General features: G+C 34.7%; 7 protein-coding genes and 1 non-coding gene across 11 annotated transcripts in view; 6 read left to right on the forward strand and 2 right to left on the reverse strand.

The window, feature by feature from the left end:
* Positions 1 to 8,324: 8,324 nt before the first annotated feature.
* Positions 8,325 to 92,544, forward strand: LOC100242081 (callose synthase 7). The gene is made up of 42 exons (XM_010658818.3): positions 8,325 to 8,799; positions 21,106 to 21,206; positions 27,972 to 28,084; positions 28,188 to 28,275; positions 28,386 to 28,496; positions 28,590 to 28,751; positions 39,387 to 39,476; positions 39,624 to 39,724; positions 39,857 to 39,980; positions 50,642 to 50,776; positions 50,897 to 50,973; positions 51,051 to 51,147; positions 57,365 to 57,487; positions 57,565 to 57,682; positions 57,934 to 58,265; positions 58,402 to 58,454; positions 68,155 to 68,215; positions 69,394 to 69,475; positions 69,566 to 69,615; positions 69,704 to 69,790; positions 69,992 to 70,111; positions 70,317 to 70,411; positions 70,525 to 70,606; positions 70,697 to 70,860; positions 71,016 to 71,139; positions 71,287 to 71,414; positions 71,543 to 71,654; positions 71,748 to 71,899; positions 77,245 to 77,354; positions 77,446 to 77,565; positions 77,666 to 77,734; positions 77,850 to 78,039; positions 78,113 to 78,224; positions 80,452 to 80,574; positions 80,653 to 80,771; positions 80,918 to 81,001; positions 88,292 to 88,404; positions 88,478 to 88,707; positions 89,936 to 90,733; positions 90,836 to 90,886; positions 91,192 to 91,377; positions 92,037 to 92,544. The coding sequence occupies exons 1-42, from the start codon at positions 8,607 to 8,609 to the stop codon at positions 92,274 to 92,276; spliced, it is 5,820 nt and encodes a 1,939-aa protein (XP_010657120.1). The 5' UTR covers positions 8,325 to 8,606; the 3' UTR covers positions 92,277 to 92,544.
* A 2,383-nt stretch (positions 92,545 to 94,927) lies between these two features.
* LOC100260754 (uncharacterized) lies at positions 94,928 to 106,171 on the forward strand. Its single transcript, XM_002283384.5, has 6 exons — positions 94,928 to 95,215; positions 95,300 to 95,375; positions 96,712 to 96,807; positions 102,517 to 103,033; positions 104,133 to 104,268; positions 105,675 to 106,171. The coding sequence occupies exons 1-6, from the start codon at positions 95,099 to 95,101 to the stop codon at positions 105,864 to 105,866; spliced, it is 1,134 nt and encodes a 377-aa protein (XP_002283420.1). The 5' UTR covers positions 94,928 to 95,098; the 3' UTR covers positions 105,867 to 106,171.
* A 1,359-nt stretch (positions 106,172 to 107,530) lies between these two features.
* Positions 107,531 to 113,673, forward strand: LOC100247220 (Golgi transport complex-related-like). Of its 2 annotated transcripts, XR_009467197.1 has the most exons (4): positions 107,543 to 108,672; positions 109,391 to 109,864; positions 112,069 to 113,151; positions 113,266 to 113,673. XR_009467197.1 is itself a non-coding variant. In XM_059741376.1 (3 exons), the coding sequence occupies exons 1-3, from the start codon at positions 107,596 to 107,598 to the stop codon at positions 113,008 to 113,010; spliced, it is 2,493 nt and encodes an 830-aa protein (XP_059597359.1). In that variant the 5' UTR covers positions 107,531 to 107,595; the 3' UTR covers positions 113,011 to 113,673. The 2 variants fall into 2 exon arrangements, 1 of the variants encoding a protein (XP_059597359.1); XM_059741376.1 differs by having other exon boundaries at positions 107,531 to 108,672; positions 112,069 to 113,673.
* Positions 113,674 to 115,901: 2,228 nt separating this feature from the next.
* LOC104880843 (uncharacterized) lies at positions 115,902 to 122,799 on the forward strand. 3 transcript variants are annotated; one of them, XR_002031274.2, is made up of 4 exons: positions 115,902 to 116,040; positions 118,597 to 120,308; positions 120,413 to 120,497; positions 121,882 to 122,799. XR_002031274.2 is itself a non-coding variant. In XM_019223544.2 (2 exons), the coding sequence occupies exon 2, from the start codon at positions 121,941 to 121,943 to the stop codon at positions 122,490 to 122,492; it is 552 nt and encodes a 183-aa protein (XP_019079089.1). In that variant the 5' UTR covers positions 115,902 to 116,040; positions 118,597 to 121,940; the 3' UTR covers positions 122,493 to 122,799. The 3 variants fall into 3 exon arrangements, 1 of the variants encoding a protein (XP_019079089.1); XR_009467198.1 differs by having other exon boundaries at positions 120,413 to 122,799; XM_019223544.2 differs by having other exon boundaries at positions 118,597 to 122,799.
* Positions 122,800 to 124,851: 2,052 nt separating this feature from the next.
* TRNAR-ACG (transfer RNA arginine (anticodon ACG)) lies at positions 124,852 to 124,924 on the forward strand. Its single transcript has one exon. It is a non-coding gene; the product is annotated as a tRNA-Arg (tRNA).
* Positions 124,925 to 125,045: 121 nt separating this feature from the next.
* On the reverse strand, positions 125,046 to 128,490 carry LOC100265965 (GDSL esterase/lipase At4g10955). The gene is made up of 2 exons (XM_019223250.2): positions 128,068 to 128,490; positions 125,046 to 126,197 (listed from the first exon to the last, which is right to left on the reverse strand). Exons 1-2 carry the CDS (start codon positions 128,208 to 128,210, stop codon positions 125,216 to 125,218), a joined length of 1,125 nt encoding a protein of 374 aa, XP_019078795.1. The 5' UTR covers positions 128,211 to 128,490; the 3' UTR covers positions 125,046 to 125,215.
* Positions 128,491 to 131,410: 2,920 nt separating this feature from the next.
* LOC100243650 (uncharacterized) lies at positions 131,411 to 134,346 on the forward strand. The gene is made up of 3 exons (XM_002283350.4): positions 131,411 to 131,786; positions 133,807 to 133,878; positions 133,986 to 134,346. Exons 1-3 carry the CDS (start codon positions 131,585 to 131,587, stop codon positions 134,282 to 134,284), a joined length of 573 nt encoding a protein of 190 aa, XP_002283386.1. The 5' UTR covers positions 131,411 to 131,584; the 3' UTR covers positions 134,285 to 134,346.
* A 2,893-nt stretch (positions 134,347 to 137,239) lies between these two features.
* LOC100245442 (cytochrome b561 domain-containing protein At2g30890) overlaps positions 137,240 to 139,179 on the reverse strand; it is a 2,654-nt gene continuing 714 nt past the window's right edge. Inside the window, exons 2-4 of the mRNA XM_002279206.4 lie at positions 138,958 to 139,119; positions 138,276 to 138,424; positions 137,240 to 138,028 (exon numbers count right to left, since the gene is read on the reverse strand). Of these exons, the coding sequence (XP_002279242.1) occupies positions 137,719 to 138,028; positions 138,276 to 138,424; positions 138,958 to 139,119 (621 nt within the window). The 3' untranslated portion in view covers positions 137,240 to 137,718. The remainder of the gene's footprint in view (positions 138,029 to 138,275; positions 138,425 to 138,957; positions 139,120 to 139,179) is intronic.

Consider the following 139,179-nt stretch of genomic DNA (forward strand, 5'->3'; position numbering starts at 1 on the left):
TGGGTTGGGTTTATGTTAGACCAAGGTTTGATTAATTTTATATTTTGATCAAGGATAAAAAGATCAACTAATAATCATCACATTCTTCGAGGTAGGGTTTGAATACCCTATTTTTTAAGTTCATAAAGGCAGTAAGTGCATTAGTTAAACCTTGTTTTGAAAACCGAATGGTTCAATGCCCCATTTTTTCTTCATCCAAACAAGCCCAAAGATGGGTTCCATTTGATGGGTTGATCCTTGGGTTGTTTCGTGATTCCACTCTCAACAACATACTTTGGATGAGTATTTTATTTAAGAGCGTCATTATACTTGTCATCGTTCGATGTGGGTTTGATTGGGATCGATAAAAAGAAAAACAAATAAAGTAAACTCTAGGCAAAAGGCTTGAACTTAGGACTTAAAGCTTAGAGAAAGGATGGGGAATCACTCAACCATGTATCTTTTCATGTATAATAAGCAAACAAAAAATATATATTATTCTTTAAGAAAATTTATAACATCAAACAAATATAATATAATTGTTTTAAATTATAAAATTAGTTAAAATTAAATTTTCCTTCATTTTTTATATATTCATATTTAAATATTATCCATATTTCATTTAATAAATTTTAAAATACTAATATGTTTATACTTATATATAATTTAATTTGATAGTATCAATATATATATATATATATATATATTATTGATTTTGAATTTATTTATATATATGTTTTTAAAAATTTTAATAATATATAAATTATATATTTATGATGTCACTAGTTCAACCGTGGTTCAACTATCGATCCAATTGGTGAACCTTGAATCAATAACTTTTTCAGTTCAATGATTCACCTGGTTCTTAAAACATTGGTTAAACGAAAATGCAATACTAAAAACTCATAATGCTTATATCTAGTTTGAAAAGTAATCTTGGGTACATCGTCACCTTTAACCCTCAACTGGTGATATCCAAACTAAAGATTGATCTTAAATAATACACATGCACCCATTGATGATCAAACAAATCATCAATCCAAGGATGAGGGTACTTGTTTCTCACTATCACCTTATTCAACTATTTATAATCAATGGAAAGTTTCATTGATCCATTATTCTTATTCATAAATAAAACAAGAGCGCCCCAAGGTGAATCACTTGGCCTAATAAAATCTTTATCTAACAACTCTTGAAGTTAAACCTTTAACTCATTAAGATCCATAGGTGCCATCTTATATAGGGCCTTAGAAATAGGAGCTATACCTAGTACTAAATTAATGGAAAACTCAATTTCCTTCTCTAGCGGTAAGCAAGACAAATCATTGGAAAAACGTCATGGTAATCCCTTGCAATGTGTATGTCCTCTAAGTTTAAATCATTTTCATCACTCACCACATAGGCCAAAAAGCCTTAACAACCCTTCCTGAGCAAGAAACTAGCTCACAAGGTTGAGATCATACATGGTGGTTCATCCGCATGCTTTCTCTTAAAACTAAACTTAGGCTAACTAGGAATGTGGAAAGTCGCCATTTTTCAAAAACAGTCAACAGAGGCATGATAGGAACTTAATCAATCCAACCCCAAAATCACATCAAAATCTTGAAGGTTGAGGAGTACTAAGTCAGCTCACATCTCCCTATAACAAATCATCACAAGACAACTTGTAAATATTATATTGGCCACAATAGAATCTTCCATAGGAGAAACAATAATTAAATCAAAGCTCATGCTAGTAACAAGCATACTTAACAAACTAACAAAATATAATAAAACAAAAGAGTGCATTTAGCCTAGATTAATCACTAAGAAACCAATTAGACAATTTAAAATGAAAGAATGAATTAGAACTTACACTAGATGAAGTTAAAACTTAAGCTAGTGCATCACTCATTTATACCTAGTCTAAATGAAATCAAATCCCCAATAAGATCATAACCTGGTACTTTGATACCATTTTGTCATGCCTTAAAACCTACTCCAAGGCCATAAAGATCATTTCACACTTCAAGCTTGAAGACTCAAGTACAAATGACTCAAACAATCATTTTATAACCAGAAGGTTATCAATTGCCAAATTCTTATTCAGAGTAGTAAAACATAGTATAATCTTCAAAACTCAATTAAAAAAAAACTAACATATTAACAAATGCGTTATCGTCCAAACAACTTCAAACTTAAATGATTATAACAATAATTAAATTTTAATATTTAAATAATGTCCAAAATAAAGTTTAAATCAAAATCCTATTAAAGACAAATTCTCAATTTAGTCGCCACTCCTCGCTTGAACTAAGAGTACTTGAAAATTTGTTAATGAAACGGAATGAACTCAAAGCCTAAAGCAATATCAGTATAGTTTCATCGATAAAATATTTTCAATTACAAATACAAATAGGAGATACAACATATAATTTTATATATATATATATATATATATATATATAAACATTGGAGTTCAAACATACTAAAGCATTCAATACTTTTCAACCAGATATTTTCATATTTATGTCAAAATAATTTCATATTAAATCCAAATGAAATGCATTCAAAATATTTATACTTTTGTTATTAAATAACAAATGGTGCAAAATTAAGTGAGATTTTATAAATAGGTGGCTAACCTTAAATTTGTCATTTTTAAGGTGGATGGAACCAAACATCTAGTAACCTCTAACTAAACCTTAGAGGTTAAGGTTTAAAGCAATTACATTCCCCTCGAAGCCATGTAAAGGTCAACAATGATATTCTGTTGACTAGGACAAATAAACTAAAGTCAAACACTTTGTTTTAATTATTCAAACTTACAAAAAAAAAAACATAATCTCTGGACATTTTTTCTAAAATAAACAAAGAAAAATATTCTAATATATTTTTCATACAAAATATATATTTGATTTATGCATAGAAATAAAAATAATATTTTTCATAATTCAAAATCATGTATATATAATGTTTTCTTTTACAAAATCTATATTGATTTCCCTTATCTCAAAAAACACTCAAATCTCTAAGCATTTAGTCCAAAGAGTCTACTATCACCTAACGTACTATAAGAAACCCGAATGCTATTATTAATTTATCTAAAATGATAGATTTGACAATTCTATTATTTTGTTTTTCAACCTTTTAACCAACAAAAATTAAATCAATAAGTTTCCAAATTTCCATAAAACTCGTGTACCTTCTAAAATTTATTTGAAGAATCTTTTATTTATTTTTTTGGTTATTTATTTGAACTAAATCTTTTAACAATATTATTATCATTATTGTTATTATTATTAGTATTTCACTCCAGGGTCACTTACTATCATTTTGTTACTTTTTACCAATTTTTTTTTAATTTTTTTTTCACTAGCCCAACATTATAATTATTAACACCAAGGTCCCTAACATAACTCTCACACAGTCATCACATACTTTTCATCCTCATTCTCTACCAAAACACTATTTATCCCCATAGATTAGTACTCCTTATGATTTTTATTTATTATTAATTATTTTATTTTATTTATCTCTCCCCATTTAATTATCTCACTCTCTAATCATTCTTTTTAACTCTCAACCTCAACATAGCATACCCTCCCTCACATTTTTTCCACTTTTTCCTTTTCTTTTCCGATCTAATGCCCACAAACCCGGTATTTTATTTTTCTTTTATTCAAACATACGATTTATTTTCTTCTATTTATTTTTATTTTTATATTTTATTTAGATGAATATTCTGACTTTTCTCATCTTCATCGATTAATCAATCTATTCATAAATTTTTAATCTTTTTGGTCAAAAAAATTAAGCAAACAAACCTTAATCTAGACTAAGATTTTTCAAATAATTTTTTAAATTATTCAAAATTAATTAACAAATATAGAATACTAATCTAACTATTAGAATTTTATTTGAAAAATTAATCTTTAAACCCTAAATCCTTAAATCATTAGTCTCACATTCTTGATCTTTGTGCCAAAAAAAGAAAATGAGAAAAAAACCAAGACCTTATTTGGTAACTGTTTTTTAAAATAATTATTAAAAAATAATTTTTAAGAACAGTTTTTTAAAACTGTTGTTTGATGTTATGTAGAACAAAGTCTATTTGGAACCTAAAATTATTTTTAACTTGTTTTTAATATTTTTAAAAATAATTTTTATGTTCATACCTCTATTTTTAACCATTATATATGTTTGTATAGTTATTCTTTAAAACAATCGAAAACAACTAAAAGAAGTTCTTTAAAAACATCATGTTTTCTGTTTTCTCATAAAAGAAAATAGTAAAAAACATAAAACAATTTTTTATTGCCAAATATGTTTTTCAGCTTTTTTACTCTAAAAAACATAAAACTATTATTGAAAACAGTTGCCAAACAAGACTTAAGAGTCTATTTGGTTCTTATTTTTGCAAAGTTCTAGAGAACAAAAAAACACATTTGGGAAGTAAGAAATTAATATGCTTAAATTAATTAATTTTTATATAAGAAATTGATATCATTTTCAACAATGGAAAGACGGGAAAACGTTATATACTTCATATGATTTCAACCACAACCTATAAGGAACTACATAGCCTTATAAGGAAACACTGTGGTTCATAAATGTTGCTATTACCCATAAAAAGGTTTTTAAATATTACAAAATTCATGTTGGTGGGTATGTATGTATTGTTGTGTGGAATGTTTGATAATGGAAAATAAAATTTGGAAAGTCATTTTTGTTTACATTGAATGAGCAGTGGTGCATTATATATTTATTATATATGACCACCTAATAATTAATGTTACTAAGTAAACAATTAGTTATTTGAATTCATGACATAATTCTATAGATTACACTCATGAATGAAAACATAAATTGTGATGTAATAACATTCGATATTAATGTCAAAGTTAGAAGATTTTTTTGGTTTTTTTTTTCATAATTTTTCTTTTATGGCTTTTTTCTTATTTTTATCCAAACTTATTGTTGATTTATTTGGACAATAAATATCTTAAATCCTTTTAGTATGTTTCAATTTTTATCTTATTTATTTATAGTGAATTTTGATAATTTCTTTTAACTACTTGCTTAAAAGGCATGATGTGTACATGATATAATATTGTTGATTATAACCATTACATTTACTTCTTAAAATATTTGAATAAAAAAAATATATTCAAAATTTGTGTTGGGATTGTACAAATGGTAATTGAGATAACAGATATTGAGGATGCAGAAACATGGGAAGGTAATATAAAGAAGATATTTATTAACATAATAGTAAATTGAATTAATAGATATAATATGGATAGTAATACATTTAGTACCAACACATGAAGGAGGATGTTACTTGATGTCAATAGTCAAGGGAAAAGAAATTTCAATTTAAAACATCTTAAACAAAAATTTAATAAACTACATGCAACACATCATGGGTTCTTTGATCTTTTAAAGTATATTGGATTTGGTTGGGATGCTGAAACTAACACGATGCATGCTTTAAGGGTAATATGACAAAATTACATTCGGGTAAAAACTACTTATAAAATAATCATTTTTTAAATTTAAAATATTTGGTATATATTAAGGGTGAAGTTTTTTTCTCGATTAGGCACACCTAAAGTAATACAAGTTGCTAGTATTGATCTTTAATTTGTTAACAACAACTAGTGTCCTCCACTATTTTTTCACCTAAGATCCATCAAATATCGATGATAAGGATGAGATAGATGATAATTTTAAACACGGTGAAGTGCATGTGAAATTCCTAATGATTCTTTATGACTAGAGCTTGTGGGAAGAGTATATTTATCATGTCCGTTATATATTACTGTCCATTATATCATGTAAGTATATTTAACTATCACATTAAAATATATTGATATTAATAAAATACACACATCATATTTTATTATTTTTAACAATTTATGTATTGCATGAACATCCTCATTGCTTGATATGGGTTGATGAGTATGATCCATAACAACTTTAACAACTAGTTGACAACTTACAACATCCAATGTGTATAACAAATCCTCAAAGTTGTCTTCTACTTATTGGTTATTGTAAGTGTAGCATTGTCGTGTGTTTTTTCATTTATTTATTATTTATCATATTTCTTATTTTTATTTTAATTATTGCTAAGTGAATGTATATATTGTTTTAAAAAATATCATCTATAAACTTTGAAACTTTAATATATTATATTAAAATATGGTGTTGATGTCATATTATATTAAATATGGTGTTGATTGTGCTAGTATACATGTAATTTACATGATTTTTTTATTTATGAAAACATGAATTAGTACAATACATTTATGATTAAAATAAATGTTTTCAAAATGATTAAAAAGTTTACTAATGAAAATATTATTGAAATTAAAAATCGTTACACACGTTTATAAAGTAATCATTTGTTTAAAAAAATTATAATTGATGCAAATAAATTTAAAAATGGAATAATTTTTTAAATTTAAATGAAGTATGAATTTAAAAATTATTTTTATTTTTACAATATCAAGTTAATAGAAAAAAACACGAAATTAAAAAAAAACTTCTAAACATGGTTTTTTGTTTTACTTGTTTTAAAAAACTTTTTTTTATTAAATCAACCAAACATGATTTTTTTTAGAATAAAAACTATTTTTCAAAATTTAATTTTCAAATGCAATTTGTTTTTAAAAACACCAAAAATTATTTTAAAAAACTGTTTAAAAAAAAAAAACACACACACACACACACAAACAGACTCTTAGGGTTTTTAAATGAAAAAAGATATTTATACCCTTATTAAATTTATTTTACATTTCTAATTTACTATTTTATTCCTAAAAATTAATTTAGGACGTTACAATGTATATATATATAAAATATTATAAAAAGCCTATTACAATATAATATCATATTATAATAAAATCATACCTTTCGTCAAGTCTAATTACCAAAGATAATCTTCAATTTATAAAACCTTGAATAATATAATGTTATTAAATAACTACATAAACTTATAAAATAGAATAAATAATTGAATATATAATATTTTAAAAAAATGAAATGATAACACAAAACTACTACATGAAAATGTTGATTGGGCTAAAGTACACAAAAGTAAAATAAGAAAAAATATTTAAATGAAAACAAAAATTATAAAAAATTGGTATCAAACAAAAAAAAAGAAAAAAAAAGAAGATTTTTAAAATATTAATAAATCTATTTTTCTTCCATATTTTCTTTTAATTACACTAATAATTTGCATTTATTAATTTCACCGTCTTTGTTAGGTGGTTGTGAGCATAACTAGGCTTTCAACTTTAAATTTTTAAGCATATTTAATAAAACATTAGGAAAAGAGGGTTTTGACTCACTAATATGAAAATATATAAAAAAAAAGAACCCCAAAATTTGTAAATTAGTATCATTTTCATTTATTTTAAAATAATTTGTAATACATACATTTTTTAACAAGTTATATAATTATTTCTTAAAATACATTTTTTATTTGTCATGTCATCAATATCAATAGATAACTAAACTCCTCCGCATAAATGGTTTCCTTCCATTTATTATTATATTAATTTTTTTTTCTCCAAAAACAAATACATTTTATTCGTATCTCTATTTCTTGAATTGAAAGTGAAACTAAAAACAAAGAAAATGTCTCAAACAATTAAAGTCCTTGAAACTAACCTCAACTTGCCCTAATGAAAAAAAATTTATAAAGTGATAATGGGAAAAACCATAATTTTTATTCCCAGTAAAACTCAAACTCATCTATAGTCCCCCGGGTTTCACTATTTCTAATGTCTACATTTTTCAAACTATTTCACATTTGCTATGAGATACTTGTTTATGGAAAAAAAAAAAATTATTAATTTCTAAAAAAAAGAAAAATATTTATGTGGAAAAATCTAATTGTCAATTATTATTGGTTAAATGATAAAGTAAAAAGGGTATTTTAGTGAATAATTATATGAATCATTAAAAAGTACATATATTTTAAATTATATTTAAACAGCCAAGATAATACTAATTTAAAAATATTAGAATTAATTTTTTCCATAACCCACTTTTCCCTAAAAAATTTATTTCTACAACTTGCTGTTTCATTACCTACAAACAGGGCCTATGATGGGCCGGAAGATTCATGAGGCTTCAAGGCCCATCAAAGTACCAAACGGGTCGGCTAGCCATCTTCTCTCTCCCGCCTCCAATCAAACTCTGAAACTATTCGGAAAGAAGTGCGCCAGTGCAGCTGTCATAATTTGAACACAATACCAATGCCAAAAGCGGGGAGGGGAAAAAGCAAAAGCGGGATGAAAACTGAAAAGCAGAAGCAGCTTCTTTAATAAATAGAGAGGGCTCCGAATTAGCAAAATCATGAGCCGCTTTTGTCTTCTAATTTATTCCTTAGACTGAACTAAAGCAAAAAACAAAAGCAGTTCCAATTCCTTTCTTGTTCATAGAGAAACCCCACCTCCCAATCAAAGAATCTCTCTTAGAAAAAAGAGAAAGATGATCACACTCTCTCCTCTCTCATTTACGCATCCACTTCTCCTCTCTCCCAGCACTAATCCTCAAACCTATTCATCCCATAGTTTTTCTCAGAGACACACAACTTTTGGCTCCACTCTCCGCCCTTGTATTCGCAGGAGATGGCCTCTTCCACCGGGGCCGGCCCTTCTACTTCCAGGGCCTCCTCCAGGAGGATAAGCAGGGCTCCCACGATGATGGATTCCATACTCGACGACCCGGGCGACAGGGTCCCTTCGTCCCTCGCACCTGTTGTTCCTATTCTTCGTGTGGCCAATGAGGTGCAGGAGGAGAACCCTAGGGTAGCCTACCTCTGTAAGAACTAACAACACACTTCCTCTCTTCCATTCCCTAAAAATGCTTTCATTATAGCACTAGTGTTACTGTTCTTATGATCAAATCACATAATTCTGGCAGTGTCAGTGATGATTTGATTATATGACATAGTTCTATGCGTAGTCTTAACGTGAATTTGATAAACTGTGATATTTGTAGTCGTTTCAGTGTTAAGTTGATTCAATGCAATGATTGTAGTGGTATTGTTGCGGTTAATTTGATAAAAGCCAATGATTGTAGCGGCAGAGTCAGCATTTTTATTTATTTATTTTTATAAAATGCAATAAGTGTAGGAGTAGCGTGTTGGTGCTAACTTGATACAATGTAATAACTGTAGATGTTGGCTTTCCCTTCCCAATATTGATTGAATAAGATGTGATGATTGTAGCAGTAGTATAAATGCTAGTGTTAACTCAATAAAATGTGATAATTGTAGCAGTAGCAGCAATTTGGTGGGATATCCATATATATCTCCTACTCCAAATCACCATGTAGAAAATAATGATCAACTCAGGTTAATAGCAAGAGATAACAAAGCTCTAATAGTATTCATTTTTACCACAAGTGCAAAAGTCTCTTGGTAATCCATGCCTTGAGTTTTAGGTGAATCCTTTAGCTACCAATCCAGCATATATCTATGCAATGGTCCATCCGCCTTGTATTTTTGTGAAAATTCATTTATAACCTACTGTTTTCTTTCCTTAAGGAAAGTCCACTATGTCCCAAAACTCATTCTTATTCAGTGCATTACTCCCTGATCATGCCAAATTTCCACTTTTATCCTTAAATGCTTTTTGGACTGTCTTGGGTATTTCTATGGATGTTAAGTAAGAAATGAAAGCTTCATAGTATGAAGATAGGTTTGCAAAGACATAAAATTAGAAACTGGGTGTTGTGTGCATTTTCTTGGACCCTTTTGAAGAATAATCAACATATCAAAATTTTTAGAAAGATCAAGGGTCAGAACAGGAGATAAGGAAATGTTATCTAGTTAGGTTTAGACAATTGATTTTGCATAGAGTTCATGACAGGTTGTTTTCCCCTTGAGTATAACTTAAGTGAAGGTGAATGATTTCCTTCTTGTTGGTCGGGTGCAATATCAAGCTCAAATGGCTTAAGAGTTGTAGAAAGCTCAGGTTCAGGTGTAAGTACAGGCTCAATATGAGGCTTGGGAGGTTATTAAGGAGGTAAGGAGGTTTAGAAAGCTCAGGTTTAGGTTCAAAAGTAGGCTCGGTATTAGACTCATGATGCTGTTGAGGAGGTGAAGGTGATTATTGAAATGATGGCTCAATGAGTTGAGGTAGAACCGTAGAAGTGAGGCACCATTCCTATCTTTTCTCGCAGAACTCTCCCTTTGAAGATAGGTGGCCAGAAAATAGGGTTGATGTTCAAGGAATGTCACATCCATAGTGACAAATTGTTCCCAAGTTGGGGGATGATAACATTTGTACCTTTTTAAAATGGAAGAATAGCCAAGGAAAATACATTTAAGGGTCTTCAATCTATTTTGGTTCTATGATGCCATGAATATGAATAAATTCAGTATACCCAAATACTTTAGGAAGAAGCATCTCAAAGCCCTTGGAAAAAGGAACCCTTTTAAAATCACGATTCTTGGCTATAAGAGGTTTATGAGATGTGTGGTGGTCTAAACGCCTTCACTCCATTAGTTTTGGCACTCATTTGGAAATATAAGGCTCGAGCCATATCCAAAAAGTATCTATTTTTTTCTCTTAGCAATGCCATTTTTTTGAGGCATGCCTATATAGGAAGATTAGTGGATAATTTAGTCATTTTGAAGATATTGGATGACATTATTATCAAAATACTCTTTTCTATTGTCAAATCTTAGAACCTGGATTTTTGTGTCAAATTGTGTGTGGACTATTTTATGGAAAATAGGAGAGACAAAGTTGACCTTAAATTTGTGTTTAAGAAGGTAGACCTAGGTAGTTATTTTACAAATCCACATACTTCACAATGAATAGAATTTTTATTGAAATCAAAGGCAATATTCATAAAGGGAAATGCATTTTTTATCAAAGGGAAAAGGGGATGCCCTAGTCTATAGAGCCAAAGTAAAAACTCTTTTTCTCTTAAGGAAGGTAGCTAATGGTGATGAATAAGCCAAAGAAGTAAATAACATCCACTCTTGGTCTCAATGTAATATAGTCAACTAAGTTTTCTAGTATTGTAATCATCTTCCTCACTACCTAATCTTGAAAAACACATTGAGAAGGAAAAATGTTCATATAATAATTCAAATCTTGAGTAATCTAGGACAAAAAATTGTAGACTAACTTAAGAATGTGTAAACCTAATTTCAATGAAATGGAAAGAGTTAAGAAAATAGTTCCTTGAAAAGCAATCAACAATTTAACATTATGATTTCTTGCATATGAGCTATATGAAGAGAACAACTTAGGAGAACATATATGGTCAATCACCCCCAAGTCTATTACCTAGAGGTTGGAGAAATAATCTTTTGAAGCATTCAAGGCTATGGAAATGTCACCTAATTGTGCATAGGAGGTTAAGCATGCGAAATTCTCACATTGGCTAAGAAGAAACAAAAGCTTTTCCATTTGGTTCTCATTCAAGGCTCGTCATTCGTGGTTCCTTGCATTGGATCTTTCATGAGGTTTTGCTTTAGAGTTCACTACATATGCTTTGTTAGCTTGCCGACTAGTTATATCTTCCCTATATCCTCTTCCTTTTTTACTCTCAGAAGGTTTGGCATGATGCTTCTAAGGCAAGTCATGAGTGTGCCTTGCTTTCTTGCAATAATCGAATCATCGAGAATCCTTTTCGCCTTGTTTTCTTCCACTAAATTGATGTTGGTTTATTGGATTAATCATTGGTGTACTTGGTTATAACTAGTGCTGGATTCTCATGAATAGGGGAAAAGAACCTTAGACAATAAATAGACAGAGGAATAAACAACCAAGGGTAAAGGCTATGGAAACTTGAGAGTAAAGTCCAAAATAGTTGGGAATATATATGCATAAGGAGATAAAGACTAAAAAAAACAAATTTTCTTAGCTATGGATGTTAGAGAAAGAATAAGTAACCAATGGTGGTGAAGGTAAAAAAATAAAGCAGATTTTAGACTTATTTGGTCATGAGTTTGTATAAGATCATTTCTAAGGTCTTATCAAGGCGTATTCAAAGAGTTCTCCATGAAACCATACACTACTCCTAGGGAGCTTTTGTTGAGGGTAGACAAATTTTGGATGCAGTTCTAATTGCTAGTGATGTCATGGATGATAAAAGACATTCAAAAAGAGATGAGATTGTCTTCAAAATAGATTTTGAGAAGGATTATGATCATGTGGATTATTTTTGAACCATATATTAGAGCAAAAAGGGTTTAGTACGAGATGAAGGTCTTGGATGAGGAGATGAAGGTCTTGGATGAGGTCTTGGATGGGTATGGTGACTAGAGGTTTAAGATAAGGAGGTCCTCTTTCCCCTTTTCTTTTTTACTTTAGTAGTAGATGTTTTAAGTAGGATGATGCTGAAAGCGAAGGAGGGTGGTCTTGTAGAGGGATTCCTATTGGGTAGGGATAGGATTAGAGTTTCTCATTTACAATTTGCAAATAATACAATCTTTTTCTCTAGAGCTTCTATGGAAGATCTGAAAAACCTTAAACTAATCCTATTGGTTTTTGGAAAATTATTAGGGCTAAAGATCAATTTAGGCAAGAGAAACCATTTGGAATTAACACAAGTCAAGATTTGATTATGAAATTGGCTTCAATGTTTGAATGCAAAGTTTAAGATTGGATTTTAACTTACTTAAGTCTTCCATTAGGGGGGAATCCAAAGGCAAATGCGTTTTGGGACCCCATGATTGACAAAATTCTGAGGAGACTGAATGGATGGAAAAAGACCTTTTTGTCTCTAGGAGGTAGAATTACTCTAATTTAGACCTGCTTGTTCCACATCTCTAACTATTTCTTATCTTTCTTCAAGATCCTAGACTCCTAGTGTCAGTATAGTCAAAGATTGGTATCGTAAAAAATTGAAAGATTGTAAAGAGATTTTCTTTGATCGGGACTTAGGGAGGGTAGAAAGGATTATCTCATTAGTTGGGACTTAATGTGTAAGTGTAAAGAGTATGGATGTTTGGGACTTGGGTTGATCTCTCTGAAGAATCGTGCTCTCTGGGGGAATGGCTTTGGAGGTTCCTTAGGGAAAGTTTTGACCTTTGGAATAAAGTTATTTTGAGTATTTATAGGACACATCCTAATGAATGGGATGTCAACATCATAGTTAGATGGTCGGATAGGTGTCATCCTTGGAAGGCCATTGCACGATTGTTCCAGGTTTTTCTAATTACACTCATTTTGCAGTGGGTGATGGGGAGAGAATTCATTTTTGAGAGGATTTGTGGTGGGGAGATCATCCTTTATGTTCATAGTTTTTATGTCTTTATGGAGTTGTCACAGTAAAAATCTTATCATTTCAACTATCTTTTGTTGTTCTTCTTCATTGTCTTGGAATCTTAATTTTTATTTTGTCGCAACCTTATGGTTTTGGAGATTAAGGATTTTGAAAGACTCATGTTCTCCCTCACTTGTGTGCACTTGGCTTCATCTACCCCAGATGCGAGAGTATGGTCACTAACCTCTGTTAAGGAGCATAATATGCATATTGAACCCAAATCTTGCAAGCTTAAACTTTTAGGAAAATTGGTTGTTTAACATGGTATCAGAGCTTGGTTTGGTGGAAGGTCATGTGTTAGAGCCGCTTCTCTGCAATTTGCATGTTTGTAAGTCCAAAAAGGACTATTTGCGTTTGTTTGTCTCTTTTTCTCTCTCTCTATACCTTACATCTCTATGTCTCTCCACGTGCGGGGATGAGGCTGCATGTGAAGGAGGGTGTTAAGGAGTATGATATGGATATTGAACCCAAATCTTGTAAGCTTAAGCTTTTAGGAAAATTAGTTGTTCAACAACCTTTTCAGGATTATTCATAGTCAAATCTTTTTTCATGTCTTTGTCCAATACTTCAAATTTTGCTCTTTTCTCCTAGGCCAAATTTATATGGAATTCAAAAGTCTCATCTAAGGTTAAGGCCTTTGTTTAGTTAGTGACACATAAGAAGGTAAATACCAATGACATGTCACAGTTGAGAAGACCTTTCAAATTCCTTAGGCATGATTGGTGTGTTTTATGTAAGTAGAGTTGAGAGTCTATTGATCATCTCTTTTTGCATTGTTCGGTGACTTTCGGTCCCCTTAATCAGGAATACAATCAAGCTGAATCAGGTTCAAAATTAGGTACTTTCGAACAATTCCTTTATGGTTGTTTTGAACTTTTTGGAAAGAGAGGAATAGGAGAATCTTTGAAGGCAATGAGTGGACTTTGTTGGCGGTAGAAGGCACTTTTTTAAGGTCCTTGCTTTCTTAGTTGAGCAGCTTGGCGACAGGGATGATTAATTCCTTGCTTGATTTGGTAGATAATTTATGCAGGGAAGTTGTTGTACTTGGTGTTTTTGGTTCTTTTTTTCTTCACCATTGTGTGCCCTGTGTATGTCTTGTGTACTGGAATTGCGACCCTTATATGTTAGACACTTTTTAATACCTATTATTTCCTTGCCTATCAAATATTTTTTTTTGGAAGAATGTCTTGTTCTTCAATATAGTTACTAATTCATTTTATTGATTTTTATTTCTGATAAAATAAGTACCTCTTAGGGAATTTTTGTCCAATGTTTTATAAGGAATTTTAAAAATTTGTGGATTTTAAGGTGGGAGAGAGTGGGTCTAAAAAATATTCATTGCTAACAAGTGGTGTGATGGTGATGGAGTGTGCCTGTGTTCAGGCATTGTGCCTTGTAGGTGAAGGCTGTGTTGTTAGGAATGCCATATAGACATTTGGCAATTCAATAGCTGTACCCCCAGGATCAGGTCCTTTAGGAGAGTGAGTAGTTGGAGATCACCAGTTTGTAGAGCTTTGTTACTGAGGACCATGGTATTGTCAAAATATTGTGTGAATGGCCGAATACCTTGGCCTTGAGTTTTTTTATATTATATATAGACTTTACAAGGATGCTATACATGGAAAGCAAATAAAAGCAAATAAATTCCCGCATGATTCTAGCCCTATACATGTAAACTATAATCTATCAAATAATGTATGCTAATTATACAGAATAATAAATGGAGAAATAAGGAAAGAAGTGTGGGCTAAAATAAGGAAAAAAGTGTGGGCTAAAATAAGGAAAGAAGTGTGGACAACAAAGCAAAGCTGTCATTTGACAACCCCCCTCAAATTGATGTAAGTTGATCAACAAGCATCAATTTGCTACTTAGCAAGCAATGTCGATGACGAGGGAGAGCCTTGGTGAAGATATCATCAATTCGTAAGTCAGTGGAAATATGTGGAAGAGTGATAACACGAGCTTCAAAGGCTTCACGGATAGAGTGACAGTCCACTTCAATATGCTTTGTGCGCTCATGATAGATAGGATTGGCCGTGATCTGAATAACACTTGTATTATCGGCATATAGAGGTGTAGGATCGGTCTCAGAAAAATCTAACTCCGCAAGCAAAGCTTGAAGCCAAATGATTTCAGAACAAGCAAGAGACATCGCCCGGTACTCAGATTCCATAGATGACTTAGAGACTCTGTCTTGCTTCTTACTTTTCCAAGAGATCAATGCATCACCTAAGAACACACACCAACCAGTGATGGAGCGACGGGTATTCGCACAACCAACCCAATCAGCATCACTATAAGCAGCAAGGCGAGTAGAATTGCCTGCAGGGAAGAACAAGCCACGAGTAGAAGTGCCTTGAACATAGCGTATGATCCTACGAACAGTAGCCAAATGAAGATGACGAGGAGTCTGAAGGAATTGGTTGACTTGCTGTACAACAAAAGAAATGTCCGGTCTAGTAATGGTGAGATAAACAAGGCTACCCACCAACTTCCTGTATAAACGGGGATCAGCAAGTAAGTCGCCCTCCTTTTTGCGAAGCTTGACATTTAATTCTATGGGAGTATCAACAGAAGTAGCCCCTTGTAGACCAGCTGTAGCCACCAAGTCACTCGCATACTTATGTTGATTGAGGGAAATACCAGAGCGACTATGATGCACCTCAAAACCAAGAAAATATGTGAGAGACCCAAGATTTTTCATATGAAAGGACTCGGAGAGATGAGTTTTGAGCTGACCAAGTAAAGCAGAATCGGAACCAGTGATCACAATATCATCAACATAAACCAAAAGAACAACAATACCCATGTCTGATTTCTGAAGAAACAAGGAAGTGTCATACTTGCTCTGCCTGAATGAAAATTGTAATAAAGTGGTGTGGAATTTATCAAACCAGGCCCTCGGAGCGTGTTTGAGACCATACAGAGAGCGACGAAGCTTACACACATGTGAAGTCGGAGAGGGAAACAATCTCGGGGATGGCTTCATATAAATACTCTTTAAGATCCCCATGAAGAAAAACATTTTTTACATCCATTTGATGTAGTGGCCAATCATTGGAAGTAGCAAGAGCTAGAATCGTACGAACAATAGTCATTTTAGCCACAGGAGCAAAGGTCTCTTCATAATTGACACCATATTACTGATTATTCCCAAGTGCAACAAGCCGAGCTTTGTAATGATCCAAACTTCCATCAGATCGGACCTTGATTGAGTAAACCCATTTGCAACCCAGAGGAACAATAGTGGGAGGACAGGGCTCAATGTCCCAAGTGTGATTGGCCTCTAGAGTGGCAATTTCTTCCTGCATAGCTTGTCGCCAACAATCATGCTTGGCAGCATGTGAGTAGCATGTGGGAATATCAAAATTAGACAATGCAGCAGTAAGGGCTAAAATAGAATTGCCAGAACTGGAAGAGGGAAATCCATACCTATTCAGAGGTACAGACACTTGAGGAGAGCGACATACTAAAGGTGTTGGAGGTGCTGCAATTGACTAAATCTGGAGCGTGGTAGGATCAGATATCGAATGAGCCACCGAAAGAGACTGTGGGTGAGAGGGTCTCGTATACACAATACCTGGTTGAAAGCGAGAACTGACTGGATGAAGATCTGAGAACTGCTGCTCAAAGGAGGGGAGGACAACAGTAGAAGAGGATGACACAGTAAAAGAGGATATAGGAAAGAAATGTTGATTTTCAAAGAAAATAACATTCTTAGAAATACGTGTCCGATGTAATGTAGGATCATAGCAAACAAATCCCTTTTGACACATATTATATCCTAAGAAAGCACATCGAACAGATTGAGCAGATAATTTATGTCGCTCATGAGGAGGTAAATGAACAAAGCATACACAACCAAAAATACGAAGGTGATCATAACTAGGTTGCTTAGCAAATAAGCGGAAATAGGGAGACTCCATATGTAGGACTTGAGAAGGTAAACGATTAATCAAGTGAGTAGCAGTTTTAGAACCTCTACTCAAAACATGGATGGAACAGAAGATTATAACAAGATAGTACGTACCACATCTAGGAGATGACGATTTTTGTGTTCGACAACTCCATTTTGTTGAGGAGTAGAGGGACATGAACGTTGATGAATAATACCCTTAGAAGCCAAGAATGCTTGAAACTCAGTAGATAGATACTCACCATCGGAATCTGTGCATAATGTCTTAATAGAAGTAGAAAATTGATTGTCAACATACGCTAAAAACTCAGTGAAAGAACGAAAGACCTCAAATTTAGAGCGAAGAAAGTAGACTCAAGTAAATCTGCTATGATCATCAATGAAAGTCACATAATATTTAAATTTCTCATGTGAACTAACCGGGGAAGGTCCCCAAGCATCACTATGGATAAGATCAAAGCAGTGAGATGCTCTACTTGCATGCAAAGGGAAGGGAAAAGTTTTACTTTTACCAAGTTTGCAAGAATCACACTCAAGAGATAAAGAAGAACGATCCTTATTACCAGGTAAATCAGAGTTCAATACATGAGATAATATCTGAGTATTGGGATGGACTAAACGACGATGCCACACCATACTAAGATCTGAAACATTATTACAAGCAAAAGACTGAATAGAAGAAAGTGGAGAAAAATCTGGAACAGGTAAAAATAGTGGAAACAAGCGCCCCACTTTAGGTCCCTTCGTGATCGGCTCCCTCGTTACCTGGTCCTGCACAACACAACCATTACTAGAAAAATTAACAACACAATTGTTATCAACTAATTAGCCAACAGAAATAAGATTCGTGGAAAGCTGAGGAGCAAGAAACACATCAGTGAACTTAGAAGAGGTATCACTAATAGTAGCTATGAGCAAAGAGCTGCCATTGGCAGTTTGAATGGAAGATTGACCAGCGTAGGGCCGAACATGACACAAAACGGTGGGATTATTAGTAATGTGATTAGAGGCCCCCGAGTTCATGTACCAGAGTTTAGTAGAATTGTTACATTGGAATCCTATTGCTGATAATGCTGAAATTAACATCCGTTGCACCATTTCTGAGGTGCAGTAATCTGGTGCAGGAGGTGTAGGAATAGAGCACGCAGCTGAAGGAGAGTCGTGTGCTGCAGAAGTTGCTACAAGAGGGACAATAACCGAAGTCTGAAATGATTGGGCCTGACGATTCAGGGGGTGAATACGACATTCTTTGATAATGTGACCCTTTTTCTTGCAATAAGAACAAAACTTCTTAGGACAAGTGGCAGCAATATGCCTATATTCCTTGCAGCAGAAACACTGCAAGTTTTTAGAATGCATAGGTGGTCCGCGTCCTTGGGCAGCATAAGCTACAGTTGCAGTCCCGGAACTGCCATGAGATTGCTCCAGAATAACTTGAGTACTAAGGCGTTGCTCTTCGCGAAGTAACTCACCAAAACAAATATCAAGAGAGGGAACATGAGATTTGTTCAGTAAAGAGGAGCGGACAGATTCATATTCCAGATGTAGTTTCATAAGAAACTGATCATGCCGGGTAGTCGCGTGAATAGTCTGAATAGTTGAGAGAGTGGCAATAGGAACATCCGCTGTAACCAAATCAGCATATTCATGCCAAAGAGTCAGAAATGCCGAGTAGTAGTCCTGGATGGAAATACTACCATGTTGAAACATGACAATCGCATGTTCTAATTGAAAGCGACGAGCATCGTTATCCTGATGATAAACTTTCTTCAAGTAAGCCCACATAGATTGAGCGGAGCGATGGGGCCGTAAGTGGGTGACAATATGAGGCTCCATTGAACCAAGAAGCCAAGACATGATGCGTGCATCAAGCACAACCCATGAAGGAGAAGACCCAACATCTTGAGATTTGTTAAAAGTGGATGGTTTTTCAACATCTGTGCCATCAAAATGACCCCAAAGGTCTTTTCCCTTGAGAAAAAGTTCAAACTGAAATGCCCAGGTATAATAATTTGTGCCTGTAAACTTAACACACACAGGTGCGAAATCCATAGAAAATAAATAGAACCCGAGACAAAAGGATGGACCAAAAAAAAATCCCAGAAGAAAACTGACCCACGACAGCCACAGAAATACCGAGAAAAATGGTTATGGTTGGGTGCAGCACGGATCAACACATACTTGACCGAAAGACATGAGAGGCACCTCCGAAACTGAGAAGACAGAAAATAATTTGAGGGAAGAAAAATTAGCAACCTTGCTTTGATACCATGTCAAAATATTGTGTGAATGGCCGAATACCTTGACCTTGAGTTTTGTATATTATATATAGACTTTACAAGGATGCTATACATGGAAAGCAAATAAAAGCAAATAAATTCCCGCATGATTCTAGCCCTATACATGTAAACTATAATCTGTCAAATAATGTATGCTAACTGTACAGAATAATAAATGGAGAAATAAGGAAAGAAGTGTGGACAGCAAAGCAAAGCTGTCCTTTGACAAGTATATGGGTTCTGATGGGCAAATATGACTGGTAGAGGTGAGCTGTTTTTGTCAGATTAGTTGTTCCTTGTGTGATGGTGTCTTTCATTTGAACTTGGGATAATATTTTGCTGCCCCACCTGGTGGCGTTGTTCATTTGGATTACATTGATGGGTAAGAATTTCCTTCAGATAGTTTCATGTGTAAAATACAAAACCAAAATGGCTGAGGCCAGCGGGCCACTCAATAATTTTGGTGTATCTGTAAAGGGATCAGCACATTGTTGGAAGGGTTAAGGCTGTCAGAGTTAAGATGAAAAGGTCTTTGTATGAAGCTTTTATAACTCTGGGCCAGGGGACCTTTATTGATAAGTTGTTAGTCTATGGCCTTGTTTTTTGTCCTTTTGTTTGTGGACTTGCTGGTGTAGTTATGACTCTTTTGTTTCTTTAGGCGTTCTTCATAAACTGCTTCTGTACTAGGGTTCACACCCTTTATATTGCCTTTTATTCACTTTTCTTGCGTATCTTAAATAAAATAGAAAAAGTTAAAAAAAGAAAGAAGTAAAGAAAGGAAGAAAAAGGAAACGAATTGCTAATAGTTAGAACCTCAGCTTTGGAGTTGGGATATTGATGATTGCTAGTGTCTTGGTTAGACTCTTAGGTTTTGAACCTCTTGAGTTAGTGTAGATTAAGGTCATTGAGGCAGCAGTATAAATTTCCGTAAAGGTCTGCTATTTTGCAAACCTGTGGCTATGTGGAAGGTGAATAATATGCATTGCTGAGGATGAAACTACTCAAGGGTATTGAAAAACCTCCCCCCATGTGTATCCGTCTGCTTCCTGTTTGAATTTTTATCAAGAGTAGAAAATATGTGTTTTTTTGCCTTCTATTATAGCTGTGTGATAGTATATATGCTTCTCTTGTCAACTCTCTTATACTACTAATCTTTGCATAAGAATTTCATTTATCCTTTGTCTAACAAAGATCTTTCATACAAAAAGGTTGAATGAGGAGGTCTTTTTTTCTATGTATTATTCTCTGCTGTTGGAGCAACAATTTTTGTACATTTTGTAGCAGAAAGTTATTTAATTGAGAGAGAGAGAGGCCCAAATACCACCAATATGGAAAAACCAGAAAAGGTGGAGGACATAATCTCCAACAAAGTACAAGAGTTTTGATGCTCCTCTCTTGTTCAGTGGATTAGTTTTTTTTAATCTTTAGCTTCAAGAAAGGAAAGATGAATTATAGTGATTTTTATTTGCTAAAGATCATTTTATACTTTTATTTGTTTATTCGTATTTCATAATTGGCACTTGCATTTTATATGCTTTCTCAGGCATTTTTATTTGGCATCAACTGCACATGCCAGAAGATATTCTGTACAAGCTTGTTGACAAATATCTTGCTTATGACCTTGATTTATTTTTGTTCAATTAGGTCGCTTCCATGCATTTGAGAAGGCACATAAGATGGATCCAACATCATCTGGACGTGGTGTTCGCCAATTCAAGACCATCCTATTACACAGACTTGAAAGGGTATACTTTACAATTGTTGATATTTTGGTCTCTTGCAAAGGGTGATCTTTGCTCTTCTTACTTCGTGGTCTAAATTTTTTTAAGGCCTTTCATATTATATTTTTAGTTTCTTTAGTGATATTTTTTTAATCGTTGAAGATATAAAAAGTAAATAACTTCGGTAAGTATTTTATGGGGATGAATCTCCAAGATCTACTAAAGAAAGGAATGAATGGAAATAAAAAGATCGTAAATTACTCTATCAAGTGCACTAAGGTAATTTTACATTGTTTTTCTTTTTCAATAGTAAGTAGTTGGTATTTGAGTTTCATTTAGAATTTTTTTTAATTGGAAATTCTGCTTAAAAGAAGTTTCTATAGTTTTAAACTTTCAATTTTATAGAAAGTCTTTTATCATAAAGTTTCTATTTTGAGTCTTTTTTAGAATCTAAAAGTCTTCCATATTAGAAATTTGTCACAAGAAGTTTCTATAAAGTTAAGTTTTTAATTCTAAAAAGAATGTTTACATTTTCCTTTTAATTCTAATTTGAAAAGATTTAAGAATTTTAATAAAGAAATAAGAGTCCTGATAAGTTATTTTATATATTTGGTTTTTTGTCCAAGATTGTATTTAGTTTTAAGCGAGAGTACTGTTTCATATATTTTCTTCATTTTTTTCTTTCTTGTTCCATATTTTATTTTCTTTTTTCCTGTTGCCATAATTTTAGTTCATCATTCTTTTTTTCAATTTATTTGATTGTAGACAACCATCCTAGGATTGTTCTACATCAAGATTACTGACTATTAGAAAATAAGCATTGTTCATTTGATTTGAAATAAACAATTTTGATAAGGAATAAGGAATAAAGGAGGGATAACTTATTCTTCATACTTGAAGCTATCATGGAAACAAATAGTGTGTTGCCTTATTGATTGAACTGGGGATCTAAGAAAAAGACTAGCCCAACATCAGAGAAATATCAATAGTTTTGGGAACCTATATGTCAGAATAATGGTTTGTTCCCTTGCACTAGGAAGTCACAAATACTTGATAGTGTCACCTTAGTCAAATCTTCTCATAGTGCAAAGTTTTGAGAACTAAGTCTTTTGGGGTATATTTATAGGATGCTAGTTGGTATTTTCCCATTTCTATTTCCTTATTTATAGAAAAAAGGCTATGTAATTGAATATACTCTTTTTGCTCCTTTTTCACATTGTTTTTTGTTAACTAACATTAACCTTTATATGTGTAACTCCAAAACCTTTGCCAACTCCCTTTGTATAGACTCAAAGAACATCTCATTGATACTAGGTGTACCATTCCCTAATTAAAATAAAATATTTCAAGAAGCGTTTGCCACTCCCTCCTTCAAAATTAGGTACACAACCTCCAAGTGAGATTCTATATGTTAATGCATATGTTAACTCACTCTACTAACTGCAAAGGCTATATTTGGGCGAGTGTGTGAGAAATAAATTAGCCTACTAAGTAATCTTTGAAACCTCCCTCTTTCTATTGGTGCTTCGTCATCCAAAGACTTAGGTCTTTTGTTTTGACCAACAGGAGTTTCACTAGGTTTGCCACTAAGCATCCCTGTTTTTTTAAGTGGATTTAATGTTTATTTCCATTGACAAACAAAAATTCCAAGTTTGCTTCTAACAACTTCCACCCCCAAGAAATATCTCGAACTACCAAGATCCTTCACTTCAAATTCATCAATCAATGTCTCCTTTGATTTCTTCATTCCAAGGTCATCATCACTTGTAAGAATTATGTCATCTACGTAAACAATCAAAATTTTCACCTTTCTTTCTTGAGAGTGCCTATAGAACATAGTATGCTCATAATGTCTTTAAGAGAACCCTAACCTTTTTAGAACTCTAGTGAATCTTCCAAACTAAGTTCTAAGGGATTGTTTGAGCTCATAAAGTGACTTCTCTAATTTGCAAACCCTGCCCACTTGTTGACCATATGAAAATCCAGGAGGAAGATCCATATATACTTCTTTATCAAGGTCTTCGTTTAAGAAGGCATTCTTGATGCCTAGTTGGTGTAGAGGTCAATCCTTGTTTGCTACCAAGGATATAAGAATCCTTATTGAATTAAGTTTAGCAATAGGAGCAAAAGTCTCCAAGTGGCCTATACTATAGGCTTGTGTGAAACCTTTGGCTACCAATCTTGCCTAATGTCGCTCAATTTTACCATCAAAGTTGTATTTTACCATAAAGACCCATTTGCATCCGACTGGTCTTTTTCAGTTAGGCAAATAAGCAATTTTCCATGTTCCACTTTTTTTTTAAGAGCTCTCATTTCTTCCAAAATATCTACCTTTCATTGGGGAACCATCATAGCTTCCTATATATTTTTGGGTTTTCTTCATGTGAAAGATTAGAAATAAATGCATAGAGAGATTGTGATAATTTCTGATAGGACACAAAATTTGAAATAGGGTGAAGCATGCAAGATCTTACTCCTTTTCGAAGAGCAATGAGAAGATCAAGATTTTCAGAATGATATTCTGGAGATGAGTTGGAATTTTATTACCTATTGATGTTTTTCTCTTTGATTTAGATTCATGTTGAACTCTTGGTGCAACATGCTCTTTTATTTGAGGATTTGGTTGCTAAGGATAGACAAAAAGTTCATTCAATTGGTGGTTTGCAAGTAGTGAACCATCTTCTCCCCCTATGTTTGATTTTTCCAATGGTACTATAGGTTCGATTGAGTGTTGTGACAGTGGTGAGCCTAAGATAGGAAGAGAAATTTCCCAAAAATGGTCTTCACTCAAATTCTCCCCTTGAAGAGTGGTGTTGGGAAAAAAACCTTTGTTTTTTTAAAAAATGACATCCTTAATAATAAACAATTTTCGTGAGATTGGATCATAACACTTGTACCCTTTTATTGTGGAATAGTAGCCTAGAAAGATACAGTTAATGGCACGGAGGTCCAATTTGGAATGATGATGATCTGGAACAAGAGTGAAAGCCGTGCTACCAAAGATCTTTATAGGAAGGGAATGGTAAAGAGAAGAAGGTTAAGTGGTAAGAAGAGTTGATAAAGGAGTGTTAAAGTTTACAACACGGGATGACATTTGATTTATGAGAAATGTAGTAGTACGAAAAGCTTTGCCCCAAAATTTTTTAGTCATATGAGTGGTGAACATTAATGCTTTGACAACTTCTAAGAGATGTCGATTTTTGCACTTGGCAACTCCATTTTGTTGTGGAGTGTTAGTGCAAGAATTGTGATGAGCAATTCCTTGAGTAGATAGATAATTGCCAAGAACAAAATTAAAATACTTAGTACCAGTATCAGTTTGTAAAATTTGGATTTGGGCTTGAAGTTGATTTTTAACCATGGGATGAAATTGTATAAAAGTTTGGGCATCTTTAAATTTTTCTTTCAAGAGGTAAACCCAACATATGGGTGTATGATCATCAATAAAAGAAATGAACCATTTTGTATTAGTTAAATTTGGAACATGTGAAGGACCCGAAATGACATTGTGAATAAGTGCGAAAGGATGGGAAGCTATGTAGGGTCGGGTAGGATAAGGACTAAGGTGATGTTTGGCAAGTTGACAAGTTTCACATTGTAAATGAGAAACATTTTTGTAATTGAACAAAGTGGGAAACAAAGATTTCATGTGAGAAAAACTAGGATGACCTAATCTATAGTGCGATAACATTATTTCGTTATCACAAGATAAAGAACCTAATCCAGTACTTGCAACTTGACCTTGTCCATTAACAATGATCGAGTCCTCAAGATAATAGATGTCGTCACATTCCCGAACTTTCCTTATCGTCTTCCCCAAAGATAGATCTTGAAACTCACAATTGGAAGGAAAAAATTTAGCTATGCAATTGTGGTCGCTTGTTAATTTGCTAACGGAAAGTATATTACAGGAATTTTGGGACATGTAAAACAAAATGGATTTTTAGAGAATTTGAGAGTGACATCATTCTCTTCTCTGCAACAGAGAAAGTGAACCATTCATAATTCTAATATTTTGGTGACTAGAACAAGGGACATAGGAATAAAAATATGTTACATACTCTGTCATGTGGTCCGACGTCCCAGAGTCGACAATCCACATATCTTCTTTATTATTTGTAGCATTGAGAGCAGTAAGAAAGGTAACCTTATGGGCTGTAGAACAATTACTACCTCCTTGATTTGAACAGGATTAGGACAATGGTGAATTAAGTAGTTTGTAGAGGTGCTCAATTTGCTTCTTGCTGAATTTGACAAGAGCATTTTCTGAGTTGTTTTCATTCTGGTTTGTAGTGGCTTGATTGTTGGTGGTGCTCTAGACTTGAAAGCTCTTTCCATTTGTAGGTTCTCCAAGTGCCCAGGTGGCTGGATTTGCATGGATCTTCCAGGGGATCTTCTTAGTATGTCCAGGTCGGTTGTGATGCTCACACCATGGCCTTTCCCCATGCTGGTTGCTATGCTGGTCACCAGGGTTTCTAGTGTTTTGCTCATGTGACACAACAAACTCTTAGTAGTCCCTTTTTCTCCCAGCATTACCTTTCTACAACTTTCTTCTCTCTTTACCTTTAAAAAACTTCATCTGCGGATGGAAATGGCTCCCTTCTTAAAACTCTTCTTCTTGCTTTATTGAGTTCTTTATTTAGACCTGCCAAGAACTTAAAAACTCTTTCCTTTTTAATAATTTTTTTCTGCTTCATACTATACTCTTCATAGTCTAATTCTGACTCGTAGAATAGGTCTAATTCCTGCCAGATAGCTTGTAGGTCATTACAATATTGTGTTACGTCCATAGTTCCCTGTTTCATCTCCTTGATCCTTGACTTCAACTTGAAAATTTGGGTAGCGTTGCCTAGATCTGAGTAATTTCTCTTAACCATGTCCCATATTGCCTTTGCTGTTGATAAGAACAAACAAGTCTGACTGATTTTTGTGCCCATTGGGTTGATTAGGCATGCCATGACAATTGAATTGTCCATGATCGATGTGGAATAATTCAGATCATTCTTCTCTGGTGCCTTTGTTTCATCGGTCTGATAATTGGGCTTGCCTCTTCCACACACCACCAACTTGGCTGATGAGACCATTGGAGGTAGTTCTTTCCATTTAATTTGTGTGTCGTGATCTGCCTAGAAGGATTATCACCAGCTTGAAATGCGGCTAATGATTAAGACGATGTTGCCCTCGGCTGGGTTGAAGAGTTAGTCAAAGATTCTTCTCCTCTAGCTTCACATCATTGCTCGTTATGCTCCATATGGCAGTTTTGGCCCATACAGACAAAATAGGAATTGAAACTTTATTATTTTTCATTAGATGGATTTATGGGGCCAAATAAATAGACCCCAACAGAAAACAACTAGCTTGATTTTCTCCTACAAACTAGGATCCAATCTCCTCCTAAAATCTAGGTAACAAACTGACTTCAAAATTAAACTATAAAAAAGAAACAGAAAATTCAAATCTCCCTAATTTTCAGGACTTATCATGAAATACCCTGATTTATTGAACAAAAATAAATCAAATAAGAAACCAAATTCTATCCTTATTCACAATATAGGAGGCCTTAGAAAATCTCAAGTGGAAAGAGGTAGTTCAGGAGCAAATGAGAGCTTTGAACAAGAATGAAAAATAGGAACTTATGGAATTACTTCCTGGGAAGAAGACAATGGGTTGTAAATGCATATTTATGGTGAAATTTAAGGCTGATGGGACAGTTGAGAGATATAAGTCCAGGTTGGTTGTAAAAGGAATCAGTCAAGGATTCACTCAACAGCCTTGAATCATAGTCCATATTCTTGATATACATGTAGTTTTTTGTTTGAAGTATTTTGGAATTCATGAATTAATGAGGGTGTTTGCTTGAAGAATTCTGAGATAATAAATTTTAGCATGGGATCTTCTCCCCTGTTTCTTTTTTAATGATAAGTATTATAATCCTTAAAACTATAGAAGCTAGTGGAATTGATTAGATTTGCATCTCAGTAATACATTGGACGGACATTGTTTATGTCATTTTTTTATGGGAATTACAATTCAAAGTGAATAAGTGTATGTGGTTATTCTTGATTTATTTGTTATCCATGGCTGGTTGGTGCTGCCAATATATATTCAGTCAATACAGAACATGATAGGGTCCAGAACCCTATTGTATCCAGTCTTATATCACGAGTTCAGTGGATACTCAACCTGATATGGAGGGTTGTACCAAGATATTATGCAAAATAAATATTTGGATTTGATACTTTGGGTATGATATGATCTTTTATTTTATTTTATTTCGTAATATAAACTGTTAAAGAAGAATTTGCTTTGCCCACCTTTCTCTTGTTTATCTTGTCTGATAAGGGGTACTCTTTATTTTATTCATTTATTTTCCTGATGGCAAATAAAATTTTTTATTTATTAATAGGGAAAGGAAATGTATAGGGATGAGCCATTATTCCAAAAGGACAGAAGGAAAAGAGGAAGAGGAATGAAATTTGGAAATAGCTCCCAACAAAAATAATTATTTAATTCTCTTTTGTTTTGGGTACTGGAATTTGAAGGAGGAAGATTATAATTGGTTGTGATGGAAATGGGCCTTCAAGTTGTGATGAAATGACATAGAATTCTAGCCATGTTACGATCTGCTGGTATGGAAATAATTAAGGGTGGACATTGATGTTAATTGTTTGTCAGTTTGTTATCTAAACAATAATTAATTTTTCAATAGTTAGCATCCATTAAAATTATATCAGAGGTTTGAAAATCGATTAGAACCAGATTCACAACATCCAAAACTCTTGGTTGCAGGAAGAAGAGGAAACGCATCCTCAGCTTGCAAGAAATGATCCAAGAGAAATACAGAAGTTTTACCAGAACTTTTATGAGAAAAATATCAAAGAAGGCCAATATACAAAAAAACCGTAAGCCTTGATTCTGAAGCATTGTTATGGGCAGTTCATGTTGAGTCTTGTAGCTGTTCTTGTTTATTTATCTCTTTCTTATGGTTTTTGTTATCTTCTGAAGGGAGGAAATGGCTAAGATCTATCAGATTGCAACAGTATTGTATGATGTGCTGAAAACAGTAGTACCTACTGGGAAAGTTGAAGAAGAGGTTTGTTTTGTATAAAATTTATTATCCTTCTTCGGATGTTTAAATATTTACTTGCGTGTGGAAAGTAACATAATGGATATGTGGATTCTCAATTGACATTGTTATTGCAGACCGAAATATATGCCAAAGAAGTTGAAAAGAGAAGGAAACAGTATGAACACTATAACATTCTACCCTTTTATACTCTTGGCGTCCAATCACCAATTATGAAGCTTCCAGAGGTTGTATATGTGCTGGCTATGTAATCTTGGTTTTCTTTGTGCTCATTAGATTTATTTCTTAATTTATGATTGCTACCTTGTTCACTTTTTCAGATCAAAGCTGCAATTCGTGCTCTGCGTACTGTGGACAATCTTCCAATGCCTAGAATTCGTTCCACTCCTAGCGCCCCTGATGACAATTCAATAATGTTGGAGGACAGGGATCAATCTTTTACTGATATCCTTGATTGGCTTTCTTCAATATTTGGATTTCAGGTAGCTTCAAATTTGGAAAGCCTTTTTCAGCTTTTCTATTTCATGCACTGTATCATTTGTTCCATAGGATCTGTTCTACTTTGGAGTGGGTGTCAGTGGATGTAGGCTGGCTTTGACCCATCCTGTCTTTTTTTCTTTTTTGGATCAGAAACAAATATATTTATTACATTGAATGATAAATACAGAGGAGGATGAGAAACCCTTTCAAGATGTATAATTGGTGATCAGAAAGTAGAAATGTATATTGCTCCACAAGAAAATCCTATCTGCATAGACTAAGGCAGGAGAAGCAATGCCCACACATGACAAAACTTGACACACCTAGAGGGTACTTCAACAAAAGAAACTGAGTGCTTTTCTCCTTGATTGTCTAATTGGTTTGCAATATGGTTACTTGAGCAAGGAACCAAGAGAAGGAGCCCCCACCTCCAGCAATATCTATAATTTTGTAAAGCTAAATATTGAACTTTTTAGGCAACCAAAAAATAACAACAGCAGCAATATCTCCTTCTGCATTTTGGTTGGATAGACACAAAGCTTTAGTTTGCAGTAAGCCCTCTAGAAATGCTAACATCTCTACCCAATAGCTGAACTAACTTGGTGGGGTTTAGAGTAAGCCCTCAGTACTGTACTTGAATGATGTCTGATCCTTGGATGGAGGAGGTAGCTGTACCCATTGGTCTCAAGGGCCAATTTGGCTTTATTGACACTTCACAACAGATATTATCCTTTTTGAATTGTGGTGTCAGCCTGGGAGTAAGTTCATTCAGAATTTAACATGCTTCTGAGCATTCCTTCTTCATGTTTCAGAGACATTGGAATCAAGTTACACTGCTTTTTCCCCCTGAAAGTGGAGACATATTGTGGATATTTTACTATGGAGCTATTATTTTCTTGAAATTAACTCTCTTGAACTAAAAATCTGCAAATGAATAAGCTAGAGTTCACTCATCATGCAACTGGTACTCACCTGAAATGGTTTAACTTTAACTGTTGAGCTCAACAATAGAGACACATAATTGTGACATAGTGAAAATTAGTTGCATATAAAGCAGGTGGTTATGTGTTTACAAATAATAGATGTCAAATTGGAACTGAATCAGAAGATTCTTAGTATCTGATAATTCAAATATTGCATGTTTTCAAGTTAGATACAAATGCAAATATAAGCATATCAAAACATAAGTTTGATCAATTTCAAAATTGTCCTGTAGGATCCAAATACATCATGGGTTCTCATGAACCTGAGGCAAAAAGTATAGTCCCTTGCTGGCTAGGGTCAAATAGGGTGACCAGTCTTAAAGTGTTGAAAGATAGTCTGTGGTTGCAATTGTTTCAATTAATGGTACGAAAATGCAGTATGACTCTTACTTGACAGGGTTCAGATCAACACCACTCCACTCTGGGATTGAGATTTGGATTTTATTTGAGGATAAATCTTAAGATTCTTTGTATTAGGAGAGAGTAAAATTGTTGAAGTGATCATTCTTGGAGGATAAATTAAGAAACACTCTCTTGTAGATAAGGACAAAGTCTTGGAGTTGATGACCTTTGTATAGCTTTTTATCAAGAGTTTATTTACCTTGAGAGCATTTAGTTAAACTTGTTGAGGAATTTTAGCACAAGTGGGTTATTAAACTTCCAACTCCATAATTATTGCTTTTGATCTTAGAAGAGCCCTTAGCTTTAGTATTGAAGATTTTAAGCTCATTAACTTGCTAAGCACCTTGTATGAGATTTTAGCTAGGGTCATCCCTAAGTATTTTCATTAGGTACTCTAGGGACTATCTTTCCTTTCTAGGGGACTTTGTTGTGGTGAAGATGATTATTGATGCATATTTGATAGCTAATGAAATTATGAATGAGAAGTTACTTTATGTGAATGAGGTGGTTTCCATGGTAAGCTTTAAGAATGATTGATGATGCTTTTTTATAGGTGAAAGAGAGAATATATTGACAATGTCTAAATGAGAGTGCAACAAAGTATACTCGGTGTATGCAAAGAGTGCCATCAAGCAAGTAAAAGTAGGGGAGGGAAAAAAAACCAACCTCCCTCCACTTAGTTTTAGCTCCACCAATCAATAAAGCCTATCATAGTTATGGAATGGTTACCTATGTACACTCTAACCCAATTAGAGTACACACATGAGTGACCTTTCAAGCTTTCTTCCTCTCCATCCCCACATAATAACTATGACAACTCATAAGGGTCTTTCTTACTAAAGAGTATAACCTAGGTCGCACTAAAAGAGAACAAAATATCAACCATAGAGTTCTTGCTTTGGAGCAATGTAGAAGCAAATGATCAACTAATTCCTCTTCCCTTATACACATGTAGCACCTATTCATCAAATTCTGAGTTGGTCAAGTGTTAAAATCCTACCCCATAAATCTTCCAAAGCAAAGGAACTCACCCTTATAGGAGCCCAAGGATTCTACACTATTCTTGAAGGAAAAGCCTCACTTCTTCCCCCAGATAATTAAGAGTAGTAGGATTTAATAGAGAATTTGTTGCACTTTGTTTTCTTCCAACCCAATCTATCCTCCACATCCCTTCTTATTAAGGCTGATTGTAGTCTTCTAAAAAGGGCCTCACTTATTCTAACTCCCAATCATGCAATTGTCTGTGAAATGGGGATTCCATTGACCCCCTTTCCTTACTTGCTCCGACATTTCTGCAGTCCAATCATCTTTTCAATGGCTATACAAAAAAGTGCCAAGGAGGATTCATCCGAAGAACTATCTTTACACCATTTGACTTTCCAAAATTTTACCCTCTTTTAGTTACACATTCTTTTAGTTACACATGATGTAGTGATATCTACTTTTAAAGTTTTCCCACCCATTTCTGATAGCCTTTGATAGGCTCACCTCATAGTAGTCTCTCACTGATCTTGAACACCATTCCCTTTCATTAGTCCCAAAATTTTCAACTATGACTCATTTCCAAAGGGATTCTCTCTTTGAAGCTAATCTTTAACTCCATTTACCAAGGAGAGCCTTGTTTAGTGTGTATAGATATTTGATGCTAAGACCATCATTCTTTTTGTCTAGTTGTGACCATAGACCAACTCAACCAAGTAAGGCTTTTTCTTTGAGCTCTCATTTTCCTCAAAGGAAGTTGTTTGAATTTGTTCCAATTTAAGGCCCACCTTAATGAGGATGAACATTAGTATTAGTTGTAATTAAATTAGGATTAGCATTTATTGCAGTCAAATTGGGAATAACTAACTTTGTTATAAGATAATTAGAATTAGAGTCATAATATGTTATTAGAATTATAGTAGACTTTGGATTTCTTAGAAAAGCCTATAAATAAGGGTAATTGATGTAACCCAAAGTATTGATTGATAATTAATAATATTACATTTTCTTACATACTTTGCAGTTCTCAGTGGTGAGATTCCATTGATTTTGTTTTAGGTGAGACTCCTAGGAGGCTTTAGTGCGACTCTAAGGTTCTATCCCTTCTTTTCCTTATTTTCTCTCTCTATATTTTATTTTCTTTTATTTTGCTGCCATAAACTTTATCCCTTGTTCCTCTCCTTAAACTCGAAAAGATAAAAACCCTAACCCACCTATTTGATTGTAGGCAACCATCTTAGGTTTGTCCTACATCACTCTCTCTTTGGAATGATAAAAAAAAGATACAAAATAAATGGAAAAACTTGACAACGTGCTCTTGATCAAAGTAAGTCTCCCTCCATTAGAAAGATATTGTCATTTTCACAAAGCAAGCCTTCTTTGAAGTTTCTCTTCCACCATATTGTACACCCTCGCTGATTTGTAAGAAGCTCCTAAGAGTAAGCCTAAGTAGGAAATGGGAAAGACCTCTACCTTGCACCTTAACACCAAAGAAATATCCTCCATTAAATGCAACTTGTTCTATCGGTATAAGTTCACTTATCTCCATATTTATTTTTAAGCCTAGTATTTATTTTCAAACCACATGAAAATCCAAGATACTCCATTTGTTCTTGATTAGCATTGCAAGAAAATAGGACGTTATTAGCAAATAACAAATGGGACACTTCCATACTTTCCCCACCTCTTCCACTCATATTGAAGCTAATATGAAGCCCCCATCTATTGCCTTTCTCAACATCCTTACTTAGGGCCTCCATAGCCAAGATGAAGAGGTAGGGTGAGAAAGGATCACCTTGCCTCAAACCCCTAGATCTTTGGAAGAAACTAGATGGGATCCTGTTAAATAGAACAAAGGATCACCATAGAAATACACCATTTACTCCATCTCACCCACTTTTGATGAAATCTCATTATGTCCAATACTATAACCAAAAAGTCCTAATTTACATGATTATATGCTTTCTTAATGTCCAACTTGCAAATAACCCCACTACACTCTTTTAACCTTCAATCTAATGTCTCATTTGCAATAAGGGTTGCATTCAAAATTTTCTTATCCTTTACAAATGCATGTTGATAAGTTAAAACCACATTACCTACCACTTTCTTGAGCCTATTAGCTAGGAATTTAGTTAGAAGCTTATATACCCCCTTAACTAAGATAATGGGTGTAAAATCTTTCAAGTCCTTAACTCTACCTTTCTTTGTGATCAGAACTAAAAAAGTGACATATAAGCTTCTCTTAAAAGAACTATTATAAAAAAGTTCCCTCAAGAAGCTCATCACCTCTAGTTTTACAAAGTCTAAACTCATTTACTGCAATGCCATGGTAAACCTGTCTAGCCTTAGGGTTTTATGCCAACTCAAACTAGACGGTTGCTAGAATTACCTTCTTAGAGAAAGAAATTGCCAAATTCCTAGCCTCATCACTTCCTAGCGCTTCAAAAGACATCCTGTTAATGCTAGGTCTCCAATCCTTGGTTTTGGACAAAAGTAACTAGAAGGCCTTGGAAACTCCCTCCATTATATTTGCTTCCTTAGACAAACATACACCATTCACTCTCACTTTGGTCATGGAGTTTCTTCTTCGAGTGTTGGCCCTTTTATGGAAGAATTTGACATTTTTATATCTCTCTTTAACCAAATTTCTATTGATTTCTATCTCCACATAGTGTCTTCCAACAAGGTTACTTGTTGAATTCAGTCACTGCTAATCTTCTTGCCTCAAACTTATCAAGGAAAGGGGAGCTTGTCTCTCCTTAGAGTCCCAAAAACCAATCTTATTAAAGGCCTCAATTATTATTTTTTTTAATTTTTATTTTATTTATGACATTCCTAAAGACCTCACTATTCCATTTTTTTAAGTGTTGCTTAAGGTTCTTAAGTTTGTTGCCAACATATGATTGTAGGAGCCATTCATGTTATAACCTAACCACCAACTCCTCACTAAGTCTTTAAAAGCTTCTAACTTAAGCCACCTAATTTCAAATCTAAAAGGAGTTTTGTGCTTCCTTATCCCACCTCTATCAAGAACTATAGGAGGGTGATATGATATTAGCTTAGGTAAAATGCTTTGAACTATGCTTGAACATGATCCTCCCAATCATTCAACACTAGGAAATGGTTTTAACCTCAAAGTAGAATGAGAATTCATCCCATGACGCCAAGTGAAAGGCTCTCTAACTAGAGGAAGATCCCTTAAGTTCAATTTTTTTTTTTGATAGGTAAGATACCTTCAATTCAATTCCTTAATAATCTTTGAGAAATGCCTCGTATCAAAAGATGGTCTTGGACAATTTCTCTTCTCGACCAAGAAATTGACCATATTAAAATTCCCTCCTAAGCACTAGAGATATCATTCCATAAACTTCTAATAACACCTAATTCTACTCAAAAGTCCTTTCTTTCCCTACTAAGGATTGACAATAAACATCTAAAAACACCGAGACAAAGCCATCTTCACAATGTTTGAACCAATAAGGGATAGAGAACACTCCCACTTACATTTTAAGAAGCTTTAGCACTCTATTATCCCAAAAACCTAAGATGCCTCCTATCGAACCACTGGCTTCCACTACAACCTAATCTAAGAATCTTCCTACTCCTAGACTTTTTACTAGCTGTCCAGTCATCTATTTTACCTTTGTTTCTTGAGGATAGACTAGATTAGGTCCTTAAGACCTAACTAGTGGTTTTATTAACTTTTGCTTCTTCCCATCATTTGCCTTTTTGACATTTGAGATATGATTCCTAACTTCATTAAGTGGCTAAGACTGGCTCCTCGCTTTTCTTCTCATGCTCCTTTTCTATCCCAGATGTACTCTTGTAATTAATTAAACGTTCTAATTTTTGGAGCTCTCTCTCAAAGTGGGTTGTAGAAGATGATTTCTTATTCTCTCTCAACAATGAAACACTGCCCCCTTTCTAGCTTCCATCATCTCCTACAGGGATATAATCTCCTTTTCAAAACCCTCGATTACCATCCCCATGAAACTATTAAAGATAGCTAGTTTGTGGAAGACACCCTTGGGTATCTATTTTTTCAAATTACTCTCCTACCACCTTACCTCATCCTTTGAGTATCCCGAATCACTTGGACAAAATTCCAGGAACATTGACAATGTGCCATCTTGGAAAATAATCCTTAAAGGACCACTTGTAGCCCTCATGGACTTGCTAGAAATCCTTTTCTTCATTTGGTTCAAAATTTCCCATGCTCGACAACTATAAGAACTCTAGTTCATGACCTTTTATCAACATTGGTAGGCCTTATATCAAAACTTACCTTTGGCTCCTTTTGAGTGTCCTCAATTAGGCACCAAACAAAGAATTTCTCGCTTATCCTTTGAAGGACAAGAGGAAGAAGAGAGTCTATCCCCAAAAAAAACACAACAGATAAAAGTCATTCTTTTGAATTTGGTAGCTGTGGCCAATAACGGTTCATTTACATAGGAAAGCCCTCCCTCTAGGATTTAGGTGACCTTCGATTCTCGAGGAATGAAAAAGTTAGGCTTGCTTCCCTTCCTCACACTATAGAGAGGAAAACTCTAGAACATCTTGTGGGCTCTTTTCTCCTTGGATTTAAATACAAAATTGGGCTTTGCTCTTTGACTAGATAGCTCCCTTAAAAAAGGGGAACATGAAGAGGTATGAGGAGCTTCAATAGGCCTATCCTTGCCTAGGCCACAAGAATGAACTCCACCTTTTAAATAAACTGCCCTTTGATCTCGTAGTGGGCCTCATTCAACTTAGAACCCACATCCTTTGGGCTAAGTAATGCTCATTCCTTAGCTTAAAATGAATTTAAAATAGAAGGGCCATCTAACTTCGACCATATTTCTCCTAAGGTCTACTAAAGGGGGATACCCACCTCACTACTCCCACCTATGCGCAAGGTTAGGAAAAAGATGTGCTCCTCACTCCTATAACGACCAATTTACATCCCTTGCAAGACACACTTTCAACCACTTTTGCACACAACTCCTCGTCCTTTCCTACTTTCCCCACCAACACATGAAGGCCCCCTCGCTCTTCCTCTAACCTCCAGCTAGTAAGCTTTGTTTCAACCTCAATCAGCCATGACAGAATCTCCCACTAAAGCTGAATGGAAAACCACAAAAATCCCACCATACTTGGGACCATTAAACTAAGAATTTGGGACCACTCTCCCATTTGAGTAAATGAGGATCCTTGCCTATTGTAAATTAAGTCGAGACATTGTGTCTTTATCCACTGCCGCAAAGTCCCCGTACTGGTTCCTCTCATTTTTAAACAAATCCTTTCCTCATAGATGAAAAGACAACCTTATTAATCCTAAACATACTTCTTCAGCATTAGCATCATGCCTGAAATAACCGACTTCCTGAGACCACCTATCCAGATGCAAACAATTTCCCTTGAAATTCCTCAACCTCATTTGCAACACCTTTTGATCCTTGGTCAAACTCAAATAAAATTAGGGAACCGCTCATCAAATCCAAATAAATGTTCCCTTTCAACCACCAATTATACATAGCTCAATTTTCTAAGGAGAATAGATCCGAACTATTAAGTGAAGAATCACCCTATCTACCCATAAGGTTCTATTGAAGGTGTGCCATATTTTTGCTGATTTTCTCCTTTCTTATTTGAATTCACATTGCTTCACTCACACCAACACGATCATTTGTCACCAACTCTACCAAATAAGCTATCTTACTTGGGGACCCTCTTTTTTCCCCTACATGAGAAGACTAACCCCTTGTGCTTCTTGTTCAATCCTGTGAGGAGGGACTAACCCTAAATTCCCTGACTTTGCAATGAGAAACTTCCACCCCTTAGAAAACCTCTTTCCTTAGAGAATATCAAAGTAAATATCTTCTTTTCCATTGGAAAAACAAAGCATAGTAGGAATCTTTTTGCCTTGTTGCACATTTCCATCTTGAAAATCCTTTCTCCTTCCTTCCATACCTTCCTATAAGAGTTTAGTCCTACATTTTCATTGCGTGATTCTACCCCATCCAATAACAAGGTAAGTTCTTTCTTGCCAAACTTGATATAGGATGAGAATACTCGCCCCCTCAACCAACACCTTACCCACCACCTTGCCTTTAACAATCTCTACTAAAATCGTAAAAGATTTTGAGTCAACACCAAACTAGTATTTACCTCCATTTAGTGGCTGTCTCTACACAATGTTAACTAGGGTTTGAGGATTATACCCTTAGTTGAAACTATAAGCCTGTGAGTTTAAGATTTGGGTGGAAGAGAGAAAAAAGAAGAAATAAAAGATAGAAGAGGTTTAGGTTTTTGTTCTGTTGACTTACCTATATTCTTCCTTCTGTTCATGATATTGAGTCTTATTTGAAAGCATGATATACATTAGGGGTAAAATCCCAACATTTTAAGCTTTTAGGTAAATTGGCTGTCTAACATAGTATCAAAACCACAACATGTTTATTTTCCTAATTTATTAAGCCATGTGCAAGTCCAAAAAAGATTGTCCATAATTTGTTTGCCTACGTTCTAGTTTTTTTCTCCATGTTCAGGTATAGGACCACATGTGAGGGAGAGTATTGGAGAGCATGATATACCTTGTGGACATTAATGCGAAAACTCAAACTTTTAGGAAAATTAGTTGTCCAACAAGTCTGAAATAAGAAATTATAATGATACCCAAAATATAGTATTATAACAATAATAAACTTTAATGCAACAAGAATAAGCTCTAATGGTCCCCCTCAAGCTAGAGCATATGGATGAAAATTACAATGATACCCCTAATATAATATAACAATAATAAACTTTAATGCAAAAATAATAAGATCTAATGCAGTCCCTCTCTTCAAGCTGGAGCATATGTAAACCCACTATATGTATAAAGTGCCAAAAAGTGCTCTCTATTATGTTTGATTTTTATTATATTCTAATTGGACTTTTACTACATTAGTTTTGTACTTTATTTAGGCTTCTATTTAATATTTTCTTACTAGGAATATATCTACCATGATTATGGTTATTGTCCTATTATATTTAGTATTAGAATTGACTCTATGAATGCCTAGGGTTGTACACAATTATTCATTAATTATTCAGGCAATAAAAATATTTGTTTAAAATTCTTGTATTTATGACGAGAAGTTTTTTACTCCTTTCTTTATTCCCTCTTTCCTATCGTTTTCGACTACATCTACAGGCTTTACGAGGACAGCCTCTTGTGGTAGTATTGGGACATGCTATCAATTCTTTGGCTGATCTGTATTGAGAGAAATGACAGGATGTCTATATATAAGAGGTGGTCTAATGATTACTTTTTGAATAATGCTCACTATTTCACCTTTCTTTTGGTGTCCCATACTAAGATGTGCTCTGGCATTCCTATTAGCTTGATTATATTGAGTTGGAGAGAGGTTTTTGGCTACCATAAGTGGGATCCAAACATCAAGGTTGAACAGTTATGTCTCTCTTTAGCATCCCCAGATAAAATTTAATGGTTGTTTTTTTGAGTAACCTGGTTCTGCTAGGGGTTGTTAGAATGTTCAATGACCATAGAGGTAGTTGGTTAAAGTTTTGTCTAGGCCAACTGGTTTTGGTCTAAACCTTGAGGTAAGGATCCTAGCTTTGTTGTGAGGATTGATAGAGCATCCTTATAGGAAGTCTACTACCAATATGTGGAGTGGGACTTGAATGTTGTTCTCTCATGGGTATGCCATAGAAGGGGAAGGCCTTGGAAATTAATGCTTGGATTCACAAGATTATCCCTCCTAGAAATCTGGAGTGTGTCTGCTGACAAGGTAGTGTACTGCATGGCTAAGCAAGGAGCTGCCTTGTAGGAGGGGTTGGGGAATTCTTCTTCCCCTGAGTTTCATTTATATGTTCTGTTATCCTTTGTTGTTCCTCTGTTATTATTCTCAGGCCATGAGCGTTCACCTTCGGGACAAGTAGTTTTGTTAGGGCTGCTGTTTTTAGCTTTATTTTTCATTGTTTTTGTTCCTATGGCTTTCTTGAAGGATATTTCAGTGTTTCTTGTTCTATTTTACTTCTTAATAAATTTTTCTTGTTCCTATGAAAAAGCTACAGATTACAGTTATATGTTAGTCAATTTTCTGCATGATATGCTTTGTATGTGGTATCTTTTCTGTGAGGGATATGCTGTTGTAGTATTTCTGGTTAAATTTGCTGCCACTACCACTGTTGCTTGTTTTATCCTTATCATATAAACTGCTAATAAAGTCAATAGTTCTGTTCATCTGATGCTGATTTTTGTCTCATGTGTTTTTGGGACTGAAGAAAGGTAATGTGGCGAATCAAAGAGAGCACTTAGTAATGCTACTTGCAAATATGGACGTCAGGGATAAGAACCTCGAGGAATATGCCCAGGTGAATTATTGTTCCGAATGTTATAAACATTTGGACATAAATCTTTATCCAGTGTGTGGGTTAATATACCCTCTTTGTTTGCTTGATGGATACCTTAACCGCATTTTTTTCTTCAAAAGTTGTAGATTGATGAAAAATTTATGGCAGGCTTTGCAGCTAAGTGAACACACTGTGACAGATTTGAAGAATAAAATTTTTGAGAATTATCTTTCGTGGTGCAACTATTTGCATTGCAAACATAATATCAAGTAAGTTGATCTGTTTCAGTTCAAATCATAAAAAAATGCCTTCAATGTAATTAGTGAAATTAGTACTCTTCTTCATTTTACTACATGAGCACTTGAAGTTTTAATTTAGTGGGAGTTTTTTTTTCATGGAAGGATTCCACAAGGTGCTGATAGACAACAGTTAGAGCTTCTTTACATTGGGCTTTATCTCCTCATTTGGGGTGAAGCTTCAAATGTTCGATTTATGCCTGAATGCATTTGCTATATTTTCCATAATGTAAGTCTCCTTGTATTTTCAGTCTCTCTGATCTGGACATTGTTGTTTCCTGAGCTTTGCTAATTTTATCAAATTTTCTGATAATATTTTCCCTTGCAACATTGAATTTCTTTTATCTTGGAGTGCTCTTACCAATGGGCAATCATCATATTATTTTCATAATAAGGTGTTTTCCCTTTATTATTATATTTCATTACTGTGCAAGCCTTATTCTTACATTCATTTTAGATTATGAACTATTTCAACTTTTCTAAAATTGTTTGTTATATTTTTATTTATTAATAATGATGACTGAACATATCCTTTCTTCACATGCATCTTATGTATTCTTGTTTCCAATTTCATTTGTGATTAGCATCAGGGTATCATTCATGGTATTTGTTGTTCTGTTAAGGGTTGCTTGATTTGATGTAAAGATGAGGTATTTGATCTCCAATAAAGAAGGTTAAGGTTCATGTAAGCTTTGAGGAAAATAAATTTTTATTAATCCTCTTTTCTAAAAAAAAGTATGAAGGATACAATATAAGTTTATATAGAGACTCCTCTAGTTAGAAAATAGGAACTTCCCTAAAAGATAGAGAATCCTCTAGCAAGAAAATAAGAACTTCCCTAAAAATTAGAAAAGGAAACTCACTATAACTAAATCTGAATTTAAAAATAAATTTCAGGATAAAATCCTAATTTAAAAATAAATATTAGATTTGATCATTTTCATTAAAAAATAACAACAATATTCCTAGATTTTCAACACTCCCCCTCAAGTTGGTGCATAAATATCTATCTGAAGAAAAAAAATATTTGTTTCTTTTCTAAGATGGTATTTACACAGCTATACAGTTTCCTTCTTATAAGAAAGTCTAATGTACAAAATTAGGAAAGAATAATTACTGTCCAACTAATATCCCTAATTTACGGGGTGGACTAAACAACATAAATACAAAGATGTATACTATAGTTATCATATCCCTCAAATCTCTATTAATTGAACCAAATCTTCAATTTCTCAATACTCCCCCTTAAGTTGGTTTAAAAATATCTTCCATAGCCATCTTGCTAACTAAGCTGTCAAATTGCTTCCCATGTAGTCCCTTTGTCAGTATATCGGCAACTTCTTCAATTGTTGGAATGTATGTCATGCAAATCAAGCCTTTGTCAAGCTTTTCTTTGATAAAGTGCTTATCCACTTCTACATGCTTATTTCTATCATGAAGAGCTAGATTGTGTGATATTGAGATAGTTGCTTTATTATCACGGTAAGCTTTCATGGGAGATGGACTAGGAATCTTCAACTCTTCAAGTATCCTTTTGATCCACATTACTTCACAAATCCCATGTGAGAGATCTAAATTTTGCCTTAGCACTACTTCTAGCCACTACATTCTGTTTTTTACTTCGCCATGTGACTAGGTTACCTCCAACAAAGGTACAATAACCTAATGTTGATCTTCTATCCATAATATTTTCTGCCCAATTTGCATCAATATAGACTTTAGCTTGTAAATGACCACATTTTCTAAATAATAACCCTCTTCATGGTGTACTTTTTAAGTATCTTGAAATCATGTAAACAACATCAAAATGTTCTGGTCCTGGAGAGTGCATAAATTGGCTCACCATACTAACTGCAAAGGCTATGTCCGAGCGTGTATGAGACAAGTAAATTAACCTTCCGACTAGTCTTTGGTATTGTTCTATACTTTTCACATCCTTAGATTTGGCAGTTTGTAACTACAAGTTAGGCTTAATGGGAGTTTCAACTGCTTTACAACCAAGTAAGCCTGTCTCACCAAGCGGATCAAGTACATATTTCCTCTGATTAACAAAGATACCTTCCTTAGATCGCGTAAACTCCATTCTAAGGAAATATTTCAACATATCTAAGTCCTTGATCTCAAAGTCTTTTGCAAGTCTCTTCTTGAGCCTTTCTAGTTGTCAATATCATCACCAGAATCATGTCATCAACATAAACAATTAAAATTGCAACTTTTTCTTCCTTTGAGTGTTTATAGAATAGAGTATGATTTGCTTGACTTGGCTGAAAACCATAGCTGGTCACAGTTTTTCCAAAGTGTTCAAACCAAGCTCTCGGGGATTACTTAAGCCCATACAAAGACTTTCTTAATTTGCAGACTTTGTCACTTCCAAGTTTCTCCTCAAAGCCTGGTGGTAAACTCATGAACACTTCTTTTTCTAAATCGCCATTGAGAAAGACATTTTTTACATCTAGTTGGTACAAGGGCCAACTGGAGTTAACTGCTAAAGACAATAAAACTCTAATAGAGTTTATTTTTGCAACATGAGCAAGTGTTTCCTGATAGTCAATCCCATAAGTCTGTATAAAGCCTTTTGCCACAAGTCTTGCCTTGTACCTCTCTATGCTTCCATCAGATTTGCACTTTACGGTAAACACCCATTTGCAGCCCACTGTCTTTTTGTCTCTTGGCAAATTTACAATTTCCCATGTACCACTTCTTCTAAGACCATTCATCTCTTCCATAACTGCCAATTTCCAATTCGGATCATCAAGGTCTTCCTGTATATTTCTTGGAACAAACAACTGAGAGATCTTAGATAGAAAGGCTCTATGATTTTTTGACAGTTTTGTGTAAGAGAGATATTTGGCGATAGTATGCATAGTATAGGAGCTAGTTCATTTTCTAATTGCTATGGGCACATCTAGATCCAAAGGTATGGTATTAGAAGGAATAGGAGGATTTAGAGTACCTTAAATATTTAGATAACCATCTCTCGGAGTGTTTGACTTATCTTATGCTAGTATGATAGTTGGGTTTTGTGTTTGATGATGAAGTTTCCTTCGAGTATAAACTTGAAACTCAGAATTCAAACGATTTACATTCTTCTGTAGTACTTCTCCCTTTGTTTGTGAAACATCTATACTAGGCAAGGACAAGCTAGGATTTTCTATATTTCCAATATTTGGAACATTTAATTCCTTAGTTTGAGTTTCTAAATTATTATGAGAAGAATACTCTAGTAAAATAGTATTCGGTAAAGGGACATAAAAATCCCAAAAATTATCTTCAACTCCTTGATTCTCTCCCTGGAGAAATTTTTTGTGAAAGTAAGGTTGATTTTCTAAACAAGAAACATCAATATTAACATGAAATTTTCCGGTTTGTGGATTATAACACTTGTATCCTTTTTTGTTTGGAGCATAGCCCATAGAAACACATTTTTCAGCCCGAGGGTCAAGTTTGGATTGAAATTTATTGGGTATGTGAACAAAAACAATACAACCGAAGACTTTTATAGGTAAACTAGAGTATATTTGTGTTTTAGGAAAAAAAATTTGGAACACCCGAGAGGTGTCATGTACTTTAAAACACGAGTCGACATCTTGTTAATCAAATAACAAGCGGTTAAAACAACATCACCTCATAAATATTTTGGAACATTCATATAAAACATTATGGCGCATGCTACTTTGAGTAAATGTTTGTTTTTATGCTTAGCAATGCCATTTTGTTGAGGGGTATCTCGACATGTAGATTGATGCTGAATTCCTTTTTCTTTCAAAAAGTTTCCCAAGAGCTCATTTAAATATTTAGATCCATTATTTGAACAAAGAATACATATTTTTCTTTGAAATTGGTTTTCAACGATAGTGTAAAAATCCTTAAATAATTTCTTAACTTCAGATTTTTCACTTATCAAATATATCCAGTACAAACGAGTGTGATCATTAATAAACGTCACAAGCCATTTTTTTCCAGTACTATTAGTAGCCCGAGATGGTCCCTAAAGATCACTATGTATTAAATAAACTGGTTTGGTGGCAAAATAGGGTTTGAATAAATATGTAGCACGCTGGCTCTTTGATAAATAACAACTTTCACAATGAAAAAATGAACAATCAATATCTTTAAATAAAGCAGGAAATAAGTGTTTAAAATAAGAGAAACTAGGATGTCCTAGTCTATAATGCCATCGCATTATTTGTTCACAAATAAAATTTGAACTAGTACTACTAAGGCTCTGAGTTTTTTTATTACTAGAGGAAAGTTCATCAAAATAGTAAAGCCCTTCGATCATTCTAGCACTACCAATCATCCTCCTCGAGCTCTAGTCCTGAAATTCACCATGAGATTCAAAGAAGGTGACACGACAATTAGCATCTTTGGATAGTTTACTCACAAACAAAAGATTACAAGCAAGTTTTGGAATGTGAAGAATAGATTTAAGAGTTATATTCTTAGAAATTTTATCATTCCTTTTCCTGCAATAGGTGAGAAATTGCCATCAACAATACGGATTTTTTCACTACTAGAACAAGGTGAGTAAGAACTAAAAAGATAAGAAAAACTTGTCATATGGTCAGACTTTCCAGAATCTATGATCTAGGGAGCAGAATTTTAACATGATAGGGCATTAGAATTAGTACTTGTTTGTGCCAAAGAAACACTTGGAATACCAGATGAGGAATTAGATTTTAACAGTTTTTGAAGGTGATCCATCTGCTTTTTGTTGAATGTTCCATGGTCTGCTTCATTGGCTGATGGAGTTACACGAGAAGTCCTCCCTTCCAATTTTTTGTTTTTCCAATTTGCAGGCTTGCCATGAATTTTCCAGCAAGTTTCTTGAGTATGGCGTGGCTGATTATAGTGATCACACCAAACCCGAGGCTTCTCATCCATCCTGTGCTGATAATTGCTGGCCTTGTTGGCAGCAATATCTGTAGTAGCCAAAGCAGAATTTTCGAATGGCTCATCAGTAGTTTTTTTTTCTGAGCATGACAAGTCTACAACTTTCCTCTCTTCGAACTTCAGAAAAAACATTACTGATAGAGGGAAGAGGAGATCTGCCAATAATTCTGCCTTGCACTTCGTCAAACTCGACATTGAGTCCAACAAGAAACTTGTAAATCCGATTGTCCTCCATTGTTTTCTTATGTTGGTTACAATTTTCTGGGGATTTCCATTCATAATCGTTGTATAAATTCAAGTCTTGCCACAACCTTTTCAGTGAGTTGAAGTACTTAGTGACAGAGTCATTTCCTTGTCGAATTTCTCCAAGTTTCAGTGTTAACTCAAAAATTTGAGACTGATTTCCCAGATCAGAGTACATCAGGTTAATGTTATCCCATAATTCTTTGGCCGTGGGATAACATAAATAATTGGAGCTAATGTCTTCATCCATGGAATTAACAAGCCACATCATGACCATAGATTTCTTGGCATCCCAGGTAGCATAAGTCAGATACTCCTTTCCTGGTGCCTTCTTGTCTTCGGTTAGGTAACCTATCTTCCCTTGCCCCTGTATATACATAGGAACCGATTGAGACCAATGCAGAAAATTATCTCCATTCAGGTGGATGGTGGTAATTTGGACTAAATGCGAGGTGTGGGTTGATTGTGTCTCAGAAATTTTAATAGGGGCTGGTTGAGATGCAGTCGAATTTTCAGACATGGCTATAGTGAAACAGATGAAGGAAAAAACGAAGAAAAGACAAAGAATTCTAGGGTTTTTGAAAGGAGAAAACAAAGACCCAACCTGTCTCTGGTACCATGAAGAAAAAGAATATTTTTTTCTTTTCTAAGATGGTATTTACACAACTATACAGTTTCCTTCTTATAGGAAAGTTTAATATACAAAATTAGGAAAAAATAATTACTGTTCAACTAATATCCCTAATTTACAGGGTTGACTAAACAACATAAATACAAAAATGCATACTACAACTATCATATCCCTCAAATCTCAACACTATCATGTCCAATTTGTTTGTTAGATGTTCAAAAACTGGTCTTTGAAGTCTCTTGGTTAGGATGTCAGCTAGTTGTTGTGTAGTTGGAACAAATGGCGTGCATATAATACCTGCTTCGAATTTTTCTTTTATGAAATGTCTATCAATCTCCACATGTTTAGTCCTATCATGCTAAACTAGATTATATGCAATACTGATTATAACTTTATTATCGCAATAAAGCTTCAAAGTGTAGATTGTTGGTTGTCTCAGCTCTTTTAGGACATGACTAAGCCACAACACTTCACAAACCCCATGCGTCATCACTCTAAATTCTGCCTCCCACTACTCCTGACTATCACACTCTGTTTTTGACTCTAAGCAACCAAATTTCTCCAGATAAATGTGCAATACCCTGAGGTTGATCTCCTATCAGTCATTGAATTAGCCTAGTTTGCATCTAGGTATACTTCAACTTCTTGTTTTTTATTCTACTTAAAAAAATAGTTATTTTCTTAGTGTATTCTTCAAGTACCTTAAAATTTTATAAGTTGCTTCGAGATGCATTTCAAAAGGTGAAGGCATATATTGACTTACCATACTAACTGTAAAGGCAATATCCGGTCGAGTATGAGATAAGCATAGTTGTGAAAGACATGTTTCAAGCATGCTTAGGTGCAAGGCGGCCCAATGCGAACCGTAGACGCCTCGCCTTACTCTAGGCGATGCTTGTTGAAGGAGGCGCGACTTAGGCGTGCAAGGCAAACTATGGTATATGGGAAAAATAATTTTTCAAGGTTTCAATGGGAGTTTTGAAGTCAAGGGCTTTTGAAGGCATATGGTTTATTAAATAGGCTGTACTAAGGATGGCATCCCCCCAAAAAGTCATTGGAATATTTCTTGCAAACACAAGTGCCCGAGCTACTTCAAGGAGGTGTCTATTCTTTCGTTCAGCCATCCCCACACATGTAAATTGGTGGATATTGTCATTTTGAGAGAAGAACGTAGTTAGACTTTCATTGAAGTACTCAGTTCGATTATCAAATTTAATCACTCGTACTTGGACACCAAATCGTGTTTGTATCATTTTGTAGAAGTTTTGCAAAATATTAATAGTTTCAGATTTCCTTTTTAATAGATATACCCAAGTAGTCCTGCTGCAATCATCAATGAAACTGATAAACCACCTAGCTCCAGAAAGACAAGTTACTCGTGAAGGTCCCCACACATCCGTATGTATAATAGAGAAAGAAACTTCACTTCTCTTATTATTACTCAAAGGATAGGGAACCCAGTGGTGTTTTTCCAATTCACACACTTCACACTTGAGCTTAGAGTTATCTAGGTTGATACAAAGTTTAGGATACACCCGTTGTAGGTAAGCAAAACTTGGATGTCCTAATCTCTCATGCATCAGCCAATAGCTTTCAAAAAATCCTTCAACAGTCCTCTTTATTTGATAACCCTAAACTTTTCCTCCTTCCTCGGTGTCTAGGTAGTATAGGCCATTTCTCTCCTTAGCACTGACAATCATCTTCCTTGAACTAAGGTCCTGGAAAACACAATGATTTGGGAAAAAAGTTACTGAACAATTGGAGGTTTTGGTAAGTTTTTTGATTGACAATAGGTTACAAGACATTTTTGGAACATGCAGTACACAAGTGAGGGTAATCTTTGGTGAAAGAGACACATTTTCTCTACCAATAATTGGAGTAAAAGTTTAATCAACAACCTGCACCTTTTGTTTGCCAAAACAAGGTATATATGATAAGAAAAAATTGGATTCTTTGGTCATATGATCACTAGCTCTTGAATCAATGATCCATGAGTTAGAATTAGGTACAACAGTGGTTGTAAGAGGTTTATGGAGTGTACCTGATCGTGCAAAAGCATAAGAAGTGGAAGTGGGAGTAACCTCTGACTTTCCCATGATCTTATACAAAAGATCAAGTTGTTTTTTCATAAAAGGCAGATTCTCCTCAGCTGATACAAATCCATTAACAGTAGAGGTGAGGCCTTATACTGTCTCAGCTTGAAAACTCTTGCTAGGCTTGGAAAATTTTCCATTCTTATTCCCTTGTGGCCTTCCATTCGGTTTCCAACATGTCTCTCTTGTGTTTAGGTCTTTTGCAATAATCATACCATCTTATATCTTTCTCTCCTCCCCTGTTTGTGTTTGGATTGTTCTCCTCAGCCACATTGAGAGCATAGTTATCATGATATGGTGTTTTCATCGTAACACCAATTCTGGATTCTTCACTACTCACAAGGGAACACACTTCATTCAATGAAGGGAAGCTTTTGCAAGGATTTGATTCCTTACCTGATCTAGCTCTGGATTTAAGCCAGCAAGGAATTCAAAGATCCTTTGTCTTTCCAATAAATCAGCAAGCTTTGCAACATCCTTTGGTGATTCCATTTCAATGTGTTGATAAATGTCCACCTTATGCCATAATACCTTCAATTCAATGAAGGGAAACTTTTGCAAGGATTTGATTCCTTACCTGATCTAGCTCCGGATTTAAGCTAGCAAGGAATTCAAAGATCCTTTGTCTTTCCAATAAATCAGCAAGCTTTGCAACATCCTTTGGTGATTCCATTTCAATGTGTTGATAAATGTCCACCTCATGCCATAATACCTTCAATGTATTTTAGTATGTTGTGACTGTGAATTCTCCTTGTTTGGTTGCATGAATCTTGTTCATCAATTCAAATACTTGGGCAGCATCTTCTTGCTTTGAATAGTTATGTGTAACAACATCCCAAATCTCCTTTGCAGTAGAGAGAAATAAGAAAGGCTTAGCTACTTCTGGCTGCATTGAATTCAGTAACCAGGACATTATTAAAGAGTTTTAGCTTCCCATAATTCAAAGTTAGGATCCGAAGTTTCTGGTTCTGTTATTATCCCACGTAGATACCTCATCTTTCCCTTGACTTAATAGAAAGAGTTTGGTTGACCGAGACCACTCAAGGAAAATATGATCATTGAGTTTTTGGGTAGCGATTTGGAGAGTAGGATTATCAAATTGATTGGAGACTTTAGGGACTATGAAAGTCTGATTAGAGGTTTGTTAAACCATGAGGACAATTGAAAATGAAGAGAAAAAAAATTCAGAAGGGGCGAAAGGAGGAGCAGACACCAAAATTTGGAGAAAGAACGACGGAGACGACAAAAAATGGAGGAAAAAAGTAAGGCGAAGTCGCTAGAAAAAATTGAGCCCAAGAAACTACAGTGACTCCGATACCATATTGTTTCAAAAAACTACTCTGATATTTGATTAAACAAATAATACAAATATATAATAGTGTCTAAGAGGCAAACACCCAATTTATAGCTGTCCTAATCACTAATTTACAGCTATCCTAGTCAATAGTTGACTGTTACAGTTATCCTAATTTGTACATTGATTGACTAATTCTACTAAGCTAATATTAAGAGCTAATATATACCATATATAGGTTCTTTATAGCTGATCAGACCCTATGATTAGGGGATTTTGTTGATTTCCCACATGAGATATCGGGTCTATTTAGGGGGAGCAACCAAATTTGTCTGGCCATCCTCTGTCATAATCGAAGAGGATGAATTTTCGCTGGCCCCAATCATAGTCGTCTTGACCATGGGAATTTTTTGATAAATAGCCTATGCTTTGATACCATGTAGCCTTTGAGGAAAATAGATTTTTATTAATCCTCTTTTCAAAAAAATAAAATACAAAGGATACAATATAAGTTTAGAGACTCCTCTAATTAGAAAATAGGAACTTCCCTAAAAAATAGAATAGGAAACTAATTATAACTAAATCGGAATTTAAAAAATAAATATCAAGATAAAATCCAAATTTAAAAATAAATATCATATTTTTTTCCCTTTTACTAAAAAATAACAATAATATTCCTAGATTCTCGACAGTTCTCTTTGGGGAACATGGATTGTGATTGTTTCATGGGTATAATTGCATAATAAACAAGAAACAGAATGTGGCAGCCAAGAAGATGAATGTAAAGACTGTAAATGTAGCTAATGCTATTTGGGATAGAATGTTGTAACAGGGCTTTGATCTGCGGAAGTTCTGATATGCTGTTTTTTTTTTCATAACTGAATGTCATCTTAAATTTTGGAATAAACTCCTTAGAATTCTCTATTTGGATTATTTGTTCTTATTTCATTTGAGGTTTTTTGTGCTTGTCAATTCTAAAGCACTGGCTTTGAATGCACCCAGCCTATATTTTCATGGTCAAGTATCACAATAGAATCCTAATTCTATTACAGTGAAATCAGATTCACATGAAATGGACGCCTATGTCTGATTTTGATATTTGGATGTGTTGCAGGAGCAACCAAGAGGCTTACTGTGGCCAAATTCTGTAGTCATCTTTGCTTGGGCCTCTAGTTAGCTGGAAATTTCAGTTTTTTATTATTTTTTTAATTTTTTTATTCTGATTTATTTTTTAAATTGGAGAGGGTGTGGGGCGCATGGTTGGTTTTGGTGTGGCCTTATGGTGGGGTGTGACACACAGGTAGCAGTTTGAAAGTAGTCCTGACTGCTAAATACTAGGTTAATAGGTCAGTTGAAGGCTAGGTGATGTTTGATGTACAAATTTGGTTTTTTTTTTGGTTCTTTTTAAACGATGGTCCTTATAATTTACTATTAGGTTGATGACTGTTAAATTTCGGTAGTCCAATGCAACTCTTACTTGTTCAGGCATGTTGAAGGGTGAACTAAGTCTTGTTTTCAACCTGCACTTATTTTGTGTGGAAAAAGCTGAAGCTCCATGGTGTAATTCTTTACAGAATTCTGTTAACTTGCAGAATAAGTATATTTTTGCTGTCAAGTATAATGCCCTGAATTTCAAATGATCATGCACCACCTTTGATGTGTACAAGTGTTTTTGTTTGTTTTGTTTTGTACTTAATAATTGAAATAACCAATCCCTTGTTTCCTGATATAATAAGATGGCACATGAGCTTCAAGGAATTTTATATAGCAATGTCCATCCTGTCAGTGGTGGTCCATACCAGATAGCTTCTCGTGGTGAAGAATCATTTCTGAAAGATGTTATAACCCCTATCTATAATGTCATGCGCAGGGTAACTGTTGTATTATTCCACTGCATCACTCTTTGTTTTCTGCTTACTATTTTATAAGTTGTTATCTAAATTTTATATTTTATATATATATATATATATATTTATTTTTTGGTGAAAAAGGAAGCCAGGAGAAACAAAGGAGGCAAAGCAAGCCACTCTAAGTGGAGAAATTATGATGATCTAAATGAATACTTCTGGTGATGCTTCTTGACTATTAATTTTTCTATCAACGCTGTAGCTAAGTATCACATAGCTAAAAAATCTGCCTCTTCAGGTCTGATAAATGTTTTCGATTAGGGTGGCCAATGGAACTGAAAGCTGGTTTCTTTATGCACACTGATATGAATCCAGTGACATCAGGTTCAAAGGAGGTATTTATCAAAATGATATTAATGTTCATTTGCTACAAACAATGTATTTTAGTTGTATTTTTGTATCTATAATATCCTCAATATATTATAATATTTTAGGAAGAAACATGACATTAAGTAGCTCTAAAAATCTTGTTTGAAGATTAGTCCAAATATTTCCTGCCATATTTTTTCCTTTCTTTTAAAAGTTTACCCAAGATTTCTGTACCAAGAAATCTGGGTAAATTTCATATGGGCTAGAAGTTAGATTGTTTAATTTAAGAGATTTTTTTTATAGTGCTAGAATAGGAAATTTCTCTCAGTAAATTAGCTGTATTTTCTGGTTGTATTATTACCATTGATCTATAGGAGGTTAGGATATTTTCTTAGTTTAGTGCTTTATAAGTCAACTAGTTATTCTATATATTTTGTAATATTTTTTCCTAAGGAATGAATCAGTTTTTCATATTTTCTTTCACAAATTCACATGGGAGCAGACCCATTTTAGGTTCTTAGGTTTATAGGCCTTTATTTATGTTCTATTTTGGTGGAGTTGATTGGCACCATTTTGTCCTCCACGACCTTCATTGCCATTATCCTTACTGCTTATTTCTCAACTCACATCCTTCATTGGTGTCATTTTTGTTACCACTTTCTCCAAAATCTTCTTTTCTTTCAATTTCTCCTATCAAATTCTATTCTCCTTCAACCATGTTTGAAACTCCTAAGCCCACCAATACCACTTCTTTAGCGGCTTCTTTTAGTGCCCAGGTATCCATATGCTTTGAAACTCCTACCCTCCAGGGAGAAGCAAAGGGAAATTCTAACGCGTTAGTGGGTTAGCAAGACCACCAGTCAAAAGTGATCCTAAGCATGAGATTTGGGAGGTAGAAAACTTGATGGTAATGTCTTGGCTAGTAGTCTCCATGCAACTAGACATCAGTAAGACATATCTACTTCTCTCACATGACTAAGGACATTTGGAAGATTGTTAAAAGGACCTGTCCCAAGGTTGGTTCCACCTGCTAAGTTTGTCAAATTATGAATACCAAACAAAGGTCTTTAAGTGTCACAAAATACTATAACTCTCTTGATTGATAGAGTTAGATTCTTGCCAAAACATGGAGATGTAATATGCCGCCTACACAAAGAAGACGAGGGACATGCTGAAAACACATTTAGTCTTTCAATTTTTTTTGAGGCATAATCCTAAATTCCATCAAACATGTGTGAAGGAAAGTCTCAAAGAATTGATGGGCAATAAAATTGAAAATAGTGGTCCTACAACAAAAACTTTTGTTCTAGCGGTGTCTAAACTAAAACAAAATGTAGGGGACAACAAGAAAACAGTGGACGAGGATTAAATGTGATGTGATTATTGCAACAAACCAAGACGCATAAGACCCATTTGTCGGAAGCTACATGGAAAACCTCAAAACTTGAAACTGATCAACAGCAAAAGATGAAATCAGCCTGCCCGATTGGGACAAGCCAATCACACAGCCATTGTTGAAGAAAAATCAGAATAGCCAAGATTTAACAAATTTGATATTAAGAGGCTAAAACAATTGTTGAACTAACTGAAGAATTCCCTTGCATACTCCTTTTCAAATTCAGGTTCTTATTCCATGGCTCAATCAGGTGCAAAGGCTTCATTCTCCTTGGTTGCTGGCTTAGGATCTGTACATATCTCACCCACCTTAACCTTACACTCTCCTTCATGTCCTAAAATTTAAATTATAGTTTATTCTCTACTGGAAAAATCGTAAGAGACTTGAATTGTTTTGTTGAATTCACTCCCACTTGTTATTTTCAGGATTGTTCAGGAAGATGATTGGCATGGTAAGTTGAAAGATGGACTTTACTACTTGGATACAGATTAGAGAAGTGGAAAAGAAGAGTCAATTCTTGGTTTTAACCCATAAAACTAGTTTGGACTAAATCCTTCTTTTGTATAACCATATAGGACGCCCCCATTCTCTTTGTTAAAAGGGTTGTTCCCTTGTTTGAGAAAATAGATGTTTGCAAGTTTCATTGTGAGTCATGTACTTTAGCTAAACATCATCGTGTGGGCTTTCCAAGAAAAGAGATTCAATTTGTTTCTCCATTCAATTTAATTCATTCAAATGTTTGGGGCTCAATCCGAGTTACCAATTTTTTAGGCACTTGTTGGGTTGTTACTTTTATTAATAATTGCACTAGGACCGCTCAGGTTTATCTCATGAAGTCTAAGTTTGAAGTGCCCTTAATTTTTTTGCATTTCACAAATTTTTCGACACTAAGTTTGAACCAATATTCAAACTGTAAGATCTAATAATGACAAAGAATATTTCAATCAGGAATTGATGAATTACTTGAACAATGAAGGCATTCTATGTCAGTCAACATGTGTTGATGCCTAACAATAGAATGGGGTGATTGAAATAAAAATAGACATCTTCTGGAGGTCGCATGTGCTCTCTTATTCCAAATGAAAGTGCCAAAATGATAGTGGGGTGATGCTATACTAACAATTGCATACCTTATCAACAGAATGCCAACTAAAGTCCTAGAAAACCAAGCATTTGTGAAGAAACTCATAACACTATTTCTTAACTTTCAAGGAGTAGGCATCTTGCCACCAAAGTTCTTTGGGTGTGTATCGTATATTCATATCCATGAACCCTAGAGATGTGAAGGTGTGTTCTTATGGTACTCCTCCACAAAGAAAGGCTACAAGTGCTATCACCTTCCTACAAAGAAGCATTATGTCACTATGGATGTGACTTCTGTAGAGAATTAGTCATATTTTTATAGCACCTATCTTCAAGGGGATAATATATCGGGCTTGGAATATAGGTGGTATTGGGATGTGGAAGAAGAGTTGAAAGAAGGAACATATGTCATTGTTGTTGAAAAGAATGATACAATTGGCTTTTGAAAAGAAAGACAGTGGCTAGAAGTCTTTATGCAGATAAAGATGATGGGAGCAGAATGGTTGTTGACCTAAATAAGAGAGTTAACCACAATAGTCTTTCCTACTATCAATTAGATAGTGCTTCATTAAAATACTTGCTGAAAATCCTGTTATAACTTCTCCTAATCCTCTCATAAATAATGAAATCATGGCTGAGAAACTTAAGACTCCAATTCTCAATGTGTACTTCAAGAAGAAAAGATCCATCATCACTTCTTTGACTCCAATTGTCAACCTTGAAACAGGCAATGAAAATAATGATCTAAGTCTAACTTCTATTTCAAAAATCTATTCTCTTATTAATCTTTGATCTACCTATTGCTTTTAGAAAATGGGCTTGATCTTGCACTCAACACTTGACGTCTCAATTTATGTCTATGCAGAAATTTTCACCTCAATACTAGGCCTTTATCTCACAAGAGCTATCTTAACGAATACCCACCTTTGGTTAAAAAGCCTTAACCTCAAAATCATGGAAAAATGGCCTGAATGAGGAGAACATAGCATTGAAATAAAAAACCAGACTCAAGATATTGTTGATTTATTAGAAGGAAAGAGACACGTGGGTTGCAAATGGATCTTCACCATGAAATACAAATCTGATGGATCATTGGACAGATATAAGGTAAGACTTGTCACCAAAGGGTACACTCAAACTTGTGGTATAGACTACCATGAGATATTTGCACCAATGGCAAAGATGAATACCACTAGAATTCTTCTGTCTTTAGTTGCTATGAAGGAGTCGTCTCTATGTTAATTTGATGTGAGGAATGCATTCCTTTATGGGGATTTAGAAGAAGAGGTTTATATGAACATACCTTAGGGATACGAAGTGAGAGAACATAAGAGCCAGGTATTTAGACTCAAAAATTCACCTCACACATGGTTTGGGAGGTTTACCTAGTGTATGCTTGATCAAGGCTATTCCCAAAGTCAAGGTGATCACACCTTATGCTTAATAGGGAATTTTTATCTCTCAATAGAAATAAGCTCAAGATATCCTTCAGGAAATAGGTGTGAGTGGTAGCAAACTCATTAGCACTCCAATAGAGGCCAATTATCAGATAAGAGACAAACAAGAGAAGGAAGAACCAATTGACTGAGGTGTTAATCAAAGAATGGTTAGGAAGATTATCTACCTATGACACACAAGACCGGATGTAACTTATGTTGTTAGTGTAGTGAGCCTCTTAAACCACATCTTGAAGTTGTTTATAGAATTGTTAGATACTTAAAAGGAACTCTAGGGAAAGGCCTCTTATATTAGAATGGTGGTGAGCTTAATTTAAAAGCTTATACAGAAGTTGACTAGGTTGGCTCCATAACAAATAAAAGATCAACTACTAGGTATTGCACCTTGTTAAGAGGGAATTTGGTTACTTGGAGAAGGAAAAAACTACTAGTGGTGGCTCGTTCTGATGCAGATACAAAGTTTAAGGAAATGGCACCGGGGATATGCAAATTACTCTACTTGAATGATGCTTTATTGTGACAATAAAGCGGTTATAAACATAGCACACAATCTCGTTAAACATAACTAAACCAAGCATGTATAGATTGATAGACATTTTGTAAAAGAAAAGCTTGACTCTAAACAAGTTTGTATTCCATATGTTTCATCATCCAACTAGGTCATAGATGTGCTCACAAAATTATTATTAAGTACAGACTTTCAATAGGTAATTTGCATGCTTGGAATGGAAATTATTTACTTTCAAGGAGAGTGTTAGTATAAGGAATTATTTTTTACAATTGACAATTATTTTTAGTAAATTAGCTGTAAATTTCTGGTTGTATTAGTACTATTGATTTGTATCTTCTATGTATACGAGGTTAGGATATTTTCCTTCTTTAGCACTGTAGGATATTTTCATGTTTTCTATAGGTTAATTTAAGGGATCTTTTTTTTTTTTTTTTTTTTGATAGGCAAAGCTTAATTTAGGGGATCTTGTCAATCCTTCTTTTGTATATGTGTATTGTAAATTAGAATATAATGAATTATATGATAGATTATCCCCTTTTTTCAATGTGGTATCAGAGCAAGAAGTCTAACACTGCTAAGATCCATAGAGCCTCCATTGCTTAGTCACATAAAACCTTCATTGCTGTTAACTTGCTCATTTTTTTTTTTCAAGCTAGCCTTAATTGCTAGTGACTTGGTTCCCCACTATAATTCCTTTGAGATTGCCACTGGTTTTCTCCTGAACTAGAAACCTAATTTTCTTTTTCCTGAAATGTCTGAAACCAGTGAAAATACACCATCCTCTCAAACAACCTTGCCCTTCAATCCCTCCTCCACACTCCAAACCCTACCCACTGTTATCTACTATTCACAATGACAGCCCTACACTTTAAATCACCTTTCAAAAACTCAATGGCCAGAATTTCCTGCCAAGGTCCCAATCAGCAAAACTTTTTATTACAAGTAAAGGGAAGATGGGATATATTGTTAGTCCAACTTATTCAAAGATTAGAATAATGGCACAAGTATATCTGATCAAAAAAAAATAAAAAATAATGGCACGAGTATATGAGTTGTAGCGCTGAATTCATACTACTAAGCTGGGAAGTTGGTTTGTGACTGAATATTACAACAAACTTTGAAGTCTATGGCTTAAATTAGATCATTAACAGCACATAAAAATGGTAGCTACTGGAGACACTGCCAAATTGAAGAAGATAATGGAACAAGAGAGGGTATTTGGAACTCTTGGCTATTCTTAATCCAGAATTAGATCAAGAGTACAAATATTGGGGAAAGAACCTCTTTCACCCATCAGGAAAGCGTATGCCTACGTGATTGAAGAATAAAGGTGTTGAGTTGTGATGCTTGGAGGCACTACTCCAGAAAATTCAACAGTGACTACTTTTGGTCATTTCCATCCATTGGTGTGAATATTGTCATAAACCAATGGATGTTGGAAATTCAAGCCAGTTAGGGATTGAGGGGGTGATTCAAGTTACTGTGGCAGTGTTATCACGTACGTTTATCTAGCACATGAGTGAACTTCCTTGGAGTCACAATTGTAGTTTTTATCGTAACTTTATTTAGCACTATGTGAATTGATATATTGTGAACAATCATTAGAAAAACTTCACAAGCTATATAATATGAACCTAAGAATTTACATTTTCTGATATTTTTGTTAATTATGTCTTTTTCTTCTTTCATTAATTTGGGTTGTGACCTCTGTGCTGTTGCATGGTTTTTTTTGGTAAGTACTGTTTATCATTGTATAGAGTTCCTGAAACATTCATGAGAAGTCTATGTATTTTCAGGGGCCTAATCCAGTCATTCCAGGAAAAAGGAGTTCCAAGACGAACTTTGTGGAAGTCCGTACATTTTGGCATCTTTTTAGAAGTTTTGACCGAATGTGGATCTTTTTTATATTGGCTTTCCAGGTAACCTCAAAATTAGGTTGTGAGCTCAGTTTTTGGTTGTTAACTTTATCTACATTGGCACTTTTGTTGGTTTTCAGGCTATGGTAATTATTGCATGGAGTCCTTCTGGATCTCTTGCTGCCTTGTTTGATGAAGATGTCTTTAGAAGTGTTCTGACTATTTTCATTACCTCTGCTTTTCTCAATCTTTTGCAAGGTATTTCTTGGTGCTCTCAGTCATTTGAATTTGTTTTCCCATGTTCTTATTGTGTTTATGGTGTCAATTCTTGTTAATCACAGATTTAAAATCATCCTTTCACTGTATCGTGTTTGGCATCTGTATAAATATTTATCAGTTTGTATAGTAGTTACATTCATTCAAATTATTTCTTCCCTCTTTTAGTGACATGTTTTAGATTTAATGGTTTTTCTTATATTTCTTTATACCGTGTACAATCTCTTATGCAGCTACACTTGACATAATTCTTAGCTGGTATGCTTGGAAGAGCCTGAGATTAACCCAAATACTTCGGTACATCCTGAAATTCGTACTTGCAGCTGCTTGGGCTGTAGTCCTTCCAATTGGTTATTCCAGCTCTGTGCAGAATCCAACAGGACTTGTGAAATTTTTCAGCAGTTGGATAGGGGGTTGGCGAACCCAGTCTTTTTATAGTTATTGTGTTGTAATTTATTTGATACCAAATTTGTTGGCGGCATTACTGTTTTTGCTTCCACCTCTACGGAAAGCCATGGAACGTTCAAATTGGTCCATTGTTATTCTTCTTATGTGGTGGGCTCAGGTAAGCACAATGAGCATATGTTACCTTTTAATGATAGTTTTATTGTTGTTGTTGTTGTTGTTATTATTATTGTTATTATTACATCCTCTTCTCCTCAACCCCTTTATTTAATTAACAAGTGTTTAATGTACTGCAGCCTAAACTGTATGTTGGTAGAGGCATGCATGAGGACATCATCTCACTTCTCAAGTAAGAAAAAATGTTCTTGGTTCATTAATTCATATTCTTTTTTCTATTTGCCTTTTCTTGGAATAGGTGCCTTTTTTTTATTGAAGTTGCCTGCTTGGTCCTAGTCTTCTCATGTTTGCATAAGTCTCCATTTGTTTGTTGTAAAATGAAGGGTTGAAAACTAATTTCATATGAAAAGGAAATTTCCTTGCCTTATAGGCAATCTGTAAAACCCAAAAAATTAACACTTGATGGCAAATATGGTGTTGTATGCCATGTTTCAACCATTGATTTTAATGTCTTATATTTTTGTTTGATCTGAAACAATAAAATAGTGTATATTGATTAAGAGAGCAAGAGAAGGGTGAGGGATCGTCCTCACAAAATACAAGAATCCAATCAAAATGTGACAAAAACATCCCCACTATACAAGGAAACCTATACAAAAACTTTTTTTGATAGGAAACAACAAAGAAATATATTGAATTAGAAAATAGGAAATACAAAAGAATCCTCTCACAAATGAAAACTAAACAAATGAATACCAAGAGCAAAAAGCTATGTAGTAATTACAAAAAGCAACCTCTCCTTACTAACCCACACCCTTGGAGCTACACACCTATACAAAAACTAATTACAAGCTAATCGCCAGTTAAGTTAAAAAAAAACATTGAAGGGAATGCCTTTAAATGTAGTAGTACAAGAAGCCTATAAGGAGGAATAGATATGAAGTAAATCCCACATTGTCTCTACTATCCTCCATTTTTCCTCAAAAATCCTAGCATTTCTCTCTCGCCACACTATACAAAGCAAAGTGAGGCAAGCGATTTGTCAAAGGGTCTTGCCTTTGATAGAATTCCCCAAACCTCTAAAAGAGATGGTCATCATGTCGCATATGCTCCTAGGTGGAACCCAATCCATATTGACTAGACTAAATAACTTGTGCCATAACCTTAGAGTTATTGGACAATGTAGAAAAAGATGGTCAATCGACTCTCCACCCCTGATACCTAAGATTCACCAATTAGGGTTAAGGGACTTGTAAGGTCTTCTCACATGGAGCAATCTCTTTATCTCACATCTTGTTGTTCACACCCACTAGAACATGATCTTCAGCCGAAATAGCCCATACGTAGTTCCCAACCTTGTATTGATGAGATGCAGCTTCAATTAGCTGTCTCACCTGTGCATGAATTGATTCAATAAAATCTGCCATCTTTTTCGGCCTTCACATTGACCCTCTTTGAGTTTGGAATAGGAACCAAGTCTATAACACTGTTAGGATTCAAGCCATATATCGCTCCAAATGGAGAAAGTTGAATTGTGTGGTACTTTGAGGAGTTATAGGCAAATTCAGCAAGAGGAAGAATCGAATCACTAATGCTTTGGCTTGTCTCTAACCAAGCATAAAAGAAGATTACCTAAGCTTTTGTTAACAACTTTTGTTTGCCAGTTTGTGGGTGGAAGTGCTGAAATCTCATTCTATCGCAATGTTCAAGACCATAATGTTTTCCAAAGTGTCCAGCAAACTTAGAATCTCAGTCAGAAACGATAAAGTGAGGAACACCGTGCGACTTATAGACCTCTTCAAGGGAAGGATTAGCCACATTAGTAGTAGTATCCATTGGTTTTTGACAAGCGATGAAGTGAGCCATTTTTTGATAATCTTTCTGCTACCACCATTATAGAATCAACTCGCTGTTGGGTTGGTGTAAGACCAAGCAAAAAGTCCATATTCAATGCTGTCCATGGTCTATTGGGCACCAGAAGGGGTATATAAAGTCCTGCATTAGTAGCTTTTCCTTGGACCATTGGCATATATGTTATCTTTCTATGTTACTTGTAACATCTCAATTCAGACCCAGCCAAAATTAATCTTGTTACACTAAGATGATGCACTTATTAATTTCTAAAATGTTGCAAACCATGCTACTCAATGATAATCTTCTCCCTCAGAAAACAATCTGGGATACACAATTGATTACCCTTGCAGAGATAATCATTCTGGAGGCTGTAACCATGCTTCTGTCCAGCAACAACATCATGCAAAATTGGGCGTAAATAATCCCTTTGTACAGCTCTTTGAAGCTATCAAATCCCAACACTTGGACTTGCATCACAATCCACTTTGAAAAACTACTCAAAATTAGCTAAGGCAAAAACAGGAGCTTCTTCCAGTGTTTTTCTCTTTTTTTGGGTGAAAGCTTTCTTCTTCTTCCTTGGTCCACTAGAAAGAGTCTTTCTTCATCCAAGCTGTTATAGGTGTAACAATGGTGCTGACATTTTGAATGAACCTATGGGCAAAAGTGGCTGCTACATGAAAATTACAGCCTTCATGGGTTTTAGATTGAAATGCCAATCTTGAATAGCTTCCACTTTCTCGAATTGCTTGACCCACCTCTTGGGAACGCTTCATTCACTTGGTCAAATTTGCAAGAGTCTCCCGTGTGTAAGAGACTGGACCGTTTTCTTTACTCAAATGAGTGGGGGCTGCTCTTTCCCCAAGGCCTTCAAGAAGCCCTAATTAGAAGGACCTCGGATCACTAGCCAATTGTTTTGGATACCAACCCGTTTATGTGGGGCCCAACACCTTTTAGGTTTGAGAATATGTGGCTACAACATCCTAATTTCAAGGAGAACTTTAGAAATTGGTGGAGTGGTTTTCAAGGAAACAGATGGGAAGGCCACAAGTTCATGAGGAGACTACAATATGTTAAAGCCAAATTGAAGGAGTGGAATAAGTTTTCTTTTGGAGAGCTTAATGAAAAGAAAAAAAGTATCCTCAATGATTTAGCTAACTTTGATGCCATTGAGCAGGTAGGGGGTCTCACTTCTGAATTGTCAAGTCAAAGAGCCTCAAGAAAAGGGGAGCTAGAGGAATTAATTTTGAGGGAGGAAATCCATTAAAGACAAAAAGCTAGGGTGAAATGGGTTAAGGAAGGGGATTGTAACTCTAAGTTTTATCATAAAGTGGCTAATGGCAGGTGAAATAGGAAATATATCAAGGAGTTGGAGAATGAGAGGGGCTTAGTGTTGAAGAATGCCGAGAGTATCACAGAGGAGATCTTACTTTACTTTGAAAAGCTCTACGCGAGCCCTATAGGAGAGTCTTGGGGTGTTGAAGGATTAGATTGGTCCCCTATTTCAGAAGAGAGCGCGTTAAGGTTGGATTCCCCTTTCACTGAAGAAGAGATTTCTAAGGTCATTTTTCAGCTGGATAGGGACAAGGCTCCGGGGCCTGATGGGTTTACTATTGCAGTATTTCAAGACTGTTGGGATGTGATTAAGGAGGATTTGGTGAGAGTGTTTGCAGAATTTCATAGGAGCGGAATTATCAATCAAAGCACTAATGCCTCTTTCATTGTTCTATTACCCAAAAAGAGTTTGACAAAGAAAATATTAGATTTTAGACCTATTAGTTTGATCATTAGTCTCTACAAGATAATAGCCAAAGTGCTCTCAGGGCGTCTAAGAGGGGTTCTACATGAGACCATCCACTATACTCAAGACGTTTTTGTTCAAGGGAGACAAATTTTGGATGCAGTTCTTATAGCGAATGAGATAGTGGACGAGAGAAGACGATCAGGGGAGGAAGATGTTGTCTTCAAAATAGACTTTGAAAAGGCCTACGATCACGTGAAGTGGGATTTTTTGGATCATGTGTTAGAGAAGAAGGGGTTCAGTCCTAAATGGAGGAAATGGATGAGTGGATGTTTATCCTCGGTATTTTATGCAATCTTGGTGAATGGTAGCGCTAAAGGGTGGGTTAAGGCATCGAGAGGATTAAGACAAGGTGACTCTTTATCCCATTTTTTGTTTACTTTAGTTGCAGATGTACTGAGTAGGATGCTTATGAGAGCAGAGGAAAGAAATATGTTGGAGGGTTTTAGGGTGGGTAGAAACAGAACTAGGGTGTCCCATTTGCAATTTGCTGATGATACCATTTTCTTTTCTAACATTAGGGAGGAAGATCTGCAGACTCTCAAGAGTCTTTTGTTAGTGTTTGGGCACATTTCTGGGCTCAAGGTCAACCTTGACAAGAGTAGTATTTATGACATCAATCTTGATCAGGTTCATCTTTCAAGATTGGCTGAGATGCTTGATTGCAAGGCTTTCGGCTGGTCTATACTCTATCTGGGTCTTCCTTTGGGTGGGAACCCTAAGGCGTGTGGCTTTTGAGATCCAGTGATTGAGAGAATCTCAAGTAGATTAGATGGGTGGAAAAAGGCCTACTTATCCTTCGGGGGAAGGATAACTCTTATCCAATCTTGTCTTACCCATATGCCCTGTTACTTCCTTTTCTTATTTAAGTTACCCGTTTCAGTGGCTGCAAAAATCGAGAGGTTGCAAAGGGATTTTTTATGGTCAGGGATTGGGGAAGGCAAAAGAGATCATTTAGTGAGGTGGGATGTTGTGTGTAAACTGAAGGCAATAGGGGGTTTGGGTTTTGGGAATATTTCTTTGAGGAATCTCGCTCTTTTAGGGAAATGGCTGTGGAGGTATCCTAGAGAGGGTTCAACTCTATGACATCAGGTCATATTAAGCATTTATGGTTCACACTCCAATGGTTGGGATGCTAACACTTTAGTCAGATGGTCACATCGCTGTCCTTAGAAGGCTATTGCACAAGTCTTTCAGGAGTTTTCCTTATTTACTCGGTTTGTGGTAGGAAATGGGGAAAGAATTCGGTTCTGGGAAGATTTGTGGTAGGGGGATCAACCTTTGGGAACCCAATATCCAAGACTATTTAGAGTAGTTGTGGATAAAAACATTCCTATTTCTTCAGTTCTCGGTCCTACTCGTCCTTTCTCTTAGAATTTAAATTTCCGCCGTAACCTGTCAGATTCTGAGATAGAGAACTTAGAAGGCCTCATGCGGTCACTTGATGAATTGCATCTATCTCCTTCGGTCCCAGATGCCAGTTTTTGGCCATTATCCTCTTCAGGGCTTTTTTAAGTCAAATCCTTCTTTCTAGCATTATCTCAATTTTCTGGATCTTCTCAGGTTTTCTCTTCTAAGTTTGTTTGGAATTCTCAAGTTCCTTTCAAAGTGAAGTCCTTTGTCTGGTTAGTGGCACACAAGAAGGTGAATACTAATGACATGCTACAAGTGAGAAGACCCTACAAAGCCCTTAGTCCTGATATTTGTATTCTGTGCATGAAGCATGGGGAATCAGCAGATCATTTTTTTCTTCATTGTTCTTTGACGATTGGGTTATGACATAGGTTATTTTAGTTAGCTAAGATGGATTGGGTTCCCTTTTTTTTTTTTTTTTTTTTGATTGGAAACGCCACAAAGATATATTGGGTTCCCTCGAGGAGCATCTTTGACATGATGTCCATCAAATTTAATGGTTGAGAGGGATAGTTTTGTGGCAAGCTGCGAGCATCGCTCTAATTTGGGTTGTGTGGTGGGAAAGAAACGCGAGGATTTTCGAGGATAAAGCAAGGAATTCAGAGTTTCTTTGGGACTCTATTGTTTTCCTTGCTTCTCTTAGGGCTTTCAGTTCCAAGGCGTTTAAGGGGACTCCCCTTAATGTGTTACAACTTGATTGGTTAGTGGTGTGTACTCCATAAGGAATGGTCCTTTATAGAGAGTTCGTTTGTTTTCTGTGTATTTTCCTGTAATTTAGTTTTCTTTGGCGGGAGGATTTCTCATCCTTCTTATTGTACTTCTTTTTTCTATCAATATATCTATGTGTCGTTTCCAATAAAAAAAAATAGCTTCCACTTTCTCATAATCAAATAATATCCCTTTTGATGATACAGCACAGCCTAATAAGATCAGTCTGTCCATGACAGAGCTGTACTTTTGAAATTACAATATAAGTTCTCTTTTTGTTGAATTTCAAAGATGTCACCAAGATGGGATATGTGGCGTTCATTATTATGAATGTAGGCAAGAATATTATAAAAATATATAGCCACATACCTCCTAATAACTGGTTTTGGCAACTGGTTCATTACGTGCATGAATGTCCTTGAAGTGTTAGGTAGGCTAAAAGGCATGACTGGCCATTCAGACAAGCCCTCCCTTGTTTTGAACGCAATCTTCCATTTATCTCCAGGTTTTATACAAATTTTGGGAACCACAAAGCATGTCCAACATGTCATCAAGGCACAATATAGGGAAACAATATCTAGCAGTTATCTTGTTTATGGCTCTACTATCAATGCACATGCACTAACTCCGATCCTTTTTTAGCATAAGTAGTTCTGGTACAAAACATGGACTCATGCTTTCTTTAATCAAGCCATTCTCTAGTAACTCTGCAACTTAGAGGTTCAAGTCTTCATGCTCTTTAGGACTCATTTCATAGGCCGCCTTAATAGGTAAAATAGAACCCATAATGAGGTCAGTATAGTGCTAAAATATCCCTCATTGGGGGTAGCCCTAGAGGGAGATCATTAAGGAACACATCCACATACTCCATCATGGATGGCTCAATATTCCTAGGAATATTAGTGGCTGCAATCTTTTCCTTAGCCAATGAGGTATAAATATGTCCATGTTCTTGAGCTTCCACAACAAACTTGACTCTGAAAGGAAGATTCACATCCTTCCTCAAATTAGGCTTGGAACCAAACCTCTTTCATATGGGTCCTAAAGTGATTTTCATATCATCTTTCCATAAATGTTCTTTATCCATGGTGGGTTGTGTGTCTATCATATTGCTAAGGCTGCCTTAGTAAAATGTGGCATGTATCTATTGCAACTATATCACAACATATATCATTTTCCAATGGAAAGTGAAATAAGAAAAATGTCATGAGTTTTATGACATTACCCTTTTAGAACCGTTGCTAATTTGTATGGCTTTAGATGCTTCGCTTGGTTTAACTTCGGTTTATCAACAACTTCTTCAGACTTTTACAACTTCTGCTATTAATAATTAATTTGTGCACCTTTCCACTAATTGTAAAAATACTATGAAAGATGTTAGTTCTCGGCCAATCTTCTTCATTTTATGCTTTGAGAGTATCAAACTTTTCCTTATAATTAGAGCATCACCCTTGTCACCATATGGGATGTCATCATGTTTCTTATCAACAGCCTCATCATAAACTAGTTCTTCTTCCTCTTCAATTTGCTGTTGTTTTCCCTTATCTTAATGACCTGCTGAAAGCTTTGCAACAATATGAAGACTTGTTCCCGTCCTCACCACATTTATAACACTTAAAGCTAAATTTAGTTTGATTCCAATTTGCTTTTCCAACTTTATGAAACTGGTACCCAGCTCCAGCAGTTGATCCTCTCCATGTTTCAGGTTATGTACTATGCTGTCCCCTGACTCAGACATTACCTCCAACAGTTGGCATCCTATGATTACCTCCACTTTTAGAGTACCCTGCTAGAGACATTACCCGTCTTGTTTTGATTTTTGTACACAACCAAAGTCCTTTTGTGAGCCTCAGAAATAGTTTCAAGTTGATGTAAGCTTCAGTTCTCTTGAGTTCCTTGTCGTAGGCCCCCGATAAACTAGGCTTCTTGCTGTTCTTCATGTCCAGAAATCTCATTCCTAGCCACTAAGTGATGAAACTCTTCTGTTTACTCATTTACCAACATGTTTCCTTGCTGTAAATTATGCCAGTGCTGATATATGATTTGAACTTAAATGGGTCAAAATTTTCTTTCAGCTTTGTCTTCATTTTTTCTCAATCAGCAATCCTCAATTTCCCCCTTCTTTGTCTTGTTAATTTCACTTGACTCCACCAAGTGATTCCTTTTCAATTGGATAGCTATCAGCCTTACCTTCTTATCATCTGGACTTTCCTTATATCGAAAAGTTGTCTCAATTGTATTAAGCCAATTGATAAACTTTTAGGCTTGAATGCTGCCATGGAATTCTGAGATCTCAATCTTTAAATTTGACTCCGCTATTAATCATCTGGATCTACTGGGTCTCTATGACTAACTCAATTACGAAATGTATTCTTTAAAGGAATCAACCTATTATGATATTTTGACTTCATGATCAAGATTTTCAAGTTTTGTCAATTGTTGTCTCAAATTCTCAACTTGTCTCCTTTTTTTTTTTGGATCAGAAACGAAGAAAAATTCTCAACTTGTCTCCTTAGTTGATCAATCTCATTTTTGTTGTCAAAAGGTGGATCAGTCTGGGCTGCTATTTGGTTCCTCATAGTCTAGGAGGCATGACTGATGAGAGTGAACTAAGCGACCCCATATCAACCAGCTTTGATACCACCTGATGTCCAAAAGTTGGAGAGTAGTGAACAACTGTTAGTTCAATGTTGTCTAGTTGTTAAACTCTGCTCTATGTGATCATCTCTCCAAAACGGAAGAAACGAAGACCAAAAGCTAAGAGTGAAACAAGGAGAAATAAGCTTCTAGGGTTAGAAAACCTAAGACACTACCTGGTGGATGAAAGAAAGGCTTGGTAAGCCTTCCTTTATTTTCAACAAAAAAATTCCAAGAAAAATTGATCATAAAGTCTAAAGAAAATAAATTATAAATGTTATCCTAAAACAATTAAATTCTAGCCATTAATATGTTTTAGTCTTGTTCATTCCTCTTGTTTATATCAAAGACTTAAAACAAACAAATACCTTTATGAAGTGGCACCCTTTTAGCACCCTAACTATGGCCATACCAGCCTGTCTCTAGGTATCATGTTCACAATGTGCCAGCAGCCCTTGCTTGGTCTCCTGCAATGCCGAAAGCTACACCAAGTTGAGACCACATGTGCCAAGCCCTCTACTGAGCCCCCATGTTGCATTGTAGCCCCCCATGACTTCTATCCATTTTATGCATGCCTTGGCTGAAACTTTGGTGGTGTAACTCACCTTATAATGAACAATTGACCCTTAGGCTGTCCATCTCATTTTTTGGCAGGTCTCAAGCCTTTTGAGTGCTGCCAGTGACACAAAAAAGTTCAGCCATCTCATCTACTAGATCATATATCTATATATATGTGTCACTGTAAGAGATGGATGTGCAGTAATCTTTTGTAAGCCAGCAGGCAAATGAAGAACTTGTCACTAACCAAGAGCATAGATTTTTCTTAATGAAAATAAAAATAAAAATTACAGTTATATTTCAGGCTTAGAGGTAAAGGATCTAGTTAATTTGTAAATCAAAGTGTCTCCTGATTAAAACAAGAAGCAAACTATTCTGAATTATCATGCAACTATTGGAGCTGCTTCCAAACAAAATGGAAAATTAAAAAAAAAAAAAAAAAAGAAGAAGAAGAAGCAGAAGAAGAAGAAGAAAGAAAAGAAAAGATAAGAAAATCTCAAATTCCATGTAGAAGCTCGAGTCCTAAGTTACTTTAATTTTAGAGCGCAAAAAAATTCAAATGAAACAAACAGTCTAAAGCTTTCTGATAAAGTTCTCTAATTTGGGTGCATTAGTGATGGTACGAACTTTAGAGGTAAAGGATCTAGTTAATTTATAAATCAAAGTGTCTCCTGATTAAAACAAGAAGCAAACTATTCTGAATTATCATGCAACTATTGGAGCTGCTTCCAAACAAAATGGAAAATTAAAAAAAAGAAAGAAGAAGAAGAAGAAGAAGAAGAGGAAGAAAGAAAAGAAAAGATAAGAAAATCTCAAATTCCATGTAGAAGCTCGAGTCCTAAGTTACTTAAATTTTATAGTGCAAAAAAATTCAAATGAAACAAACAGTCTAAAGCTTTCTGATAAAGTTCTCTAATTTGGGTGCATTAGTGATGGTATGAACTGGAGGTGCTTTATTCCTCAGGTACACGCTGTTCTGGATCACACTGCTGATCAGCAAGCTAGCATTCAGCTACTATGTGGAGGTGACTTTGTTCTCCTTTTACTTTATTTTTAGGTGTAGCATTGTTTGTGTGTGTGTGTGATTTTAAAGGTTAAGGCACAACTAGTATGATCATTAAATGATCGAGCATTTGGGCATGTTCCTAGAGTTTTTAAGTATAGTCTTGTTGGTTGTTATTTGATTAGTGGTTTATAGGTGAAGGTACAATCAAAATGATCTTTAAATGATTGGGCATTTAGGTGTAGGCCTAGATTTTTCTAGTATAATCATGTTCGTTTGTATTAGGTTTAGTAGTTTGAAAGGTGAAGGCACAATCTATTATGAACTTTAGATGATTGTGCATTTTCATGTAGGCCTGTGGTTTTCAAGCATAGTCTTGTTGGTTTTTGGTTGTCATTTTGTGTGTGTGGCCCAATTTGTTATGTAACCCTAATAAAAGATTAAGTACAAATCATATGCAAAAATAGGAAATTTCATTGTTTTCCAAAACCATGCCTACCTCCATTGATGGGAATGCAAATTCCACTATCAGCAATATGAACATGTTATAGAGGATAGATGAATTGGTTCAAAATGCAGGCCCTGCTCATTGTATCTTCCCCTCAATTCGAGCAATGAATAAACTCATGTTTCCATGCTCTACATTAGCCATAAAACAAACCCATATTTTCCATGCTCTACATTAGCCATGAAACAAACCTATATTTTCCATGCTCTACATTAGCCATGAAACAAACCTATATTTTATTTCTCTGCTGGTTGTTTCCTTTCTCTCCCTTTCATCTCTGCCAGAGCCATGAAAAATCCTTGTAGGCTCATCTCTATTTCTGATGGATTTTTCCCTTATGAATTTTCTTTGCATGACATAAGATTTACATAGATTATAAATCAATTCCTTATTAGACCAGGACGATTTCCATTCTGGTGAAAAAAACATCAAGAAAGTTCTCTTCTACATGAAAGTCTCTACAAAAAAGTATTATAATAAGATAGGAGTTCTCCTTTACAATCCTGTTGCAATTCATCTTGGGCTTGTTATTGACGTTTTCCCTTGCACTCCTGTTTCGGTTCATGTTTTGCATGTCATTTAGAAATTCCTCTACACTGGTTTAATTCAAAATTTCCTTTACATTCTGGTTTCAGTACATGGTATGCTGTCATTTGTTTTTAATATCTAATTCTACATTTTCTTTCTAAAAGATATTGCCATTAGTTGGACCTACAAAGGCGATCATGGCAGTGCCTGTTGGCAGATATAAATGGCATGAGTTCTTTCCAAACGGTAATGCTCAGTTATTTTGTTATTTTTTCCTGTTTCTTTTTCTCCTTTATGGCTATCTCCTTACTCATTTATGTTTTGGAACTGTTATAGTAAAACACAATTATGGTGTGGTTATTGCAATATGGGCTCCCATTGTTCTTGTAAGTACACTATAATATTTCTCTACAATTATGTATATAAGTTTTCAAGTTATCTTCTGAATACTGACATTAGTTTATTGGTATATAGGTTTATTTCATGGACACGCAAATATGGTATTCTATATTCTCCACCATTTTTGGTGGCATTAATGGTGCCTTCAGCCACCTTGGTGAGGTTAGTGGCCAATTTGTATTCAAAACATGGTGAAACAAGTTGAAGAAAAAGTTAGTGACCTTTTGAAACCCATGAATATTGGATTTTCCAGTGGGCAGAAATGAAAATTTCTTTTCTATTTGACTTTTCTGGGAGTTCTGATGGTTAGGGATACAATTTATTCCTTTTTGAAATTTACTTTGTCTTAGTTCTTTTTTTTAGATACGGACACTTGGGATGTTACGGGCAAGATTTGAATCTGTTCCTTCAGCTTTTAGCACACGCCTTGTGCCAGGACCAAAAGAGAAATCCAAAAGAAAGCACAAAGAAAAAAATCACTCGGTAGTGCTATCTTTCCTTGATTTAGCATTTTTTTTTATAGGAAACAATGATTTAGCAATGTTCATTATTGCTCTTAACTCCATGCACTCTGTTAGATACTTTCTCAATCTAGATGCAGGCAACATATTCTGTGTCTGTACAATATATACAGTGTGACTTATTTACTCCATTGTCTCTAGCTAAAGTGAACACTTTTCTGCTGTAGGATGAGAATACAGAAAGAAAGAACATTGCAAAATTCTCTCAGGTCTGGAATGAGTTCATACATTCTATGCGATCAGAGGACTTGATAAGCCATTGGTTAGTTGCTTGCTTAGACATGCATTACATATGGATGATATCCATTATAAGTTCATAACTTTCTTTCTTTCTTCTTATTGTTTTTTGGGTGGGGGACTGCGGGGATGCTCCAGGGAGAGAAATTTATTGTTAGTTCCAAATTCTTCAAGTGAGATTTCTGTTGTACAGTGGCCTCCTTTCCTGCTTGCTAGTAAGGTAATGTATAAGCTTGGCTTAGTTCCTCATGTTCATTTCTCAGTTCAACAAACATTGTGTTTGACTTTCTTGCTTTTTCACATTTACCAGATTCCTATAGCATTAGACATGGCAAAGGATTTTAAGGAGAATGAAGACGCTGGTTTATTTAAGAAGATAAAGAATGATGATTATATGCATTCAGCAGTGATTGAATGCTATGAGTCACTCAGGGATATATTATACGGACTTTTGGAAGATCAAAATGACAAGATGTAAGGAAGATCTGCTCAAAATGTTTCCTTTTCAGTTCTTACGCAATTTAATGTTGTCTCACCATATACAACTTTTCTGATAATAAAAGAATTTTTATTTTTCTCAATATAACGAAAAATCCTGATTATGGTTTAGCTTGCCTCTTGTTATACAGGATTATAACCCACATATGCCGTCAAGTCGATGATAGCATACAACGTAGCAGATTTTTGAGTGAATTCCGGATGAGTGGTCTGCCTCTGCTCAGTTTTCAGTTGGAGAAGTTTCTAATACTTCTGGTAGCATTCGTCTTTGTATTCCTTATTATTATTATTATTACTATTATTATTATTATTATTATTTTCCAATTGCTTGGCAATGAACAAGAGATGCAGTCTGGATTTTATCTTTATAACTACTGAGTGCTTAAGTATGCACATTGGCAGCTTGGTGATGAGGAACATGAGAAAGACCCATCCATCAATGAGGAATATGAGAAGGACTCATCCATCATCAATGCACTGCAGGATATTATGGAGATTATCCTGCGGGATGTTATGTATAATGGGATTGAGTAAGTGCTGAATGCAGGATCACTTGGGGGAATTTACAGAAAAAGAAAAAAAAACAAAATTATATTGTATTTTTACAACAGAATGAGTTTTCATGACTCATTTTTGCTATGGTCCCTTTTCTATGTAGAATTCTGGAAACAACTCACCTGCACCACTTGAGAAATCAGAATGAATACAGGGAGCAGAGGTTTGAAAAGTTACACTTCCAGCTTACTCAGAAAAAGGCTTGGAGGGAGAAGGTATTTAGTGCTCATTGTGTTTTTTCAAATATCTTGCAATAGTGTTGTATGTGACCATCCTTTGATCTTGTTCTTTTCTTTTTTACTCAATAGGTTACCAGGCTCCATTTGCTTTTGACAGTCAAGGAATCTGCTATAAATGTGCCTATGAATTTGGAAGCTCGTCGACGTATCACTTTCTTTACAAACTCCTTATTTATGATTATGCCACCTGCTCCAAAAGTTCGTAATATGTTCTCTTTTAGGTCTGTTCTGCTGAATATAAGTATTCTCTGCACTCTTGCTTTATTGTGTTTATCGTCCATTATTTCTAGTTGGGTTGTCAATATGCTTCTTTCTTTGATGAATTCGACGTTAAAGGCATTTTGTGTGCTAATTCATCGTATTAATATATTATCATCACGATACTGTTATTCTTCATGAAAATATTTGAGTTTTGCCACTTGAATCACATGAACTCAGCAGGTGTATCTTTCATGTCAAATCCCAAAGCTATTGGTTCTTCCATTATTTTGAAGATGCTACTACCATAAAGTTTGAGTACCGTAAATAACAGTGATTTACCCTTCTAGTTTCTAAGCTTTATATTTTGCACTTCAACCTCAATAAAAATTAGCGTGCTTGATGTAGGACAATCCTAGGATGGTTGCCTATAATCAAATAAGTGGGCTAGAGTTTTTATCTTTTAAGGTTTAAGGAGAGGAACAAGAGATAAAGCTTATGTTGACAGAGTGAAATGAAATAAAATAAAATATAAAGAAAGAAGATAAGAAACCTTAGAGTCGCACTAAGGCCTTCTAGGAGTCTCACCTAGATGAAACTCCATGGAGTCTCATCATTGAAAATTGCAAAGTAGACAAGAAACATAATATTATTAATCATCAAACAATACTTGGGTTTATATTAATTAGCTTCATTAATAGGCTTCTCTAAGAAATCTAAATTCTTCTAGGATTCTAATAACCTATTTTGACTCTAATTTTAATTCTCCTATAACCTAATTGGCTACTTTGAATTTGACTCCAATAAATACTAATCCTAATTTAATTATAAGTAATACTAATCCTATTTTAATTATAACTAATACTAATTCTTTTTCTTGATGTATATCTTGGAGACTCATCCTCATCATTGTTTTTTCCTATTATCTTATTTGCCTCCATTACAATAAATCCATATGGGAGAGATTAAGGGATAGAGAGCATCAGATTAGTAGCTCAATCTGCTTCTCTTTTCCCAATGTTATTTTAGTTTTGGGTTGTTTTCTTTCATTTTTATTCCTATTTGCTTTGAAGAATATGTCACCCTTCTTTTTAACTAGTTTTCCTCTAATTAATATTGTTTCTTATTTCCTAGTAGCAAAAATATTGCATATGAGAGGTTGAAAAAACCCAACCCAAATTGAGATCGAGTTGAAAAAACCTTACCTAAGCCCAACCCGAGTATTGAACATGATCGCCCAAGCTTGTCCAAATGTTGAGTTAGGTCAAGAAACCCATCCAAGTTGTGTTCCTACATGCCTCTAAGTCGGTCTTCTAAGTTGAGATAAGAAAGTTACCTAAGAGTTGGAATTAGGATTTTGAATAATTCATTCTCATTTATTTGAAATTCAACCTATTTATACAAGTTGTATAGTTTTAAAAAAATGGCCTAAGGAAATAAAAACCAATTCCTACAATTACTCTAACATTCCTATCTTACTATAGATATACAGATTTGATTTGATCTTATATTCAAATTCCATGATTTTAGTTCATAATCAAATCAAGAAAAAAAATCCATGTTTTTCGACACTCCCCTTCAAGTTGATGCATAAATATTATGCATTTTCATCTTGTCTATTATGGAATTAAAAAATAGACTCTTACTCGAGGTGGCTTTGCATCAGTACAAGCTTCCACAAGAAGATGATCATTCTTCTTCAAAAATAGACTCTTACCTAACAACATAGACTATGTTTGGTTGAGTATAGGATAAATAAATAAGCCTTTCTTTGGTACATGCCCTTATTAATTGGATCTCCCTTAATCTCTGCTCTTAGTTGTGGTTAGGATCTATCGGTGTAACGATAGGTTTGCACCCAATCAGCCTAGTTTCTTCCAAGAGATAAATTACATACTTTATTTGGCAAAAAACTATACCATGCTTGGTTCTTGCTACTTCTCTGCTAAGAAAATATTTTTGATTGGAAACGACACAAAGATATATTGATAGCAAAAAGAAGTACAAGAAGAAGGATGAGAAATCCTCCCACCAAAGACAACTAAATTACAGGAAAATACACATAAACAAACGAACTCCCACTGAGGACCAATCCTTATGGAGTACACGCCGCTATCCAATCCAGTTGAAGCACATTAAGGGGAGTCCTCTTAAATGCCTTGGAACAGAAAGCCCAAAGGGAAGCAAGGAAAACAATAGAGTCTCAAAGGAACTCTGAATTCCTTGCTTTATCCTCGAAAATCCTTGCGTTTCTTTCCCACCACACAACCCGAATTAGAGCGATGCTCGCAGCTTGCCATAAAACAATCCCTCTCTTAGAATTACCGAAGCCTTTAAATTTGATGAACATCATGTCATATATACTCCTTGGGGGAACCCAATCCATCTTAGCTAACTGAAATAACCTGTGCCACAACCCAATCATCAAGGGACAATGAAGAAAAAGATGATTTGCTGATTCCCCATGCTTCATACACAGAATACAAATATCAGGACTAAGGGCTTTGTAGGGTTTTCTCACTTGTAACATGTCATTAGTATTCACCTTCTTGTGTGCCACTAACCAGACAAAGGACTTCACTTTGAAAGGAACTTGAGAATTCCAAACGAACTTTGAAGGAAAGTCTTGAGGAGATCCAGAAGATTGAGATAATGCTAGAAAAAAGGATTTGACTGAAAAAATCCCTGAAGAGGATAATGGCCATAATCTGGCATTTGGGACCAAAGGAGAAAGATACAAATCATCAAGAGACCGCATGAGGCCTTCTAAGTCCTCAATCTCTGAATCTGACAGGTTACGGCGGACATTCAAATTCCAAGAGAAAGGACGAGATGGACCGAGAACTGAGGAAATAGAAATGTTTTTATCCACAACTACTCTAAATAGTCCTGGATATTAGATTCCCAAAGGTTGGTCCCCCCACCACAAATCTTCCCAAAACCGAATTCTTTCCCCGTTTCCTACCACATACCGAGTAAACAAGGAAAACCCCTGAAAGACTTGTGCAATAGCCTTCCAAGGACAGCGATGTGAAAAAAAAAAGATCCTGAAATGGAATTAAAATACTCTTTTTCATTATTAGTTCTGAGAACTTGTTTTAAGTTTGAATCATTTTGTGATAATTTTTTAATAAGGGCAACTTTGGATTTTTCTTTTAGCAAGTAAATCCAAGTGGTCCGCATGAAATCATCAATAAAATTCACAGACCATTTAAAACCAAAATAAGATAAAGTTATGGAGCAAACCCAAACATCACTATGAATGATAGCAAAAGGAACTTCTAATCTTTTATTACTAAAAGGATATGGAATATAATGACTCTTTGACATCTCACAAATTTGACATTGAAAACTTAAAGGTTCAATTCCAAGAAATAATTTAGTAAACATTAATTAAAGAGACATAAAATTCAGATGTTTAAAATGAAACTGACCATATCTCTACTCTTTTATTTTTAGAAGCTTTATAAATCAAAACCCTTGCATTGTCTTTCACTTTCGAAATCATGTAATGAGACCCTTCTCTCTTCTTAGCATTGCCAATCTTCTTCCTTGTAATTAGGTCCTCAAAAACATAATGAGTTGGATAGAACTTTACACAACAATTTAAGGGTTTTGTGATTTTATTGATTGACAAAAGATTAATTTTTAGAACATAGAGAACTAAATCGAAAGTAATTGATGGAGAGATTGAAACAAAACCTTTACTATTAATAGGGATAAATGATCTATTAGCAACAAAAACCTTACCATTATTTGAATGTGGATTATAGGACAAGAAACACTTTGATTCATTCATACTATGATTAGATGTCCCTAAATCAATGATCTAGGGTTTAGATGAAATATTTTTAGATGCATTTAATGCAAAACCAATATTACCTAACTTGGCAAAATGGGAGGAACGGTTAGATGAAGATTTAGATTGATCTCGCATCTTGTACAATAGCTTTAGTTGATCCTTAGTGAAGGGACTTTTGTCTACTGATTGAGAGGTTGTCTCATGCTCTAATATCATTTGCAATAGTGCTTTGGAATGTTGAAGGTTACTTTACCCCCTTATCACCAAGAGGTGGTTTCCCATTCAACTTCTAACAAGTATCTCACTCTCTCTTGTATGCCTTAGCTTCTAGCGGTAATCACACCAACAAGTATGTTTTTTCCTCTAGATTTCTATTATTGCAAAAATTTAGAGAGATTGGGAAGATTTAGGGAGCCTTTAGTTTGTTCAAATCTAAGACTTCTTGGAAGTTTGGACCTACCATAACACTGCTTCGTCCGTCCTTAACATTCAAATAAGAAAACACACCACTTGACTCATCTTATTAAACCAAGCTTGAGTTGACCATTTCATCCCATGTATGACTTTCTTTAGCATACATACCTTTCTTGACTCATGTTATCAACAAACCTTATGGTTTATATACTTCTTTTTGCAAATCACCATTCAAAAAGTGTACATTTTTTTCTATCAAGCTACTATAAGGATTAGCAAAGAACAATAAAATTTAGTAGCTACATTGAATTCAATCTAGCTACAAGTGAAGGGGTTCCAAAACAATCAACATTGTGTGTTTGTGTATTGTCCTAAAAAACTTTTGGGCTTTTGACCTCTTAATAGTACCATCTTGGTGGTATTTAACAACAAAGACCCATATATAACCTATAATTTCTTTATTTTCTACTAAAGTGGCTAAATTCCATGCGTTACAATTACATTAGGCAATCATCTCCTTTTATATGGCAAGCTCCCAATGAGGATAAGAGAGTGCCTTGTGGTAAGTCTAAACAACAGAAAACTAGGAGAGAATTGTTTGAGTGAAAAATTGGTATTTCATTGATGATTGAGAATGATATACACATACACTACTTATAGGCTATACGAGGTACTAAAAAGGGAATAGAATAATTATACAACTAACCTAATTTACAGAGTTGACTAGGTCTATATTTAAACATAAAATACAACTAGGTGATGCTTAGAGATCAGCTATAAATCTAAGCTGAATATTCTCCTTTCCAACACTGCCCCTCAAGCTAGTTTGAAGATATCTTACATAGATAGTTTGCCCGTCAATTTCTCAAATTGTTTCTTAGACAATTCCTTTGTAAGAACATTTGCAATCTGTTCATTAGTTGGCATATAAGTCATAGAAATTTGTTTGTTCCTCCTTGATGAAATGTTTATCTACCTCAACATGCTTGGTTTTGGTTTTCTTCTTCATCATTTCTTGCCTTTGTATCATTTTAACGGGAGCATGTCCTTTTCTATGATTCATTTAGTGGTGATCTTGATGGCTAAGTAAGCTCACCATTGCTAATCTAACCTAATTTCCTTTTTTTCTTTTTTAATCAATTCATGGTTTAGTGTTTTGACTCCGTACTACAAAGAAGATGTTCTCTATTCTGATGAGGAACTTAATAAGGAAAATGAGGATGGGATATCAATTTTGTTTTATCTGAAGAAGATTTTTCCTGGTAAGGTTGAAATACTCAATGTTGTATTGTGATGCTTATTGTTTGTAATAGGAAAAGAACTGATCGTTTGATCCCTGTGATTGCAAAATAGATGAGTGGACCAATTTCGAACAACGTCTAAAGGATCCAAAACTTGGATATGCTAACAAAGACAGGATGGAATTAGTTCGCCAGTGGGTTTCTTGCAGAGGGCAGACACTTACTAGAACAGGTTTGGGCAATTAGGAATGCCTGCCGCCTTTTCTCACTCTGGTATTGTTAATGGATTTTTTTGCTTAATCTATGACATTCTATATATATGTTTCTTCCAGTGAGAGGGATGATGTACTACAGGCAGGCTCTAGAACTGCAAGGCTTCCTGGAATCTGCAGGGGATACTGGTAGATAATCTAGCACATACATATTCCATCATTTCAAGTCAACATTGTGTCCTGTTGATTTCCTGCTAAGGGGAATTCCTTTGACCCACAAATTATTTATTCTTTCCCTTTGCAGCTATTTTTGATGGTTTTCGGACTATTGATATAAATGAGCCTGAGCATAAGGCTTGGGTAGATATTTCACGAGCTCGTGCGGATTTGAAGTTCACCTATGTGGTCTCTTGCCAACTCTATGGTGCTCAAAAGGTCTCCAAAGATACTAGGGATCGAAGTTGCTATACTAATATTCTCAATCTCATGTTGACGTAAGTTATATTATTTATAGTGAACTGTTGGTTTAATGTTGAAAGGTTCTTGAGTCCCATAAAAACTATACAGGTACCCAAGTTTACGTGTTGCTTACATTGATGAGAGAGAGGATACGGTGGGTGGAAAAGCAGAGAAGGCTTATTACTCTGTTCTTGTCAAGGGAGGGGATAAGTTAGATGAGGTATGTATTGACAAACATGATAGTGATTCAATTTTATTTTATTTTTGCTGAATATTAAGGCCACATTTGAACTTGTCAATTTGGAGGAGGTCTGGATTATAGCCATTTGAAATACACATACATACACACACACACACATATATATATGTATGTATGTATGTATTGGTTGAAAAAACCAATTCATTCACTTGAGCAGAAAATAGTACACACATATAGAAAGTGTCAAGAGTATAACACTCAATTTACAGCTGTCCTAATCACTAATTTTGCAACTGTCCCAGTCAATAGTTGATTGTTGTAGTTGTGCTAATCTATGCAGTAGTTGACTAATTCTACCAACTAATATTAACAACTAATATACAGCCAAAATAGCTCATTTAGAGCTAATCATGCCCTAAGATTTGGAGATTCTCTACATTTCCTACACTCTCCCTCGAGTTGGTTCAAATATATTCTTTATTCCCAACTTGCATGTTATTGAGTTCAAGCTTAGATTAGATACTCCTTTCAGTAAACATATCAAACACCTGCAGTTTAGATGAAACAAAAAGAGCGCAAATGATACATGATATGCTTTAGAGCACGATTTATGGTCTTCCACAATGGTTGATGGTCCTTCTCATCGTTTGGGTACTCATTGTCCAATATAGTCAAGACTATACTATAAAAGGTAAGGAAGAGTATGTGGATGGTGTATGGGGAATCTATAAAGCACTTCCATGAATTTATTTGATGGATCTCCATGCTTAGGTTTCCTCATCCTTGAAGTGAACAACAATTAACAAACATGCTAATTTGATTATTAAAGGTTTTTTGCAAAAAATAAGATAAATAATGTAGTGGTTGAAAAAATCTAAAAGCATGGAAATGCAACTACTGCATAGTACATACCTAATACAAGCATTAATAGCAAGTTTGAACGGTCAAAAATTTTCATGGGAAAAGTTTGTCATTAAATTAAAAGTCAAAAAGGTAGTCTTGTTTTACTAGAACTATAATAAATGAATATATGAAGGCGACCGATTAGATCTTGGAAATCATAAGAAAGTAGTTGAGGGCTGGCATTATAAAAGTAGAAGAATGTACTCATTGTAAGAACCTTTTTTCTAGAAGAAATATAATAAGTAATTAACCAGAATTTTCTGGTTTCAGTTTATGCAAAGATCTTTTCCTGAATTTCTCCTTTAAGATATCTTGGCTCCAATGGTGTTTGGAGTAACTTGCTTCTACCCTACTTGGATAGCAACTGTACAAGTTTTTCAGTTTTCATCAATACCTCATATATGTTTGTTCATGCAAATGTTATGACAGTTGCACCTCCCCCCAAAGTCAAACCTAAGGGTTCACTCACTTGAGACCTCTAGAAGCCTTAATTCAACCCCTCCTCCCTCTAGTTTCAGAGCAATAATCCTCACTGTTGACAAAAAATACACTAATCACCATCAAGTCTATTTGGAGCCAAGAAATTGTCTTACCAAAATATGTTGTAGAGAGCTCTAGCCAACTATAATCATAGTCTTTCTTGAACTCCCCCTAAAGGATCACTCTTTTATCTTGAAAGAGTTCTCTTGTCCAAATTTTATTAGGAATCATGGCCACACCAGGAATGTGTCTACTTGTAACAAAGGCTCTTCAAGAAGACCTTCTTATTACCTTTAATGAGGCATGGTCATAAAAAGATAAAAACACCTTTTTATTACCTTTAAGGAGGCATAGTCGTAAAAAGAAAAAAACATGTAAAAACAAAAAAGAGTGGTCTTATGAAGCAAGGATACAGAAGGAACAAGGTAGCGTCCAATGTGATTAAACTCCATCAACATAAAGCAATGGCCTAGGCAACACTTCCTTAACAATATTGGGAAATATGGTATCACACCCATCAAAGAATGTATTCTGGAATTTACCTTAGTAATATACCTTGGAATGTTAACATAACTACTTTTCTACTAAGAGCTAATCCATCAATTTATATTTCATCATTTCATTGTAGATATCTACTCCTCTAATGGCTGGTTGGGCTTAAGAAACATATATGATAATTGGAATGTATAGCTCCTTGCCTTTTTGAACATAGAACAAATCATTATGTCAGGAAAAGTCATGTGAAATGTGAATTAAAATTTTCCAAAAGCTAATGCTGATCTTATTCATGTGTGAAAACTTCAAATTTCTCTTATCTTAATATTCTTTAAAAAAATCTCTTATTTGATAATCCCTTGCCTTTTAGGAAGTATATCGTATCAAGCTCCCAGGTCCTCCAACCGAAATAGGTGAAGGGAAACCTGAAAATCAAAATCATGCCATTATATTCACTCGTGGAGAAGCTGTGCAAACCATAGACATGAATCAGGTAATTTCCATATTGTCCTTTCTTCAAAGAAGATACACTATAATTTGATTGATTGTGTATTGTGATCCTTGTCTAAAGGATAATTACCTCGAAGAAGCTTTCAAAATGAGAAATGTATTGGAAGAATTTCGGAAGCGTCGCCATGGGCACCGACAACCTACAATATTAGGTTTAAGGGAGCATATATTTACTGGAAGGTTAGTGTTAGCTTATATCTATTTTTCATATAGTTTAATTGGAAGAATGCCATTGCAGGAGTGAAATGGAACAATCCACAAAACAGTATTATGTGCGGTAATGTCAATGTGCTAGTGTAAGCTTATTTTCTCCTTCTGTTTTACAGTGTTTCATCACTTGCATGGTTCATGTCCAATCAAGAGACTAGTTTTGTGACTATTGGACAACGAATTTTGGCAAATCCGTTGAGGTGAGCCTATCACAGTTTCTTTATTGAATGAAATGTTATGTTGTTTTACATCCAACATATTAATATTTACAAATATTTCAGTGATTTGATCATTTTGACATTTTGTCACCTATGAATAGGTATGGGGATGGTATTAAGTAATAGCATTCAGGGATTCTAAACCAAAGTTCGCTCATTGAAGCTGAAAATTGTGGTGGAAAACATTTTGAAACATTGTCAAACCAAAATAAGGATAAAAATAGGGAAAAGTTTGTAAACAGTTAGAAAAATGTAAAATACACTTGGATGTACAAACCAATAGTAATTTGAGTAAAAAATTATGATCCAAATGTGCAGACCAATACATAAACCCAGAGGTAAAGATTATACTCAAAGAGAGAGAAATAGTGTGATTGTAATTTAACTGCAACTTGGTACAGCAGGAATGTCCTGCTGAGATGATTCTATTAACAACCAAATAATTTTGAATGACTTCTTCAGCCTAAGATTTTACTCATCAAGTGATCAAAATATTAATACTGCTTGATTGAGTGGAAAAAAGATCCAAAAATAATTATTGTTAATATTGAAGCACAAAATCATCCAATTCTTTATTGTTAGTTTCGACTATTCTTAGGAATATGATATTGTTATAATATTTTTATGTAAATCATTTCTGCTGCATATTGAGAAGCTGAAATAAAAAAATTTATACTTAAAATAAAAAATAAGTATTGTTAATATACTTATTTTTTATTTTAAGTACTATGGTTGTTTGGTAAAGTTAACTTAAAAATTTATTTTAAATCATCAAATTGGCAAAATTAACCCTCATTAATTTTAACTAAAATTTATATTTCCATTAATCTTAAGGAATAAATTTATTTGTTAAACATTCATATTTAAAGTATTGTAGAAACATGAGAAAGCGATAAAAATCTTTACTATAAAAAATGAGTTGTGAATGTAGAGTCATAGTTGTAAAATATATTTTCACTAAATACAGGTAAATAAGGTAAAAGAGATTTGAGATTAAGAATAAGTTAACTATTTTGACTTAATACTTAAAATTATTTTTAACTTCAAGTTGTGATATGAAGTTATTTTAACAAACATGCTTAATCTACTTAATGACTTAAATTAAGTCATTGAGTCATATTAAGTCATTAGGTTGATTTACCAAACACCCACTAAGTTTCTATAAAATAAAAAATAAAAATAAATAAAAATCTGTTTTCTTTCATTTTGTTTTTTTAAAAGATTTAATAGTTTTAGGAAAGGAATAAAAGTCTAATAAGAGTTACTACATAGGTTAGGTTTCTATTTTCATGGTTTTGTTCAAATTTGAAGGTTTTCTAAAGCCTATAAATAAGGCTAATTGATGTTATATAGGATTAATAGTTGATGATAAATAGTCTTAAGTTCATTTGCATGCCTTGCAACTTTCAGTAGTGAGACTCTATTACTTTTCTTCTAGGTGAGACTCCTAGAAACGCTTAGTGAGACTTTAAGATCTCCCATCTTTCTTCTTCATATTTTTTTTTCCATTTTGTATTCTAGTTTTTTCCTGTTATAATCTTATTCTTGTTCACCTCCTTAAATCCTAAAAGATTGAAAACTTAGCCCAGTTTATTTGATTGTAGACAACCATTTTAGGGTTTTCCTACATCACTTTATCTTGGTGCTAGCTTAAATTAAGTCTTCTCTAGTTTAGTTAGCTAAAAGAGTACTTTCAGCAAGCAACATTCAACAATATGCCCAATGAGTGTATCCAGCTAATGTATAATGGTAAGAGGTCAATGGAGCCATTTGATGTAAGTCTATAATGATTGGGAATACTCTTGCTATAATTCATTTCTTCTTTTGTTAGTTATTGCTCTCTGACATGTGTATTTGATTGTTTGTATCTATTAGATGCAAATTTCTCTTTGAATATAATCTCTTTAATGACCCTATTTTAATCTTCTACAATCAATAAATTTTGTGTATAAAACTATTTTATCTCTCGCATTTCCATTAGTTAGAGAGACACAATGGCTCCCATGGATGCCAAGTTCCTTGTACAAAGCTTCCATCAATTATAGAGAATAGTTTCCATGGGTGCCAAACCCCAATCTCTCTCTCTCTCTCTCTCCCCCTCTCCCCCTTTCCCCACTCCACTAGCAAAGAGGAAAAATTTTGTTCAAAAGGAAGGAGAAATAATGTTTGCAAAGATGAGTAACCCTTCAAGCAAGCTGCAGAAATATAATAGCTAAAAGAACATACAACTAGGAAACCCAAAAGACCCCACTAGAGAACACGCAACAGAAAATCTTAGAAGAGAGGAATTCTCTACTAAAGATATCCACCAAGATAACTTGTCCTTTAGCCAAAGGATTCACTACCTAGATCGTTGGCCTAGGCTTCCTACCAAAGAAACATCATGATTGCTAAGTCAACAATTTTCTGAATTCGCATAGCAAACTTTAATGCCCTCCCTATCACTTTAAAGCCTAATAAGGACAATCGTTTATTCTCCTTCTACTCAAAGGTTACTAATACTCAATAGAATGCCTCTGTAAATCCTACAAGTAAGGTTAGGATCTTCAATTCTATGGCCACATTAAAAGCAGTTAACTTAAAAGAAGAAGAAAGGACAAATGTTTGTTCTCCTTATTGGTCTCCTTTCACTCAAAGGCCACTAATACTCAATAGGAATGCCTTTGTAAATCCTACAAGGTTAGGATATTCAATTCTATGGCCACACTCAAAGGTTACTAATACTCAATAGGAATGCCTTTGTAAATCCTACAAGTAAGGTTAGGATCTTCATTGATGATTGTGTGTGCATAACTTCAACTTAACATCTCAAAGAGAAATCGTAAGTTGCCACAAATTTCAAATCATTTCACACAATGATTTTGATGAGGATGAATCTCTGAAATATATATCAAGAAAGGAAATTTGTATTAGTTGCAATTAAATTAGCATTAGTATTTGTTGGAGTCAAATTAGGATTATCTAGCTAGGTTATAAGATAATAAGAATTAGAGTCATAATAGGTAATTAGAATCCTAATAGACTTTGGATTTCTTAGAGAAGCCTATAAATAAGGGTAATTGATGTAAATCAAAAGGATGAATTGATTGATGTTAATAATATTATATTTTTTTCATTGCAATTGTTACAACCCTCAATGGTGAAATTCCATTGATTTTCTTTTAGGTGAGACTTCGAGAAGGCCTTAGTGAGACTCTAAGGTTTCCATATTTTCTTAATCGTTTCTTCTCTCTCTATTTTTTTATTTTATTTTTCTCTACCATAAACTTTATTCATTGTTCCTCTCCTTATACTCTAAAATCAAAACCCTAACCCACCTACTTTTGAATATAGGCAACTGTTCTAGGGTTGTCCTACATTAGATTCAAATCAGTTTCATGCCAAAATTAAAGCTTTTCAAACAAATAATGGAAAAGATATTTTTTAAATATTTCATCTCAACAAAATGAAATGGGAAAGAAAAAAAAAAATAGTGGAAGTTGCTTGAGCCCTTATGGTTTACCCATAATGTCTCTAAAATTTGCTAGAGGGATGTTGTCTTCATTACTACCTATTTAATAAATTGCATCTCTCTAAGACTTTAAAATTCAAAACTCTTATCTAGGTTCTAAAAACACCCTTTCCCAGTGTTAATCTCTTTGGATCCCTTTCTCTTAAGGTTTTTGGGTGTGTAACCTTTGTTCATCTTCCAAATAGGATACAATCTAATAGATGCTAGAATGATTAAGTGCATATTTCTGGGTTATTCACCTACACAAAAGTGATACAAGTGTTTTTACTCTACAACCAAGAAGAGTTTTGTTACTATGGATGAAGCTACGAAGAAATATAAAAAATGAAACATGCCAAAAATGTATCTAATCCTTTAAGTCCATTGGTTTAGTCAAGAAGAAACTAGAACAAGGTAATGGATCCTATGTCTCTCTCTCATAACCAATCTTAAAACCCAAAGCAGGTAATTTTGACTCTTTTTTTGCCAACACCTTTGTTTGATATTGATCTTTATGTTCCTACTACTATAAGGAAGGGAGTTACAAGCTTTACAAAACATTCTTTTTCCAATTTTGTGTCATACCATCGTCTAAATCCTAATTTCAAGGCTTTCACCACTTGGTTATCTTTAAAATCTAGTCCAAAAAAATGTACAAGAGGCTTTAAAAGATTAAAGTGGAAAGAAGCAATACATGAGATGAGAGCTTTAAATAAAATTAAAAAATGGGAAGTAGTTGAATTACCAAAGAGAAAGAAAAAAATGGGTTAGTAGTGGGTGTTCACTATTAAATATAGGGTTGATGGATCTATTGAGAGACATAAAGGTAGGTTAGTTGGTAAAGTTTACACCCAAACTTATGACAATGACTATCGAGAAACATTTGCCCTTGTTGTGAAAATGAACTCTATTAGTATCTTATCATCTTTAGCAGTTAATTTAGATTGGCCATTACACAATTTGATGTGAAAAAACACTTTTCTATGTGGAAAGTTAGGGGAGGAAGTATACAACATCTTCCATCTAGTTTTGAGAACTTTCAAAAATAGAAAAAGTTTATAAATTAAAGAAAAAGTTTATAGATGATATCATTGTTACTAGTAATGACATGGAAGAAATCAAAGGTTTGTAGAGTTGACTAGCAAGTGAATTCAAGATAAAGGATTTAGGGAACTTAAGATACTTTCTTGGAATTGAAGTGGCAAGGTCCAATAGTGATATAGTTTTGGCTCAAAGAAATTACATCTTGGACTTACTAGAGGAAACTAGAATGCCTAGTTGTAAACTGGCAAAGGCACCCAATGATCCAACCACAAATTAGGGTGAGAAACGAAGATACAAGAGACACCCTATGGGAAAATTGATTTACTTATCTCATTCAAGGTTGGACATAGCCTATGTAGTAACTATGATAAGCTAGTTTATGCACTCACCATTAGATTACTCTTAAAGTATTTAAAGATTACTCTTGGAAAGGGATTCCTGCTTTCCAAAAATGGTCACCTCAAAATAGAAGCCTATACAAACACAGATTATGTTAGCTCTCTTATGGATAGAAGATCAATGACAGAATATTGCCCCTTATAGGAGGCAATCATGTTACATGAAGAAGCAAGAAATAGACAGTTGAGGCAAGATCCAATGCTGAAGCGGAATTTTGGGCTATGGCTTAGAATATGTGAAGTCTTATAGATTAAAAGACTACTCAGAGTTTAAATTGGCGCCCAAAGAACCAATGAAGATTTATTATGATAATAAAGTTGCAATTGGTATATCACATCGTCCAGTTCAAATAATTGTACTAAACATGTTATGGTGGATAGACACTTCATTGAAGAAAAAATTGAGAATGGGCAGATTTTCATGCCTTTTGTAACAATCAAATAACAGCTCGTAGATATTTTCACAAAAGGAATGTCAACAATCACATTTGAATCTAAGGCTGACAAGCTGGGAATGCACATCTATGAATCAATTTAAGAGGAGTGTTAGTAGGAGCAACATAGAATCTGTCTAGATTCATAGAATCTGGTTTAGTCAATGTTTTGTGTATATTTGGTAGGGAGTAGATATGGAGTCATTCTAGGGATTGAATACTTGTATATTGGACTTTTTTGGTCCTCTAATAGCTGTACAAATCTTGTATTTATACCCTGTAAAACTTTTCTGGTTAAATTAAATGATTAAGAAATTAAGTTCTCCAGAAGCTTGGGATGTGTTGAAGCTAAGAGGGGTTGTTGGAGATCACCAACACCTTTAAACTGGGAGTACTACCATTCATCCAAGCTGTGTGCTTGATTTGTTGGGAAATTACTTCAACCAAATCTGAGCAGAAAGAAGCTGATAAAACTCTGAAATTCTGGAATGATACAAACTATTTAATTATTTTTCTTTGCTTAGATAGCTTGCAAGAATCATGTAGAAGGCAGGAAAAGAAATAATTACAATCTTGAAACTCTTCACTCTAGGAATTTAGGAAACTCAGTCAAGACTCGTGAATGACTTTCTCTTCTAATCAGAGAACATTCACAATAGATGAGCTAATTTGATAGATGTCTTAACAAAGAATATGTAATAAAATAAAAAATTAAAAAATTAAAAAAATAAATAAAGGAGGAAAAAAAAAAGGGAGAAAAAAAAGGGGGAAAAAAAAAAAGAAGGAAAACCCCAATATTTGCTTAGAATTTGAACAAATAAGCTGGTTCTTTATCTTAAAATTAAATAATAAAAAAGTAATTCAACATGGAAGCACCATCCTTATCACCAAAAAAATCATAAATGAGGCCACTAATTGAAACTCAGAAATAGCATTCCAAATTTGGTTGGTTGTGCTAGATATAGCATGAGTCAAACTAGCACTAATGCATGAACCTTTCTGCTTACAAATTAGATGTAACAGATCAGCTTGAGATTGCATTGAGCTTAGGTTGAAGCCTAAGTCAATGTATTCTTACTCATTCATGACCTATTTTATACACCTTTATACCATATGCATGTAGAAAGATATTATGACTAATAGTTACTTTCACTTATGTAACATAATGTATTTAATACTCAATGCCTACATAGGTCAAAATGCTCCTGATCTGCAAAGGGAAAAAATGGTAATTCATCCAACTTAAACTGAATTGCTCAACTTTGACTGGTGTGCCCTAAGATATGGTCAAGACAATGATAAGAGGTAGGGTTCAGTTTGGCAGGGGACAGCCCATATAACCTTAGGCTTGGGATCTGTTGGCCTTTGAACTAACCTGGCCTACAGAGTTGCTGCATGATTGTGAAATGACTTATTTTTAAGCTAGAGTGTAGATTGGGAGTGTACTCATCTAAACAATGTCAATAGAAAATTAAGTCTTTCAAATTCCACGGGTTTCCACAATGCCCGACAACCATAAAATTTATTTATAAAATTTTCCTGTTTATTTCATTGTTGCCCCATACTGATAACACTGTCCTTGTGACTAAAATATTTCTGCAAAAATGCAATAGATGGATGGAGATGCAAACATTATATGATAAACTCACATTTCATCTACTTCTAAGCTTTGAAGATATGTCTCAATTTTATTCTCTTAGAACATAAATTTAAAGTAACCTGCATCGGAATTGTTTTTGCATTTTATTGTGTTTTGAATAACAATTCTTTCTGTTTTTTCTTGTTTATATTGGAACATCAAATTTGTTAAGGATTCTTGAAATTCCTCATATGGTTGAATATAATCTGTCTTATTTCCATTTATTCCCGTGTGACTTTCTAATTGAGAAACATCCTAAATTTACAGAGTGCGGTTCCATTATGGTCATCCTGATATATTTGACAGACTCTTTCACATAACAAGAGGTGGCATAAGCAAAGCTTCAAAAATAATAAACTTAAGCGAAGATATATTCTCAGGTAATTGTTTGGTTCATCACAGGTGACTGCTTAACAAATATTATCCCACAGCTGATAGTGTAAAAATCTTCAGGTTTCAATTCAATTTTACGTGGGGGATATATAACACATCACGAATACATCCAAGTAGGCAAGGGACGTGATGTAGGGATGAACCAGATATCACTTTTTGAGGCTAAGGTTGCAAATGGAAATGGGGAGCAAACACTTAGTCGTGATGTTTACCGGCTTGGACGGCGGTTTGACTTCTATAGAATGCTGTCATTCTACTTTACAACAGTTGGCTTCTATTTTAGTAGCATGGTTTGTCCACCAAACAGATCTCCTTATATTATATCTTATGTTTTTACATGTTTTCTAGTCATTCAGATAATTAAACTAGTATGATGGGTAGAAAAAAGCTCAACAATTCTTCCTAATTTTAGTCGATATGATTTCTTATAGTCACTTCCCTCAGTCTTATGTCTGTCAAAAAAAGATTACTTGGCTCAGATTGTCTTCATTTTGTTATTGTTGAATATAATGAATTTATAGTGTACAATCTTTCCTTTTTTTAATATAGGTCACATGTATGGTAGTTAGGACTCCTAGTCTTGTATATATATATTTTCTCAATTGTAAGTAGACACCACATGAATGAGAATCAAGGTTTTCTTCTCTCTCTCTCTTAACATGGTATCAAAGCCAAGGAAGAAAACATTCCTTATTTGATGGGCTAGGGTGCTTGAGGCGAAGGGGTTTTGTCATGAGAGTTGAAAACACTATTTACTGTGAAATATAATACCAAAAAACTGAAAATTATTTTAAAAGTCAGAATCGGATCAATAGGGTGTCAGGTTCAGACCAACCAGTTGCTGATTCATCAATGCAAGCAACATCTCCATTGTTGTTTGAATGTTACCTCCTCATCCCCTACATATTTAGTGGTATTAAATGGAGTAGTTACTGGTAATTTTCAAATTATCAGAATTGATTGACTTTTCAAATTATCAATCCTCTTGAATCGTAGTTAGATTTGACTTTTTGGACTAGTATACACACTTATCTGTCTTTTTTTATCCTTCTTTGTACTTAATATTTCAATACAATGAAATTGTTGTTTGTTATAAAAAACAACAACAACAACAACAACAAACAATGATTGAACATATGCATCATTTAGAAAATTTCCATTAGGCGCACTTTGTTTTTGGGTTAGATATCTGGAAGAAGCTGAACTTTGTTCCTGGTTTTTGATCCTAGGAATTCAATCCTTATTTGCAAAATAGAACTATATGAGATACAAGATAAAGAAAGTCAAAATTCTTTGAGGTTGTAAAAATATAGGTCATATTCCATCCATTGAAGCAACAGTGAAGTCAGAGATTTGACCTTTCTACTCTCCTAATTGGGAGAATGCTAATCACGTTGGGCCACTAGGACGGTGCATACTAGTTTAATTATGTTTCTTGGATGTGCTTGTAGAAGAACCTTTTTTCTCCAGTGTTCAGAGTATGTGTTTGATTTTGATTTTAATGTAATCTTTTTTCAGGTTACCGTTCTTACTGTATATGTATTCTTATATGGACGTGTATATATGGTTATGAGTGGGCTGGAAAGGTCAATTCTTGAGGACCCAAGCATTCATCAGAGCAAGGCCCTCGAGGAGGCATTGGCTACCCCAGCTGTCTTTCAGCTGGGCTTGTTGTTGGTGCTACCCATGGTTATGGAAATTGGTCTGGAGAGAGGGTTTCGCACTGCACTGGCTGATTTTGTAATAATGCAGCTGCAACTGGCCTCTGTATTCTTTACATTCCAGCTTGGGACAAAAGCACATTTTTTTGGAAGAACAATCTTGCATGGAGGATCTAAGTACCGGGCCACTGGACGTGGGTTTGTTGTTTTCCATGCAAAGTTTGGTGATAACTACAGGCTGTACTCACGAAGTCACTTTGTGAAGGGGTTGGAGCTGCTTATGTTGTTGCTTGTATATCAAATCTATGGAGAATCATATCGTAGTTCAAATATCTATTTGTTCGTTACTTTCTCCATGTGGTTCCTGGTTGCTTCCTGGTTATTTGCTCCTTCTGTTTTCAATCCATCTGGATTTGAGTGGCAGAAAACAGTGGATGATTGGACAGATTGGAAGAGGTGGATGGGAAATCGTGGTGGTATTGGTATCCAACAAGATAAAAGCTGGGAGTCCTGGTGGGATATAGAACAAGAACACCTGAAAAGCACAAATATCAGGGGGAGAGTGCTGGAGATAATTCTTGCTTTTCGCTTCTTCATTTATCAATATGGAATTGTTTACCAGCTCGATATAGCACATCGCAGCAAGAGTTTGCTGGTATCATTTTTAATCTCCGCAATTTTTTTTTTCTTTTATTATATCAATAACTGTACCATATCTCACCTTGCATTTTGGTTGTTTATCTTTTATTTTGGATAGGTATATGGACTGTCATGGATAGTTATGGCAACTGCTCTTCTGGTATTAAAGGTAAATGTAATAAATTCATTAATGTGAAATGAGTGTGTTTCAAAGTAGCTTGAGTAATTGTTGGACTTCTTGATCTGACACTTGGGGTGCAGAATGCAGACATTCGAAACACAATGTTCCTTGTTAAAAATCAAATCATTTTTATTATCTGCATTTTATCATTTTACTATTTTTCTTTCAATATATAATGTAAGACATTCGGTCCTTTTTGAGCATCATTGTCCATGGAGATGATATGCTTCCTTCTATCTTAACTGACTTTCATTTGGTCTCATGTTGGTTGCTTGTTTTCCATGTTGCTATAGATGGTATCAATGGGTAGACGAAGATTTGGTACCGACTTTCAGCTAATGTTCAGGATCCTCAAAGGACTTTTATTCCTTGGCTTCATATCAGTCATGACTGTGTTATTTGTAGTATGTGGCCTTACAGTATCTGATTTATTTGCTGCAGTCCTTGCCTTCCTGCCCACAGGGTGGGCCATTCTTCTTGTAAGTTCCAAGTTTCAAACTTCTGCATATTCCAAAACTAGAAACATGCAGTAGTTTGTATGCATGCATAACAACTAAGCCATCATGATAATCTTATATTAGCTTTTAAAAGTCCAAGGTTATATATATAGCATCTAAACACAATATGGTTACCTTGACTTTTAAAGTTAAAACTTCTATATCAAAATTTTGATTCTTCTTCCAAATGTTACAAAAACGAAAAATAAATGACATAATCTAGAATTGAAACTATTGTCATAATTGATATGCTTTGTGCTACATTGGATTCTTGTGCTTATGTGGCACAATATGCATAATTTTCTTTATTTTCTTCTTTGCTTTTCTAATATGAAGTGTGATTTAAAGTTGGAGTTTTATGATCATTATTGCAACAAATTAAAGTTGTGATTTTATAGTTACACATACTGTTGCTACTTGAAATGGCAGTATTGGCAAAAACTATGTTTTCTATATCTATATTTGAGTTGCATTTATCCCTGAAAAACAATGTGTTCCTGTTGACCGAAGTTTTCACCCTAATGAAATTTATCATGCCATTGTTTTGGCTGATGTGTTTCTTGGAAATGCTTTCATTAGTTTGTATTCAGAATTTTTCTTCCTAATACGTTGTTCTCTCTCTCCTCCCCTACTCCTTTCAGATTGCACAAGCATGCAGGCCTATGATTAAGGGTGTAGGATTCTGGGAATCAATAAAGGAGCTGGGAAGGGCTTATGAGTACGTAATGGGACTAATAATCTTCTTGCCGATAGTCATATTATCATGGTTTCCATTTGTGTCAGAGTTCCAAACCCGCTTGCTCTTCAATCAGGCATTCAGTAGAGGCCTCCAGATTTCCATGATTCTTGCAGGGAGGAAAGACAGGGATTCATCTAATTGAGCTTTCCAGCATCTCACATTCATCCTTTTTTTCTTTTGAAGGATACTCGTATTTATTTTGGAAAACAGAGGATTGCCATAGTTATTCTGTAAGATCCATCAACACTGATCTCTTTCTTCTTTTTCCTTTTCGTCTGTATTTGTTGTTGCTGCCATTGTTGTATAAGCACAGTAGACTTATTCCAAGAGTAATTTCTCTAACACAAAATCTAAACACTAGTACTCCAAGAAAGCAGTCAAACTAATGGAGAATTGTCTGTTAGATTTTATTCTCCTTCCTCACTTCCCCACTTCAGCAGCAGCTCATCATGGATTTTGGTTGGTGAGGTTGTGAAGATGGCCGTAGAGAATAATACTAAGCTTGTGTTTTGCCAAAGACAAGGGTTCAGTTAGATGTCTTTTAGCTCATTTCTTGTATGAAGCTGGACCCCGTAGCTAATTCATATTAAGAAATGAACTAAAACCATAATTGGTGAATGTAATTTTCTCATCAATTGTTCACCAATTTTTTTCCTCAAAAATCAGTGATTACCAATTGACATGTGGAGCCATCCAATTGATCACAGCTATGATGACCTCAGACCATGGCTATTTTTCTTGGGGTCCAAACACCTTACTCATTTATACCTATTTGGTTGTACAACTATTAAAGCCAAAGTGAAATGAGAATCCAACTAAGAGATAATGGAGAGGGGCTGGAAAAATTCTATGACCCAAAAATAAAAAGGCAAAAATAGAGAGAGAGAGAGAGAGAGAGAGAGAGAGAGAGAGAGCTTTTGGCTGTGTGGCCATTTTGGCTGGCTTGACGACCAAATCAAGAGACTCCCATGATAACAAAAGCACTTTTGGTGAGGTGGGATCCCAAAAGAAACAGCTTGTCTCCAAATGGAAAAACCTCAACGGCTAACAAAAGCACTAGCCGTTGGAGAAAAGTGTGATTAGTGGAGAAATAAATAATAGTAACGTTCAAAATGCAACGGCCACTCACCCCATGACAAAAGAATAAAAACATAAATGAATAATTAATTAGTAACTGGGAGTCTCACAATAAATGACTCAAAACTTCATCTTTCAATAAGCCCATTTTTCTTTTTCTTTTTCTTTTTTTTTTCTATCTTAAAGCATGAATCATAAAACAAATTTTCATATAGAAAAGTAAAGAATAAGCTGAGTAGAGCATTGATAATGGCCCAGCTGTGAGGCCAGCATCATCTTTTGGTGGTGAAGGAACCAAAGCAAGCTTATATATAACGCCAAAGCCAACTCCAAGGCCCTAAGCTTTTGTGGGGTCTGCATATATCACAACCCATAAGGACAGAGAAGATGTGGTCATTGAAATTGAAGAAGGTGGTGAAGCCATGGAGGCTGTCAGCATTTTCATGGAAGAAGATGAGTATTGTTCATGATTTGGTGTTCAAGATCCTCTATGTGTTGGAAGCCATTGTACTTGTCTCCACTCTCTGCTTCTTCTTCCTCTGCTGTGGCTGCCATATCTGAACTTCATGTTCTTTTTATTTGAATTTATTATTAATTTGTTCATTCTTTCAAAAAAAAAAAAAAACAGAGGCTTTACCCAAATGGGTGATGTTTGTTTTTGTAGTGTAGGTGCTCAATTTCAACATTGATGTAATTGGTTGAATCAGAATTTTTTTTTTTTATGTGCCTTGTATTGCCCATGTAATATGTTAGTCTATTTTCTATTAAGAACCATGATATAAAATTATTTTTTTGGGTAAAAATACTGAAATATTGGCGGTATTTTCGGCGATTTTTTGAAATCCTCCTCCGGCTGCTCACGCATCAGCTCCACTCGCGATTTATCGCCGATTTATCAGTTTATTTCGGTTTTAAACCGATGTTTCGCCTATTTTGCCGATGTTGAATTTCGTTTAATATCCAATATATTGACGAAATATTGCCCATAAAATCCGGATTTTCAATAAAACTACAAATTATTTTTTATTTTTTATTACTAACAACAACAAAAATAAAGTATTTTGTTTTTGTTATTTTCACTTATTTTTTTTTATTGTTGTTTTATAAAATAATTATATAAGATGATTAAAAATAAAATATTTAATATAAAAATTATTTTTAAAACATATTTAAAAATATTAAAAACATAATAAAAATATTTTATATTCCTAAACAGATTTTTTACAAAACAAGTTTTCAAAAATAGTTTTTAAAGTGGAATTTTTAACTCCATTTGTCACATTGATTGTAATTTCAAAACCTTTTTTTACAAATAATTTTACTTTCATTTTTTCTTTTAAGTGGCCTATGGTCTTTTTTTTTTTTTTTTTTTGTGATAAGTTTGATTAAAAATGTATTTTGATAATTTTGAGTATAAAGTTTATTTAAAAAAAAAAGGATGGATTTGGGAGAGATTGGATGAATGAATTCAATCAATCTCTATAGAAAAATAATTTTAATTTTTTAGAGTACATAAAAGTGTCATAAAATTGAAAATGTTTTTTAATTAATTGGTTAAAAAATATAAAATAATTATCAAATTTGTGAATCTAACGCTTTATAAATTTTTACTTTAAAAATAACTCAATACAATTTTTTTTAGATATTATATTTTAAAAATTTATTATATTGGATTTAAAAAAAAAAACATATTATTAACGTGGGAAATATCATGACGTAGCCCTAAGTATTACTGAACCCATTTACGAGAATTTTCACATTCCTTAAGCCACTTAGCTCCCTTTCGTCCTCTCCTGCGCCAATCTCCGGCGCCATCGGCCTCTCCTCCGACCATTTCCCACAGTTAGATGAATCTGATTTCAATGGAAGACGACCACAGGATTTGAGATGGACGAGCTGTTGAAGAACAACGTGCTCGCAGCCCATGCAATTGTTGGTGCTGGATCAGTGACTTTGGCCAGTCTTCTCACTTACCCTCTTGATACTCTCAAAACTCTTGTCCAGGTTTTATCTCAAAACCCTAGAATTATTCCTCTTAATGTTTCTTCTTGATTTTATTGCTAATATTTTTGCGTATTTGTTAAGCAGGTTGGTTCAGGTTCTGGTAAACAGTTGGGTACAGCTCAGATTCTAGATAGGGTTCGGATCTTGTCTGGAACTTCAGGTGAACTTTTCAAACTTTTTTATTCATATTTTTTGGATAATGTGGTTTCTTTTTTTACCCATTTGTTTGTTAATTTTAATTTTTTAGATTTTTCTTGCCACTGAAATGCTAAAAGAGGGATGAAATTGTGGGTCAGATTTTTAACTGAAAACTCCTGGAAACATTTATGCTATGTTTGTTTGCTGGAAAATTTAAAAGAAAATGATAGGGAAAGAAAATAGAGAGGAAAAGCAGAAGGAAAGAAAAAATAAGGAAAATTAAAAAAAAAAAAGGTAAATAAATTATTTTTATATGCTACTTAAACCCATTTTACTTATTTAACTATTTCATAAAAAAACTAAATAATTTGAACATGCATAAGTTTCTAATTAATTTTATTTATATTTGATTTTCTTTAGTGTTTTCCATATTACAACTAAATATGAGAAAATTATTTTCTTTTGCATATTTTTTCCTTTTCCTCTTAGTACTTGCGGGAACCAAACATGATTTTACACTATTTGAATGGGAAAAAAATGAGGGAACTAAAAGTGATAGGAAAATGGTTTTGAGCTCTCATCCTTCTCCGATTTTATGCCCCTTTGGTATAGAGAATGTTGAATTGAAAATGCAAAATTTTTAAATAAATTTAGTCATATGTTATTTTTCTTCATATGACATGAGAATTTAAGATTTTTTCATTTTCTTCCTTTTTCCAAGTACTTTCTGTGAACCAGATACTGTAATTAGTTTTTTTAGCCGGGAAGGGATTTTATTTTGCAGGATTAATTTGAAAGAAAAGCAGAATATGCAAGAACAAACAGTTCTTAGTGCAAAAGTTCCTCTCATGTATTCCATGGGAAATTCTATAGTGAATGGAATGTAGAGAATTATGATGAATCTTGTGAACATGATCATTGCACTAAGCTTTTCAAATTGAAAGTTAAGTGATATTCAAATTAAGAAAATTGACAGGTAAACTTAATATCCCCAACCATAATGCTGCAAGAATGATGACTTGTTGTCTTCTATGCTACTGCTTAAAAGAAAACAGTGGATTTTCCAGTTGAATTGATTAGATTTGCATATTGGATGGTTAATTCTTTGATGGAAATTTATTGACAAAGAGATGTAAAAGAAAAAGAGATAGAAAAAAAAAATGCTAAATTAAGGTCAAGGACTCAAGGTGTTTGAAGACACGGTCATGCTTCCCAGTACTCGGTGCCATTCGTTGCTCCTACTTTCTTTTTGTCTTCTGGATGTTTGTGTGAATGCCTATATTGGAACACATAATAATGTGGAACTAGTTTTGCTCATTACCTAGTAAATGTATAACATTCTTAATGACCATTTTTAGGTTTGTACAATGGGTTTGGGTGGTCGACATTGATGAGAATTTCTGGTCTGGGAGCTCGCTTTGGAGTTTATGAAATTTTGACAGCTTTCCATAAAGGTACCCTTTTCATATTATGTCTATTAAAATCTCTCAAGAAATTTAATTTTCGTTATCTCTGTATTATATGAACTAGTGGCACTATACTTGGTGCTTTTATTCAGATGTTGTGTCTATGTTTCTGCTGAAAATGAGAATGAATAGGATTACGTTATATAATACCTCCTGCAATCTACATAAGCAGGAACTCGTTTTGTACAAGAATGAAAAAGATTTTGAGTGCATAAGAAGGAACATGCGGCTTTCTTGCTTCTGGAATCTAACTGTTGTTAGGGTAATTGTAGTTTCTCTGGTTTGGGAAGACTTTAACCTAATGAAGAGCTTGATTGAGCCCAAAGCAAAAATAAAGTTTGGAACAAAGGGAAGTTTAGCTTTTTGGAATTTCTATTTGATGGATGAAATTGTCTAATTTGATAGACTCTAAGAATCCATATCTTTGCATGATAGGCTATCTAGGGAAAGGAATTTGATCAAATCCAACCCTGCCAATGTCCTTTTTCTGAAGTAGTCTTGTCAGAGACAAAATCTAGAATTCATTGGATCAAGGAGATTGAAAACTAGGCTTTTCCTATTTATTAATTGGCCATTTGAAAGGAGGTGGGAAACTCATCTTCTAAGCTTCTGTTAGGTGTGAAATTCTGGGAAGTTACAGTCAAAGTTCTACCTTAGTTGTGGGCCCTTTAAAAGGTATTAAACACCAGTGCCCTTCTCTAGAGCGGAATATAGCCATTTATATCATACATTGTTTGCATAACCTGCAAGGGCAACAAGATGGTGTAAGACTAGTTCTCCAATGCATTGTGTTACTATTTTTTTTTTGATTGGAAACGACACAAATATATATTAATATAAAAAGGAAGTACAAGAAGAAGGATGAGAAATCCTCCAACCAAAGACAACTAAATTACAGGGAAATACACATAAAACAAACGAACACCCACTAAGGACCAATCCCTAAGGAGTACACACCGCTATCCAATCCAGTTGAATCACATTAAGGGGAATCCCCTTAAATGCCTTGGAACAGAAAGCCCAAAGGGAAGCAAGGAAAACTATAGAGTCCCAAAGGACCTCTGAATTCCTTGCTTTATCCTCGAAAATCCTTGCGTTTCTTTCCCACCACACAACCCGAATTAGAGCTATGCTCGCAGCTTGCCACAAAACTATCCCTCTCTTAGAATTACCGAAGCCTTTAAATTTGATGGACATCATGTCATATATGCTCCTTGGGGGAACCCAATCCATCTTAGCTAACTGAAATAACCTGTGCCACAACCCTATCGTCAAGGAACAATGAAGAAATAGATGATCTGCTGATTCCCCGTGCTTCATGCACAGGATACAAATATCAGGATTAAGGGCTTTGTAGGGTCTTCTCACTTGTAACATATCATTAGTATTCACCTTCTTGTGTGCCACTAACCAGACAAAGGACTTCACTTTGAAAGGAACTCGAGAATTCCACACGAACTTTGAAGGAAAGTTCTGAGAAGATCCAGAAGATTGAGATAATGCTAGAAAAAAGGATTTGACTGAAAAAAGCCCTGAAGAGGATAATGGCCATAATCTAGCATCTGGGACCGAAGGAGAGAGATACAAATCATCAAGAGACCGCATGAGGCCTTCTAAGTCCTCAATCTCAGAATCTGACAGGTTACGGCGGAAATTCAAATTCCACAAGAAAGGCCGAGATGGACCGAGAACTGAAGAAATAGAAATGTTTTTGTCCACGACTACTCTGAATAGTCTTGGATATTGGATTCCCAAAGGTTGGTCCCCCCGCCACAAATCTTCCCAGAACCGAATTCCATCCCCGTTTCCTACCACATACCGAGTAATCAAAGAAAACTCCTGAAAGACTTGAGTAATAGCCTTCCAAGGACAGCGATGTGACCATCTGACTAAAGTGTTAGCATCCCAACCATTAGAGTGTGAACCATAAATGCTTAAAATGACCTGATGCCAAAGAGCTGAACCCTCTCTAGAATACCTCCATAACCATTTCCCTAGAAGAGCGAGATTCCTCCAAGAAATATTCCCCAAACCCAAACCCCCTATTGTCTTCGGTTTGCACACAATATCCCACTTCACTAAATGATCCTTTTTGCCTTCCCCAACCCCTGACCATAAAAAAACCCTTTGCAACCTCTTTATTTTTGCAGCCACTGAAGCGGGCATTTTAAATAAGGATAGGAAGTAACTTGGCAAATGGGAAAGACAAGATTGGATAAGAGTTATCCTCCCCCCAAAGGATAAGTAGGCCTTTTGCCACCCATCTAATCTACTTGAGATTCTCTCAACCACTGGATCCCAAAATCTACACGCCTTAGGATTCCCACCCAAAGGGAGACCCAGATATAGAATAGGCCATCCAGATGCCTTACAATCAAGCATCTCAGCCAGTCTTGAAAGATGAGCCTGATCAAGATTGATGCCATAAATACTACTCTTGTTAAGATTGACCTTGAGCCCAGAGATGTGCCCAAACACTAACAAAAGACTCTTCAGAGTCTGCAGCTCTTCCTCCCTTGAATTAGAAAAGAATATGATGTCATCAGCAAATTGCAAATGGGACACCCTAGTTCTATTTCTACCCACCCTGAAACCCTCCATCATATTTCTTTCCTCAGCTCTCATGAGCATCCTGCTCATTACATCTGCGACTAAAGTAAACAAAAAAGGGGATAAAGGGTCGCCTTGTCTTAATCCCCTTGATGCCTTAACCCACCCTTTAGCACTACCATTCACCAAGATTGCATAAGATACTGAAGATAAACATCCACTCATCCATTTCCTCCATCTAGGACTGAACCCCTTCTTTTCTAACACATGATCCAAAAAATCCCACTTCACGTGATCGTATGCCTTTTCAAAGTCTATTTTGAATACGACGCCTTCCTCCCCTGACTTTCTTCTCTCATCCACTATCTCGTTCGCTATAAGAACCGCGTCCAATATTTGTCTCCCTTGAACAAAAGCGCCTTGAGTATAGTGGATGGTCTCATGTAGAACCCCTCTTAGACGCCCAGAGAGCACTTTGGCTATTATCTTGTAGAGACTAGTGATCAAATTAATGGGTCTAAAGTCTGATATTCTCTTTGATAAACTCTTTTTGGGTATTAGAACAATGAAAGAGGCATTAGTGCTTTGATTGATAATTCCGCTCCTATGAAATTCAGCGAACACTCTCACCAAATCCTCCTTAATCACATCCCAACACTCTTGGAATACGGCAATAGTAAAGCCATCTGGCCCCGGAGCCTTGTCCCTATCCAACTGAAAAATGGCCTTAGAAATCTCTTCTTTGGTGAAAGGGGATTCTAACCTTAATGCACTCTCTTCCGAAATAGGGGACCAATCTAATCCTTCAACACCCCAAGACTCTCCTGTAGGATTTGTGTAAAGCTTCTCAAAGTAATGTAAAATCTCCTTTGTGATACTCTTGGCATTCTTCAGCACTAAACCCCTCTCATTCTCCAACTCCTTGATATATTTCCTATTTCGCCTGCCATTAGCCACTTTATGATAAAACTTAGAGTTGCAATCCCCTTCCTTGACCCATTTCACTTTGGCTTTAATTCTCCAATGTATTTCCTCCCTCAATATTAATACCTCTAGCTCCCCTTTTCTTGAGGCTCTTTGACTTATCAAATCAGGATTGAGACCCCCTTCCTGCTCAATGGCGTCAAAGTTAGCTAAATCATTGAGAATACTTTTTTTCTTTTCTTTAAGCTCTCCAAAAGAAACTTATTCCACTCCTTCAGTTTAGCTTTAACATATTGAAGTCTCCTCATGAACTTATGACCTTCCCATCCGTTTCCTTGAAACCCACTCCACCAATCTCTAAAGTTCTCCTTGAAATTAGTGTGTTGTAACCACATATTCTCAAACCTAAAAGGTGTTGGCCCCCACATAAACGGGTTGGTATCCATAACAATTGGCCAGTGATCCGATGTCCTTCTGATTAAGGCTTCTTGAAGGCCTTGGGGAAAGAGCAGCCCCCACTCATTTGAGTAGAGAAAACGATCCAATCTCTTACACACGGGAGACTCTTGCATATTTGACCAAGTGAATGAAGCATTCCGAAGAGGTGGGTCAAGTAATTCACATTCACTAATAAAACTATCAAAGTCCCTCATGCTTGGAGTAAGGCTAGAACCCCCCATTTTTTCTGAGCTTCTCCTTATGACATTAAAATCACCTCCCACACACCATAGCGGGTAAGTTAAACCATAAATGTCAAAAAGTTCCACCCAAAAATCCTTCCTAAGTGAGGGACTATTTGGACCATAAACAGTAGAAATCCAAAGGGGTCCACAACCGTCCAAAGAGAACTTGACTGAGACCGAGAAAGATCCTATTACCACCTCCTCTCTACTCAGAATTTTTGAATCCCAGATGATCAAAATCCCACCTGATGCCCCAGACGCCGGAAGAACAACCCACTCCTTATTCCTGACCGTCCAGACACTACCCACAAACCTTCTATCACAAATCTCCTTTTTTGTTTCCTGAATCATCACAACATCCGGATTCTCTGACCTAAGAAAATCTTTAACCATCCTACGCTTATTCCTTGAACCCAAACCCCTAACGTTCCAGCTGATAATTTTCATGGGAAAACACAAAGACCCTAGCCTTCCGAGCCAAAACCAACATGTCTCAATGCCCTGTGGGGCCTCTGCACTTCCTCCTAGAATACACCTTAATGTCTAGAGAGCATAATACCTCTCGCACTTTGGCCATTTTCCCGGGGGACAGGCCATCAATAAGGAATTCACCCGAAACCTCCTTATGCGACCTGACAATAGAATCCTTAGGGGTACAGCTCTCTGACACCTGGTTAGATAAAGCACACTGGTTCACCTCCTCAGCACGGTCAGGTATGTCACCATGATTTAAATAGTCAACATCACCTTTTTCATAAAAAAATTTTGAGATGCCTTGGTTTTCCGTAGGAGACTGAGGAAGAGGGACTGAATTGGGAAGAATTGGACCAGAGGGATTCGTCAAAGGAGAATCCAGACTACAGGAAGGAAAAGAGAGTGACTCGGGTGGCTGAGAAGGAGAGGGCTGACATACCTCCAAGTTTTTGGCTCCCGGAATTTCGCAAAACCCCTCAAAGATGAGTCCTTTACCTCTGATTATTGAATTAGAAGGTGAACCCATGTCTGAATAGCCACGAGGATCAAACCCCACTCGTCCCGTTAGCCCTCCTTTGACTTCAACGCGGCTCGCCGAGTTGTCCTCCTTCGAAAGCTTACCAGAAAGAGGACATCTGGAGAGAGGATTCACTCTGATTCCTCGCTCCATCTGAAAGCCCATCCCAAACTCCTTTTCCTTGAACCACTCAATACTAGCCAACCCCTCCTGAATTTTCCTTGAACCACCATGTTTTCCTTGGGCGACCATTTCCTTAGCAGAATCGTCCTTCCTTTCACTGAAAGTCTTCCCTGATCATGAACACTTTCCGCTCTCCTTATTGTACTCACAAAGAAGCATCCTTTGAAAGCGGATCTCATCTCAGCCAGTTCATGAATTCCTATCTATTGCTTTTGACATTAGCTGGAAGGATCTCTTATCCTTCATAATTGTTAATTCATATTAATGAATTCTTTGTTTCTGATTTTTTTTTCAAAGAAATTCTTCATGAATTCCTATCTATTGCTTTTGACACTAGCTGGTGGTTACAAATAATTTGTATGGCAGATGGCCGAGAAGATAATTATGTGTCTGTTCCTGAGGCATTTACATCAGGAATGGTGGCTGGTGCCATGGAATCACTCATAAGTTCTCCATTTGAAATTATTAAGGTTCGTAAGCAAGTAACTTCTGCTTCTCTCATTCCAAGCTCTAGATCTGTTGCAGAAAAGAGTGCTGTTGTGCCTTCCATTGCAAGATTACTACATGGTTATACTCCAGATCAGAAGGCATTGAACCATTCTGTTGGGTTGTTATCCACCTTGACCAGTAAACATCCTAATATGATTGGTGCCTTACAAGAGTATCCATGGATGATGACTGGCTCTGGGAGACCACCCCCTGTTTTTCATGTTAGGAGGCCATTGGATGTCATTTCTCTAGAGGGATGGGGTGCCTTGTGGCGGGGCCTCCGATCAGGAGTAGTTCGGGATACCATTTTCGGTGGGGTCTTTTTTTCCCTCTGGCAATTCCTACACCGGGCAATGCTTGACTGGAAGGCAGCTGGGATGGATCCATCACCCAGGTTTTACAATCCATCTATCAGTGAATCTGCAATGACATTATGTTACATAACACTCCCTATCATGTGCTTACTTTTAGTTGGCTTGTTAAATTTATGTATCTTCATCATCCTCTCCATGATTTTCATTTTTTTTTTCTTTCATTTGGTTGATGGGACACAGTTTTACTCAATAATATATGTAAAGAGGGAAATTCTGTCGCCAAGAGTTGCTCCCTACAATTTTGGAAGCTCATTGTATGAATTTTCCACTTAAGACCCTTCAATGGCTACCGTCATTTGAAAGAAAATAAGGGTCACCATTTTTCCCCTTTGAAAGTCTCCACTTCAGAATCCTATTCTCTGAATTCTCCGCTTGAGACTGTTCGAGGGGGTGGGGGGTATGTGGGGTGGGCTATTATGATTCTTTCCAACCCCCTTGTCTCTCACTCAACTCTCAACCTCAATTGAGATGGCCGATTCCTTTAGCAAGAAGTCCATTTTAAGCAAATAGCATCTTAGAAGCTCTATAGATTTTTGCATGACTCAGAAATAGATGCATATTCATTAGCTTCTAGTCTCAGGACACACATTCTCTATTCTTCTTGGCTTATTACTAATACATGTTTTGCTCCTTGCTTATGGCTATTCTTAGTCCTTTACAGAGGCATTTGTTTTGCATCTAGGCATGCCTCTTGTCTGTCTCTAAATCTCATGTGGTCACCATAGCTCTAGGGTGCACTATGATCTTGGGATACTTATGCAACCACTTCTACTGATTAGAATCCCTTCTCCATAATGTTGGAAAATTTCTAATTTCAAAAGAATTTTCTCATATAAATTGCTATCTAGGATTTTACATACAAAGACTGTTTTGTTTGGCTTATGAGACTTTTGGCAGCCAATCCTACATATGCTTAGGTCCCTTCTGGAATGTTTATATACAATTGTTGTTGTTTTTATCCGGGAAGTAAGAAGGCGTTTTCTATACTTTTTTGAGCTGATGCTTATCTGAGGTTCTGTTTGATGCTTGTGAGGAATCTAATTTTCATTGAGCATTCATACATCAAATTTCCTTTTTTTTTTCTTTCCTTTGTATTTAATTATGTTTCAATATATTCAGGTCAGACGATGAAATTGGTCCGTTGTCTCCTTTAGCTGTCAGTCTGGCAGCCGGATTTTCTGGTTCTGTTGCTGCTGCTGCTTCTCATTCTTTTGACACTGCCAAAAGTCGATCACAATGTATTGTGTTACCCAAGGTATTTTATGTGTATCAAAAATACTGTTTTATTATCACTGAATTATACTTTAGAAATCACAGGTTTTTTCCTTTTTTATATGTATATGTGGCCACTGTTGCCATTGTGTCAATTCAACATAATAATCACATATTCATTATGTTCATTATTTTGACAATTATTGATGCCTGATCCCTACATTTAACTTGGTATTAAACCATTTGTTTTCTTATTATTTTTTTATTTGCATGATATTGTTATTCGTTATGCAACCACATTAGCGAGTGATTGCTTTTTGCGCTGATCCGTAATTTGTGGGACCTTGGTGTTAATATTTTTTGTTTCCATTGTGACATGATATCAAAATTTAACTTTTTTATTAAACCCTGATCCTTTTGACATGATATCAAAAGGATCCTTGATTGCTTAATTTTATGGGTTAGTGACTAAAGCTGATATGTTTTTGTGATTACTATTGGTATAGGTATGGGTTATGTTGTGGTTTGATTTTTCTGCTTGGGACTAAATTAAATTCGTAAAAGAAAGGGAAAACTTTAAGCTTTGACTTCAACTTCCAAATTCTGTAAATTCACAAGTGGGTTAGTTATGGGATGATTGGAATCTCTGGTTAGAGTGAAACTAAATCAGTATCTCAATCAAATACCTTTTTCTTACAGTGTGATTTTTGATATTCCGTTGTACTAGGACTGTTGAGAACTTATTTTTCCCCATGTATTGAATGGCCTTATTGGAAGCAAGACATGCATTTCTTACATACCTAGTTGTGATTTTGTAATTCATGTATGACGAGTGCATATGGTATATGATGATGGCCATCATAAAACCTTAAATCTATGTTTGATTCCCGAAAATTTTGTGGGAAAATGGAAGCGAAAGACAATAGAGGGGAAAATAAAAAGGAAAAAAAAGTGAAAAAAATAAAAAAAAAATTTAAAGTCCACAAGTTTTTTTATGTCATTTCAAACTTATGTCATTTATTTAATTTTTCTATATAAAGATTAAATAATCTAGAAATGCATAGGTCTTTAACTAATTTAGTTATAGTTAATTTTCTTTCATATCTTTCAAGGTAAGACCAAACATGAAAAAATCATTTTTCTTAGCATTTTATATCTTTCGTTAGTATTTTCTAGGAATCAAACATGGTCTAAAGAAATGACAAATCAAAGACGTATATTCCATGAGTTGGGATTATTTGTTGCCTTCAAGTCGGTGTCAGCCATCCTTGTGTGCATTAATAATTCTTCCCTTTTTGCATTCCCCATATAACAATGAAGTTGAGTTCAAGAAAAGCATTTCTCTCATACAATCTCTGATTCTATACATTTGTTCATCTCCATGATGTTCTTAAATTGTTTCTCCATATGTAGATTCCAATTATTTTTTTGAATTGATTTTTGCTGCAGTACATCTCCACAGAGAGGAGGCTTCTCAAATGGAAACAACCAGGGAGGTGGTATGAGAGATATACCGGGATCCATCCTTCTGATAGGAGCCTCCTACATCGTGGCATTTGGTTGCGGATGGGCCGCAGCGGGTTCGCATCATTCTTGGTTGTAGGAAGTTATTTCTTGGCTGTTGATCAGCTTGCTAGATGAATAGATTGGCTGGGTAGTTAATTTTTTAGTACAGAACAGTGTACTACTACTAGCCCACCAGTAGATGATTTGAAAAAATCCATCTCAATCTCAAATCAATAAGGAAATTCCTTCATTGTAACCCCCAGTTTTATGATGTATGGGGCCTTTTATCTGTTTGGTTGTACTGAAAGGAACAAGGCAGAGCTTGAAGAATTGGAAGTCTAACTGCACATATTGCTGCATAATGGACATTCTTGTAGGCAAGAATACGCCTCTAGAAGAATTGGAAGTCTCTTTATCTGAAATCAATATCTTTTTCCTCTTTTTTTTTCGTCTTTTTTATAATGGATGAATTTTACATGGTTAAGCTCGTATCACTTTTCATAGGGATCCAAACCTTGGGGTGCTGACTACCCTACAACAACCAACATCGGGTAAATTTAGGGTATGACAAGATTTGAATCCAGACCATCTACCACTTATTGGGATGAAATCAATGATTTTTATGATTGTATTATACTTTTTTCTAATCTCAAAATTCTTATCTAAAAGTAATAATATTGCTAATTAAAAGTACCATTATTAATAACATGATGTACTAACTTATTCAATTTTTTATTGTCATTATTATAACTTTGATAAAGATTATTAAATAATATGTCAAAAAAAGAAACACAGATAATGTACTTTTTTTAAAGACATTATTTATTAAAATAAAAATAATTTTAATGGTTTAAAATTTTAATTAAACAAAAATGTATTTTTTATTACATATTTAATATAAAAAAACATTAGTTTTTCTTTTTCTTTTTTAAATGTAATATGATAGGAATTATGAATTTATATTAAAAAATTTAATACAAACACTTTTAAAATTTTTATTTTATCTACCTTAAAATATTGCTTTTAAAATTAAATGCTCTTAAAAATGATCAATTACTATTTTTTGTTGAATGAAATTATAGATAAGTTAATATTTTTTAATATTATATTTCTGTTTTTATTTTGAAGGAAACAAAAAATTTAGTTTTAACACATGTGGATGTTGTTTTTTTTATTTATTTAAATTTAGGCTTAATATTTTATAAAAATTTAGAAAAATATATATAAAAAATGAAATCCATAAAATAAAAATGATAAATATTATAAATACAAAAATATTATGAATACCAAACAAAATAAAATATTATCTATATATATTTGAAATCCAAATTATTCAAAATATTAGTATTTGTTTATTTATTTATTAGATTATTAATTATAATGGGTGAGTATATTTTTATATTACAAATTAATTTATTTTAATGTATTAATTACAAATGATGTTAAAATAAAAATTTAATAAAGAAAGTGAAATAAATAATGAATAAATGAATTGCATTTTTTAAAAATTAAGTTAGTTTTTTTTCTTAATTAAGTAGATTCTTAAAAATAGGGAAAAATGATGAGAATTATTTTATAAAATTAATTAAAATCAAAGTATTAAAAAAATCAAAATTTAATTTATTTAATTATAATACAAAACTTAATTGACTGAAGGACATTTTCGGGTACAATAGGGAGGACACATGAAAAGGAAAAGAAATTTATTTATTTATTTAAAATTTCATACAGTTACTAATATATGATTTAGCTTTGGGACCGTTGATATAATCATCAAATTTAATCTCAACAGTCCACTTGTACAGTAAGAGCACTAGTCTACCTTCAAAATAAGCAGCGAAAACTGAAGCAGCAAGCCACGGGCATGGCGCGTCCAGCAATCCAAAAAGCCTCACCCACCCCTCCTTCCCCTCTCCAAAAACTCTCTACTCCCACCGTCGCCTCCACTCCTACCACCGCCACTGGAGGCGCCTCCCCTCTCGATGCCTTCGCCTCGGACCCCACCTTCTCAGCCTTCCTCTCCCATTCCTTCGATTCCACCCGCTTCTCCTCCGCCGCCCTATCCGCCGGCTCCGCTGCCTCCACCGCCGAGAAGCTCCAGGATGGCATCCGCCTCCTCGAAAAGCAGCTTCGCTCCGAAGTCCTCCACCGCCACTCTGACCTCCTCAACCAGCTCTCCTCCCTCAAGGACGCCGATTCCGCCCTCTCCACCCTCCGCGCCGCCGTCTCCTCGCTCCAGTCTTCCGTTCGCCGTGTCCGCTCTGAGATTGCCGACCCTCACCGCCAAATCAAGTCAAAAACCATCCAGCTCTCCAACCTTCACCGCACCACCGACCTCCTCCAGCACTCCATTCGCGCAATTCGATTGTCGAAGAAATTGCGAGATCTCGCCAGTGCTGATCCCGACAAGCTCGATCTCGCCAAGGCCGCGCAACTGCATTGCGAGATCTTGAGCCTGTGCAGCGAAAACGACCTCGCCGGCATCGATATAATCAATGAGGAATTAGCATCCGTTTCTGAGATCGGATCTCGGTTGAGATCCGATGCGATGAAGGTGTTGGAAAGAGGCATGGACGGCTTGAATCAGGCCGAAGTTGGGACCGGACTGCAAGTGTTCTACAACCTTGGTGAGTTGAGGCAGACGGTGGATGCGTTGATAAACAAATACAAGAGCCAGTGTGTGAAGAGCGTGAGTGTGGCATTGGATATGAAGGCCATTTCTGCATCGTCTGGTGGAGGTTTTGGGCCAGGGGGGATTAGGGGGAGTGGGACGCCGCAGATCGGGGGCGGGGCGAAGGCGAAGGAGGCGCTGTGGCAGAGGATGGGGACTTGTATGGATGAGATTCATTCAATCGTGGTTGCGGTTTGGCACTTGCAGAGGGTGTTATCGAAAAAAAGAGATCCATTTACGCATGTCTTGTTGCTTGATGAAGTCATGCAGGTAAGTGGAATTTGATTCTCTTTTGAAACTTGTTTGGTTTTGTGATTTACTTTGATTTGTTTTGTTTGGTTGAACAAGAAACGAAATTCAAATATTTATAGCTTAGATTTCTTATTATTTTGGGGATTGGGAAAACTTAAGCCTCCACTAAATTGTGCTTCTAGTAAGTATACTAATCTACTCGGCTAGTTGACTCTAGTATACTGAAACTTTAGTCCTGATTCATTACTGCTGAAATCTTCAAATGGCTGGAAGAGTAATAAGCCATCACTCAAATAAAATGAGGATGCCGAACCTTGATTGGTTGGTTTATACTTACTAAGCATATTTGGTGCTCTTCAATAAGTTTGGCGGGTCTAACTGAAGGCATGTCACTGTTGTATGAAGGAGATAAAAGCAACTACTCTTTGGACTTCTAGACAATTTTTGAAGAAAATTTAAAGATGGGAACTTCAGAAAAAGAACTGAAACGGAATGAAAACAATAATTAAAACCATTGTTTCAACAAAATAAAAGCTAGTTGTTCTGGAGCTTTTAAATGATGTATTAGCTCTTCTTAATGTTTGTTACCTTTTGTTTTTTCTGTTTTTTGTTTTTTTGGGGTGGTAATATGTGATTAAATTTCCCTTTTTTCTGCTGACTTTCTGAAATTTAAAAGTATTATCAGCTGAATCACTGCCCTTCTGCCTTTTTCTTATGTTAACTCTTATTTGCTTAGGAGGGTGATCCCATGTTAACAGATAGAGTTTGGGAAGCACTTGTAAGATCTTTTGCCAGTCAAATGAAGTCTACTTTCACTGCATCAAGTTTTGTCAAGGAGATATTTACTGTAGGGTACCCAAAGCTATTCTCCATGGTAGAGAATCTTCTTGAAAGAATTTCTCGTGACACAGATGTCAAGGGGGTTCTACCAGCCATCAGTTCAGAAGGAAAAGATCAGATGATTGCTGCCATTGAGATCTTCCAGACATCTTTCTTGGCCCTCTGTTTGGGTCGCCTGTCAGATCTTGTTAATACTGTATTCCCAGTGTCCAGTCGTGGAAGTGTTCCTTCCAAAGAACATATTGCAAGGATTATATTACGTATTCAGGAAGAGATTGAAGCAGTCCAGTTGGATGGTCGTTTGACACTTCTTGTCTTGCGTGAAATTGGCAAGGTTTTGCTGCTGCTTGCACAAAGAGCTGAATACCAGGTAATGTCCTTGTTGTTTGCACAAAAACAGTTATTAGTACAACATGTAAACAAAGCTTAAGATTGTATCTGTCTGTTCTTATATTTCCTGCTTAACTTTTGTTTCAAGTTAAATGAGTTCCTTCTCACATGGCTCATATCATACACCTTTTTCTTGTCCTTGTTGCTTGTAGTTTTAGTGTATTGGGACAAACCTTTTCAGTTTCTATTTCAACAATAAGGTATTAGCGGGCTGTTCATGATCTCACAGAGACAAAGATGGGAATCAGTAAGACTACATTAATCCTGAAAAAATTAGAAAACTGAGGGAACTATTAGTCACTATATGGGGCCTAAACTGGAGAAAACCTAGTCAAGTATGGCTGAGAAAGAGAGAGAGAGAGAGAGAGAGAGAGAGAGAGAGAGGGGCTGAGGAATTTGCTGGTTGATTGTTTAGGCCTTTTGGTCTTTAGAGGTCTGATGTCAATATTTTAAAATGCTGGAGTATGTGTTTGGAACATAAAATGAGACAATTATAGAGATTCTTACTGTTATTTGGATATTCGCTTTTATATGCATGAAATGGTTGTAAAGTGTAGATAGGAGGTTGGTGAGCTGTCTTAAGTAAGCTGTGTATTTGTGATAGAGAAAGACTAATAGTGAATAATAAACCTAAAAATAGGGGGAACTAAGAAAATTCTAAAACCTCTGCAATAGTTCAAATGAATAATAAGGCCTTTTGGTCTTTAGAGGTCTATTGTCAATATTTTAAAATGCTAGAGCATGTGTTTGGACATAAAATGAGACCATTATAGAGATTCTTACTGTTGTCTGGATATTCGCTTTTATATACATGAAATGGTTTTAAAGTGTAGATAGGAGGTTGGTGAGCTGTCTTAAGTAAGCTGTGTATTTGTGATAGAGAAAGATTCTTCTCTTGTAAGTTTTGTAGACTGGATAGGCTCCTAGTTAGGGAAAGTGGTGTGTATACTCCATGTATACTTAGAGGGCACCGGTTTTTGGTGTTTCCTCTTTTCGTTTAATATACTTCTTTTACTTATCAAAAAAAAAAATAGTGAATAATAAACCCAAAAATAGGGGGAAACTAAGAAAATTCTAAAACCTCTGCAATAATTCAAATGAATTATAAGGCCTTTTGGTCTTTAGAGGTCTGTTGTCAATATTTAAAATGCTAGAGTATGTGTTTGGAACATAAAATGAGACAATTATAGAGATTCTTACTGTTGTCTGGATATTTGCTTTGGGATAGAGAAAGACTAATAGTGAATAATAAACCTAAAAATAGGGGGAAACTAAGAATATTCTAAAACCTTTGCAATGATTCAAATGAATAATAGTGATCCTGATAATAAAATGAAATTTAAGAAATAGAAACAACATAAGAAAGGTCAAATGTAAATAGAAAGGGAAGTGTATAACACTTGAGTGCATAGTGGAAATGTTTAATGAAGAAATTCACTAGGGAGCTATCCCCCGAAGGCATTTTCTGTTTTATGGGCTTTCTTCAGTTGCACGAGTAGTTTGGAGAACTCATCTCCAAATTTTCCTTCTCTGTTTCCTTTTCCTTCTCCTTCCCCTCATTTGACTGGATAAAAACAGATACTGGCTGCAGGGTTCTTCCTGGACCTATCTATATAAGTTCATTTTCCTACTATCTGGAGACCTTTCTTGTATAACCTAGTATGAGCTTTTCCTCTTGGCAATCATATAATTGGAGGTTTGAGGTTCGGCTTTGATACTTGATGAATTGTTGGCTCCATTTCTACATGGGAAGATAATTTCCAGTCTGCCATAGACAACATTAGAACTCTTAATGAGTTGCTTAAGTAGTAGGTGAGGATGTGCTTTGAGGATGAGAAAGTGATTTGGGATATTAAGGACTCTGTTGGCGACTAAGTTCCAAGTACAATTAGTTTCAGTTAGGTACTTTGTAAGTGTTGTTAGCACATAATTTGCAGATATCATGATCATTCTCTCCTCTAATTATTTGACCAATGTTGAGGGCTTTGATGGTATTTACTTATTTACTTTTGGACCATTAGACCTCGTACACTGTTAAGAAAATGCTAATGAATATACCATGGTCACCATCATTCTTTTTTTTTTTTTTTTTATAGACATTATTCTTTCTAAATATTATTGTTTGCCATCCTTATTTTTATTATATTATCTACATCAGAATAAATGGATATCTCTAAATGATAGGTATCTACTGGTCCTGAAGCACGTCAAGTAACAGGTCCTGCAACTCCATTACAACTTAAGAACTTCACATTATGTCAGTATCTGCAAGAGATTCATACTCGAATATCATCTATGGTAGCAGGACTACCTGCAATTGCCTCAGATGTTTTGTCTCCAGCACTAGGTGCCATATATGGTATTGCCTGTGATTCAGTGACATCCTTATTCCAAGCCATGCTTGACCGTCTCGAGTCATGCATTTTGCAAATCCATGAGCAGAATTTTGGTGTGCTTGGCATGGATGCTGCTATGGACAATAATGCATCGCCTTACATGGAGGAGTTGCAAAAGTCTATCATTCACTTCCGTGGTGAATTCCTATCTAGGCTGTTGCCTTCTAAAACAAATTCCATTTCTACAGGGACGGAAACCATATGCACTCAGCTTGTTAGGACAATGGCTTCACGGGTTCTGATTTTCTTTATCAGGCATGCCTCTCTTGTAAGACCTCTTTCAGAATCAGGAAAGCTGAGGATGGCTAGGGACATGGCTGAGCTGGAGTTAGCAGTGGGCCAGAACTTGTTCCCTGTAGAACAGCTTGGTGCACCATATCGGGCCCTGCGAGCATTTCGGCCTGTCATTTTCTTGGAAACATCTCAACTGGGAGCATCTCCTCTTCTTCAGGATTTGCCTCCAAGTGTCATACTTCACCATCTTTATTCCCGAGGGCCAGATGAGTTGCAGTCACCCTTGCAAAGGAACAAACTTACACCACTACAGTATTCATTGTGGTTGGATTCTCAAGGGGAGGATCAGATCTGGAGAGGTATCAAGGCTACTCTGGATGATTATGCTGCACAGATTAAGGCAAGAGGAGACAAGGAATTCAGCCCTGTGTATCCTCTCATGCTTCGGTTAGGATCATCTTTAACAGAAAATGCTCCTTTGTCCCAAAAGCCTTGATGGTCTGGGAAGCTCTTGCAAACTAGTAATGTTCAAAACAGACTCAGCTTCACCCTTACTTCTGTTTATAGGAAGTTGTTGCATGTGGGATAATTGAAACTGTGATGTCATAGAAAATGTTAGTTCTACTTCCAACTTAAGGTACATTCTTCACAACATTCTTTAATTTGATTTAATTTTTTGTTTGATTTGATTTTTTTTAGTGTCTCCTTTATGGGTGAATCAAATCTTTTATTATTTTGTTTGGTATGTTAGGTCCATACTTTAATTACTTATCATAGTGAAGACAGTGGAGGTCAATGCTGATAAACTCTGCTGGATTGTGGAAGCTGGTTCACTTGTATTTTCCCTGTCTCACAATTCATTATGATTTTTGTTTCGTTTCTATTGTTTCTTCTGCTTTTGCGCCATCTTAACTTCAATGATGATGACTGAATTTACGTTTATGTATAAAAGAGATTTACACTTGACATCCGACACCTTGTTCTATACACTTTTGGTTGTAAGCTCTAAATAAATGGTACTTCTATTTGTAAGTTCTGGAACTGTGTTCCGAGTTTGCTGAAGTTCATTGTGAAACATCTAAACCTTCAGGTGGTAGAGATTTATCGAACATCCCTACGTGTTTATTGAAAATAAGGGCTTGTTATACATTGATCTGTTTTCTGGATGGTTCTTGAATTATCAGAATGAGGTTTGTTGAGTTTAGTTGTCTTTTTATTGGTTTCTTCATTGTATTGAGATGATTTAAATATGAAATATAAGAATTTGATAAATTTAAAATATTTTGCTTTGACGACTTGCTCGCTAAGAGTATTATATATATATATATATACATAAAAGGTAGTGTGGGGTAATATATAATAGGGGTGGCGATTTATGTAAGTGGGTTGTGTTCATATTGTATCAAAGTCTTGACATTCTATCATATAAGTCAATCCAAACAATGGTAATTGTGTTAAAAACATAAACCTGAATATTATCGAATTATTAAACAAGTAATACGTTATGTAACTCATTTAACCCATTTAATAATCAGGTCGAGTTATGTTTTGTATAAGTTTATATGATTAATGTTTAGTTGACTTATTTATTTAAACATAAATTTAAAATGAGTCAAATATGAGTTAAATAGTTTAAATTCATAATTAGGTTAATCAACACGATCATTAAATGAGTTGATTTGGGTCAAATTTGTATTATGTAAGTTGATTAAAAAATTATCTATTTATTAAACATGTTATATAGGTAGGCATGAATTTGATTTAAATCCAATTACATTCAACTAAAACCTATGAAAAGCGTGTTGGGTTTGAGTCATGGTGACAATTCATATCAAACTTTGTCATCCCCAATCGATAGTTCAGGCCAAAACTAAAGGATTCGAATCAGGTGATGGAAGCAAATATGGAGGCTTGTGCAGGCCATTCACTCCGGCTATGATGTTGATGTCTTTACTTCCTATCGACACATAAAATTATGAGATACAATTATTGTTAACCCTCCTGTGTCTGTTCCTATTTGTTTGAGAGCAAACTCACCATGAAATACAACTGGGAACCATGCAGATGGTGATGTGGTGTGGAAACATTTTTTGTAATCAATGAATTCAAGTATGCATAATGCATGATTTGGTGCAGGAAGCTTACCCTCTTCCTGGTTGCTTTCATGAATCTGTTATGAGTTTGCCCTGTCCTCTTAACTCGAAGGCAGAAGAAGACAAGGATGGAATAGTAGGCTACGTGCCCTCAATGTCCTTCTACTCGTTACTGGTTTTTTTTTTTTTTTAAATTGCTTGTTACTTTTGTCTCTGAAATCCACCTCGCAGATTGACATCTTCCATGTACAAACAACTCTCGGCATTTTCAATAGAGAGAGAGATTTTTGAGGAGGCGGGTGAGACCTGCATATATATATATGAGTAGGACTTAGGCGAGTTAATATGAATATCATTTGTAGGAGGGAAATAGCAGCGACTGAATTTTACAAGATCATACAACTATTCGGTAAGTATTTATGAATACAGAGCTGCCAAAAACGTAGTGTTCACTGATGATTTTGAGGAGACTCCTTTATGATTTTATTGTAAACAAAGTCAATTTGAATTTTTTTAATAATTTTTTTTGATAGAATAAGTGTTAATAACTTTTTGAAATTGAATATAAATGAAATTGAATCAAATTAAGAAAATATATTGATTTTTTTTTATAAATAAATTGAAATCATTAATTCAAAATTATTTTTAATATTTTTTAAAATTAGTTTAATAAATTATTTTGCATAATTTTTTTGTCATTTATTTTATACATTTTTTAATTAGATTTTATTGTCATTTTTGTATATGTTTATTTGAGTCATTCTGTCATTTAATTTGTTTAGTAGAGACCATAGGTATACGGGTTTAGAGGGATGTTATAGCTTATCACCGTACTTTTTCAATAGGTGACTTGATATTTGGATTTAGATTCATTTTAACAGATATGTTTTTTCAAAATAAGGACACACAATATTTTATTTCTTATTTTATTTTCCCTTAGAAAAAAATCAAAATTTTCACAAATTAAAGTGAGTCTTACCATTTCCAATGGTGACACATGTGAAAAATACGAGTTTATAGAATTATATTTTGGAAAAAGGCTAAATTTTAATTTTTTAAAATTAATTAGATTTTTTTATTACAAAGATATAGGTGGTATTTATTTTTTGATTAAATAAAAAAAATAAAAATATTTGACTTTTTTTTATTTAACTAAAAATAATTTATTCATATTAATGATTAAATTAAATTTATTAATAACAAGTTGAATTTAGTTTGATATCAAACACCACCTTATAAAAGTGGAGTTGCATTTTGGAGTGTAATTAAAAATTTATATGAAAATTGAGGAAAATGGTAGGCCAGCCCAGCCCAGCCCACTATCGCGTGACCGAGATCACGTTTGCTGGCAGGAGCTCTCTTTGCTCGAAGGCATTTGATCATTCCTTCTCCAAACACTGCTCTCGGTCGATCTCTGAGTTCAAGCCTTCAAGGTAATCTTACAATCTCTATTCCCAGTTAGTTAAATGGGCCTTTAGATTATATATGATCGTTTTGGGTGCTGAGAAAATAGTGAGAAAGTGAAAGAAAAAGTTTGAATCCTAAAATTTTCAGTCTCAGTGCTTTATAAGTTGGGAATGTATTGCTGTGAGTTTTGAATTCCAGGGTTTCTCTTTGAACGGCCGTGGAACCATTTCCATTTCCAGTTTGGATTACAGCTGACACTGAAATTTTTGCTAGATTAACGGTCTTTGTTGGTTGGGAATGTTGTATAAAAACAGATTTAGTTATGATACGGAGAAAATATGAAGAAAGCAATTGAAATTTTGAATTGTAAAATTTTCACAAAAGACGATTCGGGAATACAGAAAAATGCCACTTTAAAATTGACACAGCTGAGGGGCTTTTTCTTTTTTACTTTTTCGGAAGCAAAAGATGAGAAATAACTTAGGAATGGAAATGTTGGTTTCTTTCATTTCTGTAATTTTTTGAATCCAGGCCCAGGTTTCTCTTGAAATGTTTTTAACCTGTCAATGCTATTGTTGTGAATTCTAGGAATTAATTCTGGACTACATGGAAAATGGAAAATGATCACTGGAGTATCATTTACCTATTGATGCTAAAACCATTTTTTAGTTATAGGGCTGAATTCTTGTGACAATAACCACAGAGAATTTCTTGCCTAGATGAGGAAATTTTAGAACAAATTGACTAATTCTGGAAAGGAATTTGAGAAAGAGAGGAGTTTGCAGAAGGTGTCATTTGGAATGACAAATATAATTGGTTCAACCACTGTTTTGAACATCCGTTATTTGTGAAGTGGAATATTTTGCAAAGGCAATCCTTCTTCATAATTTCTTATGCATTTAGCTTATAAAAAGGGGAAATTCTTGGGCAGTTAACCTTATATGAGTGTATACTATCCTTTTATTTGTTTTTTTGATAAGTAAAGATAGGTATTGTTATGTATTAATTAATAATAGGAAAAAGTACAAACTGTACAATCGGACTACACATGACATATACAAGGCGCACCTAAACAAAGGCGTCAAAAGAGCATACACAAAGAACCACCTTGACACTCAACAAGACTACACCCATATAGACAACTAGGCCTAATGAACCTTTATCACTTTAAAAGCTGTTTACATAGTTAGAAGGAGGTTACTACATATATAGTACCATAGACTTTTTCCCCTATTTGATTCCCTATGCACCCATATAGACATGACATTCTCATCATGCTTCACAAGCTTATAGGACCAAACATACAAACACCTCTTGCTAGGTGATCGACTTGTAATGTCTCACATTGGAAGAGGAAAAAGTTCTTGATGTTATATATGTATAGATTCCTCTTAATCATGTAGAGACCTTTTAAAGTCGTAGAACTTTTGTGACCCAAAACGGATACGAGAGGGAGCAATTCATTACAAATGGTATCAAAGCTAACCTTTCTATGAGTCTCTAGTTGTTTGCTTGGCAACTTGTAATGTCCCATATTAGACAGGGAAATTTTTTTTGGCATTATATATGTATGAACTTCTTTTAATCATGTAAACACGTTTTAAAGTCGTGAGAGCCTATTGAACCCAAAACGGACAATATCTACACACTTTAGCTTCTAAATTCTATAAGTCCACTAGTGGGGTTAATTTTGGAATGTTTGGATTTGAATCTCTAGTTAGTGTGAACTAAATCGGTATCTCAATCTAATACTTATTCTTACAATGTTGGTTTTTGATATTTTATTGTTTTAAAACTATTGAGAACTCCTTATTTTCCCCCCATTTATTGAATGGCCTTATTGGGAGCAAGACATGCATTTCTTGCCTGCCTAGTTGTGATTTGTAATACATGTATGAAAAATGCATATGGTATATCATGCATCATAAAACCTTAAGCTTGTGTTTGGTTCTTGGAAAATTTAAGGGAAAATAAGAGGTAAAGAAAATAGAGAGGAAAAGTAGAAAGAAAGAAAAAGTGAAGGAAAATAAAAAATAGATTTAAGGTAAATAAATTATTTTTATATGCTATTTCAAATTTATTTCACTTATTTTAACTCTTCTATATAAAAATTAAATAATTTTAAAATGCATAAATTTTTAACTAATTTTATTTATATTTGATTTTTTTTTTTTTTTCATATTGTTCTTAGTAAAACCAAACATGAGAAAATCACATTACTTAACATTTTATTTCTTTCTTTACTACTTTCAAATATATATATATATATTGTCTTCCAGTTGGCATCCCCATCCTTATTATGAAATTTGGCCATAAACCACATCCAAGTGGGCCATCGCAGTTTATGATGGGATTGTACTATTCTCTCCTGTGAAGATTCGTTTTAGGACACACTTGGGCTGCGTTAATAACTTCTTCCCTTTTTGCATTGCCCATGTCATAATGAGGTTCAATGAAAGCATCTCTCTTATTATTACAATATCTGGTTTGGTACATATGTTCGTCTCCATTATTATTATGTTGTTAAATTGTTTCCCCATATGTAGATTCCAATGATGTTTCTTGAATTGATTTTGCTGCAGTACCTCTCCATGGAGAGGAGGCTTCTCAAATGGAAATGACCTGGGAGCAGGTATGAGAGATATACCGGGATCCATCCTTCTGACAGGAGCCTCCTATTTCATGGCATTTAGTTGCGGGTGGGCCACAGTGGGGTTGCATCATTCTTGATTGTAGGAAGTTATTTCTTGGCTGTTGATCAGCTTGTTAGATGTTGGCCGAGTTGTTAATTTTTTAGCACAGAACAGTGTACTAGCCCATCAGCTTGGTACTGGATGCTTGAGGAATTGTCCAGTCCATTTCTACATGGGAAGATAACTTCCAGTCTGCTATATACAACAGTAGAATTCTTAATGAGGTGGTTAAGTAGTAGGCAAGGAGGTGCTTTATGGATGAGAAAGTGATTTGGGAAATTAAGGATCCTGTTGGGAACTAAGTTCTGAGTACAATTAGTTTCATTATGGTACTTTGTAGGTGTTGTTAGTGCATATTTTGCTGATATCATGATCATGCTCTCTTCTTATTATTTGATCAATGTAGGGGCTTTGATGGTATTTACTTATTTATTTTTGGACTGTTAAACCTCGTACACTGATAACAACATGCTAATGAATATATCCTGGCCACTATTATTCTTTCGTTTTCCATCCTTTCTTTTAGTGTCTTATTTACATAAGAATAAACAGACATCACTAAATGATAGGTATCTACTGCCCCTGAAGTGCATCAAGTAACAGGTTCTGCAACTTCATCACAACTTAAGAACTTCACATGATGTCAGCATCTGCAAGAGACTCGTACACGAATATCATCAATGGTAGCAGGACTGCCTGTAATTGCCACAGATATTTTGTTTCCAGCACTAGGTGCCATATATGGTGTTGCCTGTGATTCAGTGACATCCTTATTCCAAGCCATGCTTGACCATCTTGAGTCATGCATCTTGCAAATCCATGAGCAGAATTCTGGTGTGCTTGGCGTGGATGCTGCTATGGACAATGATGCATCTCCTTACATAAAGAGTTGCAAAAGTGCATTGTTCTCCTCCTTAGTGAATTCTGGTCTAGGCTGTTGCCTTCTAAAACAAATACTATTTCTGCAGGGATGGAAACCATATGCACTTGGCTTGTTAGGACAATGGCCTCACAGGTTCTGATATTCTCTATCAGGCATGCCTCTCTTGTAAGACCTCTTTTAGAATCAGGAAAGCTGAGGATGGCTAGGGAGCATTTTGGTGCGCCATATCAGGCCCTGTGGGCATTTTGGCCTGTCATTTTCTTGGAAACATCTCAACTGGGGGCATCTCCTCTTCTTCAGGATCTGCCTCCAAGAGCATACTTCACCTTCTTTAGTCCCAAGGGCCAGATGAGTTGCAGTTGCCCTTGCAAAGGAACAAACTTACATCACTACAGTATTCATTGTGGTTGGATTCTCAAGGGGAGGATCAAATCTGGAGAGGTATCAAGGCTACTCTGGTTGATATGCTGCAAAGATTAAAACAAGATGAGATGAGGATCTCAGCCCTGTGTATCCTTTTATGCTTTGGTTGGGATTATCTTTGACAGAAAATGCTCCTCTGTCCCAAAAGCCTTGATATTCAGGGAAGCTCTTGCAAACTAGTGATATTCAAACCAGAGTCGGCTTCACCCTCACTTCTGCTTATAGGAAGTTATTGCATGTGGGATAATTGAAATTGTGTTGTAATAGAACATGTTAGTTCTACTGCCAACTTAAGGTACATTCTTCACAAGATTCTTCAATTTTTTTCTTTTGTTTGATTTATTTAGTGTCTCTTTTATGGGTGCATTAAATCTTTTATTATTTTGTTTGGAATGTTAGGTCCATACTTCAAATACTCGTAATAGTGGATACAATGGGGGTCAATGCTGATAAACTCTGCTGGATTGTGGAAGCTGGTTCACTTGTATTTCCTTATCTTACAATTCATTATGATTTTTGTTTTGTTTCTGTTGTTTCTTCTGCTTTTGCACCATCTTAACTACAGTGATAATGACTGAATTTACTTTTTGTGCATAAAAGGGATTTACACTTGACATCCAACACCTTATTCCATGTACTTTTGCTTGTAAGCTCTAAATAAATGGTATAAGTTCTGGAACAGTACTCTGAGTTTGCTGAAGATCATTGTGGAATGTCTAAACCTTTAACCGGTAGAGATTTAGCAAATATCCCTGCATGTTTATTGAAAATAAAGGCCGGCAATACTTCGATCTCCTCTCTGGATGGGTCTTGAATTATTGGAATGAGGTTTGCTGAGTTTAGTGTCTTTTTACCATTGGTTTCTTGAGCCTTCATAAAGTAGATTTAAATATTAAAAACATAAGAATTTGATGGGGTGATAAAGGAGGCGATAAATTAAAATATTTTGCTTTGACTTGCCTGCCAAGAATATATATAATGGATGTCAGCATCGACAGCCAGGGCCAAAACTATAGGATTCAATCAGGTGATGGAAGCAAGTATGGAGGTTTGTGCAGCCATTCACACGGGCTATGATGTTGATGTCTTTACTTCCTATTGAAGGCACAAAATTTAGAGATACAATTATTGTTAACTCCCCTGTGTCTGTTCCTATTTGATTGAGAGCAAAACTCACCATGAAATACTTCTTGCAATGAAGCAGATAGTGATGCGATCGTGGAAATATTTTTTGTAATCAATGAATTCAGACATGTACAGCAGATGATAGAATTATGGTAAAAGGTGGGTGATATATGTGATCATGGGGCAGAGGTTAAATTTGGATTGAGAGAAATGAGTAGATTGACATTTCAAGTAATGGTGTTTGCTTCTTATTATGGCTCTGGCTAAATGCATAATTCATGATTTGCTGCAGTAGCTTACCCTCTTCCTGGTTCTTTTCATGAATTTGTTATGAGTTTGTCCTGTTTCTCTTAACTTGAAAGGCAGAAGAAGACAAGGCCGGAATAGTAGGCTACGTGCCCTTGATGTCCTGCTACCCCATATTATTCTAATGCATATCTCTCATTGCTGGTTTTTTTTTTAATTGCTTGTTACTTTTGTCTCTGAAATCCACCTCACACAGATTGACATCTTCCATATGCAGACAAATCTCAGCATTTTCACTAGAAAGAGCATATATGTTTATAGATTGGCATGTGATGTTAGGTGGATATGGACTGCTAATTTCATATGTAATTGCAATAGAATCAAGGTCGTTTTCAGCATCTTTATGTCTTGTGGCTTGTTGTTCTCCTTTTTTCCATCATTAAAACATATCTACTTCCATTCCTACTTCATATTTATATATATATATGCCTGCTTAGGATCCTCCGCTACAGCGAAGATATCGGAGAGAGTTTATTCCAAAGCCGTTTAGCGAATAATGGGGAAGAAAGTGATGAGCCAAGCTTCACTTAAAATACCCCACAAGAATGACAAGAACAAACTCAACAGTTTGATAAAGGTGTTGAGGCCTAAGGTCTACATCACAGACTCCTCTAGTTTCAAGAAGCTCGTTCAAGAGTTAACTGGCAATGGAACCTCTGTTGCACCTCCTCCTCCTCCTCCTCCACCTCCACCTTCAACTGTACAAAGAGCAGCCGAGAAATTCCCGGTTGTAGGGGTTGATGAAGACTTCGTTGTAGGGCCAGACAACAGCGTGGAAAACTCAGGTTATTCATCATCAGAAGTATGCAACCTGCAGCCAAGTTTTATGGTAGAATCAAGGCAAGTTGAGGCATGCGATGAGACCATCCTGGACATGACCGCATTAGACGATTTTCCGATGAACCAAGATGCAGGTGTGCTAGGGTTTCAGGACATGGAGTCATGGCTTTTACAGATTGATCCATTCTCTCTGTGTGGTAATGGTTATGCTCAGAGTTTTGAGGAGGCGGCCTGCATATATGACTACGATTTAGCCGGGTTAATATGAATACCAATCATTACAACTGTCCGCCAAACATTAACTACTGAATTTAACACCTAGTTTGGTACATAGCCAAATGAAGATCCTAGAAGCATTCCATTTGTATAAAAAAAGGAAAGGCAAAAATGTTATATATTTGAATTACGTTCCCATATTTTGGGGGGTTTGTGTTCATTAACGTCATGGGCATTATTATGTTGATTCTTTAACCATCTGGATGTATATAGCACATTTCCATGTGTGTTTGGTTGTGGATTAGATATCATAGCCCTTTTGGGGAACCTTTCTCTCATTCTGAGAGATATGAGATGTGATTACATATTTTACTCTTTTCATCTTTTGTTTTTTTCATTTCTCAAATCTTTTTTCTCCTTTTTATTTATTTTATAATATATATATATATATATAACCCGGGAATTTTCCATGGTCAAGATATTATGGCTCTCTATAGGTGCCTAAACCTCAAGGTGTTAATTGCTCCGCAACAGCCAACATCGGATAAATTTAGGGTATTATTAATGGTAAAATTTAATTTGAGAACCATATGTTCTGATACCACATTTTTTAGTGTTAACCATGACCAACTATATATATATATATATATATATATATATATATACCTTGAACAATTGAACTATATTTGTTTGATGAGAAATTTCTTTTTATAAAAAAAAACATGATTTTGTATAAAATAATAATAATAATAATAATAATAATAATATAGTTATTTTAAATCCATTTTTGTCCGTAAACTTTTAATATTAATTAGATCAATGTTTGAGTTTTAAAAATTATTAGACTCATTAATGAATTTAATGTACTAAGTCTTACTTGATTTAGAGTTTATTTTCCTTACAAAAAAATTCAAAAAAAAAATATTATATACAAAAAATAAATTAGCAAAGTCATTAATGATGAATTTTGGTCTATAACATTTTTAATGTTAATTGGATCAATTTTAAGTTTCGTGACTTTCTAATACTAATTACACCGATTTTGGAATTTTACATTATTTTTAAAAATTAATAAATCCTATAAATGAAGTGCTATTTGATTTGAAATTTATTTGTATAATGAATTTTTTTTTTAAAAAAAAGTTAAAAATAAATTTAGAAAAAATATGTGTAATTAAAGAGAGAATTATATGTAAGGAGAAAATTATATTTAAAGATTTTTTATATTGGTTGTTCAAGAAAGAATGAATGAATAAAGAAAACATGCTTTATTTTATTTGTTTTAATATTTTTTAATTATTATTTTTATTTCTCCATGTTTTGTTTTTGTTTTGAAAAGGGGTTTACTAATGTAGGGTGACCCTTTCTTTTTTCTCTTATTTCTTTCTTCCATGAAAAAATCTGAGTTGAGTTTTCTTGAAAACCCAACATATGCTTCTTATTAGGAAAATCTTAATTAAATATTATTATTCTTTATTTGTTATTTTTATTTATTAATTCTAAGTAATTCCAACCAATATTCTTTCATCATATTAATAGTATCTTTTCTTACAATATATATATATATAAAGCTACTATTTTCATTAAATAATAATTATATTAATTACTTTGAAATAAAACTAACATAATATCTAGAGATGACAATGGAACATACTTTCTTGGATACCTACTTCACCTCTTGTCGTATAGAATGAATTTGAAATTTAAATAAACATGTTAGGAACAAGATTGAGAAATGGGTTTAGAGCATGTTCGAGTATTGTCTTGTCCCCGTTTTTAATTTTTTTTTAATGAAATGAAGATAAGTATTATTTTGAATAAATAAGATGAAAGTGGAATGAGACAACCTGTTTTGAACCCACTTTGCTACTTTCCCTATGAATATCAGACTAATAAACTAACATTTTTCAAATATAATTTATCTAACTTTAAAGTAATTATTATATCTTAAATACATGAATAAATTTTTATATGCAATGGAATAAATAATGAGTATTTGTATAAAAAAAACAGATAAATAATTGTAAGTTACTTCATTAATTAAGACTATTTTTATAATAAATGCATGATTACTTTACTTTTCTAGAGAAATGCACACATTGATGTGCTCTATGGTTTATGACAAATTAATTTTAGCTATCTAAAGCATTATATTATTAATCTAATAAAATAATTTAGTAGATAATTTTTTACATTTTAATTACTTTTATTTAAATCAATAATTATTTTAGAAAATTTTAAATATGATTAAAATTATTTTTATCTTATGAAATTAATTTTCAACTTTAATTAAATAATTTATTAGAAATATTTCATTATCAAGGTAGTCATGAGATGCATTTTATGAGTTTTTTTTTTTTCTAATTCTGAAAAAATATATATATATATATATATACACACTCCAACATGAAGACTCTGTGGCCCAATGGATAAGGCGCTGGTCTACGGAACCAGAGATTCTGGGTTCGATCCCCAGCAGAGTCGTTTTGGCGTTTTTATCATTTTTTACCAGATACAAGTATACCGTGCGCTGACTTATCTTCATCCCAAATCCGTTCTATTAGAGGCAAAAACAAACTGAATCATTTGTTTTACTTTCCCATGATTTGTTAAGAAAAAAACAGAATCATTTTATTGTATCCAAATGGATTATGATGAATTGTTACAAACAACCCACCCCAACACAACCAATCAAAATGAGCCAAATCCATCCATGAACCCTGGAGATTCAAAATGAGCTATTTTTAGGAATCAAGAAGACCTTTCTTGTGTTTATCAAGGCTTTGCTTGTGCTTGTTGTGGAGCTGCTGGTGCTGGCAGGGTATACAAAGATTTGAGCTGCCTGTTAATAAGCTTGCTGTTGTGCAGAGCTAGTTGGAGTTCCAAGTCTTCAGACCACCATTGTTGCAGCCCATGAGCCTCCATGAACTTCTGTTTTCCCTTGGACATCACAAACAGCTTCGCTGCCATGGGCCCGTTTGTTGGACAGACGTTCTCCTTTTCTCCATTGTTGTCTTCTGCTCCTGTTGGGTCGGTGTAATGGCAACAGATGTAGTCACTGTTGTTCACGTATAGATGAGGCACCCACTTCTTTCCTCCTACACTGGGAGTTTGCCCCCAGTCTTCATTGCTGACCTGAGTTTCACTGCTTGAAGGGAGCATTGATTTGAATCTCTGCCAAGCAAACCCAGCTTTTTCTCCTATGTTTCTCAGACTCATTGCTAGGGAAACAGAGGGAGGGTTGAACAAATGGGTGTCCACAAATATTCCTTCTTTGGCTAGCGTTTTCCCTACTTGGAGGGCAAACCCAGCTCCTAAGGAATGGCCTGCAACACACACATTGCTGCTTCCATACCTGTCTGCAACTGATTTTAATGCTTCAAAAGCTCCTTTGAATCTGACAGAACCCTTTAAGCTTTCCCAAGCCAGAAAGCGGAGATCATCCTCAATGTCTCTTCTAATTGTTGGGCTCTTGAGTAATGTCCCTCTTAGTGCTAGAACAGCCCTAGGCGCGCCACTGGGTCTGATGAGGATTAAGTCAGACAAGGCTGCAGCTCGGTCCCATTCTAGAATTGCACCAAATATGGATCCATCTCTTTCATCAACCAAGGTCTGTGCCAACTTGTACTTGAAGGGAATCCACCACTTGGGAGCAAGAGCATTCTCTTCTGTTCTGTTCTCTTGTCTGTCGAGTTCAAGCAAGTAGACTGCTTGTATGAAGCAGGCAATTACTGTCCTTTTGTAGTTCCCGTCTTTCCTATACCCCATTGACACATAAATTCGAGACTGTTATTAATCAAAACACAAGGGATTACCAAAGAAAGTCCAGGCAATTCTTTAGCTGGGCAAACAAAGCTACAATTTTAAAGCATTGGAAAAATAGCCCCTCTCTGCAAATTCTTACAAAAATTCCAGTTCTTTTTCCTATAATTAGGAAACCTCAAACAACACATTTTTTTTCTTCATAAAACATGGTGATCTCTAGAATAAAGGGAGAACTATCCTTGAGATGTTAACAAGAAAAAAAAAAAAAAATCATTGTTTGACTGCCAATAAAATGGAAAAGAAAATTTTCAAGCATTGTAGCGACCTCTATTTGAATCCAAAATAGTTTATAAGTACCTATATTTTTTTTTTCTATTAGTCCTATGCTCATAGAAAATAAGCAAGCCATCAGATTGGAGAAATATAACACACCAAGATTGAGTTTACTGTCTAAGAATCAATAAGAAGTGGAACATTGAAACAAATGTACATTGAAGAAAGAACCATTTTCAAACCCAAAATTTATGAGACATGGCATTATCTTGAAAATATATCCAAGAGGAACTGGACCCTCTTATCACAAAACTCATAGGAACCAAACCCTCCTATCACAAAATTCATAGATACCCTAGTTAGCAATCCCAAAACCTCCTTGGATAACTCAGTTAACAAACCCAAATGACCAACAGCCAGCAGGAACTCTTATTCCTACTATGAAACAACAAAATCAAAAGGCATTGAGGTCTTTTGTGATTTCTTGTGAGAAAACCACACCACAGTATCATCAGTCAGGAAAAGATAACATACCATCTACCTGAACATTTAAGACTCTTTACTATATCACTTGTCCAAATTACATTTGGCTTTGAAAGCAGTATTTTGTCCAAATACATTTTACTATACCCTTGCCTAAGTCTATCGAAAGTATCCATGAATCATCCCTTGGTTAACTGAGTAATGGGTCTCTATTAATCACATGTTAAACAATTATGCCCAACACAGTGACCCATCGACTTCAATCAATGCTACTCCATTTGGTTGCTGAGAAGAGGAAGGGGGTAAGCAAAATTGGAACCTTTACAGCACCACCAAACCAGAACAAGATTCTCTGTTCAATCCCTTCCATATTCTCATACACCAAAAGACAGCATTTCCTTAAAAATAAATATGACATATACTGTTGTTTTAAGAAGTGATGAATAATGAGAACCACGAAGGAAATATAAGCACAGAAAAAACTAGTCAAACCATGAAATATATGCAAATTGTCAAATAATTGATACATTCATAGGCTAAGAAAACTTTAAACCCAAAAGCACGAGAATGGAAAACCCAAACATTCTTTACCAGTTTGTTATCAGAATTCCCTAAGAAGATAATCAGAATCATTAATCTGTGACCGAGTAGGAAACAGACCTATAAATATCTCCTATTCTCATAAAAGGAAGAAAGATAATATACTTTCACAAAAGACATCTAACATGAGTTCCCATCCGAAAAACTAAAAAGATACCCAAATCCAATCAAATGGATCTTAAAAATTCAAAACCCCTTTTCTGATTTACCAATTGTTGTGATAAATTTTGGGTTCCATCAACTGTTTTCATCGTCATCCCAACAATGAATCAATCAAACCCCAGAAACCCAAAACCCAAAAACTCAAAAACCCAAAAAACCCAAAAACCCAAAACCGGCTTCCAATCCCAGACACATTCTCCATTTCCACCTCAACCCAGAAAACCCCATCCACCAAAATGCTCAAAAATTGGTAGATCGCAATTATTCCAGAGACTACACATCACCACCCATCAGATTACGCCATAACACCCAGAATTCCACTAGAGAAAGATAGAAAAACAAACCAACTAGAATTGATGAGGTCTCTCCAGTTGGGTGAAGACACGTTGCGAGGTCCAGACACATGGAATGCGTAGGGATGAGCCGCCTCCACCTCCACCACCGCCTCCTCTGCCGCTGTTTCATCCTCTGCGCTGCACTTTGCCATGAACCCACCGCTATAACCACCTCCTCCACCACTATATTCTTCTTCCTCTTCTTCTGTCCTTGCCCTCTTGTTATTTGGTTTCTTTGCATGCAAGGGCCAGGGCGAAAGGGAGAGAGACCTGTGAATCAATCTTTTTGAATGCCTTTACTGAAAGCGTTTGCCTTACGGCTTGTGTGTGAAAGCAGCATCTGATTCCAGACATTTGTAGATTGCATTGGGTGACAACGTTTATTATTTTTTTATTTTGAAAATGTTTCCCTTCCTCAACGGTCATATTTCTCTCAGGCCCCACGGTATGTTCTTTAATTTCAACCTGAGCGCTGCTCTCTTTTCTAGAAGGAAACTTCGCCTATCTTCCTCATAGTTTTCTCACTCACTTTCTCCCTCTTCATTTTTCAGAAGTTTCACTCTTAGATTTTCTTACCATCACACTTTTTTTTTTCCTTTTTTAAATTTGAAATTCCCCCTTATAACTATTTATGAAAAAATCTCTTGTAGAAGCCACATTTTTCTTTAGTTTCATTTATTTATTTTTATTTTTTCAAAAATTTTGAAATTTCCACCAACCTCAAACACAACTTTACACCTAGAACTTGGTTAAAAAAAAATCCCATGATGGAAAGAAGGATAAAAGAAACGATCCCATGACCATGAGTTGCATTTGCTATCCAAGACCAGACGATTATGACTTCTTGGGTGTAAGACAGCAATGAATGACAATCATATGTCCATGGCTATTTACGGTTTCTTTTTTTATTCTTTGCTTATAATTTTATTTGTATTTAAGTTTGAGAAAGAAAGAAAAAGCCATTGTATACTTTAGTGGTCTAATTATGGCCCTTGAGATTAAAATAAAATTAGGGTTTTAAGGGAAGAAGGAATAGTAGTCAAAATGATGATCTTTTGGATGTGATGTTTTTCTTATTTTCGTCATTATTAATGATATTTATGTTGGATTATGAAAGCTTAAATGAGTTTTGTTACGCTTTGTTTTACATGTCGAGGTTGAATTTCCTCGCTCAACTTGTAGGGATTAAGTTTTTCAATTAGCTTGCGGGGGTTGTTGGAGAATTTTTTCAGAAATTTTTTTTATATAATGAATGAAAAGTCTCCCCATATATATATGTTTTAGAATTTTGTTTTTTTAGAAAGTATGATCGCAATTGAGAGGTGTTTTTTAAGAGCGTCATCATTGTAACATTTTTCATTCCTTTTGATTAGTAGATTTGTAAGTGTTGATACATTTTGTAGATGTAGGAATCACATTAATCGTCAAATTACGTTAAAAAACGTATATTTTATATATGCACGATTTGATTGACAATTAAAGAGATAATGAGCATTGCGAGGTGTTACTTGTTTACTAGAACTTGAAAATAAAAAATCATTTTAAACTCATCAAGGCAACCTATCTAAGTAAGAATTGTTTCCATTAATTTTTTAAAAGATTGCATTATATCAATAATTAAATCATATTTCAATTAGAAAAGAATTTATTAAAACTTTAATTGAACTTGTTAATTTCCTTTTTATTTTTCTTTCTTAGTATCATTATTATAATTATAGTTATTGTGATCATCAAATAAAAGATAAAAAGACATTATTATTATTTTTGCAGTCATACATTATGAAATACAAGATCAAGCCAAGGATGGATTTATTAAATCTTGTATGTGAAACCCATGTTAACACTCTTAGGTATAAAATAATAATGAGATAGATGACATTTTGTACATGATGATTATATTTTATTCCACCACCATTATAATTTGAAACAATCACTCATTTTCTTATGTGGCTTGTTATAATTTAGATTTTATTTATTTATTTATTTATTTATTTTATACCATATAAATGAGCGAGTTAGTGCCTAGGGGCACATGCCCACCCAAAAAATATTAAAACAAAAATACTATACTTCTTGCAATAGTGTGGACTCAAACTCGGCCGATTCCATAACAATGACAACTTTGGACCATTGTGCTTAAACCATGTTTGTTTCAAGGGTATTGATTACCTCCTTGAGCTAAATTGGTGGCTCTACCACTATATATAATGGTTTTGAAACTATATCATAATGAAACACTATGATTTAAATCATTTAAAAAAATAAAAATTACATAATTTTATAAGAAAAATATATCCAGGTCATTTTCTCATCTTTGGCTCATACGTGTAAACCATAAGTTCATACTTGCTTTCCAAAAAATTTGAGTAAAAGAAAATGGATTGGAAAAGTAACAGAAAAAGAAAATAAATTAATAAATTATGGTTATAGGCTACTTCAACCCCATATAATTTATTTTAAATTTTTTATATAAAGATTAAATATTTTAAAAATATATAACTTTTTACATAGTTTTAATTGTGTTTGGTTTTCTTTCATATTTTTCATAACAAAACCAAACATGAAAAAAAAATATGTTTCTTAGTTTTTTTTTTCTCTTAATATTTCCTGGGGATTAACATAACACCTAAATTTATCAATAGCACAATAAAAAAATAATAACAATTGAATATATGAAATAAACTCGAAGAACATCATAACTAAGGTAAACATCATAATCAAATAAGATAAATAAACAAAATCAATCTAATATTAGGTAAATGAAGGATTCCAATCATGCAATAGCCAAATGTTTAGATTATGTTTGCTTCTAGAAATTTTGAGAGAAAATATAAAGAAAAGAAATAAAAAGAAAAAATAAAGGAAAGAAACCTAACAGAAAATGAAAAATAAATTTAAATTCAATAAATAATTTTTATATATTTATTCAACCTCATTTCCCTTTATTTGAACTTTTCTATATAAAAAATTAAATAATTTTAAAATATAGGTTTCTAATGAATTTTAATTATATTTTATTTTTTTTTCACATTAAACATGATAATTTTTTTTTAGTATTTTTTATTTTTTCAATATTTTCATGAATTCAAATATAAAATTAATAAAATTTAATTATTTTAATTTTAGAGGCAGACATTACGTGTATATTCTCATTTACATCATGGGTTTGGGCTTAGGCTTAAAAAATTAGCCCAAGCTCAGTCCTAGAGAGAAGTCGACCTAGATGTGTGCTGTGATGGGCCTTGGCCCACAAATTCTTGAGTGGGCCTGATCCGGCTTTTAGCCTTATGGGCCAAATTTCCCCAAAAAAAAAGAAGGAAAAATAGAAAAAAGAAGGAAAAAAACAGGATATGTGTGGAGGAGGTATTTTCCAATTTCCCACCTTTCCCCCCATATAAATTGAGGTGTCTAAGACTCAACAACATGCCCCTATGAAAACAACTCTGAATTATGGCCTCAAAATCCAAGGCAAATCTTCACAACTGTGACAACTTGGAGGGGTAACAGCTTTATAGTTTATACTCCTATGGCCTTGAGTCTGATCAGTACTAGTATTTCTCTTCATCCAGGCCCTTCTCCTCCTCCCCCTTCTCCTTTTCTCATCCCAAAGCACAGGCTCTTCAAGCTCTGCTCCTCTTCATCTTGTTTTAGAACCAGTGCTCAGTCCGGTGGAACTGAAGGCCGTGGTGTCACACAGGAGGATCCCCCTCTTCCTGCTGCCTTGTCTGGTATGTATATGCATGTATCAACTGTTTTCTTTGTTCAACATGTGTTTGATCTGCTTATTTTTGTTGAAATCGATCATTTAATGCATGGTGGTTTCACAGTCTGGTGTGGGGAATATGATTAACATAGAGCTTCTTGATTCTGTAGTCTCATGTCATCCTGAGAAATTTGGAAGTTGGGTTGATAGGGATATGGCCAGTATTTGATGGATGGGGTTGAAGTTGAATCTTTACTCTACTCTTCTTCACTCCTTTGTCTGTGAGGAATAAACACAAACAGCTAACATGGGAAAGAGTGAAATAATTGTAATAGGAATAGTTATCATCTGTGAAGACACTTGGATTCGTTGGAATGAGTTGATGTCAATAGTGCCTAGCTAGAGAAACCAAGTTAAAATTTAAATAGCTTGAATAAATATTAGACCCCACTATTTTGATATACTATGATTTGGAGCATTGAAAGAAAAAGGGATGATGGGTTACCACATGTAGCATATGTTCTTTATTTGCAATTCACAAATTTTTAAGTTTGTTTTGTTGGATAGGATGAAATAGGAAACAAACATTTTGGGCTGTTTAAGATGAGAACAAAAGTGAATATTGTAGTATTGTGTAAAAGAGAGGAATCAAAATCTTGGTGAGAATTAAATTTTGTTTCCATGATAATGAATTTTTTATTCTTATTTCCGTTTTGAAAATCAATCCAAATGCATTTATGGGATTTAAATATCTTATTTTCATTCTTTGTTCGAAGTTTTAGATGTGGGCTTAGATTGCGTTTGGTATGTGGGAATAAGAATTGAAATATGATGCAAATAAGAAGAATTTTTATTCTCATTCCTATTCTAAAAATAATCAAAATACATTAATAAATAAGAATGTAAATGATTTCTCATTCTCATTCTTTATTTCAAATGTGAAAGATATCGTTTTCAATATGATATGATATTCTTGAATATTATACCTAATAAAAATGATATTATTGAATGAGATATGTTATATTATCTTTATGTTAAGAAAAAAAATGGAATGAAAAGCATACTACATGTCAATATTTGATTTTAAAAAAATAAAAAAATATAGTTCATCCGAATATTTGTTCTTAAAAAAACATGTGAAATTTCTTTCTCTCTCTCTTGCATTGTTTGAAAATCATTTTACAATTTATAATTTAGTGGGTATTTATTTATTTCTTTGTTAATAAAAAATCACCCTATACTGTTAAATATATAAAAGAATTATTTATATGTTAAATAATATTATATATTAATATTATTTTAGGTCATGTTATATATAATTTTTTAGTTCTTTTTTTTTGAACTAAAAGTTTAATTTTTATAGTCAAATTTTCTGGTTATTCAAAATAAAAATATAAAAAAAAGTTGAAATATGGGGGGAGAAGTTATTTGTAGAAAAATATTTTAGGTTTGATAAGTTATTTAATTGCTTCCTCTATTTCGTGTTAAGCAAGGGGATATCTCATCTTATCCCTTTGCTAACCAAATATGGTCATATTTCAAATAATTGTTCAATATGATATGTATCAGCGATCATGACCATGATGAATCCAATACCCAAGTTGGTATCTGCCATTTACTAATAAGCCAATTTTAACTCAAATATTCACTTCATCAACTCAAGATACAACTTACAGTTACAACACAAAAAATTCAAACCGATATGTCTTGGGACTTGTCGAGTCAACACCCAATACCATGACTATGAATCATGAATATGAGATATATATATCATATCTTATCCCTTTTCTTATTTTATTTCATGCAATATCCGGTCCAACCAACTAAATACGATCTAAAAGCAGTTGAGACTGATAAATCTTTATTTATCCAAATTGGATCTTGAAATCCTTGCTCATTGTTAATGATACAAAATGCTTAAGTGAAGTTGACTCTTGGAGTTTTAATTTATTGATATAATTAGAAAATTTGATTGTCACTTAGGAGTGAGTTTTAGCTTATTTATTAATTTATTGTTCATTTCTTTCTTTGTTCTTTGTCGAAAGAATCTCCATCTTCAGCTCGGTCACAACTGGATCTTTTGGAACAACTCACTTCCACTACACCATCTCTTGAAGGTATGTAGTAAACCTTGCTCCAACTCCTATGTGGTTTACATATATATCAGCCACCTTGATTAATATGTAATGAATCTCAACTATCTATACATTTATTTGTGGATCAGGAGGTTATGAAAGTGATGGTATGTCCCGCAATCTCACCATCCGTGATCAGCTTGCGCAGTTGGTTGGGGAGAGAGATGATGATTTCATCATTCCATTGGGGAAGAATCTAAAGAAAGTGAGTCCCAAGTTCTTAACCATCTCACAGAAGAGAAACATCAAGAGACAGGCTTACCTGAATGAAGTATCTCAAAGGAATGATTCAGTTTTCTTTGCCACCATAGGAGCTTTTGTGATTCTTCCACCAATTATCATACTAGGGATTGCTATAATTACTGGTTATGTGCAGCTTTTTCCTTGACATATATCATATATGTTTATTAAATTAATATTATAAAGAAATTATATAGTTTCTTCTTCCAATTTATAGATTTTATGATTTTTGTACCTAGCTATTGAACTATGATCTCACATTCTCATAATTATTTTTTTAATGTTGGCATTGGAGAAGGTTATGATCATGAAAGCACATGGGTGTTAGGATTTCCTATTCAAAAAAGAATAGTCTTCGATCGGGTTTTGACCATATTATCTAAAAATTAATTGGTATATAAGGAGGGTTGGTTAAACTTTTTATGACATTTGATATCACATTTTACCAATTGTCTTAAGAGCTACTATTTAGGTGATCCATCATCGGGTTAAAGAGTTGCATTATTGCACCCCAACATATTATTTTTGTTTGTGTTTCATCAAACATGAATGCACACAAATTGAGTCGATTTAAAATGTTCAAGTGAGATGCTCTGGGTTGCTAAGGCTATAGTCAGACACTACAGGGGAAGCTTTGGCTTTATACTTCATCATCCGCTCCATGTACTTTTTAAGTTTCTTAACAATCTAAAACCCTCAAAGATGAGCCATCAATAGAATTAGAATATATATCAAAATATAATGGTTGAAAGCAAAGGCTTAATGGTAGAAAGCAAAGGCTAATGGAAAACACTTAAAACTTGGGTACATGATAGTACGACTAACATTCAGATTGGAGGGCCTTTAGACGTAGCTAAAATGATAAATCATTACTTTGAAGGTGAATCTAAGACCTATGAATATGCATGAAGGTTGCTCTACACAAACTCTCGAGACAATGAGCTAAAAATTCATAGACCGATTGAGTTCCTTAGAAACTCAAATCTTAAACGTTCAAAGGTTTGCTAAAGATATGTTGTAGTTACATTTTATAAAGAAATAATTTTGTCTTCTACTATGTCTTGAATAAAGTGATATAAAATATCAATACGTTTGATTCTTGAATGAAGAAAATAATTCTTTATAATATCAATGACATTGGTATTATTGCATTTTCTCCTCTTATCACCCCTAATTTTTAAAATGAGATGCCTTTTTAATTTTAAAATCAATCTATATATGGGGTCAAAATTCAATGGATGAAGGAGATTTTTGACTAATAGCATTGTGGTTGTGATAAGTTCTCAACCTAATAATTATATCCTTATTTTTATTTTCTTTTTTGCCATTGAGATAATGTTGTACCCTTTTGAGGATCTAAACTTGAAATTTGAGGATTGGAAATTACTTTTGTGGTAAAACCTTCTACGATGCCGATTGAAGAGGTCGAAGTGAATAAGTGTCAAAATATTTTACAAAGACTAGTCCATAGATTTAAGATCACCCGAGTTTTTCTCTTCTTTATTTTTCAACAATCAAGTTTAGCTGTATTGCTATATACACCAATACTCTCTCAATAATGTAAATAATTTAAGTCACATGAAAATGAAATAAAACGAAATAGCACTTTCCCAATCAAGAGTTTGATAACAATTAATTTATCTCATTAAACTTATAGCTAGCTACCATATTAAAATATTAACATTTCATCTAAATAAGTACAGTAAAATAAACAACATGCTACCTTTGAAATGCCAACACTCTCCCAACATAGTATATTAGTCTATAAAATGAAAATGAGAGGGCATAAAGATACGTAGACACATAAAGATTTAATGTGGAAGATCTCTGAAGAGACAAAAAATAAATAAATTATGGGCCTCCAACCATTGTAAAATCCACTATGAAGAAAAAGAAAATGTGTACAAGGTTCTACCTTGCCCAATAACCCTAATCCTCTATTGCCTACTAGTCTAGTACTTTCCAAATTTCAGCTTTGCACCATCTTCCAGTGAAGCACACTGAGAATCACTGTCAAGCATGATCTCTACCTCCTCTTAATATCCAATCAAGAACAATATTGGTTTTATTTCAACAGAGAAAAAGATGGAAATTGAACTGAATAAGCCTATTTTCATTGGAAAAAGTAGTGCTCTCTCTCTCAATTTTCTGCTCCTGTTATAGTATTTTTCCACAACCAAACATTCTCAATTTGGAAAATGAAGTTGAAGTTCAAGGGGTGTCTCTCCATGGCTGCTCTCCCCATCTAACCTTAATCTAGAAATTTTTCTTTAAATACTTGTGTAACATGATTAATCCAACAACTTGGATTTGATAAAAAAAATGTAAGAGAAAAAATAATTTTGCATGTTGATATATCAAACTTCGATTAGGACAAATAGATTCATTATCAAATTGCCCTCAATTTTTAATAGGATTGATTGGACTTAACGTTGGATCAATCACACTTTAGCTATTTGAGACGACTTTTGAAGCTAGGGCAAACCCTTGAGCTTTCAACTAGATTTTAACCTCAAACTGCTTACCATTTGCCTCTAGCTTCAAGGCCTACATGATGAATATTTAATATGCAAAATAGCAAGCAACCAGGGGGAGGATTTGAAAATACCAACTTGGGAGTATAGAACTGAAAATTTTGACTTGGAATTGCCAACACACAAATGACATTCTCACATTTTGCTTTCTCATGCATTACTTTTGACATAGGACCAGTTATGGGAATCTTGCTTTACCATTAAACTTTATATGGGGCCATATTTCCCCTCATTAGAGGCTATCATGTCTCATTACTTTATCCTTGTTTAACTTTGACACTTTTGACTGGAATCCATTATTTTAGGTTTGATTTATCATCAATCCATGAGCATATTTACTAGATTTTCAAATGTATTGCATTGAAGTTGAGAAGAAATTTACTTTATCTGCCCATAAATCTACTTCTTAGAGTTCATAAATTATATTCTGATGGATCAAGATAATGTTTCTCTGATGAATGGCGAAAAAAAAAAATTAGAAATTCTTCTTTCCCTCTTGTTTGTCTTGCATTTGATTCTCATCATCCCTAGTGAATAGGGTTTATTTCAATTTGTGATAATCCAGGAAAAAAAATGCAAATATGTTCCTTTAAATTTCAGAGGCAAGGAAGTGAATACATATCATATAACAAGATAGAAATTTAGGATAAGTGGAGAAGACAAGACTGTACCATATGATTATGCTGCTGTGATGCCCTATTTGTTTACAAGAAGACCAAGGAAAAGAAAAGATGATAAGGAACTAGCAAACATTTGTCCTAAATTATTGTTGTAAGATTTCCTTATATACATTATTTTCTTTTCCTTCACCTTCTTGGGAACCAAACAGGAAGAAGTGCATTCAAGAAGTGAGTACATGTCTGGAAACACATTAAGGTACTAAGAATATTCAACTCCATGTATGGAGAATCCTGGATGCCTCTTATACACTACCAAGCTTTCATATGTAGGCTAGAAAAATCCCATAGAGAAAAATGACAAGAAGGGTGAAAGAATTTGATGTTAGAAGAAAAAAGTTGTTAGTTTAGTCGGCTTCTCAACCTTCTTATTAACAAGGCTCCATCGCCAATTCCTTTTTCTTGTCTTTTGGAGAAATCTGTTGATTGGTGGGTCCTGTTGGTTCATTGCCCAGTATCACTCCTTGCTTTTGTATGTATTCCCATTTTTCTTGGAACAGATAGAAGGAGGCAATGAAGGAGATCTGGATGGTAAAAAGTATGGTCCAAACCCTGACACTTTTCCTTGTCTTTCTATGATAGGCTTCTAATCCCGTATATATGTTTATGATTCCAAGTAGAGATAGTGCAGTTCCAAGGATCCAATGCGTGAAAAACCATACACTTCTTCCATTCGTTCCCCTGTAGAAATAGAGAAAAAGACAGTTAACTCAAAACATAGTTCCACTCACTGTCTCCCAACACACATACATCGTTTGTCCAAGATGCTGAAAGTAAACCCGAAATTATGTTTGAATTCATCATCATATTGACTTAAAAAAACATTTACGAAATTGAATTAAATCTTGGTGAGAACTGGTGGAGTCAAGTGAATTACGAAGACTGATCAAGTTGAGAAAAAGTTCACTAACTTGAGATGAAGTCTTACCTCTGTGGACGAAAAAAACCGATCAAGGCTGGTAACCATATGATGCCATACAGGGCTAATCCTAATCTCTGATGATGATTGTTGAAGGCGTTCTCGAAGTTCTTTATGGACATAATTGCTCCTGCTGTTACAAGAAGTACTGAAACAATCTGGTTTAACACACAAATATAAGCTTGATCAGTAGAAAATCACATACCTACACTCAATGGTTTAATAATGAACTTCACTTGTTGTGATTTGTGAATGAATCAATGCAACACCTAATCTCATTATTACAATCTTGGTATAGGCTTGTTCCCCATAGCAGAAGAAGAAAATATAGATCTGTTGTGAACTAGAGATTTTTAATAGCTGCTTTTTCTTTCTCTCCAAGCATTCATGATAATCTTTGGTGGATTAAAGCTAAATTTGTGTTGATTAGCTGGCAAGAAACTGTGGGCTGGTTAAAATATTTGCAAATCCAGACTAGTTTTTGCTTTTATTTCTCTTTTGGCATACCATTAAAGGTCAAAAGTGGGGTATCTTCATCTAATAAACAAAGTTGAAAGGTTTGATGATAGCTTTGTTAACTCTTGAGAGACTTGTATGATCATTTGAAAGGAGAAATGAAAATAATATTTAGAGAACTTCTGCTGTTAATTTTGGGGGTTGTTTGGAGCCATAAAAAATGAGATGAACTTGCCTGTAATGCAGCATGGACATAGACAAGAATTTTGAGCCTCCTTCTACATTCCTCTGTCTTTGACATTCTGATGATAAGTATCCCAACAGGCATCAGAAACCCCATTGAAGCCCAGAGGAGGAACCCATGAACCGTGGCTTCAAATGTCAGTTGAGGACTCAACTGTGATTATAATTAAGCAAGAACCGTTTAGCTTTTTCCCGGAAGATTTACAGAGACAAG

Source organism: Vitis vinifera, chromosome 12 (assembly GCF_030704535.1).
Source record: "Vitis vinifera cultivar Pinot Noir 40024 chromosome 12, ASM3070453v1".
Classification (NCBI taxonomy): domain Eukaryota; kingdom Viridiplantae; phylum Streptophyta; class Magnoliopsida; order Vitales; family Vitaceae; genus Vitis; species Vitis vinifera.

What these genes read in the sequence shown, in the direction of transcription:
- LOC104880843 (XM_019223544.2), top strand. Translation starts at nt 121,941, where the DNA reads ATGGGGAAGAAAGTGATGAGCCAAGCTTCACTTAAAATACCCCACAAG.
- LOC100265965 (XM_019223250.2), bottom strand. Translation starts at nt 128,210, where the DNA reads ATGGCAAAGTGCAGCGCAGAGGATGAAACAGCGGCAGAGGAGGCGGTG. An exon ending in GACCTCATCAATTCTAGTTG is followed by an intron (nt 126,198 to 128,067) that starts GTTTGTTTTTCT and finishes AATGGGGTATAG; the next exon opens with GAAAGACGGGAACTACAAAA.
- LOC100242081 (XM_010658818.3), top strand. Translation starts at nt 8,607, where the DNA reads ATGGCCTCTTCCACCGGGGCCGGCCCTTCTACTTCCAGGGCCTCCTCC. An exon ending in CTGGGAAAGTTGAAGAAGAG is followed by an intron (nt 28,276 to 28,385) that starts GTTTGTTTTGTA and finishes TTGTTATTGCAG; the next exon opens with ACCGAAATATATGCCAAAGA. An exon ending in CAGGGTGGGCCATTCTTCTT is followed by an intron (nt 91,378 to 92,036) that starts GTAAGTTCCAAG and finishes TACTCCTTTCAG; the next exon opens with ATTGCACAAGCATGCAGGCC.
- LOC100260754 (XM_002283384.5), top strand. Translation starts at nt 95,099, where the DNA reads ATGGACGAGCTGTTGAAGAACAACGTGCTCGCAGCCCATGCAATTGTT. An exon ending in TTTGACAGCTTTCCATAAAG is followed by an intron (nt 96,808 to 102,516) that starts GTACCCTTTTCA and finishes TTTGTATGGCAG; the next exon opens with ATGGCCGAGAAGATAATTAT. An exon ending in AATGTATTGTGTTACCCAAG is followed by an intron (nt 104,269 to 105,674) that starts GTATTTTATGTG and finishes TTTTTGCTGCAG; the next exon opens with TACATCTCCACAGAGAGGAG.
- LOC100247220 (XM_059741376.1), top strand. Translation starts at nt 107,596, where the DNA reads ATGGCGCGTCCAGCAATCCAAAAAGCCTCACCCACCCCTCCTTCCCCT. An exon ending in TGCTTGATGAAGTCATGCAG is followed by an intron (nt 108,673 to 109,390) that starts GTAAGTGGAATT and finishes TTATTTGCTTAG; the next exon opens with GAGGGTGATCCCATGTTAAC. An exon ending in CACAAAGAGCTGAATACCAG is followed by an intron (nt 109,865 to 112,068) that starts GTAATGTCCTTG and finishes TCTAAATGATAG; the next exon opens with GTATCTACTGGTCCTGAAGC.
- LOC100243650 (XM_002283350.4), top strand. Translation starts at nt 131,585, where the DNA reads ATGGCCTTGAGTCTGATCAGTACTAGTATTTCTCTTCATCCAGGCCCT. An exon ending in TCTTCCTGCTGCCTTGTCTG is followed by an intron (nt 131,787 to 133,806) that starts GTATGTATATGC and finishes CTTTGTCGAAAG; the next exon opens with AATCTCCATCTTCAGCTCGG. An exon ending in CACTACACCATCTCTTGAAG is followed by an intron (nt 133,879 to 133,985) that starts GTATGTAGTAAA and finishes TTTGTGGATCAG; the next exon opens with GAGGTTATGAAAGTGATGGT.